The sequence below is a fragment of the Buteo buteo genome, chromosome 12, assembly GCF_964188355.1.
Source record: "Buteo buteo chromosome 12, bButBut1.hap1.1, whole genome shotgun sequence".
NCBI lineage: Eukaryota > Metazoa > Chordata > Aves > Accipitriformes > Accipitridae > Buteo > Buteo buteo.
In genome coordinates this window covers 1579719-1723373 of record NC_134182.1, presented here as the reverse complement: position 1 = coordinate 1723373, position 143655 = coordinate 1579719, and the positions used below count along the sequence as shown (strand labels likewise).

Sequence of the window (143655 nt, the reverse complement as noted above, 5' to 3'; positions counted from 1 at the left end):
GACTCTTTTCTCCCTTTTCTCTCTTTTCCCTCTTTTCTCTCCTCTCCTCTCCGATATTCCTTGCACACCATCGCCAGAGTGCTGCTCTTTGCGCTCATATCCGAGCACATATTCACAAATGCCACCATCACCAGACCTCATGCACATTTTACACTCTCTTCTCTGTGGTTGCCCCATTCGAGGTGCCTCGTATCATCATCACTGCTTTTGATGCCTGTGTGATCGGTGCTTTTAACATGCCAAGTCGTGATTTTGCACCTCTAATTGAATCAGTGCTTGTTTCCTTTTAGGTCCCATGTCATCTCCTTCAATGGATTTCCTTTAAGGATGATCTTTGCTTTGCGAGGAAGTCCAGCATCATTCCAGCCTTCGTTCTCTGTTCATTTTATTTCCCAAGCAAGTGTTTCGTCCCCATACAGAGATCGTTTCTCCACTTCATCAATAGCAGATTTTAGTTTCTTTCTTTCTTTTTTTTTTTTTTAATAGCAAAATCAGGTTATATTGTGGGCAGATTGAGCTTCTTTTGAAGCAAGTACAACTTTCTGGCCCAAACCAAGAACTTTGGGCAGGAAGCTGATGCTTGTGCTCCTCTGGAGAACTGATGCCAATGTTTGGCTGTGTGTCTAGTGAAACAAAGACCTTAAGATGTATCTCGGCATCAACAAATTCATACCAGTTTTCCCTCTTTAAGTAACACCCAAGGTTCAGTCTGAGAGGCACTGCTTGGATTACAGCTTGCATAAAGCCTGCCTTCGGTTTGAACCAAGCTGTCAAACCTGCTCAGCTGGCAGGGTCTCCCTGCCCTGTCAGTTTTAAAGCACTACCAAAACCATTCTGCTTTCCAAGCTAGCACAACAGCTTGTTCACAGCACTTTGGGTTTTAATTTCAATCAAGATTCCTTGAAACTAATTAAAGCAAATGTAATCATCCATGCTGCTCTTTGGATTGTCACTACTGATAGTTTATTCTCCATTGGCGAGCAATGAAATATAGCCTGAACTTCTAACTCCAGCAGTCTAAGCAATCCCCATTCTTATCTACTTACTCTACACAATTAATACCATTTCTTGTAATTTGATTAAAGCACAGGAGATTTGTGAGGGTGCTTTGTTTTCTGTTATGGTGGTGGTAAAATTTGTTCCAGAAACACAGTGTCAGAAAGGTACTCTTTTTCTGGTGGTTTGGTTGGGTTTGGTTTGTTGTGGCATTTATTTTTAGGTTTGGTTTTTTTTGTTTTTTTTTTTTTTAAACCTTTATCTTTAATCTATTATAAAAGTTCCCCCAACTCCAGGTGAAAGTTCTTAACTCTCTACCAGCAGTGCTGCTTGCACACAATTAAATCTTCCTTAGCTAATATACTTCAGGGCTTTTAGAGGTTAGATATAAAAAGATCTTCTGTCATTCTCTTCTAAACTGATTGCATTTCCTCTCTCAGATAACAGAGAATTTGCTTTTTTTACAGAATCCCTATTTGCTTTCATTACTTTCTGGCAGCTTTCCTGGAACAGTCAGCTGTAGTGTCTACAGTAAGTTAATTTCTTGGATAGGTTAAATCACAGCAGTTCAGTCCTCTCTCCCACTAGTCTAACTACTACATTCCCAGTATATATTACTGTTAAATTTTTGCTATGGTCTAACAGCCACAAAAAGGCTTCTCTGAAGCCGGTGTCAGCATGTCTTCCAGGAACCACACATTTTCCTGTGCACTTTTCCCATCTCCTGGCAGGTGAGCCCTATATCAGTAGACAACACCCAAAGATTTCCTTCCATTGTATTCCAGACTGTTATAGTTTTATTGAGGCTCCATCTCAGGCTCCCTTAAGATGGGCTCTTGGCCCATATATGGTTTCTGCATATTTACTTACCCTGAAAGGATTTCTCTTCCATCCACTTGCTTAGTCTCCCCTTGAAACCTTGCAAGCACATGCCTTTTGCAACATCCTGCAGCTCGAGCTTCACCAACCAAGCACATGTTGGATAAGGATCACGTCCTGCTATCTTTCGAATCTGACTCCTTCAGCTTCATTTGTTGTTTCTTTTCCAATTTGAAAATTAAGGGAAAATCAGACAATCCCTACTCACATTTTCATGACCAGCCAGGCATCTGTCACTCTCTGCTCCCATCCCCATGATGTTTCTTGGAGCCTGAAAAATCCTATGTTACCCACTGATAATGAATGCAGATATTTTAGTGAGAAAGGCTCTGTGCTGGCTGAAGAGCTCTGACATTGAGGTGACACTGCTGAGGTAGAAGCTGGGGTGGGCTGTCTCCTGCTGCCAGGGAGCTTGAGGCCAAGTGGAAGGTGGCTGTGGATGAAATCTCTTCTATCCCATCTGTCTTTCCATCTTTTATTGTTTGTCTTAGAGCAAACAGATTTTTTTTTTTCTTTTCCAGTTTCAGTTTTGAGACTTGAGTTATTCTGCAAATAACTTTATACCCAATGTACAAAGCTTCAGGATCTCTGAGCCCTCCACTGTCCGTAACTCTCACCCTTTGCATCCTTCAGGAGAAAAAAATCTCAGAGAAATCTTCATACACTCTCAAATACTTCAAGCTGCTATGGAGTGTGCATAGCTGAATCTGGAAAGCACAGCAGGTACATTATCTGAATGTCAAAGCAATGCTGCTTTGTTATCAATCTTCTTTCAGGAACTGACAGGGCAGCTCAACTTTCTTAAACCAGAAATAAACTTCCATCCTTCTGTGGATGAAGAGGAAAGCTCAAAAACAGGATTTCTGAAGGCTCAAATCCTACAAGACAGGAAGACAGACTCCACAGGTTGTCTATGAAAAACAAACAAAAACACTCCCCCTCCCCCCTCACTCCCCCAAAACTAGTGGGTTTTAGGCCAATCCTACAAGCCTGGGATCTGATATATGACTTTGAAATGGCTGGGAATATTTTAAAAGATCTCTGTACCCAGCACTATGCAGGATAAACTAGAAGATGTAGGCAAGAAAGGGGGTGTTACACCCAGCGGATCTCCCTGGTGCTGCAGAAGGATGAAGGGTCAGACCGAGATCAAGTACTTGAGTGACCAAAGGAAGGTGCAGTCCCAGACTGGAGTGCAGAAGAGGTCTTCTATCAGTCCACACTTACGAGCAGCATTTCACACAACTGGATCTTCTTTGAGGATGTATCAGGGCAGGAGTGTACCACGGAACACCCTGGGAAACTTTGCTCAGCTGTCAGTCCTTCCATGGGGTACTCTCGCCTGGAAATAAACAGTGGTAAATGTGTACCTAAACCAAGGTGGAGAATGGGGCTTAGACCTTCTGAGACCTGTAACAGGCTTTAGGGCAGAGCTGGCATAGTTGTTCAAGAAGGAAAAGGCTGCAGGTCAGGGCTCCGTGCTTCTCATCTGGAGTCCAGGAGAGAAGGCACACATTTTAAGATCTGTAATTACACCACAATTACTTACAAGGCATGCACTGTAAACAGTGAACCCTATTCCACAGGGCGGTAGAAGAAGAAACCAGGAATTCTGATGGTCATCAGGACAGGTCCTGTCCTCTCAGTCTGTAATTCGGGGTTGAACTCCTCAAGGGGGATACTGTCAGGAAAGAAATCTGCCCAGGGTCTCATAAACAACCATAAAAACACAGAGTAATTCATGTTAGAAGGGACCTCTGGAGGTCTCTAGCCCAACCACAGCTCGCAGTAGGGCCAGTTTAGAGCAAGTTGTTCTGGGCCTTGCTCAGAGGCATTTTGAATATCTGCAAGGATGAGGATCCTACTCATCCCTTTACTCCCCTGCCCTAGTATTTGACTACCATCATGGTGAAATTTTTCCCCCTCATACCTAGTTGGATTTTTCCATGTTCCAGCTTGTGTCTGTGCATGTCCAAGAAGAGTCTGGCTCCAGCCTCGCTGTAACCTCCCATTAGGCAGTGGGAGACAGCAGCAAAATCCCCCCTTTGCCTCCCCTTCTCCAGGCTGAACAAGCCCACAACCCTCAGCCTCTGGGCTCCAGCCCCTCACCAGCTGGCTGCCTCTACCCCACTCGCTCCAGTATGTCCATGCCTGTCTTGTACTGGGGAGCCCAAACTGGACACAGTGTACACACGTGCTCTCGCCAGCGCCAAGATGAGGGGAGGAATCCCTTCCCTCACTTGCTGGCTGCACCCGTGCTAATACAGCCTGGGATTTGGCTGGCTTGCTTTGCTGCCAGGACATCCAGCTCTCACAGATTCATCACGTTATCCACCAGGACCTGCAGGAATTTTTCTGCAAGGCTATTTTCTGACCGATCAGTCCCAGCCTGTCCTGTCGCCTGCAGTTATTCCATCGTGAGTGCGGGACGTTGCACTTGCCTCTGCTGAACTTGGTGAGGCTCTTGTCAGGCCACTTCTCCATCCTGTCGAGCTCCCTGTAAGACAGTATTTATGGCAGGTTTGGGCTGTAAGTCACAGCTTTGTTTCCTCTGTGAAAAACAGAATAGCAGAAAGAGAGCGCTGAGGTCCTAACTCCTTGTCACCTCTTCTCAAGCCACCATATCTCACACTCTGCTCCAAAAACAAAGAAAAAACTCTCCAGAGCCTGTAGTCTTATTGCTATTTCAGGAGAAAAAAAGTGGAGTAGCAAGTCCCTGATGTACACAGGTGCAGCCCTAGATTCGTTTTTATGGATGAGGATGTAGAAAGTCAGTAGTGTATGCCCTGCTGAACACAGACGAGAGATACCAAGTGTTGTGGACAGTCCCAAAAAGTGAAGACAGTTGGGAACTGCAGTGGGTATGCCCACTTTCACGGAGAAGGGGTTATGCCTAGGGGCCAGGGACAAAGATAAGAGATCTTTGAGATGATAGCGAAGGAGGAGTAAGACAGCCTCCCCAGGACAGAGCACCCTTGTGAGTGCCCAGCTCCTCACATGGAGCTTATGGTATGGAAATCCTGTGTAAGCCTCTGCAATTTTTCACTCTGCAAATGAAGATAAAGCAACAGCCTTCCCTGCTGCTTGGATTCCCACAGCACACCTCCTCTTTTAGTCTTGTTCTCTCTACCAGCCCAAATGTTCAGGAATGAGACAGCAGTGTGAGGGTGGTATTGACACCCCAAAGCCTTTCCATCCCCTTCAAGAGGGATGCCTGAAACCTCATTTCTTAGTCTATCTGCCGGGGAGTTGCCTAATCTGCTGCTGCAGCTCTGAACCCCCAGGTCCAGCCGGTGGTGAGGCTGAGCATCTATTCCCAGCAGGCACACACATGCGTACAGTACACATACACATATATACATGGTGGACCACATAGACAGAGATACTCAGCACCCATGCAAACACAAACAGCACCAACAGCCTGGACTCATCACTCTCCAGCTCATCAGGATGAAGGTCTGTTAGTGGGAAATTTATATATATAGAGAGAGAAAGAGATGGACAGATATGTACAATATGGAACCCCTAGCAGCTGGGCTTAGACGTGCAGTCCCTCCAGTACTGGATCCTCACTTTGCCCTGTTGCCTCACACGCACGCACACACCAGAAGGTCTCCTGATCAACCCCTGGGCCCCACACTCTCTTCAGCATTTGGCCAGGACCCTCTGGTCCCCCAGTGGCCAGCTTCTCCCATGGTCTCGCCTTCGGTGACGTAGACCCACACTGGGCTCCCAGGCCACCTCACTTACTGGTTGGTCTGGCTTGAACTTCGCTAGGGATCACTTACTTGCACACCCACGCTCGATCCGGTTGCTGCACGGTGGACACACAGATCCTCCGACCCATGGTCTCACTGCAGTTGCTGCACTCAATTTTCCACACACACACGTGTACGCAGAATAGGGAGCAGCCCCTCCTTGCCAAAAGTAGCTATAACTTGAATTTGATGCCCATAATGTGTCTCGTAACCCTGCTCAGACCAAAGGATGCTCCAGAGAGCTGCTGCCATGGACTTCCCAGGATGGGTATCACCCCTGGACCACAGGGTTGAGGGTCTGCCAGGACAGCCCTGGGAGGAGCCCAGGACAGGGTGTCACCTTCTCTGAGTCTGTAATTTGGATTTCCCCGTACCTTTGGGACTCTGTGCTCCGCTGGGCTTGTGCAGATGGGCCTTGGATAGGTTGATGGCCCCTGGGATGGGCTCACGAGGAGCCGGGACAGGTTATTACTTGGGGTCCTCCTCCTGCCATTGCTCCCCTGCGCTCCTTTGTGGATGTGAAGACACAAAGCTTTTTATCACATAACCTAACATTATCCACACAGAGACAAAATTGTAGTCAACTATGCCCATTGCTTTTTTAACAAGAAAAAAACATCAGGCGCTCTGGTTTTTCTTTTGGGGACCTTTTGATTGAGGATAAACTTCAATGGTAGGTGCAAAAGTGTCAAACTCATGGATGCCTTTTCTGGGTTGTGTCTGTGCTCAGGACTAGAATGACTTTGCTGAAGTCCCTGCATGAATTTGACCTTGGGATGCTCTGAGGCCCCACATGCAATGAAGAGTAGGGAAGGGAATGCCTGCTAAAGTCCCTTCAGTCCTGTCATTTGGTCCTTCAGCCACATAGTCCACCTCTCTCCTACCTTCCCTCCTGTAGCTGAGCCTTATTCTCTCTTATCAAAAAGACTTGAACAAAAGGGAAAGAGATCATTTAATTCAGAGTGACTTCCAGCACTTGTAGTGCTTCATGGACTGCAGCTGGACTTATAGGTTCAATTTTACCAGATACCTTCAAGTCATGACCTGCCAATTCTCAAAGAAATTAAGGATTTTTCTGTCATCCCCTTTAGGATGAATATAAGGACAGAGCTTTCCACTCTTCTGGGAAAATGTTATTAGATACTTTTTCCTGAGGAGAATTTGACGGATGGAGTAAAACCATTTCAGTGCCCACATTTCCCACCTGATTCCTCCTGGGGATTTTCCTTTTAAGCTTCCCACCTCCCTGCCTCCTCACATCAGTAACACACCAGTCCCATATTACCAAGCAGGGCCTGATCCTACTGAGCCCCAAAAAACCCTTAACCAAGGACACAGCAGCTTTCTGACTTTCCAATCCATGCTCCCTCACTCATTCCTGCAGGTTATCTCAGAACATGGACGGGGACCACCTCTCCACCCAAGCAGTGCAGACCCAAAGCCTGGTTCAAGGCCAGGTGGCAAAGTTCTTGAGGAGTCAGAGGTGTTGTGATCCATGCCATGGGTCCCGAAAAGCTGCTTTAGAGGAGAAGGAGTTGGAGTCATTCAGGCTGAGTGCTCCCGCAAGCTTAGTGCTTTGAATTCCTGCCACCATCTTTGAAGAACATTTTTTGCATTTCTGCAGCATCTTTGGAGAACATTTTTTGCATTTCTGCAGCATCTTTGAAGAACATTTTTTGCATTTCTGCAGCATCTTTGAAGAACATTTTTTGCATTTCTGCAGCATCTTTGGAGAACATTTTTTTTGCATGGGGAGACAACCGAATCCTTGCAGTTGTCCCATTTGTCAGCTGTGTCCATGGAAATGCAGCAATTGAGAAGGCAACAGGCCAGCCAAGGACTCATTCCCCAGGTAGAGCCTCCTATCCCATTATTCCCAGCAGGGCCATAGGTGGTGGCAAAGCTAAAGCAAGGGTCTGCAACACTGTACCAGGGAAAGAGTGTTCATGTAGTGGCCTCCCATCTTGCCTGGAGCTTCAGGGGCCTCAGGGGTGTGCAAGGAAGGATGGTGAGACTCCAGAACATCACCACATTACATTTGTTTACTGACACAGAACCAGAGTGATGGCATTGTTCACATTTATGGCATGTCTATTTCTCATTCTGGGAAGCACAGCAAACAAATTAATTGAATTTCACTGCATCACTGGCGTGTAATAACCTCATCTGATTGTTAGTCTCTCTCGTAAAGACCCAGTCCCCAGAGTCAAGATATGACAGAACGAATTCAACTTTTGTTAACCAAATAATGTGTCTCCAGCCTGTGGCTAGGCAATCAGGCATGAAAAGGAGCTTCCTTGGATGCCACAAATCCAGAAGATGCATAAAAGACCTCACCTTTACTAGAAATATGTTTTGCAATTCATAACTGGTTAGATTAATCTCACTAGTTGGGAGGTTGACTTATTATTCTTGGGGTTACGAGTACTCAGGGAAGCTTAGGAGAGCTCTATGGTTATTTGGAAGGACCCATAAGCAAACTGAAGCCATAAGCAGAGTATACAGTGACGCTAAGACCTGCCCTAAGCTCTGCAATAACCTGAAGGGTCTGGCCAAAAAGAAGAAGCTGCAATGGCTCTTGAATCAAGACCTTCTGAGTCAGGATCTCAGGAAATATCCCAGAAAGCACTGTGTACTTTGACTCCATGTTGCTCATTATTCTCCCTTCCAAAGGAGAACCTGTTATATGTATGCAGACTTGTAGTATAGCAGGGAATTCCCTGCAAGGAATATAGCAGGGAGTTTCCCAACAGGAAAAAAGGAAGGGGCATGAGGTCAAATTGTAGTTTCCAGCAGTCACCACAGAACCCACAGTCCTAGGCCAAAATAATCTGGATTTTTTTTTCACCAAAAGTTTTTTATTACAGTTATTTTAAAAGGGAACAAGTACTCTTTATGAAAACGTAAAGAGAAGAGAAAGGGACAGTAGGAACAAATTGCGGCTCCTGGGAGGCATTGCATTTGTCAGTGGTCTAAGCCAAAAATGTCAGGCAGCTTTATCCCCTTAGAAAAGAAGTACATGTGCTACCTCTATAAACCATTTTAGACAGAAATCACACAAGCAGCCTTAAAGGAATGAAAAAACCCCTAGCCTTTTGAGATTTCTGTGTCTGACAGAAAGCAGTAGCATTAAACCCCTCTCCCTCCATCCCTAAACCCACTCTTTACCACGCAGCATTTCTTCAGCTAAGCAGCAATCCAAAAGTAACAGAGCTCACCACGGGCAGCATGACCTGCGAACCAGGACACCCAGGGTCATCTCCTGTCTCATGGAAAAGCTGGCTGGTGAAGACGGTGAGACCTCAGTTCCCTACACTGATGCATAATGGTGAAAGATGGGAAGGACTGGGGGGCAGGATGCCTCGATTCTCTGCCAGACCCTGGCAAGGAAGCGGCGTGAGATGAGCAGGAGATATGTCTACGCTTGCAAACCACTTTCAGCAGATGCTAAAATAATTGTGAAAGAAATATCTCGTGAGCGCTGGAGCCTGCTCCCCACAGGTCCAGAACTCCACACCGAGGAGACGGAGAGGGCTGAGGGAGATGCTGATCACATAAGATGGCCACAAGGCTCTAAGACGGCTGTGACTTTGAGACACGGATCCTCAGCACAGGATGGCCATTGCGGCACCTGGAAGTCTGCTGGGACTCATCGGTCCCAAACTGGAGCCGCACTGCCGTCCAGAAGGCTCTGCTCCAAACCAGAGCATCGAAGTCCCTGGAGAAGTGTGCCCACCACACACCTTACCAGCAGTCCTGAGCCAAGCTCTGGGGGACAAGGAGGTAGATTTAGGTGAGCTGGGGCTGTGGAAACAGGCTGGGGCAAGAGGGAGGGCCAGGGGGGTCTCTCCACAGCACCGAAGCAAAGGGAGAGGGTGAAGAGCAGGATCTGCTCACATCCAGACCATCAACCTTTTCTGGTCCTCATCACAAATGCAGCACTGTCTTCTCACTGTCCCCATGGAAGAAGGATTGTTTCCAAGGATCTTCGTCCCTGTTATCGAGACCTCCATCACCTCCTACCTCTCGACCGCCCCATGTTTGACTTTGGGGACAGCGACGAAGGACAAGTACTGCTGTCCCAGCAGCAGCATCAGTATGGACGCAGCCTTCAGCACCTTTGCAAGGGTGGCTGTGATAAGCCAGAGGAGGGCAAAGCTGCGGGTGGCACCCCTGGGGTGTCCTGGATGGGGAGAAGGAGCAGCATGAAAAAGCAACTGTCTTGGTTGGTAGAACAGAGCTTAACAGTGGACCTAGGCGAATGGAGACCACGTCAACCACAGCTAAATGTCAGCTGGTATCTGCACCTTCACGTCCTGTTGCTTGCTCCAGCCTACCTGAGTATCCTCTGGCTTGGGGACCTCAACAGTGGGGTTTGTAAACCATGTGCTTGCATCTATATCTAGTCCCCCCCCCACTCACGGTCCCTCTTCTGATTAATTCCAGATGTTTGTAGCACTGAGTCACAGTCGGGTAGCACAGAGGACGTACCTCCGTCCAGCCCTGAGGTTTCACGACTGGTTTCAGCTGCAGAGCACCCTTTCTGAGGCTGCATGGCAAACCAGAAGCCAGGCAAGAGGCAGGCAGGGAGGGATGAAAAAGAGAGACAAGGAGCCTCTTGTTAATCTAAATTTGGAAAGACATGAGAGTTCAAAGCAGGACCTGAATTGTCCCTCTGTTTGCTTATCCTCTGGCCTGCTAGAGGGACTGGGCCAGAATATGAAAATATCTGTTTACCCAGAGGAATCAGCAGAGAAACTGAATTTATTTATCTAGCTGGCTAGGTGATGAAGGTCTGCAGAGATCAGTACCGAACCTGAAATTGTCTGTCAGCCCATCTGTGCATCACCAGGACAAGGACCCAGAGGGATCAGTACAGAATTCAAAATTACGTGTCTATTCATGCTTCAGCCTATTTACTTTCCCAGGTCTGAGACATGAAGCAGGCCAGCAGAAACATGAAGTACATCTCTCAGACTGGGGTCAGCCTGCTCTCGAGTGGTATAAAATGCTACAAATTGGCAGAGCATCCCTGCGGTTGTTGGAGACTTCATGGTTTACAAGGGAATTGCTAAAACATTTCGACAATGTCCAGGACCACCATGTATTAAGAAAAGGTACCAGATTCTCCCATTGCCTCAAATCTCTAAGGTGTTTGTCCATTTATACCCAGCTACTCCTCATGTGTCTCCCTGTCTGGATTGCACAGAGTGGGGAGGAAGGGGGGTTTGGGTCTAGTGGTGAGCTTTTTAGTGTAAATAAGAGATCCTCTTTTCCCATGGGATATTAGTGGCTAAATCCCCAGAGCCCTGTTTCCTGGGCTTCTCAACTACAAAAAAAAAAAGAGAAAAGCATTGTTTGTAAGGCAATTATGTCCAGAAAATAAAGTTGCATTTTTCTTGCAAAGTACTTGTCGATGCCTATTTTCAACAATCTCAAGGAAAACTATGCATTCCTGCTTCTGTAAGCGTTTAAGCAGCAGATTTCTTGACAGTAAGCAGGGAATCTGCTCTCCCGACAAGGTCCCAGGGGCACTGAAGTGTGTAAAGAGCTTGGTGATGCTCTTTCATGGCAGCCAAAAATGTTACGTCTAGTCAATGCTGAAAACAAAAGCCATCATAATATGTTGCTCTCCATGACAACTCTGCTCTCTCTCGACTCTCCGTGGCAACGGGCTGCTCTTCTGGAGCCAGTCCTTAAAAACATGGAATTATGCACATGCAGGGATATCGCTGAGATCAGGGCCAGAAAGGAGTGCAGGGCTTTAAGACGCTTTTCTTTCTTATTGGAGAAAACTCTGATTGTGAGAAATGGTCAAGCCCTGGGCAGCATCAGGCAGCTGTTTCAAGGCAAATTCAAATGCAATTTAAGGAGAATAGAAATTACTTCAGAACAGTTCAGCTTTTGTAAGATTCACAGTGAATCAAATCTTTGACAGCAGACAGCTGCAACATCTATTGATCAATGTTTTGAGAAAAAAAATAGAAAGACATGGCTTTATCGATTGGCCATTTATCATATGAACTGCGTTTTAAAGAAAGCAGGGGAGATAAGCGTAGCCTTGGCGCTCATGTATGGGAAATGGACGCCTGTTTCTCTGATGAACCTCGGTACTGACAAGCAGAACGACTGGCAGCATGGCTAAGCTGTGCCAACAGCTGGGCAGAGCACTTCCATCCACATTTCTGGAATTCAACATTTTGATTCCTCTCCCCCCAGCCCTGATCAATTTCTGCAGCAGTTGCTGGTTTTTCCCCATTACGGTTACATTGCATTAGTGCTTCCGAAGAGTTGTAAGCTGGTTTTCTCACAGGATCCCTCTGGTCCAGGCTCCCCAGCCCCTGTGTGCTTTCCTCCTCTGAGAGATTCCTTGCTGCTCCTTTTGCAGAGGGGAAAAGACGGTGCAGCAGAAGACCTGCAACCACGGCAGAGAGAACAGAAGCACGGGGCATGTTTCCAACTAGGAACACGTCACTTATTAACCAAAACATTGTAATTTTCAGCTGAAATGTTATCAGTATTCAAATTTGCACCCTTCTTTTATTCCCCCTTCCCTTCTTCCAGACCCCTAGATAGTACATCACTGATAAAACATTTAGGAATGAGAGTAAGATGCATGGAAAACAATGGCATGAATATGAAAACCCAACACTGTTATTTTTTTTTTAATAGTAATATGCCACTGAGACCTGGAACCAAATTATTTCAGCTCCTGTCACAATAGGTATGGTACAGACAAAAAGCAAATATCATGAAGCGACTCCTAGCAGCATGCAGAAGCCCTACCCTAGTGGAAGGGAATACATGCATATTCAGAGCCATTTACCAAAGTAATGAAGAAAAGAGAAGCAATACTTTCCTTTGACTTGGAATTCCCACTTCTGCTCGGCTGGGAATAGAGGCATAATTAATCAAAGTGCTTAAATAAGTTTCTCTCTGCCTTAATCAGAACTGTGCAAATAAATCATTTTTCAGTTCAGTAGCTGAACAAAAATAATAATAATTGTAGAAATATTTTTAAGTTGTTTGAAATGAAACTTCAGGCTTCCTCAAATATTTTCATTGAGCAGAAATACTTGATTTAACTGAAATGAGATGGTGACTCTTCACTTTAATTGCTCTTTATTTATTTTAAACACACAGAGCTAAATTTGTCCTTAAAAGGTTGTTTTGAAGGGAAAAATCAAAACAGATCTCTTAAAAGAAGTGTTCAGATGAACAGTTCTGGCTGTCCTATTTCTTTCCCTGTTTTCTGGCTTAATCTTTTCACCAAATTCACACTTAATACCACCACCTCTGACTGGCATCCCCTGGCAGCTGAATGAGCTTCTCCAAAACAACTGCCACCCAGCTGTGGCTGACAGATCCCTGAAACGCTTTTGCAAAGGTATTCCAGAACTGGCTACAACCAGAAGCTGTGCAGAGCAAGGGGTAAGAAGGATGGGAAGAGAAACGGATTGACATGGAGGGACAGCTTGAAACCGTGATGTGGTGTTCCTCCAGGGGTCTTTCCTTACAGAGCAATCACCTCTACTGTTTTAACGTGATGCAGAAATCACAGCACAAAAATGCTTTCTCAAACTTCCCCCGTTTGTCCTCAGCTTCCGTTTGCCACATTTGGCAAAACAGGTATTACCAGGGCCAAGAAAAACTCAGAGGTGAGCCCCTCATTTGGCTGAAGCCAGCTCATGGCTATGGCCCTGGTGGAAACTACAGTCGTGGGTGTACTGGGAGACACGCTGGGTGCTTCCCATGGGCTCACATCAGTATTGAGAGATGTAGCAATGGTCGTATGGCTGCCCAGCCCCTTTTGGCCCCCAAAATGTTCATTTTCATTGTTTAACACGATTCATTTCTATCCGTTCTTCTCATCCATCCTCTCTCCCTGCTGAGGGAGTTCATGGAGTCAAAGGCTGAGGGACTCGGAGGTTTGGCAGGGTCCTCGCCTCGTCCAGCCTCGGTATGAAGGTGACTAATTTTGATGGAGGCACCCCAGGAGCCAGGCACCCACCCCAGCGGCTGCTGAGCACCCACAACCCATCAGGCTTCTGCAAAAGCCACGGAGGCATGTTGTATCCGAGGTAACTGATCACGTTCGCAAATGCTGGGTCACGTTTTGTTGCCATATCTTGTGAAAGCTGGATCCTCACAAAGAGCAGGAGGCATCCTGGGCGGCTGCTGGCTAGGGCTGGAGGCTGGGAAACATCACTGTTGCTGTTCCTTCGATGGAAAAGGCTCCAACAATCCTCTAGCATTCACTTGCCTATGTAGCCAGCCCTATTTTTAGCAATCGTGAGGCCCAGATTCACATTATTTGAACTCCAGATGCCTAATGAAGAGAAAGAGATCCTTCCAGACGGGCTGGGGGCTGGCTCAGAGCTGACCCTCCCTCTGCCATTCCCAGGCTCATCGCCGAGCAGAGCTGAGGGATGCTCTGCGTTTCATCTGCCCCTGCCCACCGACGAGGCCCCTGAAGCCATAACGGGGTGGATCCAGCAGCGGGTGTTAAATTTTGTGGTTCAAAGTGCCCAAATTTGGAAACGAGCCCACTGCGCGCATGCCGTTGGCAATGCAGGACTAAACCGCAGCAACCCCGGGGTTAGAGAAATCGCCCTTACCAGAATTCCGCAGCCCAAACATCATACGGCAGCTCCGTGTGCCAGAAAAGCTCCTAATATGACTGCCAATGCGTCATACCTGCAGGAATCACGCCTGCTTTATTTGGCGGCACCAAGTCAGTTTAAGCGTAGTACCTTTTATTTAAGCAATTGTCGTATTCAGTGTGAAACCAGCTGCTTTTTGGGGCACGCACATCTGTCTTCGGGTCTGGGATAGATGTGGAAGATGCAACGTTAAATACAAACTGAGAACAACTGCTCGGGGTTTAATTTGATTCATTAACTTGGTGACACCTCGGGTGAGGAAAGGTAGTTGGTACCCAGTAAGTGGGGGAGGGACGTTTTTAGCATGAGGAAAGGTAAAAAAGTCATTCAGTCCTCTGGGAAAGAGAGAGGGAGAGAGAAAACGAGACCGGCAGGTAATTTATTGCTGGTGGAACAAGGAGCTGTTAGCTGAGAGGAGGGGATAAGAATTATAAAGTGCCGTAAAACCAATATCTCTATAGAGCCCGTGATGTTTAGTGTCCAGAGTTATGAATTTCAGTTCCCCAGCTTGTCTCTTGCTGCTCCTATTTCAGACATGAAGGAGGACCTGGGAGCTCTAAAGCTTGTCCCTTTTATCCACCTCTGCGAATTGCTCCCATAAAAAACATTACCTCTCCTGACAAATCTTGCCTCCGGCACCTCCTCGGAGCCCAACTACTCCCAGAACAGCAGTGCAGAGCTCGGGGCTCGATCCTGCCCCGGCTCACGCAGCGACCCAGAGCACGGTGAGCATAAAATTCTTCTAGCACAGAAGGAGATGGACTGCCCTGCCTTATCCCTCCCCGTGTCCTGCTGGCGGATGACTGGCCATAAAGCAGGGCTATGGAGATGCACAGCCTGCTGCTGTCTCCTTCCAGGACTAAACCCAGACTCTCCTGCAAAATGCAGCAGCTCCCTTTCGCTCTGGAGGTCGAGGAGTTTATCATCTGCTGGTCTACAAGACTGATGCGGTTAAATGGGCAGAAACTGGTGGTCCTATAAACCCAAGCCTTCAGGCATCCACCTGCCCCTTTTGTCCCAGGGATTTTTCAAACCAAACTTCTAATGGGAGAACCATTTTCCTCCCATCTAGAGCATCCCTGCAGCCAAGCCCTGGCCCTCTGGCTCGCCTTGGAGGAGAGAAAAGCTGCAGCGCGCATGGGAACCACCCTCCCGAGCGCACACAACAGCAGAGGACTTCTCTTTGGATGGGGAAGGCTTTTCCCACCTCCTTCCCACCATATGGCCTCGCGCGAGAGCCAAGAGCAGCGCTTACCCGCCGGCGGCACAGCCGAAGGGATCTGCCGCAGCAGGGAAAACAGCATTCACATCCCTTCCCTGGCCTGCCCTTGGCCCGTCTCCAGCTTGCTCGGAGTGACTCACTTGCTGCGAGTTACCGGCAAAAACGGTACAAAGTCAAAGCAGAAAATATCCTATATGAAGCAATTATAACAGAGGGAGGGAGGTGTGGGTTGGTTTGGTCTCTTTTCTTTTCCAGAGAGAAAGGCTGCAGGTAAAAAAGTCTGATGCTGACGGCAGGGGAAACCATCAGCCCTTATTAAACCGCTGACAAGTACAGAGGTCTGCCGCCTTCTGCGGGTGTGCAACTTAGCACCGAGCCCGTGCTGACCTTGCAGCGCCTTGGCTGGGTATCTCTGGCTCACTGCATGAAATCCCTTTTTCTCCCAAGACCTCTCCTCAATGAGAAAGGTGGCTTCCAGGATGCTTTGGGGCTCGGAGTCAGGCTGTCCCTCAGCGCTGCCTTTCATCACTCTACCTTGGAGGGAGCTCTACTGAAAGCTGACAAACAAGCCACGGAGACTTTCATGAAGTTACTACCCTCAGGAGCTGAAAACCCTCTCCAAAATTCAATTAGCTGAAAAACGGGAGCTTGAAAGACAGAACAAATGTTGGTATCTTCTCATTTTCCTTAGGGCTTTTGTGTCAAACCGTTGCCTGCAGCCAAACAAGCTAGAAATGTAATGCTGAAAAGAAACAAAATCCATGGCTTTCACTCAACCATATGACTCCTTGAGCTCAGACTAACAGGTAGGGATATCACTGCAGTCACTGGAGCCTGCCGCAGGTAGGATCAGGGAGGTAAACAAAGCACCAGCTGGTTTTTCACCAGTGGGGCAAGGGGGTTCCCCAAATCAGAGAAGATACGTAAGGACAGGGGCAGAGAGAGGCAGCCTTTGTAGCACTTGACCATCTAGCTGAGGGGCTTGTTGCAAAAAAGCAGCAACAACCAGTTGCGAGCAACTCTCCACTCCTGCCTAAACAGAGCCTGAAGCTCAACACGCATTTGTATCTCTCCTACCTCAGAGGTCGGAGGTGCTTATGCCCGGTTTGACAGGCTGCGAAGGTTTCAGACCATCAGCTCAGGTGATGTCCTGGTGCACGCTGTTGTCAACCCATCAATGTGGCCCAGGTTTTCTATGCTGCTTTTGGTCACAACTGGGTTTCTCAGCATGTTAGCCTGTGGGGTTTTCCCCACATTTAGAAAGGAGCTGGCACATCACATGGAGATGTCACTCTACATTTCAAAAAAGTTCATTTTCTCCTGGAAGTTACAACTTCCCCACAGACCTTGTCTCAGGGATCCCCTAAAGGCAGCTGGGTGTGGGGCAGGGATCCTGACTGAAGATAAGGTTTGTCCAATGCATTTGGAGCACCTCCAGGTTAGGTTTTTGGGACTGGGAACAAAGTTTTGTGTTCTTAAGATATTTGAGGTCTCATCATTAAATATCATCTCAGGGTCCTACTCTTGCATAGCAAAACCATCACACAGGACATCTTTATGGGCCTGGATGTTCTTGCCTGTTTGCTAAGCTGAGATACACCGAGTCCCAGCCTACGGCAAGACTGCTTACAGGTCAGGCATCTTCATCAGGCAGTCCTGGGCCTGTCCCCTGAGTGATGGTCCCTGTTCCCTGGAGCTGAGAACCTTTCTTGTGTGAAGGAAAGGAGAGAGGAGATCAGATCCATGCCAACAGGAGTGAAGGTCTCAAAGCCCCTGCGAGATGGGTGGGGGGACACAAGCCCAGCCCTTGCACAGCCCAGAGACCACTGGGACCTGCAGAGGGTGAAGGACACCAGATCAGACTTGGGGGCAGGAAGGTTTGTTGAGGATGAGGAAAGATGGTCCAGTAGTTACCAAAGAAACAGAATTTCAGAAAAATGGAAATGTCAGGCTCCAGGAGACCGCAAGAAACAGCCTACTCCTTCCTCCTGCCCTGAGGGAAAATCCAATCTATCTGGACCATCCTGGGAGAAGTTTGTCCTTCCAGCTCCATTGACGTGCCCTGGGACCTCCTCTTTTGATGAATTCTCGTGCTCCATATACTCTATGTCTGGCTCAAATACCCCCTGATACAACAGGACCACTTTCTTCCAGCCTACCCTCAGCAGACATGGAGAAAAGTCACCGCCTCCTACGCCCTGAAAGAGTCTTAGGACTCTAGAAACCTCGAGTCACCTTCCCAGACACTGATTTGGGCTTGAAATGTTTTGGGAGTCTTCCTTCTGACTTCAGATTTGACAAGAACACCACCACATGCCCTTAAGAAAATGAAGAAGTGAAGGAAATTCTTAGTTCTCGCAAGCGTCCTCTGATATCTATGGGGACACAATGGGCCTGATTCTCGTTCACATGAGGAGCTGTTTATGCTGCTGCTGCAGTAAAAGAATTGCTATCTAGGCTTTGTTGTAAATCCAAATTGGGGTCCTAATGTTGCTGCTGGGGAGAGGATTAAATTTATCACAAGCCGTAGATATATAATATTTTTATTCCCCAAGCAAATCCTTCCACAGCAGAATGAAAGACTAGGCATTGTGTCTGTGATCCAAACAGAAGGGCTTTTTTCCTTCACGTTAGGCAAACTAGAAAAAAAAAAAAAAAAGAAATTTGGACTCCTTTCCAACTTTTCTGTATTGACGGATGATTTACAATTTCTTTTCCTGGGGAAAAGATGCCAAAACAAACCAAACAAAAACTAGCAAAAATGATTACCAAGGCTTCCCATGGGTCCAGAGCTTTACTTATTCATTACGCTGGCACATAATAATGCTGAAGGAAGTCTACACGGAACATGAAGTCAGTAAAATGTCCAACCAGTCTTGGTCCTGTATTTACCCAGGGAGGAGACATGCCAGAGGCGCTCATGCTAGAGGAATGAAAGAAGGTAAAGGTAAAGATCTTTCAGCTTGCTTTCTGAGGCCAAAGCTCAGCGGGAAGTCATCACGATGGGCTCTCCAGGTGTCCACGCACCCAGGCTTGAGCAGCGGCCAAGCTACTGCGCTTTTCTGCTAGCAAGGTGGGTGCCCACCGAGAAGCACTGGAAAGGCTGCAGGAGACTTTCACGAGAGGAGCCACCAGCAAGACGTGGCTGTGCCACGTGGGATGTCATCAGGTCTGAGGGGCTTTTCGGGCACTGGATGCCTGCCTTCGTGCTCCACTCAAAGCCGCGACCGCAGACTCACTGTCTACCAAGGAGGCAAGCACTGTCTTGAGGATGGCTTCAGGAGCACCCCCAGGATGGACAAAGACAAATATATTTACAAGGAAATGGTGAACTCAGGAGAGCTAAGTTGGGATGGCTTTGGTAATTCCTAATAGGCAAGGGTATCCCTTCCCCTTTGTTGCCCTCTTATTCCCTTTAAGCACAACTTGTACTGAGCAAGGATAACCGAGCATGGTGTGAGGCCACCACGGTGGGATGTGCTTGGGGCCACTCAGCTCCGCATCCCCATCAGACCAACCCCCTGAGTGTGTCCGTGCTTTCTGAAGGATCGAGACTATATGCATGATTTGCAAGGCTATCTATTCAGATGCTGCTGCTCGGTGACCTGCTAACAGGTCTGGTGACAAGGGCCAGCACGCTTGTCACCGAGTCCTCAGCCCCTCTGTAGGCATGCAGAGCTCACAGCCCAGCTTGGCTCCCTCCCTCCTTCTCTCGCACGTAAGCAAGTCAAAATAACTTGTTAGCAGTCCAATTGCATTCCCCTGCTTATCACTTATTCATACTGATTTCTGAACCAGACATAACAAATACACCCACCATTAGCTCTGAATATCCCCTCCCAGGATGCAGAGCACACTGTAATCAATAAATATGCAGAGCCTGTTGCTTCCACTGCCAGAGGCTCGTAAAACCCACATTCACTTCCCTTCGATTCACTCAGTTCTAATTCAGTTCACCCCTCTCTTAAAACACCCAGGCTATTGGGAGGGAGGTGTGCTAGAAGGCTCTACTATGCAAAAGATGGGCTAAGCATTTTTTTCTTTTCTTTTTTTTTTCTTTTTTTTTCTTCATCTCAGGGTTTGATCCTGCACATCTCAAAGTCAAAGCAAACATTGCCAAAGGGCTTAAGACCAGCTCTGAGGGTGAAGGGTGAAAACTACACACCAGAAACCAGTCCGTGCTCCGGTTTTGGAAAGCTAGGCTCTATTTTGAGGGCAGTAGCTCAAAGAGTGTCTGGCTATCACTCTGAGAAACTACCTGTAGTGCAAGCCTAGAGTGAAAGTAATGTGCTGCTCTTCAGTACGCAGGGCTATTGCTGTAATGCAAAGAGCCACATGCTTAAGGCACCTATTTATCCATGAACTCAGACAGCTCACAAGTTTCACAGCAGGATTATTCCTACTATTTCACTATCAAACCCGGGCAACAGCAGTTATACGTGATATAACACAAACCGACAATCCCAGAAATCCAGCCGCTGGCATTTATAAATTACATAGTGATCATCAGCTGCAACATACTACCCAACGGAAACCCCTAGCTATGCTAATAGAAAGCAGTTAGAAAACAAAGCAAACCCCAGATAAACAACAAATAAAACACGCAGGCAGGAAAAGGAAAACCCACTCGAATAATTGCTGCTTTTCAAAAACTGACACTGCAATCGCAGATGTGTTCTCCACCCTGTTACTGGATTCATGCTCTGGAAAAGCTGAGCGGTTTAGCTGGTTTCACCCCCGAGTTGAAGAAAAGTCAGAATCAAGCCAAATACTGAGAGCCCAGAGGACTGACCTGGGCTGGAACCACTGTTCTCCTGCTCAGTTTGTCTAACTTGACACAGCTAAAGGCATTGAGCAAAGCACTGTTGTTTGCCATTGCAGAGTTAGGGTCTGAGAAATATGCCATCTGATTCAGGTAGACTGTACTCAGCTTCATCTGGAGCTTCAGTGGTTATTAGAGTCAGATGAGTGCTAGAAACTCATTTATATCATCACTATAAGATGCACCTGGGCTTGGACAGCCACTTCATCTTCTGTTGTTCTTGCAGAAGCCAATTTTGGGAAAAGGCAAAAGCATTTATATCCAATCCAAAGGGCTTTTAGGCTTAAAGCTCAGGTCACTGGAGACATCTGTAGATTGGTGGGGTTTCATTTGCTTGTACCATAGTTGTGGTTGCCTCTAAAAGGCAAGGAACAGAACAAGCTCTGGACGAGGGAGCTTTCAGAAATGCCAAAGCAGGTTTCGTTTTCAGAAAGAATTCAGTAACTTTACAAATGTCTAGCAGAGAACAAAGCAAGAAAAAATGAGAACCCTGCTTTAAATCATGAGCAAACATGTGAATTACAGATTCCCTGATCGTTTTTTATCTGCCCATTCGTCCCCTCCCCAAGGAATTCCATACTGCAGTACGAGTCCTCAGATGTGTCAGGAATACCAGGTGACAGCTGAGCGCCGCATTAATATTCTCCCCTATTGCTAAGCGAGTTGCAGGAGTTTGGAGGGGAGGGAGCAAAGTTTTTAGCCTTTCAATATGCAGCTAGTGTGCGCTACCACGTGCAGAACAAAGCTCAGCCACAGAGATTCACACCATGATTAATTCATATGCAGAAAATCCTGCTTCGCATAGCTCCTTCGGCAGAGAGCACGCGAGGAGGCTCCCATATAAGTCAGCCCACGTATAATTATTAATGGTATTGTTAAAACTTTCGGGCTGTTGTCTGTCTGATGAAGACAGTCAGGTCATTCATGCAAGTGCTAACAGCTTTCATTACCGATACTGTCATTTTGCAATGTTGAGAGGAAAATGAAGAGAAGGAACCTCATAACCCTGAACCTCCTTTATCTCAGGTCTTACCCAAAGCTGTTTGGCACTTCCAAACCAGGAGGCACTTGCTGCAATAAATTTGGGAGAGGTCTCAAATCCTGCAATAAAGACTGTCTTCCAAGTCTTACCATCTTTATGCTCCTGGGAGCCTCTAGGGCTACGTCTTCACTGTAAAGAAGCAGCAGGGGCCATGCCCAAAGGGTAAGTGGCACCACGCAGTCCCTGCCCGTACTGCTAAATTCTCTTTTCCTCCCTCATGCTGCCGCTTGGGAACTCGTCAAAGCCACGACAGGGGAAGTGTTAATGATGATGACTAGCATACAGTGCTTCAGCCTCTGTTCTAGCCTTATTCATTTAGACTTAACCGCTATCTCCACCCAATCATGCTGGACTTGCCTCCCCAGCTAGAGGAGAGGAGCCAGGCCATATGTTCAACCTCCTAAATTTCAAGCCCGTTACCTTAAGTTCGAGCCTGTTAGTGACACGGGTGGTGTTAGCAAGGTGCTAGGCATGCCCCATACCTGCAGCCTATCTGGGGATAAGGGACGTGGAAATCAGGCTGGCAGGAGGAGGAGGTATTCCTCCTGCTCTTCCTGATGCTGTTTCTGTTCCTCCTCTTCCTCATGTTCCTTATTTTCCTGTTTCTGTTCCTGTTCCCCTTCCCTCTTCTTCTCCAGCCCGGTTTCCCAAACACCTCCTCTCCCACTGCAACCTTTTACACACAGACCTTCAGAAACATTTTATATAAAATTAATGTATTGGGCAAGTATAGCTCTATATTTTCCCCATCTATACCCCTCTCATGAACACCAAATGTCGGCACAGTCTGAGGCAGGGTACAGAGCTTGATGTTTTGTGTTGACCCCCTACAGCTGGTTGTTCTTGAGTTTCATGGAGGAGCATCCAGAGGTCAAATTTCCTCAGTCCGCTCCTTCCCTGCCTCTACACAGCCCCTCCGTCAACCATACCAATATAGGAGGTGGGCATCTGGAGGTTTGTGGGTATAGAGCTCAGCACACTTTTTCAACCCCAGGGTTGCTTCAATAGAAAGGCAAACCAGTTTAAGAACTTTGGTCCAAATTGACAGCATTAAAAACCTGGGGAAAAAAATCTCAGAAAGCCTGTGCCTTTCTTTATGGTGAGGATCCTAGAGCTCTGCCTTGCCACAGTCACAAAAAGTTCGTTTCCCAGACAGCCCTTGTTCTAATTATAGTACAGATAGCTTTCGGCTGGGATCTTTTAGCTGTTTCCATGCCAGGTCCCAAGTGAGAGTGTGTCTGCATCTACATTTGTGCCTCTTCTCCACCAGTCAGGCACATGTATTGTGATAGGGGATAGGAAACTGGACTCCTGTCGACCTATATTCATTCTGACTATAGGCAGGTCAGGTCCCCTCCACTGCCTCCATCCCGAGTATTGAGGGCAGGATCTGTTCCCTCTGTATCTGTAGTGCTCCTTGCACCCAGAAGCCTTCATCTCGTTTGGGGACTGAATGATTAGTGGCTGCCTACAGAGTAACAAAACCTGGACCCGGTAATGAAATGAAAATGAAAATGTTAATTAGGATTTCCTAACAAGGAAAAAGACAGACTCAAAGGAACTGAACATAAAAAGAAAATAACAAAAGCTCTGTCAAAATGTACTACACTATTTTTAGCCTTTCTTTATTTTCCAGGGATGATAACATTGCATTAATATAGTGTCTTCCATATATTAATCAATTAAGCCTTCCACTGCCAGCCAGGAGTATTATCGCCATTCTACAGATGTGAAAAGCAGCATCTTGGCTGGAGAATTCCTCCCTAACCAGGGACAGAGCCCAGGTTTTGGCAACTCCACATCCTAAGGTTTCTCACCCTGGTGTCCTTCCCTTTCTTCCACGCCTGGTCAAAGAAATATTATAACGCAAGACAACAAACCCAAACAGCATTACTGCAGTAACCTCCCAGAAGAGTTACCAGGGAGCAGAACAGGCTGGGGACCTTCCTGACTGTCCACTATCATAAAATCATAGAATTATTTAGGTTGGAAAAGATCCTTAAGGTCATCGAGCCCAACTGTAAACCTAACACTGCCAAGCCCACCACTAAACCATGTCCCTAAGCACCACATCTACATGTCTTTTAAATACCTCCAGGGATGGGGACTCAACTGCTTCCCTGAGCACCCTGTTCCAGTGCTTGACAACCCTTTTGGTCAAGAAATTTTTCCCAATATCCAATCTAAACTCACCAGTCTCACAAGCATGCCTTGTCGTGTGCTATCCATACAGCTCTCCAGCCCTCCTGTTAGGATGGGATGGTGTCCTGCTTCCCTCCTGGGCTGTCTGTAGCTCAGTGCCTTTTCTCCTCCTGCTCCTACAACATAAAAGACTTTCTTGGCCCGATCTCTAGGTGGGTGATGCGTTGCAGAGGGAGGATGAGGCCAGGACGTGGGGAGGTATGAAGGTACCAAACTCTCGCTGACAGAAGGACCAGGAGATCCTGGTCCAGTGGCCCATCCGTGCTTCTATAGGATGGCTCAATATAGACAACCTCCCAAATGAATTAAGCAGAAAGAAAACAATGTAATCAATCAGTATTAATGAGCACAGGCCGATTGTTTACAAGCTGTTTCTATGTTTCAGCCGCTGCGTTTGATCTCTTAGGCAGAGGAGCGCTGGCGCTATGTCAAAATGCAAACTGGGGCTCGGTGCTATGTCCCTCCGCAGGCAGTGGATCAAGCAAAACAAGTGCATGGCTTCGACTTGCCGATTTATCGCGCAGCACCGGCCAGTGGCAGCTGGCTGGGAGTAAACACATTTCCAAGGTGAAGATCTGATCTCGAGACCAAAATGTTGATAAAACAAATGCCGATCCAGCAGGGCTATTTTTTTACGAAGGGGGTGGACCAGGGAGACAGATGACTGTACAACTATGAGATGAAGGCTGGGTTTCGCAAAAAGCTGGGAACCCGTATGTTGTTGTTGCAGTGCTTAATGCATGGCTGGATTCCCCAAGGCACATAGAAAACCTCTGGCAAGTGAAGTCTTGCAGGGAATCACCTGCTGTGGTGCAACGTGGTCAATAAAACTAACTGGAAAGTGAGGTGGTGAGGAAGAGCTAGTGCAAAATAGTCAACTCGGTCAAAAAACTAGAGGGCTGAACACATCGCATCTGGTAGTAGCTTTCCGATGGGTAAAAATGAAGATTTTAAAGGGAGAGTAGGATACTCACAGGAATGATGTCAGAATTATTTTGAACAACGCTACAGCCTTTTCTTTGTGTTGGGGATTGTCTGTGTTTGTACAATGCCTAAAGCTGCTTCTCTCTCTGGCCCCAGCCATTATGATAATAATGAGAATAACAACAGCAGCAGCCGTGCTGTGTATGCTAATGACCACGTACTCCAGCGAGAACAGGTTACATGTTGCTGGGAAAGATGAAGAGAGAAAACAGCAAGGTTAAGATATGACAGGAACATTTAATGATAACTATATAAACAGTAGAGAACTGACAGGCCAAAACTTTGGTGAAGAAGCATAATGCTGCTGGAGGGATACATTACAAAGACAACAAATGAGGTAAGCAGTGAAGAACTGTTGGAAAAAGAGCATGTCACAAGGAGAATTTGTATTTCTTTTTTCTTTTCTTTTTTTCTTTAATTCTTAAGAAGAAGGTGGAAAACTGTGAATAACTTCTCAAAGGAAGGATGGAGAGGTTTTTTTATTGGTACCACAAGAAACAGGCTGTGAACATGAGATTCTTTAGGGCAAAGATGACTGGCAGAGTGTGACATACGTGAGCGGGCCATACCGACAAAACTGATGTACTTGGGATGCTCTGCAAAAAATAAGGATCAGAAATAAAAGTGAAGCTGTAGGATCACAAGTAAATTAAACAAAAACAAAAGCCAAACTGGAAGACGGGATGTTTCATCTGTCACTGTTCATGAGGCCCCCACATAAAAGAACAGTTTCGATAAAAGGCAGGATGCTGCCTGACCCTGGGCTTTTCTTTGCCTTTTGAAGAACCTGTTCCATGGAGCACAAGGGATTGTAAGAAACGATGGGCAAATCTGAACAAATTTAGCAAGTGCCAAGATGTCCATAAAGGCAAGACTGCAGTGTCCTGGGATTTTGTGCCGGCGAGTCAAATTATTGCGTAAATTGGAATTTAGCTTTATTGTAAGACCACAGGTCTTTCAAAATACAAGACTGATGGAGAGGGAGGACATCTGATGTTGAGGAAGGTAGTAATACTTTCAGGTCATTGTTGTCTTGGTGTAAGTTAGCTGTGTCTTCACCATTGTGTTTCCTCTGAGGCTCTGGGTGCTGAAGAGAATGGAGTTAGAAGTCAGCAGAAGATATCAGAGCAGCAGGAGGAAGCAAAGCTATTTCTTTATTAATTTTTGGTCCTTCTTTCTTATGCTCAAACTTTGTCTCTTCTTGGCTCAACTTCTTGAAACCACGTGTCATTCAGTGTGCAGCGTTACAGACAAAACATGCTTCTCGTGCTGGGTACCTCCCTGTTTTGGAAGGCTTCTTCCTTCATAACATATCAAAGATCAAGCCAAGGACTTATAGAACGAAAACATATGGGGTGACAGCTCAGGCTGAAGAGGTCAAGTCTCAGCATTGGAAGGATGAGATAGCTCGTATTCTCTGCAGATTGATGCAGAAGAGGGGTGTAGTGGGCCCTCACCAGTGAATAGCACAGGAGCAGGACAGAGAGAAGAAATGGAGCAAAGCAGAGATGTGCAGTCTGATCTGCTATTCTCAATATCTTCTCCCACAATAGACTGAGTTGCTTCATCATCTTGGGTGGCAAAAAAGAAGCCAAACACCTGAGCAATAACCTGTACACCACTCTCCCCAGCTAGAGCAGAGTGTGAAAATTTGAGCGCAGCCCCCTGCTCCCAGATCTTGTTCCAGAGCCCACCACACATACTTGAGGCTGAAGCAGACTGAAGTACACTAATCCAGGTCATGGAGAAAGCAATGCAGATGTATCCATGTACCTCTCCTGTATTTTCAGATAACCATAGCATTCAGAGTAACTCCAAATCTGCACGGTGAGCGTTAATAGCTAGTGCACCATTAGTGCCCATAAGCATATATTGTAAGGATTACTTTCCCATGTTATAATTTCTTTCCAGTTGACATCGAATTTCCTTTGCCATTTTGCAAATCACTTACTCAAGAGACCCTTCTGCCGCTCTTCACTTAATCACAATCACCATCCTAGGTAATTCTGCATCATCTGCAGTCTTGGCAATTCCCCTACTCATGTTCTTCCTTGTGTCCCTTATGAATATGATGAGTAGCACAGGTCAATGAGAAGAAGGGGAGACATCTTCAGTAATCTCCTTGCACTGTGAAAGCAGACCCTTACTTCCTACCTTGAGCTGGTTGTGAATCTGTAACAAGCTTGACCCAGTTTTTCCTTGACGGGTTTTATGAGGGATCTTTGTAGAGGGATCTTGCGTGTTACATTTTTTTAAGAAACATAGACCGGGTAAGACTGCCTGTTACCCAGAGTCCTCCCAAGAACATTAATAGATTTGACAACATGAAGTTTTGTCAACTTTTCTCTGACATATCCCACTTGGTCTTGTTTTAACTACTTCCACTCTGAACTATAGTAAACATATTTTGCCCCTTCCATTCCTCTGGGATGAGGCTGGTTCATGCAGTCAGAGTACACCAGACTGAATAGTTCAGCACTTTCAGTACTTTTAGAACTTTTGGGTGGATTCTAGGTGGGTCTGGTGATATCACAAATAAATAATAAAAGCAGAGTAATAAAATTATGTTTTCATTGTATTCAGAAATATCCCATACTGGCCATTGAATTTGGCCCGGTCCTTTCTTCGGATATAAAAAATGGTTCTGGGTTTTCTTATTGTCTCAGATGATGCCAGTGACCAACTCAGCAGGGCTGACAGGGTCAGTTTATTCGTGCAAGCAACTTCTCAGCTAGGTCACCTCAGTTGCATCCCTCCAGAGTGGGTCACATCCCTCAGCTGAGACAACCCTTGGCTGTCTCCCCACGACTCGGGTCGGGCAGGGCAATCAATCAGATGCCGAAGCCACTGCGTGAGCAAGTTGCTTCCAGCAGGGACCTCAGGGTTTTGTTCCAGTTGGGCACATCTCTTTTTCTCTTTTCATTAAGTCACGTCGAGCACTCACCCCACTCGCGTGCGCCCGGTCACTCACGCCAACCTCACCTCCCAGCCACCTCGGCCGGTGGCTCGGCTCAGCCCCATCCAGCGCCAGCCGTCGCAGCACCCTCTCCAAGTCTCCCGGTCACTCCTGTCAGTCAGGTACCTCTTGCTCCAGGCATCTACCTGGCGTGGTCGGTGCTGGAGGCGATGCCAGCCAGGTCCTGCGGCTAACTACGAACTCCGCTGTCTTTGTGGAAAGCATGCAAAAGGCATCCTTTGCAGACGTTTTTATTCCAGACGCTTTCTTTTGTCTGAAGAGCTTTCCAAAGTACTGTTAATCCTTAGTACTAAAATAACCGATAATGTCTGTCTAAAAAAACTGAATGTGAAGGGAACAGTTCATAGGTATAAGCTAAGAGATTTCCTTCCTCCTCCTCCGCATCTCTCCAGGGGTTGGGAGGACCAGGAGTCAGAGCACAGCTGGAAGAGCCTTCCTAGGCTGGTACCGAGGGACCCACACCAAACCCACTTTGGTGCCTGGAGGATAATTCACAGAAGGTTTGGGGCTGCACAGAAACTGCTGTCCCCATGCCAAAGAGACGCTGCGGAGGTTTCTCCTCAGCGGACTACTACAAAGAGACAGACATAGCTCAGCCACATCTCTAACATGGTCCCTGGGGAGCAGAAGGTATCACCAGATCTTCCAGTCAGTACAACCTGGTTGTTTTAAATATTAAGTCTTTTTATGCTGGGGTCCCTGTCGATTCTAAGCAACGCTTTTTTGCACGGGGGTAAACACCTCCCAGAGAAGTGCTGAAGACTCCGCTGTCCCTTGACCCTCAGCCACGAGCTGGAGACCAAGAGAGCTGAAAGAATGAGCCCCACAAAGAGCAAAAGTTACAAGGAACTGATTCAAAAATAACTTCACTGAAAATACTGATTGCAGAATACAGCATATGTTGTAAAAAAAAAAAAAGTAACACAAATATGGGGGGAGCAAGTTTTCATCTTGTCAAAAGATGACTTTTTTGCCTAGTAAAAAGTTTCAACAGAAATGTTTTGCCCAACCCTGCTTCCCATACTGAGACAACTCCGAAAGTACTGCCTGACATGGGTAAGAGTCCCTCCCACTGCTCCTTATTTAGAGTGTTGCTTCTTAACCAGATTTATAACTGCAGTCCCATGAAGCTAACCCTTAATCTAATGATGCACTGGAGAAAGAAACTCTTCAGTGCTTAAAGAGCACAGAGTGGGGATGAAAGAAAGAAGAAATAACCATTCCAACCTTGATCTTGCTCCTTTTTAGACCCTGATGGGACCCATGTGGGTAAGGTACGATTTTTAAACAATTGTCTTTTCTGCTTTTGTGACTGCTTCCACTGCTCCATCAAGCTTCCTGATAACAACCCAAGTGGTAATGGGATCATGCAGGAGGGAGTTTCTCTTGCTCTCCTGGAGACAGTAAGGCAGAACAGACACATCATCTGCCTCAAATCTTAATAGAGCAAGGCTGAAAAGGGACCCAGAAGCATCCTTTGGCTAGCTGAGCTATTCACGAGAGGGTTGGAGAGTTCACAGCAACATACCTAGATCACATCCAGTCATCAAGTCTTCCTGTTGCACTCGCAAACCACGTCTCAGTATATGCAAGAAGCAGAAGCTCCCATTTTTTTTTTTCTAGGCAGATTTGCTTTTCCAGCCTGTCCCATATTCTCCCCTTTTGTATGAGGTTTGGTTGCATGCAGAGCTGAGATTGATGGCCTGCTTAAGCGTGAAGCCAGCACCAGTCTCAATTACTGAAATGAGCTCATGAGAAAAGTTTAAGAAGCCTCTTTATGTTCCACAGCATCTCCCAAACAGCCAAACCTCTCCCACCAAGAGAAAATGAGTTGGCCCTTCCTCTTCTTCCTGTAGATAGCATCATCAGATTGGAACTTCCCAGTTAAGCTCCCCTTAGAGGTAACAGCCAATTACAAATGGAAAGTGTGCCAGGGAACTTCAAACTCCAGCCCTGACACATGGCACAAATTAAAAGCAATCTCACATCACCAGCAGGAAACATTTGTTCTTTGAAGTGACCCTCAGTGTACACGCAGACTAATAATAATGGCAAAAGGTAGACGGGCAGGTCAGCAGCAAAACTTCCTCTGCCTTCAGTAGCTCCAGGTTTCTACCCACCACAAACGTGATTTCCCAGAGATAGAAGCCTGAAAGAATTGCACAGGCAGTGCTGTAGGCTGCAGGGGCTGGGGGAGCTGGAGTTGTTTCCTCCTTGCAGTTGTGCAAAGGGCTGAAGTCTGCCAACACCTCTGTCTGGCCAGGGCACTTCTCCTGGCAGGGTGCTGGGAAGAGCAAACCTCTGTTCCTCGAGGTCTGACTGACGGACTCTGCCATCCATCCCAGCTGAGATGCTGGCACACGTTATTGTGTGTAATGGTTGGTCCGTCACTTTTTGAATGGACTGTGAAGAACTACAATAAAAAGCACGTTATTTTCCAGAAGAAATGAGGTCTTCCCTTCTCACACAACAATGCTGCTGTTTGCAACTCAGTCATGTTTGCTATGCCATCCTTTCTAAGCCTCCTCAGAGATTTCTTCTGAAAATCTGGCAAGACAACAACCAATCTTATCATGGTTACATAGTTTCATTCCTCTCCTTCCCCTTTTAATTAAAAAAAAATATGTGTAACCATTGTAGATAACTAAGCAAAATTTACTACCAATTGTGTGGTACTGACAAGGGATGCTTGTTTTTTCTTCTCCACCTGGACTTTTTTCCCAGCTGAACATCATCTTGAGTACACACAGGTTTGAAACACTCCTCAGCACATGTGAAGATGATTTTGAAGACTCCTGCAACAGCGGGTCTCTTCCTTCCCAAGAGGAGTCCTGCAATGCTTTTTCCCACCCAGTAATGGTCCCAGTGCACCAGAGCACTCGCCACTTGAAAAGCAAGTGAGCACCAGCTCCCTGAAGAGTGGAAATCCCAGAGAAGACATTAAGAGGCTACTAATGTACACAGACGTAGCACAGACGTCCCTTCACCGTACTTGCTCAAGCCAGTCTCGGAGGGGAAGGATGGCAGCTGAAGAGCTGAGACGTGGCCACTGGTCACCGCAGTGATTTACCGCTGCAGACAGTACATGCCACATCATGGGCCGTGGGGATGGAGAGGCAGAGCTGGCGGAGTGTGGGGCAAACGCTGCTGCAGCTCCAGTTTTAAATATAGGTTTTTAAACTGTTACCAGCGCTCAGCGGGTTTACAAGCCACGGTGCCGCATTAGGGAAAAACATCTTTAATCTTACGTAACAAGTCCTGGGAGGCGTGTTGCCAAGTAAGCACAGTTTAAAATCAATCAGGCAATGGCATAAAACATTTAGCACTTGGCTGCGTGTTTCTGCTTGCCCCTGCTCGCCAGCCACCCTGGGCCAGACGTGGGACCTGCGGGAAGGGCGAGGAAGAGCAAACCACCGCTTTGACACAGCCTCCCACCCTGCACGCTTGCTGGGCCCGAATATAGGGTTCCCTGGAAGCTAAAGCTCTCAGTGTCCCAGTGGAAGCCTGGAGCAGACTGGTGTCAGCATCCTACAGTCTGCTCAGGGGACAAATTAATTCCTGGAGTAATACCTCCCCTCCTGCTGTCTGTTGGGAGGATGCAGCAGCATCTCAGCTGGACCTGCGGCTTCTGCAAATCCCACCTGCACACATCAGGTCCGCGTTAGCAATGAGCTGATTTTTACACTTCCTTCCTGAGGAAATATAAAGCTCTGAAGAAATCTACCCTAAAAGAGGGTAGATTCGGACTAGGTATAAGGAAGAAATTTTTTACGATGAGGGTGGTGAAACACTGGCCCAGGTTGCCCAGAGAGGTGGTAGATGCCCCATCCCTGGAAACATTCATGGTCAGGTTGGATGGGGCTCTGAGCAACCTGATCTAGTTGAAGATGTCCCTGCTCATTGCAGGGTGGTTGGACTAGTTGACCTTTAAAGGTCCCTTCCAACCCAAACCATTCTATGATTCTATGATCCTTTGAAATTCTGACTTCAGCTAAGGGCTGGAAAGATTGAAATGCAGAGTTGTAAATTATCTTACCTCTCTTGGTGAAGTCTGCATTAACTTCTGCCCTTTAACCAGTGTGATACACATTTACCTCCCATGCAGAGATCCCCATTATTGCAAATTCCAGTAACACCAGTGGCAAGCTGCAGGCCAAGGAGGAATCTCACATTTGCCATTGCTTCCTTTTGGCTCCACGGCTGAGGTCTGGGGGAGAAATCACAGAGGGGACATGGAAAAGGCAAAGCGCCTGGCAAACAGGCAGGGTTGGTGATATTGGGATCAGATATTGCCTCTTACAGACTTGTTCACTGTTGCAGTCAGTGCCTAATGCACATTTTCCTCACGGAGCTGGCAGAAGCAAGTACAGCTTTTATAACCTAACTGAGGCTATGGCTCACCCTGGACATCCCTGCTCTGAGCTGCTACCCAGGAGGTAGAATTTCTGGTCCATGTTTGCCCTGCTGTAAAAGCGTTGGGCAACAGCTTGAAGAAGGAGCATCAACTGCCCAGAGCAGCTGCTCTTCTTCTGCAATTCCTGCACAGGTTTCCTACCCCATGCTCCTGGCTCAGAAAGGCAGACTTGTCCTGGTGGAGAGAGCTGCTGAATTACAGCCTGATGGAGAATGGGCAGGGGAATCACCAGTGGGACATAAAAAAAACTTGTCTCTTTCACAGCCCTGGCATTTGAAATAGATCTTCCTTGAAGCAAACATTGATATAAATTCTTGCTCTCCTTGGGGGCTCAGAAGAGAGAAGAGCTATCCCATTCAGGGAGCGTGTACCGGCCCTTGTACTTCATGCTGTGATGTTCAAGGACACAATGCTGTATCCTAATATTCATTTCTGCAGATGAGCTGATGAGGTTCCAAAAGCCGATGAAATAGCTATGGTTGACCAATGGGTTAGAACAAAAACCAAAATGACAAAGATGGGGCTGAAATCAAGTTTCTACAAAGACTGTAAAGCAAATGCTAAGTGAAGAACAGAGGTTTTCTACATAGCACTGATGTTCTTCATGTCTTTCAGCGGATGGTAGACAATAGCTACCTCTGTCATTTGTTGGCAGTGACTCCATATCACTCCACAGGCCAGATGGTTATCTCCGCTCTCGCGTTGAAGAAGACGGACTGAGTACGTCTTGCACATAACAAATCTCCTTCACGGCAGAAGCGACAGAGACGTATCCGCAGGTGGGAAAGGCTAACGTTACAGAAGCTTCAGTTTTGTTGAACAACGGGAGTGTGACTCTGTTTCAGCAGAGCTACAAGCCTACGCTGTTGAATCAGCCACAGTCACACTTTGCGAGCCGCTCCGGAGAGGCAAGGGATCTGGCAAGACCCCAGCGGCGCGGAAGGGGGGTGCTGCGAGATGGCTGCCAAAGGCAAAGGTCTGCTCTCCGACTGCAGCAGCTGTCCTCCAATCGCAGCCGGGTCTGCTCCCGGGAAAGCAATGCCCAGTTTCTCCTGGCCGAAATTCAGCTGCTGCTGACTCGTAAACAGCGCCCAGAACAGTCCGGTTTCGCTGCTGGTTGATCGGCCGTGCGTGCTCTATGTCCTACAGCTATTGGCAGAGAGGCACCGGCGGCTCCGCTGCCCTTTACGTGCTGCCTTTGCTGAGAGGAAACTTGCTTTTGATTCCACGGGCAGGGAGGCAGTGCGCAGGGCAGCGGCATCTTAAATAACCTGCTGCATGTGATGCATGACCTTCACGTGGATACAACAGCAAGGCAGAAAGAAGATTTCCCTTTGGGTTCATCATCACAACAGGAACATAGGCAGGGCGCATCTTTGACTTGGGCATACTCTTCACGGCCGTGGCCTGGGTTTTAGAACAGGTATCAAGTAGCCCAAGAATCGTCAGTGTCAGTATGATCTCGTGAAAGATGGGAATGATGTAGACTTCTTTGTCAAGTTGGCACAGCATCTGAAATCCACACAGAAATGCTTTGTGACCGCAGCTGTGTCTCACTTGGTTTCTTTCTTGAACTCAGATAAAGGTTCAAAAGTTGGTGTACAAGAAAAAACCGTGCAGAACTTGCTGAGGTTCCATCTGGGAAAATACTTACATTAGCCTCAAGCAATTTTTCCTAGGCAAATGTCTGCCAGACAGGCTCTGAATGATTGCTATGGCCAGATTCCCAGTGAAGGGTATATAGAGTATACATTGCAGCTGGGCATTACACACGAAGATCCATCAGGTGTTATCCTCCCAGCGTGACTATGTGGATCCAAGACACTGAAATGCCAGAGGAGCAACTGGATTAGGCTGGAGACGCACCACAGACGTTACTAATAGTATTTGCCAGTTATAAAGGAGCATGACCGTACTTAAACCAGATCGCAAACCAGGCAGCAAGACTCGAGGAGTTTGAAGTGTTGATCAGAGAGCAGCTCACGTTTCTGGATGAAGCACACTTATGTGCAACCAGCCCTGCTTCCAAATCTCTGAAGCTCACCAGCAGCACCAGCCCAAACAGACGTTCTAACCAGTGGCAGAGGCCTTGTGGTTGCCTCCCTCTATCTTGGTTATAGCAAGCAGCCAAAAATTTGTCTTCCCTGATGATTACATTTGGAACACAACTATACTCAAGGGTCATCGTGGAGCAAACTGCAGACCCCCAGGTCCAAGGGAATTAAAGAAATTCATGATCCTGCTCTACCACTGCCCACGATGTGAGAAGGATTGTGTCATCACCAGCAAGGAGTGCTAGCGAGTGGCTTTTGGAGAATACTCCAGCTGGTCCTTGAGACACTTGGAAAAATCTGTGTTTGAAGAAGCCGAGGCATGACATTCTCTAGCAGCAAAGCAGTAGTGGGAGGAGAAAGGCTTTCTCACACACACCAGAGGCACACACTCCATCAAAGTGTGAACGCCTCAGTGTTTTTTAAATTTGCCTTTTCAGTGAACATTTTCCTTGAAGCTTCAGATGTTCACAGGGATGAAAGAGAAGGATTTCCTCAGGATTTTTGCAAGATTTTTGACTACCTTCTCATCCCACCTTTTTAACTGGGCCTAAAACCGAGCCAGTCTGGTTTTCAGTGCATCCCAGAGAATTATCCCACGGGAATTCCTCAGGTGCCTCCAGAAAGACATGAAGTCATGATAATGATGGGAGAGGAGGTCTTCAGACAGAGAAGAAAGATGGACAAAACATCAGCCCTTACTAAACCACTTGAAATCACAGTCTCTGCAGTCTGCATCCAAGTCTTCTGGCATATGGAACAATGAGACTATAGACATACATCTGTTTTCTTTGTGAATGTAAAGCCAATTGTTCCTATGTTTAATGCTTTTCAAAAAGTAGTGTTAGGATAGCGTCATGGGCCATAGGATCCTTAGGGTATCGCCTGATGGAAATCAGTCTAATCTCATCAGCTATGCCAGTTCATCCCAGCTGAAGCTGTTTTACATGAAGAGTAAATGTCTTCTTCCTTGACTTACCTGTAGGTGTATTGTAGTTGGAAATTACAATAGCTTGAAGTGATAGCACTAGCACGCCCCAGGAAGCTTCGACTGGCCAGCTCTGAGGTTAGAGCTGCGGTTGTACCTACCAATTTGGATTCAGTAACTCTGCTTCGTCAACTGTCTTGAGCAGACTGTGCTGATTTCTGCATTTCGTATGCTCAGCATAGTCTGCTGTAAGTTTTCCTCTTGCTGATCAGTAGAAAATTTCCCTATGGGACCCTGCTCTGCATTTCCCTGGAGTTAAGGAGATTTTTGGACTAAAAGAAGGAAAAAAGTCATTGTTTGTATATTATTATGATTCATTATTTATGTAGCAATGACTGCTATAAATCCCAAAGCTTAAACTCTCTCCCCCTCCCTTCTGGTAAGTGTTACACAGAAATGTAGGAAAGAGGAGTGTTACTGTCCCAGTGATTCCAGTAATTTGTAGAACAGGTGGATTACAAGAGGTGGATAAAGCTGGCAGACTAACTGCTTGCAGGCAAGAGGCATTTAATGGAGACAAGTTATTCTGTAAGGAAGAACCTGCACTAATCAAGCAAAGAAAAATTCACAAGACACCCATAAAAACTGGTGTAACGTATTGGTATTTTGTCAGTAGAAGAAGAAAGAAAAAGATTGTCAGTGATTTAGCACCAAAAAGCCAGACATTTGGGGTTCAAAAGTATTGGGTTATCCATCCAAAGTATCTTTAATTGGTTAGTCCCATGAGTGTGGGAAGAAGCTGCTATTTTGAAGTGGATGCATGTAAGGCAAATCCAGAGCAAATTTTTCCTAGTACATTAAGGAGCAATAAGATTAAGAAACTTCTGTTGTTTTATTTAGGCCAAAATGCCTGGGAATGAATTTCAAAGCTGTCTGAGAGATTTGGGCACCAGTGCCACTCAGATCAATGGGAAACCTTGTACAAACATCTGAGGCAGCTTGCTTTTTTTTTTTTTTTTTAATAAGAAAAAAACCTACCTACCTGGAACACATCTTCAAATCGAATAAAGATTTTTTCATTTGCATCAGTATCTCATTGTACAAAATGTTCAGAACAGAAAAGCCCTGAAATATGGAAGAGTTCTTAATCAGAAGTTGTGATATTTCTTCCAAAAATATGCCCCCAACCTTGAACGCTGCAGTTTTCCATTAATGCAGATGTGAAAATTTGGAACACCTAAACATTGTGGAGAGAGGTTCAATTTTCCTTTTCGAAACGAAAGTTCTCAAGGGAAACCAACACCCGCTGAAAAGAAAAAAAACCCACAAAACCACAAAAAAGCCCCTTTGCAGTTCCAGGCTTTTCCAAACCAGACATAATCTTTATCTATTCAATATCCTTCACTGAACTTCTTCCATAAACCTATCCCATCTCCTCCTGCACCCGCATAAGCTGTCTCATCCACAGTGTCTTTCAGCAAGATGCTCCACAGATCTGCAACCTGTTGTACAGAGAACGCCTCCCCTCTGTTTGTTTGGAAACTTGGCACTTCTTATCTTCATTTGATGTCAGCTATGGTAGTTAGAAATCAGCCTAATTATATGCCCAAACCCACCTTCTTCTGCTCCCCTCTTGCCTGGGGGGCTTAATCAGCGTACCTCCCCTTTTCTTTCATGTGCCAACATAAAGACATATTTTATTCCTTCCATATAAAAGGAGGGCAAGCACAGCCTACGTACTAGAAATGTGGTCCTTTTCCCAGAAAGCTCCTTCCTTCAGCTTCAGTGGATTTTTCAAACAAGCCTTAGATTGCCCAGGTGAGATTCTGGCTTTCCCCAAATCTCTTGTGCTCTGCAAGGTGCCACCCACCGAATAATGACGTGTCTGGCATCAGGACACCCACAATTTGCAAGGGCCATGCTATCACCGCAGTCATCCACTTGACCGCTTCTCCTGGCTGTGGACCAGCCCTGCCGTTTGGGGGTCATGATGTGAAAGGGGCTGTGGATGCAGGTGTGGAGTCATCCTGCTGTCGTGGAGGTACGAGCACGTGGGGAGCCAGGCTGGAAGGTGGGCAAAAGGCAGCTGTGGCTAGAGGGCTTGAAAAGGGAGGACAGGGTGAGGAACTCTGTATCAGCTCTTTTCCTGCACACGTAATACCGCATTTCCATCAAAACAGATCTGTGAGTATTTCTGATGAGTCTGGTTACAAAAGGAATGGGACATAGCAGCGACTAAGCGTGCCGATTTGGAAGAAATCACTAGCATGTTATTAAATATTTAACCTTCCAAATTTAATTCATTAAATCTGCTGGGAGGAGTTTCCAGATTGCTTGCAGTGTGCTTGCAGAGTGGTTCCAGGTCAGCGGGGACTTTAGCCTCGCTTACCCTTACTCTGGGGCAGAAGGAACAACATACTGTTGATGATGGTTTTGACTTCATTTTCAGCTCTCCCTTTTTAGAAACAATGGCTCAGCTCCCCAACCGGTTGTAAATCCAAGTCTCTGCAGTGGAGCTATTCTGATTTACGCCAGCTGAAGGCCTGGCCTCTAGCTCAGAAGAAATGGGCTGCCAGTTTAATTACTTCATCCCAGGTATGGCATTAATAATATGGGAATAAATTTAATGCTGCGAAGTAACAGCAATACAGAGTATTTTGTCACATGCGTGACAATTAATGTGTGGTGCATGGTATTTCTGCTTCTCCTGAGTTCCCTTTTAAATGATGCTCCTTGTGATTTGAATTTCAAAGAGAACTTCTCCTAGTATTTCTCATTATTGATGGTGACTGTTCACAGGAGCAGCTCAGTGCTGCTTTGTTGGCTCATCACTTTTGATTCCATGCCCAGATGCTAAGGACAGAAGCATGCAATTAATTTGGAAGCACAACCCTTCATTGATTTCAGTTGGGAGATTTTACTTGAGCACCAAAGACATGATCTGTCCCTGACTACCTTTAATATTGTCTTTACATGGAAAATGTCTTCTTTTTCCACTACAGATCTCTCCTGTGAAAAGGAATCTCAAAACTCTGTTTGCCTATAAGAACATACAAAGAGACCAGCAGAGAACCGTAAGCTATAGGTGAACCCCTCACTGTCATGGGGAAAAAGAAATCTGATTTGGGGGACGCTGATGAGCGAGGTGAAAAGGAAAAGCAGTTTGGGATCCAGACCTCTTCCCGTGGACAGGAAGGACAACAGACAAAAAGTTGCCTTTTTTTTCAAGATCATGCCTTTTTTTCCCTGGAATAAGGGTCTTAGAGGGTCCAGAAGAATTTCCCTGTACAAATCCCTACCCACTCGCAGGTGCCTTGAGCCTGAAAGCTCTGGCTAGGTTAGGACAAGTGGAGTATGCCCAGCTCAAAAGCATCTCCATAGTCAGAGCAGGGCGCCCCACGAGCCATGCTGCGGGATACGGCACTCCGAACACAGCATGCGGATGAGTCCCTCCTAGGTTTCCCCCATCTCACAGGGCAGTCAGGGATCACCAGAGCACCTCTAAGGTTTTTGTTAGGACACTTGCTTTGTGAAAAACCTGTCCTCTCTCTTTAACAGCTGCTCCAGGGGAGACAAACCCCTCATCACATAAAAAAGGGAGGAGGTAAGCACATGGAAAGTAAGAAAGATAAATTTATGTTCCCCTCTGCATTTTAAGGTGGCATCAGTTAATTCAATGAGCGTTCCTGGCAACTAGGTGTTTATCAGCCAGACGGATTAATTCCTTTAGTGAATATAGTGAAATGTTTGTGGGACCATTCATTAAGGAGTATTCAAGCCATCTGTCCTCAACTACACTACTTACTAACCATAATGTCCTATCATTTTGGCCCGTCTCCTCAAGTTTGCCCTTCTACAAGTTTTCATATCAGCGTCATTCTCCTCCCCACCTATGAAACCTGAGCGTTTCTCATGGAGCCAACCATAACTTTCATCAGCTTCTCACTCCATTATTTCTCACGTTCAGCATCTTCTCTGGTCATGCCCAGCCGTTTCCCGTGGGCTGTTCAGGTAGCCAAACCTGAGGTCAAGTCTCTTGTCCGCTGCGAGCTCTTGGCAAACATTCTGAGAAGCAGCGGGACTGCGTTCCTGCCATGGGAGCTACAGCAGGAGACTGGAGGTGGGAATCTGAACTCCTCTTTATTTTCATGGCCTGTTAGCGCAGAAAGGAAAAGGCTTTTTCATCTGTTTCTTGCCAACCCCAAAGCACTTTTCCTAATGTTACTGCCTAGTTTAAATCTGCAGGATGATGGAGAATTTTGAAACCATCGTGTCCTTCGTGCACAGCTGCCGTTGAAGTTCCAGCCACACTTTGTAGGCTGCAGGCAGCAAGGAAAAGGCCTGGCACTCTCCTTGAATCACAATTGCCAAATTGGAAATCAGACCCAGAGGGCTCAGCCCAGCTCCCTAATTACTGGGGCATCCTCCTGCCTCCAGACGCTGCTCCAGAGGGGTACAGCTCCCCCAGATGTCTTGTGCCGAGTCCATTGACGCTGCCTGGATGACACAGGACTTCTCCAGGGCGTCTCTCTTTCAGGGGCTGAACCAACCCAATGTGACAATCTGCAATTCATTTAAATTTAACTTAATGTCTGCCCAGCATCAACATGCCCAAATAAATCTGGGTCCAAGACCTCCAGTGGGACCTCCTTTATCATCTTAGATATCTGTCTGACTCTGTTCAAGGTCTGTAGCACCTAAATATCGCCACCAGTGACTGGTTCCTTCCCTTATAAAGAATCACAAGGTGGCCTTGGCATGTTTCCTCTCTGACAGATGGCCACATCTCAATTAGCCCTAACCTATGCCTTTCCTGGCTACCTCAGAAGGCCAGCAATGCAAAGTAGCACAGACACGATACAGTTCCCTCTCCCTTGGAGCCATCCGTACTGGTCAAGGAGATGCCTTATGAATAGGGAAGCATCGGTGCCAGCACTTGCTGTAAGGCTTCTTGGAAGAATCCCAAAAAGTTCAAACATGAGAACTGCATGCAGTGAGACGAGGCACAGATGGCAAAATAAAAGCAATGCGATTTTTTTTCCGAGCTTCTGAGTCTCTCAGCTCCTGGACATATGAGAAACTGGGGCACTTTAGCTGAATTAAAGTAACTCATCTACAGCAAAGGAGATACAGACAACCCCTTCCAGAGACTGGGCTGAGGACTTGTATATGTAAAAAGATGGTCCTGTCTCACTTTTGCTAACAGGTCCTTCCAAATTAATTTAGTACCAGATGTAAAGTCCCACACCCTGTTTACTTCATCCTCCTAGCTGGTGATACCTAGCAGCCACACTTTCTTGGTGCAGGTTAGGCAAAGAGTGGCAGTGATTGCGTTCAGATTCTTCCTCTGTTGCAAGTAAGCATGCATATCCAGTTTATAAGAAGAGTTCAAAGCAATGAAACATTTGATTTTGAGCTAAGCTATGTAGTTCACTCAGCCAAAAAATTATATATTTTACTTTTCCGTTTGCCATAAATACAGAATAAGAAAAAAAATGCTCGGCTTGGGTTAACCCAAGCTTTCATTTTTATTCTGGTTTCAGAACTACAAGCAAACAAATCAACACAAACTTCAGCACCCACACAGCTCAGCCATCTCAGCTAACCCTTTTTTCTTTCTCAGAAAGTTAAAAGCACTCCTGGCTATGCCTTTGGGGTCTGATCCAATTCAATGGAAAGTTTCTTCTTGCCTTTGGCAGGAAGAGATTACAGATTTTGGGCTACTTCCCGATTGCTCTGTACCATCACTCTGAATTATAATCAAGTGAAATGTGGTTCAGACCATACCAGTACCTACGGTGCCAGCATTTTCGACAGACAGAACCCTTCTGTGCTGACCTGCAAGCCAAAAGCCCTGCATGCTTTGGAGCACAGGGTCCTAGAGCCCAGTTGTGTCCTCTAAACGATGAACAATTCTTGCAGTCTTGTAGACCTGTTTGGTTTGGTTTTGTTTTGGTTTGTTTTTTTTCTGGCTCTTTATCACTGTAAATACCAGCTCGCAGCCCTTCTCTCCCAAAACCTTCTCCTTTCCATCCCCTCCATCTCCCTCTGCTAGCTCTGCACCACAGCAAGATCCCTCCACAACCACACCGCCAAGTTGTTAAGGCTGAGCACATCGACTGGGCTACCTCACTTAAACCGACAAGCATTGCCACGTTAACTGCGGTCTGTTCCCGTTGAGCTTGAGACGACCTCGGGACCAGTCTACCACCCAGCTGTTGGTTTTGAGGCATTAAGTGACATTTTGTTTCCTCTGCAGTGAAGGATGCTAGACCATGGACAGATAAGGAGCCGTGTACGGAGCCAGCAGGAGCCATGAGCAAAAAGCTTGCAGGGAAAGATTTAAGCCAGGTTCTTCTGCTGGAAGAAGGAAGTTTCTCTTTGGTCATCTAGAAGGTCTGGGCTCCAATCTTGTACTGGGAACAGTGAGAAGGAGCAGCGCTTTGTCTGTCCTCTCTCCTTCTTCCTTCTCTGGTGATAGGTGGTGCTGCTGCTCTTCCTAGAGCCCAGAGATGCACTTGCAGGTCACCAGTCTTTCCAGTTTCCTACTCAGGGTGTCCTGGGCCTGGGAGAGCATCCACCACACTGGAGACCGTCAGACTTTGCTTGGGCAGCTGAGGACCACAGCCTAACATTTTTCCCACCACCTCCCGTCAGTGGTTTAGCACATCAACAGATGTACCAGCTAATGATGCTCCCCAAATCCTCGCGGCTACCAACAAAGCTCGCCCTTACTTCTTGCAGCGTTTGACGTGTAGTTTCCAGACGGGAGCTCTCTCCCGCTCCCACGCTGTGATGTCTCCAAGGTGGTTTTGGCCAGGTTTTCAGAGCAGCTCTGTCTCCAAGGGCTCTGGCAGAATGACTGCTAACGGTGCCAGAGGACCAAAGAGCAGGCAGTTGATCGGGACTGGGTGACTCTCCAACTTAGGGTGCTTCCACCGAAGCCAGTGGTCAAACGCTTGGTCAGTGTAAGTCCTTGTGACAACCCTGATCAGAGCAACCAGAGGTGAAATGATGTCCCTGGAGCTAAAATGATACGTGCCTGCAAAGTCTCATCCCTTCCTTAACCTCTGTAAAATTCCATTTTAGCTGTTTGTACGTCTCTGGTAATTTCTGCTTCCAGGTGGCATTTCCTTTTGACATCCTGCCTTGATGGTTCCCAAATCCCTAGCTCCTCACAGACAGGAGACCACAGGACCCATGGAGGCTCCCAGGCCAACGTGGGCTGCCCTGCATCCCCCCTATCTCTCCCTCTGCTCTAGGTGGCTTTGCCTTCCACTCTTCCTCTTTGCAAGTGTTATTCTTGTTCTTATTATTCATCACGTCTTTTCACGGTAGCTTCTCAGGAGTTCAAGCCACAGCTGAGCCCTGCTCAGAGGCCCTAGGGAGCAATTACTCAGATCCCTGTTCTCAAAGCAAGAAGGGGCCCCTGGCTGCTGTGTAGTTTGTCCTAACAGGCTGCTGGCATAAACTTAGAATAGCAAACAGCGGCAGTGAGCCTCCAACAGTCATCAGACCCAAGGGAGGTGGACTTTTCTTCCTCCCCTGCCTTGCTCCTTTCAAACATCTCTTCGTGCTGCTCTCCAGCACCGCAGTGATGCACCTGCATCAGCCCTGGAAGGATGAAAAGGGCCTTTAGAAACAGAAAGAAAGGGTTCGTTACCATTGCTAGACACATAGCATGAATCTCACCAATTTCTTCCCACCCACAGCTCTTACCAAGCAGCTGTGAAATGGGCTGGCGCGATGCATTAAGGACGCCTTGTGCATGTTTACCTGGTGTTGAAGAGGACTCTCAGTGACGCTGCTAGACCTGAAGGGAAACCCCCAAATCACAAACTAGTCGGCTGCAATTCACCTCACCGCAAGCCCCTCTCTATGGGCCTTGGAAAACCTTTCTCCAAAAATCAGCAGGGTGCCAAGGTGGACAATGAGAGCTGCAAATATCAAAATGAAATCAGGCATAGCCATTAGCTTCCCAGCGTCAGGAATAGGCCGATTTATGGCAAACTTAGTGCAAATAGGGGAGTGGCATGATTAACACTAGTTAGAGCACTGGTAAGCTCCTTCTTGGGTGGTTCTCGGCTAGAGAAGAGGTTGCCAAGAAAAAAAGGTGAATTCTGTCCTGGACTATGGCAACAGTTACAACCACTGTGGTTGTTGGATGGTGATTGCTCCACGACTTAGATTTTCTCAGTTCTGCTGCAAAACTAAACAAATGAGGCCTGATTTCCTCATGGACGCGAAGGCCCGTGGTCTTCCCGGACTGAATGAAGAATGTGCTTAGTTTGGTGCAGGGAGAATGGGAAAGGTGGAGGAACAGTGTTAGAGAAAATTATTACTATAAAAAAAATTACTAATTATTACTCACTGAATCTCACCATGATAACAGCATGGAAAACACTTCATTTTGGAAGTGTCAGAAGGAAACAAACAGGCTTACAGGATGTGGCTGCCTGGAAGCCAGAAAATTTGACTTGATGACCCCAAAATCCCTTCCCCGCTCCACTCTGTATAAATGCCTTTTTTTTTTAAAAGGAAAAAATCTAACAAATCCTTTTGGAAATCTTGCCACATTTCCTCCTCTTTCACAAATACTTGCGGTCACTTAGAAACTATTTTGCCAGGAATTCACCATCCATCCAAGCCAGCTGATATCTCCGATCAATAGCAGTAACGCCTGATGATAAGAATTTGCACTGTAGCAGCTAGAAGTCATTTGGTTGCAAGCCAGCCCCCCTACAGTTTTGTTCCTGTACAAGCAGAACAGAAAGACAGTCTTTTTCCTAAAAGTCTTACTCGGTAAAGGCATAACGAATGTGGTTTTCAGGCTTCTATTCCCAAGAAAGGAAAGGTGAAAAACACTTTGGAGAATCAGGGTAATCATAATTCGGGGCTATTTTTTCTGCTGATTACATGTTTATTCTCTCCCAGTGCCTATTACATTAAGGAAGAAACTGTTTTCTGTAAGACACAAAACCTCCCTGAAGTCCGAAGCAAGTCAGGAATGAACAAGGGACCAGACATCTAGATGGAGAGAAAAATCTTTTGCAAGTACTGATGGGATATACTGAAAACAAAGCTAGGGTCTGGAAGAGGACTAAAATGTTGTGAAAGAGGGGAAAACAGGGCTGGAGGGATTTTCTGCTGAAAATCCCCAAGACAGGCTCAAGTTAGTTAATATGTGTTTTTTTATCTTGAACATTCTCCTTCAGTAAAGACTTGGCATGGGCTATTTTGGGAGTATGAATAACAACAAGCAATAAGCAAACAGGGAGAGGAAACAGCCTTAACCCGGGGAGAGAGGTGGAGGCAACAAAAATAATGCACCGGAGCTCTCAGGCCTCGTGCCCCTCTCCTGCAGCGGCGAAGCAAAGCCGTGATCTAAACCGGGCGCGCGATCTCCCGGCAGCTTTTTGAGCCAGAGATGTTGAAGCATCTAGAAAGAAGTGGCGACAGCGAAGCTTTTAGGCAAATGACTCGGCTGGCAGGCTTGCTGGGTTTGGGAAGAGGAATGAATGAACGCTACTTACCTGGATTATGTACAGTTATTAGGAAAGCAGGGAACACCCCCTCAATGCTGCAGCGCGCAGCCCAGCGGGCTTGCCGCTACGCTAAAAAAATAAAACCAGGCAAAGAAAATAAAGTTCTGCAGACCCGCTGGGGCTTCCCCATCGCCTTGGGGAGTCGGTGTGTCAAGCTCCGTGTTCGCAGGTGTCTGTGTGGCTGGGGGAGACGTCCTGGGGTGCCTGTGGGTGCAGGGTTTGGGGGGGGGGGGCTGCCTGGTACCCTGGAAGGGGTGCTGAGCTCTGGTGGGTGGCAAGCAGCAGAGACCCCCCCCTAGCTGGGAGGAAGGCCCAGGAAGGAGGAGGAGATGGGGGGGGCAAAGAGGGGAGAATTTCGCCATCCCCCCCCCCCCCCCCCATTCCCCGGGGGGGGTTGTGCGTGTTTTACACAGCAGGGGATGCAAGGCTGCTCCTGCTGCAGGAGGAAAGTTGGCCGCGCTGCCACGCAGGGCTGGTTCTCCAGCCTCCCTCCCTCCCTCCCTCTCTCCCTCCTCCTCTTCCTCCTCCTCCTCCTCCTCCTCCTCCTCCTCCTCCTCCCCGCGAGTTGAGCGCACAGTGCAGCCCGGCGGTGCAGGAGGCGCAGCCCCACCGGTCTCTCACCCTTTTCCCGTCCCCCCCCCCCCCCCCCCACCTTGTCCCGGTCCTCCTCCTTCCCTCCCCACCACCACCAGCCTCCCTTCCTCATCTTCCTCCCCTTCCCCACCGCCGCCGGGATGCTGCCGGGCTCCGTGCCCGGGCGTTGAAACAGCCGCCGGGCCGGGAACCCCCCCCCCCCCCGGTGGGAGCATCGCGCTGCGGGTCACCTTGTAAAGAGGTGAGTGACCCCCCCCCCACACCCCCCCCCTCCATCCCATCTCACCCCATCCCATCCCATCCCATCCCATCCCATCCCATCCCAGCTCCTCCGGGGAGCCATGCACCAAATTCTACCCCCCCCCCCCCCATACCTCCATCCTCCGGGGGTGGCGGGGGACACACACACACACACAAACACGCGGTGGCTCCCGCAGCCGTTTCGTGGGAGGGATCTCCCCCCCCCCCACCCCCGTGGGAGGCTGAGCCCTGGGGAGTGCAGGGATTTTGCCCCCCCCCCCCCCCCCGGATCCAGCCCCCGGTGGGCAAGGGAGTTTGGAGGGGGGGACACGCACACCCGCAACGGTGTTTCCCCGGTGCCTTGCTGAGATCCAAAATTAGCATTGCACGAAGCTATTGGGGGGGGGGGGGATGTCAGGAGAAAGGGATCAGGGTTTTCCAGTGCCGTGGCCGAGGTTTGGATTGGGAGTACTGGAAACTGTGCGCGGGGGTCTTCCTTTTCCCTTCCTTTTCCCTTCCTTTTCCCCAGGAGGAATCCCCTCCAGTTGACTGTGGCAGAACAGCTTTTTCTCCAGCCCCCGGCCAACCTCGCCAGTCCCGGGCAGTTTCTGCTCTGGGAAGGGGGAGACAGACTGGTACGGGGGTGCAGAGCCTGAACTGGGAGGGGGGTGTCAGGGGGAATGGGCTCCTTGCAGCCACTTGCCCTCTCCCCTCACCACCCCGCACAAGAGGGGCCGGATTGAAATTTTTTTTTCCTTCCCAGCCTTTAGTTTGCGGGCAGGGAGAGCTAAGTTGGAGAGAGAGGGATGGTTAAGGCGAAGAGCCAGAAGTGGTCCCCGCCGTCCAGTGGCGGAGAGGGGTGACCTTGGGTAAGTCCCCCAGTGCCTGCCCCATCCTTCTGGGTCGGGTACCACTAAAGCATCCCGCAAGGGATGAAGGAAGAACCCTTCGGTAAGGAAGAGGCTGGCAAATGCATTGAGACTTTTCTGGAATTGGCACTGCAGGAGTGCAAGCCTTCCTGGAACAGGACTGGTCGTGCTCGATGGTCCAGAGCGCGCTGCCGGAGGAGAAGTGCAAGGGTCTCTGCGGGACTGGCGGTGGGTTTTGTGTCCCCCCCCATAAGAACATGGAGCTACCTAGTGGCAGGAGTTGCTCTGGAAAGCAATCTGTTGAACTGTGTCTGCAAAATAACTGGAGGGGAGGCTTCAGCCTCAGCGTGTAACGAGGGAGAAAGAAGCCAAAAAAAGCTCTAAACTTTCCAAGGAGATTAAATATTCAAATCACAAATAATTAGACATTAATCCCTCGTAAACAGGGCATTAACAGCAATTAAAAGATGCTTTGATATTCTTAAACCCGAGAAGAGGAGTTAACTGGTACTTTCAGGGGGATTATTGTGTATTATAAAATGCAGTCAGAGCAGAGAATGCACTTTTCTACATTCATGTATTTGAATGAGTTGCTCTTAATTATAATTAATGAGCTATCATCTTCAAAGTAGCTGCATTTAGATGCTCTCCGTATTAGTTTCAAATTACCTCGCTGAAAAGAATAAGCCACTTCTGATTTTACTGGCCAAGGTGACATTTTATTGGCAGTTTGGTAACTACAGGTCATGCCAGGGTGTACGGAGGATAAATGCATTTGTAGGAATTAAATGAAGTTTCCTTTTATTAAGTGGGCAAGCAGACGTCTCACACCACTGGTGCCGTGCGCTCTGGAATAAATCTCACACGCACAGGAAGGCTCTTCCTTATACAAATGCAGATGTAATGCAGTACTAGTGTATATAGGCACCACCACAACACATTTAACTTAGTGAAGGCTGCTTTCTGGATTTAAAATGCTTTCACTTCTGAGGGTAGTATCAGAGCAAAGATGCAACATAGTGGGATAAGGTTTTTTTGTCCTCCTCTCTACTGTAAATTCATATCTGCAGACGCTATAAATGCTTTTGTCCAGGTGAGTTTTTAATACTCCCTATGTGGTTATTAAGATTGCAGATTACATATTGGGACTTCCAAATTTTGTTTCCTTCACTTTGAAGACTGGGACTTTTTACAGGTTATTGTTTGTACAGTGCCATTGGGAAAAAAAAATCAAAAAGAATTGCAGAGGTTTAAAGAGGAGGAAAATACTCTGCGTGCTCAGTGACTTTGCGTTGACAAATGTGAATAGTGTCTGTGTGTGTGTGAGTGTGTATCTGCTCATGGCTGAATACACATCCTCTGGCTATCAAATCATGTTTCTGAATACTCTTTCTCTAGTAAAAGTTGGAAACTACTCTGAGCAATGAGATCACAGCAAAATGCTCCTCTTCAGATGTAAATGTCTGTGACCCTGAGGATTCAGGTGGAGCTGGTCCAACCTGTAGCACCTAGGAATCGAAAGATTTTGTGCTTTGAATTTGGTGTCATAATATCGGAAGAGTGACAAACTCTGGTTATTTTCATTGCACCAGCAAAGGCTGCATTTTAAAACAGTGGTGCAGTACATGAGAGGTATGAGTCCATGCATGCCTTTAGCACTCCTGGTTTTACACATGGCATCCCTGTAGTTGTCTATCTGGGTGTATGTATCTATACAAAACCTGAATGTGTAAAGTTCCCTCATTAACCATCCATCCAAATCCGTGCTGTAAAGTATTTCTGTCCTTAAGCTCTGACACTTCAGTTCACTGAGGCGTGAGAAGAATGAACTGACTGTTCACATCAAGTTGGTGTAATTCGAGCAGAGGTTTAATGGGGTTTATGTGCTTTGATTGGGTGCTCAGACCCCTTAAAAATCCCCAGGGAGACCAAAGATCTCCGAAATGCTGCTTGCAAATGGATTATTTGCTCAGAAGACAATCATGGCATAATCAAAGTGTTCAGATCCCTGAAGGGGGACCTGCCCATCCTAGGTCCCACAAGACAGCCAGCCTGCTGCCAGGTCCTGTAGGACAGCTGTGCTTCATGCAATGGGTGATCCCGTCCTCTCCCGGTGCGTGGTGTCCCCACGCCACCCAACCCACCTTCCAGCTCCTCTTCTTGCGCTCTCTGCAACAAAACGATCTCCCTTCTCCCCACTGCACGTGGCTTGCAAGATCACGGAGGCAATGTTGAGTGGAGACGCTGCCAGCCAAATGCCTGTGCCTCCCATATAGAAATCTCCTAGGTCCTATGTTCCTTTTCCTCCCAGACGGAAGAGGTTATAGGATTTTTCTTCAGGCTCTGGCGATGGGCAATGCCCTGAGTCTGATGGGCCCCATTATTCATTTCAACTCTGGTTTCTGCAGGGGGGGATGAGTATGGGCTTAAGAAAGGTCTGTAAAGTTCAATCTGCGCCCAGTGATGCTACTTTTCGGTGTTTCCCTGCCTGCCCTATCTGCCTCCAGCTACCAGTCTCACTCTGTCTAAATCACTTATTCTGTAAAGCTTTTGTCCCACAGCGTATTCCTGGCCCTGCAATTCTTCTAGAGCCTGATGAAGCAAGGCTGATTTTATTGCCCCAGCAGTGGCTGCTTAATCTAATCATCCTCACCCTGATGAACTGGCACTAGCAATTTTACAGTATCACAGAAGCGTTTTTCTAGCAAAGTGACTTACAACCCTGGGGTGCTTTGCTTGGGGCAGGAGATATGGAAACCTTCATTTTGCACCACCAGGCTGTCTTCCTGTTCTGTCCTCTTTTTATTTATCATTCCTGGCTCAGGAATATCTCAAATCCCAGCCTAGAGCTTAAGGTTGGTGCGTTACATGCAGAGCAAGTGTGAGGCAGGTGACTCGTCCTGCTTTGCTTCCTGCATGGAATGTGGAAAGGCGAGTAGAGGCAGATGAGGAGGGTCTGTGGGAGAACTGGGCTCTCTGGGGGCTTGGCTGACCATCAGGAGTGAGACTGGAGTTCGAGTAGGGCCAGTCCTGGAGCCACATCTAGGTGTTTCTGTCTGTGGGCCAGCCTGGCTACAAACACAAGTTAAGCAGGGATTTTAGATCCAAGGGAGGCACTGGAGTCAGCCTGGAGGCAGACCAAGAGGGCCAGGTGATGGTGTGATGTTGATATTCCTGGGCGACCCTCTCGGGGTTCGTTTAGATGCTCTGTTGTGTGCAGCAGGGACTCTGCAGGGTTCTACCAGGCAGAGCTTCAGGCAGCTGCTTCGAAGCTGGAGAATTTTAATTCTCTTGCAACACAAGGCATCGCTAAAATTAGGCAGAGGGTTTTGGCGGTAACTTAGTCCTTCCCAGACTTTTAAATCTAGATTGTCTCTCAGAAACTATCCAGACTCCAGGAACCAAGGAACCAAGAAGACGGAGGCATCGCATCTTTTCACCTGCGAACGCGGCTTGTCTGTCAAGTAAACACAGAGCAAAACAAGCAGTCCAGCTGTGCGCAGGTTTTCACTCGGCAAAACACAGGTCATGGTTAAATCCACAAAAGCAATAGTTCTGGCCCCAAACTTGGCATGATAAATGTGGGTCTGGGTCAAGTTTTCCCCAGAAGCTGGAGCAGCTCTTGGGCAGAGGCTGGGAGTGCTCTCCGCTCCATGCAGGAGAGTCAAGGGACTCACTTTGGAAGAAGTTTTTCTCCGTGAGGGCAATCTGAACAATTAAGGATGCAATTATACACCCCAGAGAACAGCTGTATTCTCTTGCTTCGAAAGTGAAAGGCAGCACAATTTTCTGCTCTTCCAGTTGGCAAACAGATCCTTCAGCCTGACCACGCTGCTGAAGGTAGTGACCTGAGCTATTTCATTATGTGTCCCTATATTTATTATGTCAGGAAGGTTAGTTTTATTGCACTGGACATAATTAGAAAAGCTTTTTGGGATGGATGGAGGGAGAAGAAATGTCATCTTAGCCTTCTGTTGGGAGACGTATGTCTTCTAAAGCAAGGATCACGCCTGGTGATTCAATCTCCCCAGTTTGAAATGCGGGTGGGGAGCCCAGTGGGGTATGAGGAGGCTGGATACCTTTGGGGTTGTCAAATGCCCTCATCCTGCAGTATTGGGGACCCTTTGAACAGCAGAGCTGCAAAGGACCCAGTGACACAAGCTGGTGCGAAGGCATCCTTTGCTGTGCATGCTACTGGATAGCCACCCTCAGAGTGGAGGGTACGTATTTGCAGCCAGGAGAGAAGAAGACATGAGAGAAGGATGTGTCAGGCATGTGCACAAAAAGCTTTGCTGATGTGGAGATGCCGAATTAGGACAGGATCCAGGTGTCTTATAGGTTTGCACTGAGCTCACCAGCCACTCGGTCGAGGCTGATTCATAACATTCATGTGTCCAGATGCAGTTAGGTAGCTGGTAATAGCTTTCTGACACCGAGCTTTCCCCGGTTGCGTTGGTGAAATGAATTTCTCGCTTAAAAAGGCACGGAGCCTGATTTTTGACTGCTTTCGCTTTTGCAAAGTAATTGCCCTAAGTTGTGCAGCTGGCAAAGTGTTTTTATACTGGAGCCTTCCACAACAGGCAGGGTTATTTACATTGCAGCCAGGTGCTGTTATTCAGGTCAGTTATTTATTAGCTGGAAAGTGCAGCTTTGTAGTCAAATGAAAAAAAGTTGTGAATTTGGACTGAAGTCAACGAAGAGTGGAGGCTGTCAAAATTAGTTGGGAAGGAAGATTGCTAGAAAAGCCTGAATGTGTAATTTTTTTATTGGAGGCAACTTGAGGCAAATCGAACTAAAAGCCAGTTCGTTCAATTAATAATAAATAAATGAAACATTACATTTCATTTTGGCTCAGGCAAGATGCTTCCATCTGCTCAAAAGGAAATATTTTGTTGCAGGGATAACATTCTGTGTTTTAGGTCAACACAAGGTAATTCCTCCTTTCTCCCTCCCGTTCTTTGGTTCAGCTAATGAATCGAGCCATCAATTATTCAGGCAGATCTAATATGCATATGGTAATTGTTTCCACATTTAAATATACCTCTGGACAGGCAATCAAGAGACCTGGATTTTTATTTCCAGCTCTGCTACGGTGTCTGACGTGACCTTGGGCATTTCACTGTACTCTGAGTCCCTCCTTTTCAGGGCAGGACAGGCCCATGTCTCACAGTGGATTTGCTGCATACTGGTAACACTAAAATAGCACGGAGGTCTTTTTACTTCCACTGTTAGCAATTAAACATTTAGCTATCACTAATGCATGCATTCCTAATTCTCCCAGTGTGAGTTAGTTGCATTGCCTTATGAAACTCCCTGTAGTTTACTTAATAGGTCAAAAGGAATTTCAGCTGCTGAAATAGCTGTGTTCCCTTAAAACAAAACCCATTTTTAATGAGCATAGCTAAATCAAAGAAGAAAAATACAAGTGGGAAAAGTTTTTTTCTTCTTTTCCTTAAATATTTCACTTTGTAATCAGCTCTCCAGATCCATACACTGCCTGCGATTTCTCTCAAGCAAAGGGTCCACATGTGTTGCAATTTCTAGATGTTTGAAATACCTTAAACCATGTTGAAGCCTATTGCATTATGCATTAACAACTCCCTCATACCTGAAAGAAAGCTCGCACCAGGAAACCCGCAGCCTCCAAACCCCTCACAACGTGATTTTTGTCAGGCTGCAGCTCTCATCATTTGGCTTGCCTGCTCTTCAAGAAAGCTTTCTCCCCTCTACCTTCTGCGTGCTGGCAGTGGGGGAACCAGCATCAAACCCAGGGGCACTTTGTTGATTCTGGTAGTCGTGAGACTGCACCACTTTCTGCTGGTGGCACAGCCCTGCGAAGGGTGGTTAGTGTCCCTTCTTGCCGTGCTGGCGTTAGGTTTAGAGTCACTGGGAAGTTGTGGGAGCAGTGAATGTCTTGTTGGGAGCGTGGGAGACAGGTGGGAATCTGTTAGGAGCAGAAAAATTTGGATCATAGGGTAATAACTCAAGCAGAAGGAACCTCAGGAGGTCTCTAGTCCAATCTCATGCTCAAAGCAGGGTCAGCTATGGGGTCACACCAGGTTGCTCAGAGCTTCATCCAGTTGGGTCTTAAAAACCTCCAAGGATGGAGACTGCACAACCTCCTTGGGCAACCTTTTCCAACGCTTGACTGTCTTCACGGGGAAAAGACTTCCCCTTATATCCAAGACCCCCATGCAGAGGCAGGTGAGCTCTTTGAGCCCTTTCTCCTGGCTGATGCTTTGCAAGATCTGCAGGGAATGGCAGCAGGTATGGCCATAAGCCTCGATACTGCCTTCAGCCTCACCATGGCTTGCCTTCATCTCCAAGTTTTCCTGCCGATAAACCAGGCCTTTGGGCTGGTGATGTCTGGTCTGCCCGGATAAATGTCTTTCTGATCCGTTGTGAGGAAAGGGCTGGGGCTTTCCAGTTGTAGCCTGGTATTTCAGAGGTAACTGAATTGCTCATTTGCACAGGACTTTTGGTACCCGGCAGGGCTCTCCAGAAGGCTGAAACACCCTGAGATGGTGCTAGAACTGTGTGAAGGGGAGAGCCCCTCGGAGGCAGGAGGACAACAGCATCCCGCCGGGTCACAGAAGAGCGAAGGAATTTTGGGACGGTGGGCAGCAGCAAAGCTGGCTTCTGCTCCTTGCCTGCCAGAGCCCGGGGCAGAGCGTTTAGCTGTTCTCTCCTTGCCCTCTCTCCATTTTGCCTTTCTCTGCCTCACACCCTTTGCTTAATTAGTTTGTCAGCCACTGTCATCATAGCAGGAGTCTGCAGAACACCCAGCAGAGCGTAGCTCTCATTGCAGCTACCGTAGCTGGGCTCTGCTGTAACACAAGTGATAGCTTAATAAACCACGGCATTGCAGACTAAATATCTTGGCACTGGTTGCAGCTTCTTATTAAAATAAGAAAGAGAGAGGAAAAAAAGAAATGCAAGGAATTGGAAAGAATGACGGTTATAATAATTAATGGCTTCACTTTTAGTAGCAGAGACCTGGGTAAAAATGTCTAATCCTCAAGGTAAAAATTAGACTGAAGTTTGATCTACTATTTATCAATAGCTTGAACTTGGTTTTCCCTTCTGGTTCCAGCCTCAGGTCTCAAAATGCAGAATTATTTCTGGTCAGCCTGAGTACCAGTGAGAGATCTGTGGGGAGAAATTCAAACTGTGTGAAGACAAATGAAACCTGAATCAAACCAGCTAAATTAACTCTGCATCTTGGAGCAGACTGAACAGCTCTCTTATTTAAAGGGCTCTGATGAGTTTCATTTTCCTGCCAGCATCATCCTGAAACCTCACTGCGATCCTAGGTAATGAGAGTGGCTCTTTTTCACTTTTGAGTGTTGGCTCCCTGCAGAGAAGGCATCCTCCAGTTGCCTCAGGTGGTCTATCAGAGATTGTCTGCTCAGTCGCGCTGCCATCCGCCATCCTCTGGGCTGCAGTTTGACCTGGAAACCGGGGCAATCTTAATTTTAGGACCTGCCTGTGAGTCGCAGACATGTGAGCCTGGCATGGGTCGGGTCAGTGAAAGCCCTTAATGAAAGGATGGTGATTAAATCCACCTCCGAGGAGTCCCTGCAGGCAGGATACAGGCTCTGAGCCATTGCACAAACACTTGCTGCCTTTTGCCCCTAAAGCGTCGCTCCTGGCCACGTGCCACTGTCCGTTCCTCCTCCACCTGAACCTGAGGGACTCATTTCACCTGCTTCCCTCATCTGAAGGTTAGTATTCAGCTGAGAGGCTGTCCCTGTATTTTACAGGCGTATTGTTACTCCAAAGGGAGACCGAGCCCACCGGTCCTGTGCACCTTGCATAACTGCAATTAATTTCTCCCGAGAAACATCCTCGGGCGTCTGCAGTAGGTGAAATGAAGTCCAGCCTTTGAGTCTAACTCTCCTACCAACACCGAGGTAGCAGCAGGTTACAAAGGCCTTGGAAATCTGATTTAACTCCCTTCAGCCAGTGGCTGAGAGGAGAAAAGCCCAGGGGAGGTTCTCTTTTATCCATGAGGATGTGAAATTTCATTTGTGGCTGACAATGCTCTTAATCCTGCCTTTTTATTGATGAAGAACCTCTGGGTACCTCAACTGTTTCTCAGTTTCCCTAGACAGCAATTGACCTTGTTTCAGCTATGCATCAAAATGCACTGGCAATCAAGGTGCTATTGATTTAAACCTAATGGCCAGCCACTCAGGAATTTCACCCGGAAAAGAAAAATCAATGCCACCTTATTCTTATTATTTTTTTTTCCTGTTAAGATATTATAATGAAAAGGCATAAGAGTCTTGCCAGCTCCTTACCATTAAGCAATACACTTGCAGGGCTGAGAACGTCGGGTCAGGCTCTGGTAAGGTAGCTAGCCAGCTACAGATTGAAATGACTCTAGGGTTAAACAATTTTCCTTGATTGCATGCTGCCATCCGCGTCTCTCTCTGCTGACCTTCCCGGAGGCATGCGAGCTGCACTGGTGTGTGGGACTCCAGAGAGAATGTCTTGAGCAATGCATTAGCCCTATTAGTGGAAGAGCTCTGTGTGGGAAGGATGCTCCCTGTCTTGTCCTTGTCTCATTTTGGATGTTTTCTTCCTCCCCTCCCTCATCCCAAGGGGAAAGTGTCATTCAGAATCTGCAAGATTGGTTTACAAGACTGGTTTAAATGCACGGCAGGTAAGCACTGGCTGGATAGATGCTTAGATCCATGGTAGGACCGAGCAACACCACAGGCTCCCTCCTATCTAGTAAGTGAGGCATGCCAGGATCCGTATTGTCACCCATAGGCTGAATAGTCCAACATCGACTGTATCCATGCTGCTAAACTCTCTTACCTGCCAAAACAAGGTGGTTTTCCCCTCTTGGCTTCTCAGAAGCATGCATGGCACTTATTTACTGCAGTGTAGGTATTGGCTGGGAGAGGGCACAGGCTGAATCCAGGCGATGGCGTGTGCTAACACTTTGCTGGCGTGGGTGATTAGGGAGGATGATTGAGCCTGTAACGTAGTTGTTCTCAGTTCCTTGGGATGGTAGAGATACAAGCCATAGAGGACCAAAGCCGCCATGAGCAGTCCTGGTTTAAGTCTTTTGCAGAATCTTCTCTGTCAGCACTCCAAACACTTTGGAGCCAAATCACCTTTTGAAATGGTGTTGACTCTTGGGCCTCCTTTTAATCAGCCAAAGGGAATTGGCTCCTGCATCGCATAAACTGATGAACATTGAGGAGCAAGGGATGGTGTGGGGCAGTCCTGACTCCTGACACATCGACATCCCAGTGACGTTCTGAAGTGCTCCTGGGTCTCAGGTCACTTAGGCATACGAAAGCATTTTCCCCTGTGGCCTCTGCTTACTTTTCTCCTCTTGTTGCTGAGGTGTGTGAGAAGAACTGAGGGACGGTTTTCATCTCCCATGATTTTGGAGCATCCCCATGCAAGTCAACTTTAAAGAGATGGGAGTGACCCTTCCTCATAATCCATCCCTTTCAAGATGTACGCCTAAAACTGCATGAGGAACGTGAACCGGTCTGCATACCAGCTACCTCTGGTGTCACTGTGCCTGTAAAGCCTCGTTTTCACCCATTCAAAGCAAGCATTTTCCATGAAGGTGGTACAGCTGTCAGAGGAACACCTAGAGTGAGACCTGCATTTCCAGAGCCAAGCCTTATCTGGATGATAGGCGAGTGCAGAGACAACGTGAAGGGAATCTGACAGCGCAGCTCAAAGGCATGCGATAAAGCTGCCTTAAAATCGCGTTTTCCCGAGTGCTGCTCAAGCCAGACAATACCCGTTTGTTGGAATGATGTGACCACATGGATGTGCAAGGCCTGACCCACGCTTTGCTGCAGCCATTGATGCAGTGACCAACTATTGACCTCTTCATCCATTTTTTCTGGGAGGCGACCTGTTTGATTTGTGCACCTTCTTCCAATTTCTACTACATCTGTGGCATATTTCCGCTGACCGTTTCAGTTTTGTTGGATGAAACGTCAGGGCTAAGAAGTTTTGTGAGATGCTTCACAGTTTTGGGTGAAGTCTCTCTGCCTTCAGTGGGGTTGATGGTTGGTGTCACGTATCAGGGAGCCTTGCACATTTTTCAAGCCAGCTCAGGGAGAACTGAGCAAAGTCTCCTGACAAATTCCTCTTCAATTGCTGAGTTTTTCTCAGCTTCTGCCTGTGGTGATGTACATTCATTTTGTTTCTTTGGGAGGGGCGGGATGAAGGAGGGGAAGGTTTGTAGGCAAGCTATTGGAGGCACAGCAGAACGATCTCCTAAGCAAGGGGTCCCACCCAAGCTGGGTAAAGCAGCGCGTGTTCCTCAACTGAGGCTGTGTCTAGGTCCCACCCAGCCTCTGAAACCTCCTAAACAGCAAAATTGGGACAGCTTAGTGGCCCACAAAAGCAGTGAATGGAAGATTGTTGTTCTGCAAGCACCAGTCCTACGGCAAATGTCAACACGTTGGCCTCCCCACCTACTCTCGCCTGCTGAATTTCGCTTGCTTCCTCCAAAAGCAGCTCCACCTCACACCAATAGATGTTACGGCATGGTCCTCTGTTTGTTTAGCACAGGCATGGTTGCATATGGAAATGAGTTTTCCTCGGAACGGCAGGGCACCTGCTCTCAGTCTTATCTGCTGCAAAGGGATTGAGGGCTTTGGGACTAATCTTTTGGTGAAACTGAGTCCAAGTTTCCAAGCTAATCTGCAAATTGGTTTAATTTTGCCAGCAGGTTCCCCAGGTTTGGGGCTGAAAGCCATGTAGTGTAAATTCCACGGGATCCCACCGTGGTGTATTTTCACTTGAGTAGCTTTCCTGCCAGTTCACTTAGGACAAGCACTGAACTATTTGCCAACACAATAAAATGGATTTTCTATGCGTTAAACCAAGTGCTGTGAATGCAAACATTGCAGCATACTTAGTTAAGCTCTCTTGTATGTTAAACTTCTTTTGTAGTGTAGGAACAGAAGACCAGCTCTTAGCAATGGTTTAAATATTTCTTGCAAGCCAAAAGGGAGACTGCAGATGTTTGAAGTCTGGAGTTATTTAGAGGAAATAAAATTAGGCTTTTGCTAGCCATTGCTCTGTTAGAGGATCTGTGATATAAAAGGAAAATAGAGAGAAAGCATCAAGTAAAAATAATACGTATGTATGTGTGTTTGTATGTGTAACTTGTTTTCCTCCAGGCAGCACACTGGGGACAGGTAATCTTACCTTAAGAATTTGGCCTTAGAGGATCTAAAATGAAGCTCTTTGAAACCAGAAGCATTTCTGTGATTTCTATAGTCAGGCCCAGAAAAAAACCCTGGGCTCATTGTTGCTGTGGCGGATACATCCATATTTCAAAAAGCCTTTTTCCTTTGGCTGCACCTAAGCAAAACTGGTGTCCTGGTGAGAAAGTGTCTGGGCTGGGAAAAAAAGTCCTTTTTAGCCTTCTGAACTTTCCCTTTGATTTCTCATGCCTTAGTGCAACCCACACAAAACAGAGCCAGGCTGGTGGGCTGGTGAGGCAGAGGATGGCTGTTGTTCCTGGGCAAAAGGAGACAACCAGCTCCTGGGGCTCAAGCGACTGTGCCTCCACGTCTTCCAGGTGAATTTGGATGGGGACGGTCACGCTGGCGAGCCCCATCATAGTCCTTCGATCTGTCGCCCCAGGGCTACCTCAGTGGCATCGGAAGAAGTAGGGCACCCAGAGCAACACAGGAGATTTGAGACCCCGTCCAAAGGAGTTTTAATTCCACAGGGTCAGAGCTGATCTTGCCTTTGGGTGGTGTTTTTTCAGTTGATTTGAAGAGTGCTGCCTGCTTCTTTTCCTTCAGCTGGGTTTGTGAACGGTAATAATGCGCTTGCCAAGGGTGAAGGGTGGCTGCAGAGACTGACAGCTGAACGCAGCAGCTGCCTGCCCTTCGCAATTGCAGAGTTCTGAGAACTGGAGATGATTCTTTTATCTCTGGGGTCCCCCCACCCATGTCTCTTATCAGAATGTTCAGAGGAAAGGCACATTGTCCCCGGAATGACAGTGGCGTACCTGTGGGAGGATGGAGGAGGCATCACAGCCCTTCTCTGATGGGGCCCACCATTACCAAGACATCTCAGCAAGTCCTTTGTCACCACACATTGTCATCTGCTCCTATTCACCCCATGGATTTGGGGTGGGGGTTCTTTGCCTCTCCAAGTGGGATATATTTGGAGAGCTAGCGCAGGGTGTGCCCCTATGTGGGGCTGTATTTCCTCATGAGGTCATACCGAAGACCAGCTGATTTGGGTGCCTTGGTATGTTATTCATTGCCTTTGTCCTCACCTCGGTATCTGTTTCCTTTTTTCATCAGGAAAATGGGAGCCACTGCCCCAGCGTGACCTGCCTCTGGGGTACAACCAAATAAAGACCACCCCTCCCACTCCCTCAGACACCTCCCAGTATGGATGGCTTGGTTGAGCAGAACAGCGTGCTAATGCACAATAAGATCGCTGAAGCCGGGAAAAGGAATGGTTTAATTAATACAAGGAACTTAGTGGCAGAGAGCCGAGATGGTCTGGTCTCTGTGTACCCGACCCCCCAGTACCAGACCCACCGAGCGGGCAGCCTTTCCTCTCCGAGCTGCCTAGAGAACGGCAGGAACGACCCCGTCCAGCAGCTCCTGGACCCCAACATGCTGCAGCAGACGGTGGAGTCTCACTACCGGCCCAACATCATCCTCTACTCGGAGAACGTGCTGCGCTCGTGGGGCGAGAGCATCGGCTCGGAGTGCTGTGAAACTACCTTCATCGAGGACCGCTCTCCCACCAAAGATAGCCTGGAGTACCCGGACAGCAAGTTCATCGATCTCTCGGCGGATGACATCAAGATTCACACTCTGTCCTATGATGTGGAGGAGGAAGAGGATTTCCAGGAGCTAGAGGTGAGGTGTCATTTGGGATACGTGGGGAAGGCTGTGGGGAGGAGGGCGTATTTGGGGTTAAGTGTAGAGCCTCCAAGATCTGGTCTGCAGGGGATCTCCTGCTTTGGAAGCTGGTCTGTATGGGATCAGCTGTATCTCTCCTCTGGCCAGGACAGTGAGCGATCGCTCACCTTTATTTGCTGGGTAAAGCCCCAACTCTGTGGATGCTAATGGCAAAATTCCCACTGGCCCTAGCGGAGATCAGCATTTCCTTCCTGCCTCTGAATGGGCTGGTCAGAAACTGAAGAAGACCCATGTGCTTAAATGCTTATATGAGCATCTGTCCACGTACATGGACCTTGTCTTACTCAGCAGGCCAACATCATCTCTTTCTTTCTCCTGACTTGAGCTAGGCATAAAGCAGATTGTTTTGCATGCTGGCTCAAGCATGAAACATTTCTGTCTCTGAATGCACACAAAATCAGAAGTCTTTGGGCTTCAAGCTGCAATGAATCGCATGTCTCTGAAATAAAAGATTTTTTTCTGATGGAGCGAAACACTTCATTAGATCCCAAATGCAATGTTTTCTTTTAGGTTCCTGTGCTTCACTGATTGCTCACAATAAAGTAAGATACATTTTGTTCTTCAAATGGGGCAGACCATGGAAATCAGCTTCATTCTTTCTTAAATGATGCATTTTTACTTTAAAAGATTGTTTTGGCTTTGGCTGAAACCAGCTGCCCAAGTGCGGCACAGATTTGTGTTTGCCAGTATCTGTGGGAATGGAGGGTGTGCATAATGCTGCTAATGCTGCTGATCCCAAAACTTTCTCCAGTGTTGGTCACAGACTCCTAACCTAGCAAAGACCATTTGGCTGTCTGGAGCAAAGCCATAGCTTCAACTCAAATGTCCAAGTTGAGCTTGAGAGACTATTTGCTCGTGTTTCTCTGTTGCAGGAGTTTTCTCCACCGAGACCTAACAAGTCCTAAAACTTCTATTTTCACCTCCTATAATACCAGTGTCTCACCCTGTGATCAGCACAGGGGCAACCCAACAAGAGCCTGACTTCTCGTTGATTCTCTTTTCTCTCTGTATTGATAAGGTAGGAAGAGAGAGGCATTTTTCCCAGTGTGTGCCAGAAATGCAGTATTCAATGCCTCCGCAGGGAGACAAAAAGGTTCTCTCTGAGGCATATGAGGGTGTTACCTCAAATCACACCCTTCTACAGCATTTCAAAATTGGCTGTGGGAAGTCTCGTTTTCTTAATCAAAACAAATTCCCTAGCTGCTGCCTTTTTGCCCTACTTTCTGTCATGCAGTAGTGATACAAGTGACTGCAGCAGGCATGTAATTGCCTAATGGTGTTATTGACACATCTGGCCTGACATTTAGGCAGGAAAATAAAAGTCTCCCTCTTCTCAATCCAAATCCAGCAAGACCTTCTTTAGCCAACTGTTGGAGAATAGGCTAAAAAAGGCTGGGAAAATAAGCAGGACAAAGAAAAGATGTTTTATACCAAAAATCTTTTCCCTTTTATTGGTGGGATTTTTCAGGTGCCTTTGCAATGTAGGGCCCTTGATCCGGGTGTCTCTTCAAAGTGGTACTGTAGGAGCTTGATCAGCTTTTCATAGAGGACATTTGTTTCTAGAAAACCACCTGTAAAACAAGGTCTGAGGAAAGTGACTTCACCCTTTCCCCTCCCCAGATCTCAAGGGGAGAAAGGAAAGAGTCTTTGCAAATTTTAGTGCCATGCTGTGACAGCGTGTGCATCATTTTCCCTGGATCCTCTTTCTTGCTGACCTATTTCCCTGGACTGTAGCCTCCTGAGGTCATACGCGTCCCTTCTTAGATGGGTGTACTGCATCTCGCACCACGGATTTCCAGCCTCACTTAACCCTGTGGGATGTTACTGTGCTAATAAATGGAGAGGTGTACGGGCAGCCATCCTGACCTACACGTACAAAGTGCTCAGAAGAGGATGACGTTCACAAAGTACACACCCATGCATCTTCCTCTCTTCTGTATCGGGGTTTCTCCTCTGCCAGGAGAATGGAGCAAGAGAGGGGAAAATGAGGCAAGGTCTGGGGAAGGAACTGCCTGACTGGAAACACATGAGTTGCTAGAACTGCGAGAAACATCTGCTTTTAGCCCAGTATCAGCCTCCATCGCTGTGCTACTTGGCCAACCCAGTGCAGCGCTGTGATTTTTCACACTTCCCCATGAACCAAATGACCAATCTGCTGAGCAGCTGCACTCAGCGTGGGGAGTAACTTCCATCCCAGGAAAGTCCAAATTCTGTGGATGCAGCCGGTTGTGCAGAAAGATGGGGAGGAGAGGGATTTTCATTTGACAGCAGAAGACCAGCAAAAAAAGGTGACTGCTGTGTTGTGCTCTTCTAGTTCCCATGTGGCCAGATGCTGTATCTGTGTGGCCAGATGCATGAGGGCCTCCTGGGCTTGCCTAGTACAGAGGTTCATTAGAGACATTCACGTGTTGAGACTCCAGGAATGGAAAAGAAGTATTTGAGGACAGCAGTCCCTGAGTAGGGGAATGAACCATGCCAGATTGTTAACTACATAAAAATGTGCCTATCTGTCCAAATGAGAAAAACAGCACCTGAATCACACAGCACGAGTCTGGCCCACTAGAAAGCGTTTGTTTTTTTTTTTTCCCCCACCAGTTACTGACAGAAGCAAATGCTTTTTTTAAATTACTCATAGACCCAAAGTGGGGTGGAAAGAGTTAGTACCAGGACTGGGAGCAGAAGTTAAACGGAGAACAATGAGAGAGAGTGATACAGCAGAGGTGCAAGGTTTTGCTTCCCCACTGTGAGAACCTTAAAGGATTTGATTCAGCCATCGAGGATGCACAGCACGTTGCTGAGTATCTTGCCACATTGACTGTCATGCCACAGCTCGTCAAGGGATGGGAGCTGCATAGTATAAGAGCAGATCAGGGCTCAGTTCTTGTAAGGGTTTTTTGTTGTAACATATCTGCTTTGGCACTTCTGGGAGAAAACTCTAAAAATAGCCTCTTTTTGCAAACATTAGCAAAGAGGGGAGCTTTGTGCAGAAGAGCTGTTGCCTCTTGAAAACTGAGGGCTACCGCCTGTTCTCCATGTGTCAGGGCAAGGCAAGTGGATTCCCAATTCAGGCATCTCAATAAGATGCCTTCTGGGAGACAGAACAACCCTGGACTTGCCAGTCATTTCTCTTCCCCCGCGTCTCTGGCACTGCCCATCTTATTGCAGAGGGCCTGCCTAGGGGGTTTCAGGACTGGGTATTTAGTTTCTTAGAAACGCAGAAAAATCTAACTCATCCCTTTGTAGTGACGCCCTCCATGCAATACTTGCAGGAGTCCAGGGACACATGCAGAAAATAGCATTACTGCCGGTCAGTGTTTCTGCCAGGGTGTTGTTTTTGAAGAAAGTTGGGCTCTTGGTAACCAGAAAGGTTGTTCTCTTGCAGAAAATTTTGCCACAGAGAAAGTTTCTGGGAAAAAAAGCCAGCTATTTTGACTGACAGCGATTTGGTTTGGGTTTGAAGAGCTGACCCAGCCAGGCTGCAGCAGTTGCTGCTCTGTTACCTGTCGTCCCCTTCAGGATGGGTCTATCCAGCCCAGCAATGTCTCTGACAAGTTCCCTAGAAGGAGGCACGTTCTTCCCTCCCCAAGCCCGGGGACTCTGAAGAACCTGGGAGATGTAGCAGAGGAGCAGGAGACATCCTAAACAGGGGTCCTGCACATCACTGCAACAACGTGGCCATGTTTAACTTATTTTTTTTTACTAGCAGCGTTTCTCAGGTCCTGGAGTAATGTTATTCAGACTGTCTGCAAAAATCATAATTGTCTGGAGGGAAAAACATTTCTGAAACAGCTTTCATTAGCATATACAGCCCTACTTTGCTCCAGCAATTACCAGGCATGAAAGCAGAAAGCTGCGTATTCTGTCAAAGCTTTAAACTTCTTTCTTCAGTGCCCATCCCTGAAATCAAATGATTCCCTATTTAGGTGTCTCTGGAATGCTTATAAATATCTTATGAGTTCTTTACGCCACAACTAATGGACAGACAACTTGTCAAATGTGGCGGCAGTGAAATATTACGTGAGTTGCTAGCTGAAATACCCTCCTGTTAAGAGTTCATGTGTAAATGCAGTGCCATCTTTTATCCAGAAACATCATTTGTCATATTACACTCCTGCTAGTTTTCCTCCTAACCCCTAGATAGATGGCTTATTTAGAGAAACCCAAGCTATTGATGGCAGCAAATTGAATTATTCATATGTGTCGCATAAAAGAATACATCTGAGCTCTCCCTTAAAACCCATTTTCTTTTTCCCAGCAATGTCTGAAACGGTCTCTAAAAATGAAATAAATAGAGTGTTCTGGGGAGTGAAAGAAGAAAGGCAATGTAGTGCTTTCAAGCTAAACCTTCCTTCTTTTTTTCCCCTACAAATTGCTGGATGCTGCTGTGAAACTCATCCCTTGGACGTGAGCATGAAAGTATAGAGACGGAAGGTGGATCCTAAGCCATGTCCTGTTCCATCTAACCCCTCTCCTCAACATTCCCAAGCATACGGGGGCATTTGGGCTCTTAGACCCATCCAAGTTTATGGATTGTGTTCGTTTCTTTTGGGTACTCAGGTGGGATGCCAGTGGAGAAGAACTCTGGCAGGACTGCACAAATCTGACTGGCAAAATGGTGGCAGATGCATTTCAATGTAAATAAATGGAAACCAGTACATTTATGGAAAAATAATTGAATTCATTTGAACTCAAGGCTGAGCTTGTAACTGTGAGCTGCAAGTCAGGAAAGGGACCGTGGAGAAATCATTGTCAGTGGTGTGAAGTCCCACAGAACAGTGTGCAGGGCAAACCAATAAGTTAACAAAATGTTGGGTATCTTAAAGAGAGCTGTTGAGAACAAGACAGAGTGCTGGCAGCATTTTGCCGCCGTATTAAAGCTCGGTGCAATCCACTTTCTTAAGCAGGGTGGGTGATTGTGGTCCCCACTTCTTAAGGACATTGCGGAGATACAAAAGGGAAAAGAAAATGGTCAAGTGGAAGTAGCAGCCTCCTTACCAGGAGCGGTGGAAAAGGTTGGGACTTTCTGTTTTGTAGAGGAGGTGGGCAAGGGTTGTATGGGCTGGTTGCACAAGATCATGAAGGTGAAGGACGAGGTGAATGCAGACCCACCGTTCACCAACCTGCAATATTAGAAGCAGGGGACACTTGAGGGAGCTAGTAAGAGATTGGCTTAACACGGATAACAGAAAATCGTTGTTCGCACATGGGATAGTGAACACTTAGTGACTTGCTGCCAGAAGAGGTTATGGCAGATCAGCAAGTGCAAAAGGGATTAGACAGATTCATGGGTGAGGAATCCATAAACAGATATTAAAAGGAAATGGCAAAGCTTTTCTTTCTAATACCTCTTACACAACAGTTGTGGGTGCTGAGGGAGCACAAGGGATGAACTGCAAACTGTCCTGGTTTATGTCATCTTCCACTGCTGCTGTCAGAGGTTGAGCTTGGGCCTCAATGGGCCATTGGTCTGACCCCATAGGACACACTTTATGTTCCTGGATTCCTTCACAGGCACATTATTAACAGGTTATAAGAGTGATTACACTTCATTTGCATTTGATTTATTTTTCTCCCTTAAAGGAGAAGCCACTGGAGTCTGGACATACTGAGCCCTGCCAAGGGATATTAACCTTTATTAGCCAGCCCTAGGTGAAGGGAGCACAGCTGAGAAGTCACCTTCAGCAGTCTCCAAGTGCCCTCCTATGAATCTTCTTAAGAGCAGCCAGGGCCCAGAGCAGTTCTTTTTCTCATCATCACTCCCCTGAGTTTGCAGACCGACACTATGCAGTGACGTCCCCACGGGTCTGGATGAGCTGCACGCTGTCGTTTGCAGAAGGTGGGGGTGAGGCCCCCTTCTTTAAGAACTGCACCACAGAGGATGCTGCGGCAGCTCTGAAGCAAAAAGAGGACAATCGTGAAGGGCCGCTCCACCTGCCCCAGCTTGAGCGGTGTACTGCTACCCTCCTTGCTGAAGTTGGCTCGGTGAATCTCCCAACCTTCCTCGACAAGCAGCGTCGAGACCATCTGCCCTGCAGGGATGACCTGCTTCGCTCCTCCTGGCAGGGACCTCTGTGTCTGCAGACTGTGGAGGTCTTCGTCTCCCCGAGCGGCAGCCCGCAAGCGACGCCCCGTGCCACGAAGAAGAACGTCGACGAAGTGCATCGCATTCTCCACAGCTGAGAGCGGGAGCTGCTGAGAGCCGCTCCTCCGTGGTGGCTGCTGGCCCACCTGCAAAGTCCTCACACGTGCCTTCCCCGTGAATTCAAAGGGTTGTTGGGAGCCCCTGCCACTCACACAAAGATTAGGGATATTTGCTTTATGGCTGTGATTACTGCTCTTCCAAAGAAAGAGTGTGATTTAGGAGACTGTGGCAGCTGGATCTGTTTATTGCTGTCTGCAGTAATCGCCTTCCTGTGGCAATGTGTTGAATGCAAGTTACTGATGAGCTATAGGCAGACTGGCTGTGGGTGTCTAGAAAACGTTACAAGGGAGATGATCAAAATCCAGGGGGACAGGAAGAAGAATGGGCTTGGACAGCTGCATCCAAGTGTTTTTTTTTCCCCTGGTATGTTTTGGTTTTGCAAGGTTACATATGAAAAGCTTTCCAAGCAAGGAGAGACCTCTGTGAGCCCATTTCTGCAAGGCTGGCTGCTCGACCGACAAAACAATTTAGACTGGGAGTTGGGGAAACAAGAAGAGTTAGATCAGGTCAGGGTTAGTGGGTTATGGATCATTTAAATACCTTTAAAATTGAAGGGGAGCAACTGCAAAACTCAAAATGGTCAAAAGAAAGAAATAAACAGGCAAAGTAAAATAAATAAATAATACACCACCAGGACAAAGAATCCATGATGGCAACAGGTTTTAGAGACATCACCTCTTAAGTAAGCATCAGCCAGCTGCTGCTCAGTGACAAGTGAAGTGTGTTGAGGCAGAGCACTGATAAACTACAGCCCTTGATGGGAGAGCTACCATCCAGCATGCTGCCTTCGACATCTGCTGCATTTAGGTGAACTCAGACTACTTGCAGAAGAGCAAAGGGATGCAGAGCGCTGCTCAGAATAGGGCATCATGTTTAACTGCATTACTGAAACAGGCGTATTGTGGAGGGAAACAGAGCACATATTATCTTATAGTTGCATCATGTGTTGGTCTTTGTCAAAACCAGACCACTGGACCATCTGGGTTTGAAGCAGATCCCACAGGGCCACACCAGAAATTAGTTTTGCATGCAGTGTGTGCGTGTTGCTGAACAGGTTGCTCTGAAGGAAAAGAGGAGTAGTACCAAAAGGGCTGTTTGCTGAGTATCCATCAAAAGTTGCTGGGAGCTGTGGTTCACAGCAGACCTCGTTGTCTGACTTCTACCTAGTTTTAATACTGGAAGGGACTATGTGACCATCAAGTCCAGCCTCCGGTATGTCGCAGGGAGCCCACAGCAGGCGGTCTGCAGAGCCTCTGTTCACTCGTAATGTCTCGTCTGAGGTAAAGCACATAGCTTTTAGAGATAGCTAGCCGCGATTTAAGAAAGGGCTTCGTGTAATAGAAAACCCATTACAACTGCAGAAAAGTGTTCATCACCACCTCTGTTAAAAATCTACACCTTGTGTCTGCTCTTCATCTGTTCCGCTTTCAGTCGCTGGGCTTTCTTCTGCTTTTCTGCCAAATGAAAGAGCTGTCTCTGATCAGAAATTATCTACTCATGCAGGCACTTACAGACTGTGATGAAAATGCATCTTAAATTTATCTTACAAGTGAAGTTGGCTTCCCTACTTTCTTCGCGTGTAGGTCATTTTCTGCGGCATGACGCATGTACCTGCCTTCCGATTCCTGATTTCTCCAACATACTTGGGAAATGCTGGTACCAGAACTGGACCCGTTATGTATGTGTCTGTAGTACCGTACCTCTCCTTCCCTCTCCGTGGATCACGTTCGTTCCTCCTCTGGTGCATCACAGAGGAGGTTTATTTTCAGCTTGCTCTTGGCAGAACGCCCTGGTCTAGAGGTCCTTCTTGGGGTCGCTGCCTGGCGAAACAGTCGCGTTCAGCTCTGTCTACAACCAGCCTTCCTCTGTGCCCGGTGATTCCTGCTCCCAAGTCATGCTCCTTTGAGGAATGGGGTGTCTACATGACTCAGTATCCCATCTTAAACATCCTCTTCTCTCTCCCCTCCCTTCTGCACTCATTTGCTGAGGAAGCATCACTATCAACCGAAACAGCTAGCTGAATTTCACAGACTAAAATTCGTCGATGTTTCAGCTTCATGCTATCGTTCTGCAGGGTGGCTACGTTTGTGGTTGTGTCCAAGGCTCACTTCTTGCGCAGGTCATTTGGGAAGTGTCAGAAGCAGCCCACTTGAATGCAAAGGTCAAGATTTCCCGTTGAACTGTCTAGCACCCAAATTCCAGCTGCTGCAAAATTCCATGCCCCCTGGGGCTGGGAAGCAGACACCTCCCTTCTCCCAACAAAGTTCTTTTCTCCTCTTCATCCTTTGTCACATCCACAGTTTCTGCAGAAATCTGGTTTATGTCCTGCCCACATCGCCTGTGCCTAACGCATTTTAGGGCTGTGGAGGTGCCCACCATTGAAAAATGGGGGTAAACAAGACAAAGAGCTTGTGGCGGGGGTCCCATTACTGGGGGGAAATGGGAGGAGTGGGATGGGACCTGACAGGGAAGGGAAGGAAAAAAAGGGAAGAAGGGAAGGGAAGGGAAGGGAAGGGAAGGGAAGGGAAGGGAAGGGAAGGGAAGGGAAGGGAAGGGAAGGGAAGGGAAGGGAAGGGAAGGGAAGGGAAGGGAAGGGAAGGGAAGGGAAGGGAAAAGGGAAAGGAAAGGAAGGGAAAGGAAAGGAAAGGAAAGGAAAGGAAAGGAAAGGAAAGGAAAGGAAAGGAAAGGAAAGGAAAGGAAAGGAAAGGAAAGGAAAGGAAAGGAAAGGAAAGGAAAGGAAAGGAAAGGAAAGGAAAGGAAAGGAAAGGAAAGGAAAGGAAAGGAAAGGAAAGGAAAGGAAAGGAAAGGAAAGGAAAGGAAAGGAAAGGAAAGGAAAGGAAAGGAAAAATTGCTGCTTGCTTTCTTTGTCATTCACTGTAATCAACATTCATCTGGGCAGGGTGCTGTGCTTTCTGCAGGAATCCATGCTTTGGGGAGATGTCCTCTGAGGCCTCATCTCCTGGTAACTCCAGTCTTGCCTGCACTCCTGTCACCTCTTCCTTATAACAGCCACAAAATGGCTGGTGGATAAACTGAGACTGAGATTGCTTTATCCTGCGCTGTCTTCTCAGCTGAACTCTGAGAGTGTTGGCAAGGGACATGCAGCAGTAGTCAGTGAGGATGAGGATGGTTGTTGTCATTGTAATAACTGCTTTTTCTACAAAGGCTCCATTGGAAGCAGGAAATCCCCACTGCGTGCTCAGTAATTTCAGAGATGTGTCACTTCTGTTACAGGACCATTTGCACAGGTATCCTTTCTCACAGCAGCACCTCGCATGGGCTACAGAAAGCGCAGATCACATGGCAAGGGGAAGGGCTGTGGACCTTGCTGAGATTACATTTTTCACGTTAAAACACAAAGATGTGTGTCCAAGCCAGAGCCTGCCTTGCAGTGGAAAGGCTCTGCCTTCTGTAAATATTCTCTGTGCGTTGCGGTTAGAAGTGGTTGTGCAGTTGCAGTGGAAGCTGCTGGAGCCAGATGTCATGTCTGAAAAGGGGTGAATCCCTCCACGTCCCAAAGAGACTGTCAGCTGCTGCTGTTCCTTGACACCCTGTGATCCTCCTGTCTCTTGTCACTTTTGTGATTGCAGCTGCATCAGCATGTATTTTGCCTTGTTTCTTCCTAAGATATTTCTAGCATCATGAAGATAGCGATATCGTCTGACTGACAGGATAGAGGAGTTCTGTTCAAAGAGGATAACTCAACTGTGTTTTCACCAGCTCAGTAAAAAGCCTGGAGTAACTGGGATTTGTTAGGAGACTAACTTTAAGGGATGTTTTCTCTGGTGATGACAGAATATCTCAACCGAGAAAGGGCTGCTCTTTGCCAGGTATTTTTTTTTAATGGTTGCACAAGTTCTATTTTGATTGCTTCTTGTTTGGTTGGAGGATGCACTGGTGGTACACCTGTAGAAAGAAAAACCTGACAGTCTGATATTTCAAATTGTTTAAACTCATCTAGCTTAACACTAAACAAAGAAAAGTTTGTCTGTGCAGTCTTGCTCACCACCCAAACCTTGAAAATTAATTAGTTATGCTATTCCCTAACTTCTGCAGGAGTTAAAAGCTTTCAGTCAGATTAGTGAAATTATGATGTAATTGTGAAAAGTTCCATGTAAATTTATAAAGAGACTGTTAAACATGAAAGGAACAGTGCTGTGGACAAGAATATTAGTGATTATCCAGGATTAGTCTGCTAACCCAAAGCAACTGTAATTGGTGAAAGTAATTCTGACTACTCAGCACCCCTGATGTCCAGCTCCTCCAGTGTCAGGGTGCAGCTCTTGCAGAACCAGGAAAAAGTGAAGACAGCCAGCTAGGTAGCCAAATTGTCAAAAGCTTCCCCATGTCAGAAAGGTTTCTGGATAGGGAAGATCTCTTGGTAGGCTCAGGACTGGGTATCGTGTTGTAAGAGAGAGAACATTGGGGAGGAAAGTTTGCTTGGAGAAATGAGTGTTTCGCTGGCAGGGGTAAGAGGTACCTTTTGCTGTTGGATTTCTTTTTGTGATTTATGACTTTTTTTTTTCTTTCACCCTTCTGGTTCATATCTGGACTACATGAATTATGACAGAATTATTCTGTCACTCTTGGTGATTGAGAGTCAGGTCATCTGATCCAGTGTGTACAATGGGGACTTTGCCCATCAAAATGGCATTCACAGTGTAATTCTACTATTCAGTTAGTATGAGCCTATAGAGACTTAATCTTCCCCAGTAAGGTTTTTTATAGACTTATAGAATCATTTAGGTTGGAAAAGACCTTTAAGATCAAGTCCAACCATTAACCTAACACTGCCAAGTCCACCACTAAACCATGTCCCTAAGCACCACATCTACATGTCTTTTAAATACCTCCAGAGATGGTGACTCAACTGCTTTCCTGGGCAGCCTGTTCCAATGCTTGACAACCCTTTCACATTAGCATAACTAAGAAAACTTCTGCAATTATCCTCTTGCAACCTAACAGCCACCTCTCTGGTCATGGAAGCCCTCTGAGATGTCACGACACCACCACCCTGAGTATGGTTAGTCCCTTTGGAAAGCAGCGTAACCGGTGATTTTCTGGTTCAGCACTTGATCAAAGTTATCTAGAGAATCTTTGCCCCATTTTATCTTCATCTGCAAGAAAAGGCAATTTGAAGTATCAGATAGATACAATGCCTGCACACTACTAAGCTAATAACTGGGAAATCAAAAGCATTTTTGTTTTTGTATCTTACCTGTCATGTAGTTCAGGAAAGGGCACTGTTTCAAGAGACAGTTTCAGCAATGTTGTGGATTTCCTCCCTCTCCCTCTCTTCGCTTACTCTTGAAATGAAAGACTATTGGTATTAAAAATTACTTACATGGTCTTTTCTGAAAATGAAAGCAGAAAGGGAAGTCACCAAGCTCAAACACAGTACACCAGCATCAGCAGGTGTCCCTTCAGAAGCGGGATTTTTTTGAGTTTGTGCCAAATGGAGCTTTGTCACTTCTGCTGAGGCATCCAGACTCCTGACACAGGCTGGGGTGCTCTACGTGCTGGTGTTCACGTGCACCACCTAATCTCGGTGCATGGGACCTGCCTGGTCCCCCCCACCTATCCCTCCCAGGCCCCTCTGGTCTGTGGCAGGTGCTTGGCAGCAATATCTGTCGAAGCAGACTCTCCACGTCAGCAAGCGATGGGCCATGTCATCTGGTGGGTTCCCCAAATGGATCAGCTTGGGAGGCAATCCCTTTGCCCAGGGCCAAGTCTTTGAAATATCGTGAGGCTGCCAGCATTTCCTAGGTCCTCCTCAGTCATGGCTCACTAGTGGCATGTTTAGAAACTTACCTTCTTGCCCATGGGTTTATTTTCCTGTCTTGCACACTTATTCAGGAGTTTCTCATTTAGAGCTCACTGATAGAGCAATGTTACTTTAGCAGTTTTGGCTCAAAGGTCAAAAGCTCCTGAACAGGCTTCTAAGTTTCTAAGAGGGACACAAAACCTGTGCCCAAAAGGGTACATTTCTAAACGTGACACAGATGTCTGCCTTTCAGTGAGATTTTGCACAGCATTTCTCCTACAAGCAGTGAAGAATAAGCAGCTACAAAAGGGTTTTTTTAGAAGATTTTTGGCCACCTCATCTCAGGATGGAGGTGCTCCCAGGGTGAGTTAAAAAGCTTTGCAGGACCCTCTTTGCACCAAAGCTGTAACTCCGAAGCCTGGAATAACCACAGCCTCGGTGCCTGTTGTTGCATATGGACTCCCTGCAGGTGAGGAGGATGCTCTGCTGGAGAATTTTACTCAGCAGTGGGCAAGTCAGGTCCCCTGTGGACCAGTCCTAGCATTCACCGTGAAAGAAAGTTTTGCTCGGTCAGGGTTGCTGCAGCTTGACCATGGGTCATCTAAGAAACGTGCCTGGGCAGGTGCTTCTGCCTACACACTGTAAATCTGGCAGCATCCCATTGCTCCTGGAGCAACTCATGCTTTTTTTCTCCTTCAGCTTTTGCTACCTTGGTTCCTCACGCTTAGGTTTGCACTACCTTTGTGACCTTGTCCTCAATGGGTAATGTCTGGCTGACATTCTCCTGGCCACCTGAGCAGTGACCTTCCAGAAGACTGGCATTTGAGTTGGGTGTTGCAGAGCACCCGATGCTTACAGCTCCTTCTGCATTAGATATGTGACATTATGTTTTTGAAGTGCCAACCCACCCAGGTTCACCCTGGTTCATCTGGCTAGAGAGTCACTTTCTTTCATTCGTGAAAAACGAACATGTAAAACGGGCCCTTTTCAGCTCCCTGCAGTGATTTCCAAAATCTCTTGTCATTTCTCATTTCTCGCTTTCAAGTTCCTGCAATGGTGATGGTGAATGGAGATTCCCCTCGTGTTCGTAAGGAGGACATCTGCCAGCCAGTGCTGCAGTGCATGCAGTAGGAGAGAAAAAGAGTGCTGACTTTGTGATGCTGGCTGGGGTGGCTTCCCCAAGCCCTGGTGCTTCTCTCCCCTTTGATTTTGGTGCAGACGTAAGGGTTCGGGTCTCTCAGCCTCCCCTGGTGAGCTTTTCGGCAGGGCAGGGAGGGAGATGTGCCACGGCCGCAAGTCCCGATCCTGAAGTCCTTCTGAAGGATGCCACTGGCTGGTGAGGACACGGCAGGAGGGCAGGCTAACTCCTGTGGTCCTGTCCCTGTGGGGCCACAGCAGAGCAGAATGGGTGCGCAAACCCTGACGAAAAGGGTACAAGTGGTCCCAGAGCTGGCCCTGGCTAGAGACCCCTGCGTGGTAGAGACCTCAGGGTGGGTCACCTTCTACCATGAGCGCTGGAGACCTGTCCTGATGTTGAGGAATTGCCCTGGTGTGACTGGGGAGAGTTTTATGGGCGGATGATCACAGCCTTGGCCCTTGGCAGAGGAGAAATAATGATAGCATTAACCAGAACCTCTACATTTCTCTCTCCCTTGCTATTCCAGAGCGATTACTCAAGCGACACCGAAAGCGAAGACAATTTCCTGATGATGCCACCAAGAGATCATCTCGGCCTCACTGTGTTCTCCATGCTCTGCTGCTTCTGGCCATTGGGAATTGCTGCCTTTTACCTGTCTCATGAGGTAACGTTAAAACGTCTCCTGCTAATTCAGAATTTTGCATCCACGGAGTAGCCATCACCCCACACCAACAAGGAAAGCTCACCAAACCCCAAATGTGGGCAAGACATTCTCCAGGGTAGTGGGAGGTGGTTAAGCAGGGTAGTGTGTTCCCCACCTTGATATGTCTCTGTGACAGTGGTGGTTGGCTTGTGAGATACTTTGTTGAGGGGGGAGTCTACAAAATATTTTAGGTTTTAGTAGACAATGGTCAGGTTCCATGTCAGATTATACAAAGTCCAGCTAGGGATTTTCTGCGGACATGACTTTTGAGCAGAAAGCACCCTTGCTATCTCAAACGCTTGGATTTCCCATTGGAAAAACTGATCTATTGGTTCCCAAGCTGATCATCTGGAAAAGCAAACCAGCTAATACCCTTCCAGGAGCAGAAAGATAATTTCTGTTCTGCAGAAGCAAATTTGCTTTCCAGGAGCCATTTCTTTTCCCCCTGAAAAATTGCTGTCTGTTCTTCTTGTCCAATTTTAAATGGAAATATTTTTTACCAGAGAAGTGACAGTGTTTTGGTTTGTTTCCTTCATAAGACGGGCTTGCTGGTTTCCAGCCTGTGCCTGACTAACAACCACCTCATGCCCCATCATTTGTTTCGACAAGTATGTCTTCATAAGTGCCTGCAGAGTAATTATTGAGTTTCCCAGCATGGCAGATAATGTAACGTGACAGAAAAGGAGTCACACTGGAAGTCTCATCAGTGACTGCAAGGAAATGTTTGCTTACATTTCTATGTACCAGTGGTAGCAATGCCTATTGCAAACTACAGTCTGTACTCCACAGGACCAAAATCATTCGCCCTCTCACCTGTCTTTCTAATTTCTCTGCTCTAAACATCTACTGGCACCGGGTATTTGTCAAGCCAGAGCAGGCACTTCAGATCTAAAGAATCCTAGTCTTCAATATCAAAGAAATAGATACAGCACTACTATTTTTTGCTTTAAATGAAGTGTCTGTCATTGAACTTGGAAGCCTCTGAGACAATTAAAGTTTGTGCAGTGGAAAATAACAAGTTTCCTTGTTTGAGTGCTATTGATTTCTCAAGTTTGGGCCAAGGGATTTGCCTGATGATGATGACAGTAAAAAGTAAAGCATCGGGTGGGATCCACACGTGCTTTAGTATTCTGCCATTTGGTCCTTCAGGCAGAGCTATTTGCCAGCAGTTTTAATGGTCACATCTCTTCACACACGTGGACTAGCCAGGACTTTTCACCAATGCTGCAGGCAAGGAAAGGTTGAGAGTTCATCGCCATTAGCAGCGTGTTTGCTCTGTGCTGGGGAAAATAGCCCGTTCATTACTTTCCTGCAGTAGCATTCCTTCAGGAGGCCTGGGGATTGCTAGCCAGTTTTATCTAAGCAATGAAAGCACAGCACAGGCCAATAAATGCAAAACAAACAACATAATTAAGTACTAAAAAGCAGTATGGCTGAGAAGCTAAATGGGCTGAGAGCCAGTGTACGAAGGACAGGGCATCCGCATTAACTGTGAACTGATCCCAGGGGCCAGCATGAATCCATAAGACCCTACTACCTCGATAGGAGCATGAGGAAGGTGGAAAAGGCCACACGAAGGCAGGGAAAGATGATGATATTGTGCTGAAGGATTTAGGCACTGGAAAATGGAAACCTGGGTGTTGTTTGATTTTGCATAATGGTGGAGAACAGCTGAATGTGGCTGCCTAAAACTAGGAGCTGTCAGCAAGAAAGGTCAGGCAGGTGCTTTGCTTTATTAGGTTGAGAGACAGTAAATTAATCTTTGTTAGTTGACCCCTTGGATGTACCAAGGCAAGCTGTGGCTAAATCGAGTCAGGAGGAAGGACTGTGTTTCTGAGGAGTTTTGACTTCTGCTTTTTGGTTTTGCATTGGAAGTAGAAATCTTTTCATCTCTCCCCACTAAAAGATGATAACAATAATACCGCCAGCCCTGCATGCTCCTTTCCTCTGGTCTCTCCTCTTAGCTCTCTGTCTGCAACAGCTGCATCAGCTGAGAACTCATTTCCCAAATCTCTTGGAGAAAGGTAGTCAAGTCCCTGCTCGTCCCGGTCCAGCACAGGCACATCAGTCTGTCCGCTCCCCGAGTTCCCAGGCAGGTACCTTCGCTGCCCACCTTCCCCTCCAGCAGGTCCATCACAGCTCTGAGAAACCACAAGCCTTCACTGAAACTGGCTGCCCTGCCAAACCCCACATCCAACAAAGTGGCATTTTCCAGTGGAAAAATGAAACTGAAATTAAGGTCAAAACCTTCTGTGGCAGAAAACTGGCCCAAATAGCTGGTATAAACCACCAAAATCCTACATTTAGCTAAGCTAATACTGACAGTGGTATCGACTTTTACTTTGGAGCATAAACCGTTCAGAATGATGTTTTATATGTGAGGTAGTAAAACATTATGTCCTATTAGCATGTGATTTCTATTTATATAGGTCTTTCAACTTAAACTCCTGAATAACATTTTGAGATCTCTTGTTAATACAAAAGAGTAGTCTAACATTCCCCATCCTTTGTCAAAAGTCAGAACTATAACTAAAGATCAACACTTGGCACTTGCATTCAAACCTTTTTTTGCAGTTGCTTGAGCTCTTGAAAGTTTTATGTTTTCAAAAGTCTTCTGGGAAGTTCTACTAAAAGCCAAGTCTGGGAAAAAAATGTAATACATAGGAACTTCAAAGTTGGTGGATGGATTCTTTGGGCCAGAATTTAGCACTTGTGGTGAACTTTTTTTTAAAACCTGGTCTCCTTTAGGTGTGCAATGCAATTCCAGAGGAAGGCCCAATTTGCAGAAGATATATTTGCAGTACAGCTCCATCCAAAGGGACAGGTGCTTTCAGTTTATTCCTGCAGCACCTGGCAGTACATTCACGCTGCATATGTCTATGTCGTGCTGCAAAAGAATTATACAAGGACGGATGCTTTAAGGTTTCAGAGGTGCTCTTTACAAACAGAATGATTTCATTTTCCCTGTGCTCTGTAAAAGCAAAATGCTTCCTGCAGCGGCTATTTCTGCTCTATGTGGGACTTAGTCTTTCCAGCAAGGCTCTTGTCGATGTGCTGCTGACTTAGGGCTTCTTGAAGGCCAGCTGTATCGAACGATGCAGCTGCGCGGGGTCTGCCTGCATGGTGGAAATGAAGATGTGCATCAGGTTTAGCTGAGCCAGCAGGGAGGAGCAGTGGATTCAGAAATGCGCTCTGTGAAAGCAAACCCAGTTTCTTTCCATTGGGATATCCCATTTTCACAAATAGGGCATCACCTGGTGATCTTCTTACCCCAAGCAACGCTGAAAGTCATTGCTTTTCATCTTCCCTCAGTAAAACAGAGAGCTTGAGACCATCACCATGTTGTATACTTGCTCGTTTACTTTCTTCTGTTTTGATTAGTATTTTCCTTCCCACGAAAGACTTAGACCTATTGCTTGTGGCTGCCCAACCCTGCTCTCTCTCTCAGCTATGAATAAATCACTGTCAGGACTGGGTCATTTTCTTCCCATGTATCCCATCTTCAGACACATTTGCTTCTTCGGACCGTAAGATTGGGATGTGACTCCCATTGCCTCACAGGCAGATGTCCTCCTGGTCACGCTGGTGTCACGCTAAGTGGTGTCCAGGTCCCCCTCTCGCCTGAGACATCACGGCTAAAATACAGGGACTTTGCACGTATCAGCCCTTCAGGTGACTTGTCCAGAGGCCACTACTTTAGGGTAGCTTCTCAGGAGGGATAACATCTCTGAGTACTCTGATTTTTAGCAGTAGACAATGTTTATTGGCTAATTTTTCCACTTTTCTACAAACAGGGCATATAAGTTCTTAGGCTTGCAATTTTTTTGACTGGCTGCTTTCCTAACAGCTTATAGCTGAGTCTGAAGGGCTCGGTCAGAGGGGTTTTTGTCCAGTTTGCAAGGAAGCCTCTGCAGAGGAAAATGTAGATGTCAGAAGCCTTTCACCATAAAATTCTCCTCCACAGTGTCTGATCAAAAAAACCTCATTATGTTTATTTTTTCATAAATCTCCACCCTCTGGAGTCATGCGGGTACCTCAGTTTTCATTTTTACAGAAGTTTTTAGCTTTGTAGACTGCAGGCAAGTCTGAAGCTTCATAAGTCAGAGAAAGAAGTTGAAAAAAAAATATTTTTTTTCTTGTCAAGTTTACCATTAAACCTATCCGGTGATTTATTGGAGCCTGTCAGGATTTCTGCTTGGTGGGAGTTGATAATCCTGCAAGGTCTTTTTGTCTGACTCCTCTTTTTCTCCCTGCATTTATTTTTAGGAAAGAGAACAATACGGTGGCACACATTTCTTTGCCTCCTGTAGAAAGAAATTCATTATCAGAGACCTAAGTCTGTGCCGGTGCGAATATGCTTCACTTTGTACCTGCTCCCTTGGGGGACGTGGGTGGTTATGTGGAGCCCTTCACCGTCGGTAAGTCCCCACCAAAGCATCCGTGAGATGCCAGCCGGGCCAGAGAGAATAAAGCAGCAGCCTGCAATCCAAGCGCACGAGAGCAATTGCTTCCCGTCTGCTGCGCTGACTCTGTGCCGTAATTACCTCCCTCACACGGTGATCGAGGGATGCGCGGCTCTGTAATTATTTCCCCAGCCCACAGATTGCTTGAGGGGGCACAGCTCCAAACACCATGGCTCGGATTGTCTTTAAAGACAAGTAGGGACTGCTCACTGGGTAAAAGGATTTTCTCCAGTTTTCATATGGACGCAGGGCATACGTGATCAGGCAAAGGAGCAGCTTGTCTTTCTCATGATAACTTCTGAACCATTTGATTACTTTCTATCCAGTTTTTAGAAATAGAAGCTTTGAAAAATCTGTATTTTGACATGTTTCAGTGGTCACTGGGGAGAAGAAAGAAATAATGTTTGTGTGGGAGGGAGAAGACAGTATGAGCTTTACCTTTATCAGAGACCAGAGATGATGTGCTCAGCACACATGAATGTATCTCACTTTCTTTGCTTTTCTGCATCAGATTTTGACACCTAGCGACCACTGAAAAGGACAGGGAAATAACAGCCAGGTGTTATCTGTTGTTTATTCATGGCTCAGTCCCCATCTCAACAGGGAAAACCATGAGATGGAAGAGCGGTGTGACGTGCCACACTCCACCAAGCTGGCTGGTGATGCTGGTAAGATCTTTCCATGCTCTACCAGCCCACCCTGTTTTTTTTCCCTCTCTGCCCCACTTTTGTCCATCAGAAAAAAGAATATAATAGATTATAAAGAAGTTGACACCCACAGCCATGAAAGTATGTTTGTACTGGTGATGCTGCATCCCCTTGTATCTGAAATGAAAAGGCACAGGCAAAAAAAAAGAAACTGGAATATTTTTCTTTACTTGTTACACGTGCAGTAAGAGACCAAGCTGCGTAGTTGCAAGATGTGCTGGTCAGCATTGCTGACAAAGCAGACAGTGGGCTTTTGCATTTTCAAGAGAGGTTGTTGATTTTTCAGCACTGCTTAATTTCTTGGACTAAGTAGCACTTGTACAAAAGAGCTGACTGTCAAAAGAAGATGAGCTTTAACCTCCTTAAATACAACATGAAAAAAGTCCTTTTTTTTGGTGTCTTGGACCAGGATACCAAATCACACAATCCCTGTGTTGAAGCTGGGCTGTTGCTTTGGGTCACACAGCTTGGATGTGGGATACTGGGTTTGTTCTGGGGCTACCCAGCCCCATCTCTGCTGTGGGTCACACAAAGCTTTGAGCTGATCACTCAAAAAGCAAATCTCTGAGTTCTTTGTCTGGCTCTGTGTGTGCAGGCACATGCAGGCACCCCTGTGATTCAGTTTTGTAGTCTTTGAGCTGTAGAAGGTTATGAATAAAACCTACGGACAATTAAACCCTCTTGCGTCAGGAATGAGTCAAAATAAGGCAAAATGAGTTCCTCCTCACATGGAGCTGCTAAGGACTTTTGTGGCAGAAACCATCCCAACAGAACTCTGTGCCCGTGTCTCGCTGGGATGGCCAAGGGCTGATGGTATGGCCACTGTCCTTGCGTGAAAGCCCAGTCCACCACTCACCAGGTTGTGTCCCAGCTGCACATTAGATGCCAGACACCGTGACTTAAGGGTTCCACTGAGCCTGCTTCAGTCTTAACAGCTGATAAATATAGATTCTGTTTAGTTAATATTTATTATTTCTTGACACGCCAACTCTTCAGCTGGTGGGAATCGCTCGCCCTCCACTCACTTCTGTGTGGAAGATCTGGCTTTGCCAACCCTGTCTTACCGAGGAGGGGTCTAAACCAGGGACCCACATGGAGGGTCAGGTCCCTGCACCAAGCAGTCCGTGCTTACATGACTTCTCCTCGAGGGGCCTGTGGCTCTCAGACCCTCATGTCATGGGGCTTAGCTTCTCGCTGGGATGAGCTGAACGCTCTGGGACTTTTCTCAGTGCTCACCTTAAGAAAAAGCTGAATTCTTCCAGCCACATTCGTAAGACAGGAATAGCTGTGGAGGACTGGCATGTTAGATCTCAGGCCTGAAGTTTGGCAGGAGATTGAAACCACTGAAACCAAGGTTTTATATGAGGAAATGTGGGGTGAGCATTGCTTGCAAACTGCTCATACAGCTCTGCTTGCAAACTGTTTCTCTGTATGAATGCAAGTGTTTGCGCACTGCTGTTAAAACACAGTGCTTGCAAGGCTAAGCACTTCAAGATCATCGCATGACACTATAATTTTAGCTGCCACAAGACAGCTGTCTTGTACTTGCATATGGCTTTTCAGACACACATATCTTGTGCTTTGACTTGCATCTATACTTGAGTCGGTCCGTGATCAACAGACACAAGCCCAGTAAACTTCTGACCATGCATGTTCATTAGACACAGGGGCAGAGTCTGTTAGAGGAAAATATGTCATGCCAGATCCATCAGCCTGAGAGGGGGAAAACTGCTGCCACTCCATGCCTGCAGGTCCAGCCAGCAGCAAGGCTGAAGATGCACTCCCGGCAGGCACGCACACACAGAACGCACGTATACACTGTGTACACCATGTGTTTACATATATATGTGGCTGGCCACACAGATCACAGAAGGACTCTCAGAGCACTCAACCAAGGCAGACAGCACCTGCAGCCTCATCCTGCTCCTCACTCTGTCTGAGCAGGATGGAGGTCTGCTAGTAAGAATATCTATCTATACACACAGATATATATATATATACACACACATCTGTGCAATGTGGATCCCCCCAGTACCTGGGCTCAGGCACCCAGTAGCAAGAGCAAGGATCCCTCTCTGAGGGGGAATAAAGGGCATCAAGGAGAGGGAAATACACTGTGTTGGATGGGCTGTGATGATGAGTGTTAATTTAGGAGCATGGCATGGGATGCGACAGCTTGGGTAGGGCCAGCTTAGTCCTCTAGGTAGGTGTTGCTTGAAGAAAGGCAGGTTAGAGATCTCCCCTGTTAAGAAGGATTAAATGTAAGATTGCATGAGTACTGCAACAGGCTTTCTCTGCCAGCGTGGCTCACATATGGGCATGTTCATGAGGCAGGTGGTTGCAGCTACAGGCACTAAATAAATTGGTATGATAATCTCTGTCCTAACTAGGACAGCTTTGTGCGGGGCTGGAGCTCTGCCTTGACACCGAGGGTCTCTGTGCAGGCTCCAAGTGAAAGGCAAATGCTCGGAGGATCATGTCCCAAGCCAGCAGAGCCCATGGGACATGCAGAACACGTGCATGGCCAGGGCACGGGCAAGGCTGTATTCACAAGGGCTGGTCTGCAGAAGGTCGCTGCTGGCTGCTTCTCCCAAATCTTCCCCTTGCTCCCATCAGGCAGATGGCAGATTTGCCGGGCAGAGGATAATAGTGAATACTGAACAGCACAGCCTGTGCCAGCATAAAATAACACGGCTGCTGTTCTCAGCCGTGATACAGAGAGAAACTACCTGCTGAGATAGCAAGGAACATATGTCGCTGTGTGAGAGCGCTGGGTCTCCTGTTCTTGGAAGAGCGGCTCTGAAATGGATGTCCCTGGCCACTGATCAGGGACATTTGGGTGACACCCCTTGGCTTTGCAAAAAGCTCGTCGCGTGGTTCAGTACATTCAAGGTTCGCAACTTCTGCTCCTGTCAGAGGAGAGGGAAAGCCTAGTTCTGGACGGAGCGGCAGAAGATGTCTCGTGGCCCTTTGATTCCCCAAGGTCTGCCTCAGACCGTGATACCCAGTCCGAAGTGGGGTTTTTTAACTACCAGCACCTCTAATGCTCTGCTTTCCAGGCGGGAGCTGGCTCCCAGCCAGTGGCTTGAGTGCGGGTAGACTTGCTCACGCCAACATTTCCCTTCAGGGTAGATGTCTTCTGAGAAGAGAGATGTTTGTGCACACAAGAAAATGGCCATTTAGAGTGCGTTGTGTGTCAGCAGCTGCTGGCTTCGGCGTGCTGGGGGTGAGGTCTTGGGCCAGGGAACTTTATAAGTGTCTTGTATAATTTCCTCTTCATTCCTCTTTGTCCTTTTGATCTTGTGGTCACATTTCCAAGTCACGAACTACAGCTACAAAAAGGGATTAGATTAATGAATGGCCTGATTGCTTTAGCCCTTAAGCTAATTTTAAATAATTGGAAAGGTAGCTGCCAAATAACATTCCCTGGAGAATTTAATTCATTATGCAGGTGTTTAATTACAAGAAAGTTTTGGGACAGAAGAGAGATCAACTCAAAATGTTTGGGGAGATGAGGGGTCTCTTTTATTAGCAAGAACATCCTGCACAATGGCAAACTTTGTATATGAATTGTTCTGTGCCAGACATTTATGCCTCGCACATCATGCTAAGCCAGCCAGAGCCCAGAGACGTACCAATATAGTCATGCTCCAAGGATATAAAACATTATTCCCTCCTGGCATCCTCTTTTCATCCTGCTGTGACTTTTTGTTGCTCATCTATTGGCTCATTATTTCACAGGCTTACAAGGCAGCAAGGATTGTTTCAGTGCAGAATAACGCACCTTCGACAGGTTACTTGCACGCCTGCCCCTAAGCTTGGTGTGTCTGTAGTATTCACAACATCATTCAGAGGCCTGTCTGGTGTAGGTACCTGAAGAGTAGGGTAATAAATCTTCCACAGCAATTGATCAAGGGGTTCAGGCCCCCTGACATTTAGGCGGTTCTCACTAAGTTTAAACAACTTTTTAGTCTTAGGCAGTGGGTTTTTTGGTGGTTTTTAGCTTAGTCAGGGAGGATGCATTTTGTTAGCAGGGATATGGAGGGGCTTTTGTTAGTAATCCTCACATGTCCCAGCTAATACTTGATTTTTCACATCTACAAAGACAGTGTGTCCAAGACAGATTATATTCAAGGAGATGACACAGAAGGAGCATGCTCCCTGTCAAGGGCAAAACCAGGGCGCATGATTTTGCACCTCCCTAGTAGGTCACCCTGCTGAAAGGGGCATGAGAAAAGAAGACACCCATTGCAGATCTGGGAATGGAATGTGGTCCCCCATGCTGCCCATCCCAATGTCTGCTTCACTTGTCAGAAAAGCCAAAAAGCTTTGGATCCTGTTTCAGTGGCTGCTCCAGAAGCCTGGTGATGTGATGCAGCTCCTCATATCCAAGGTGGTAGATAATCTCCCTTGAATTCTCCTGTAGCAAGGAGAACAGTGTGTGTGTCTACAGTAGTTCTTTGGGTGCTGTTTATATAATAGACCTTTGCTGTGACAGCACCCTTTTCCAAAACAAAAACAAATGAAAGGATGCAAGCATATCTGAAGTTTAATGTCGGCAGCAGTAAATGAATGAGTGTTTTCAACAGCAAAGACTTAAGATTAACCTTTTATCAGTCTGCAGAATACTCAGGTGGGTTTTTTTTCTTTTTCTCAGAGATCAAAATCATGTGCCAGAGACCCAGGGCTATATTCTAATCTTGAATATACAGCTTGCTATCTCTCCGCAGCTGTTCTGGTGAGGGCTACTGAATTACTACTTTCTTTGGATGCACAGCCAAGTGAATTGATCACTTCTGATTACAATCTACATACCTCTTTCAAATGGGCTGCAGAAAAACACTCTGGAGTGAAGACTTGAGTCTAGTGATCTAGGCACCCAAAGGTGCCTGCCAGACAATTGTAACTCCTCGTTGAATTGACTGATTTCCCAGCAGCAGGAAAGAAAGAAAGGTTTTATAAATATATTTTGGGTTGAACTACAAGAACCAGCTGAAAAGGAAGGGACTAGGACCTACCTGCAGCTGTGCAGTTTGTATCTAAAACTGGGCACTGCATTTTCACAAGTAATGGCTATGCTCTTCAGCCTAAAATAAATACTGGATTATCCATCGTACCAAAATAGATGAGTCTCAGGACCCACTGCAAGGCAGGGCCTGGGAAAGGAACACAGCTGTTGTATAAACTGATAAAATATCTGAAATAGGAAGGGGGAAGACTCTCCGTTTCCAGCTGTTGTGGCTGAGCAGCAGCGTGCACCTCCCCACTGGTTATGTACTGAGGTTTTCCTCCAGGGCAAAGGGTTGCTATGGCTGTCCCAGCAGTGAGCCTACAGACTTTGCCACTGAGTGCAAGGATTTCTTCAAGTGAAAACTAAAACATGTAAAGGACTCATATTATGGGACCCTGGAAGGTAGCATAGTAAAAGACGGATTTCTGTTGCTAGTGGCAGTGTCCAGGGCGACCTGTGTAAAGTTAAGCTCTGTGCCAGCCAAAAGCCTTGGAGAGCCAACAAGACCAGCAAGAAGTAAACCTGTTCCATTAAAGCAGATTGGAGAGATTGCACTCTGTTCCCATGACTCTGGACAAAAGATTGAGCCCAGCAGGAACAGCTTCCCTGAGGCAGAAATTTGGGGTGCCAGGGGCATACAGATATACAGGTACTCTCCTCCTTCAACAACTCTGGCCTCGATCCGTAACAGCCTTGACCCTAACTCTTACCAGTCTCTGTGGTACCCTGTTTCCAGTCCTTGTTTCATTTGTGCCTATAATGGTTGAAATCTTTCTCTCAAAAGTGAAGGATTAGTTAATTATCTAATATTATTCCATTGTTCCTAAACACTGTTTCCTAATCTAAACAATAGCATTTGCTGGGTGCTTTGCCTCCAGCTGTATCCACAGAGGTAGGCAGGACATTAAAATGCACCTATCAAGACACATGATGTACTGTTGGTAATAAAACTAATGTAGTGTTTTATGTGCTTGGGGGGAAAAAAACCCACCAACTTCTCTATATTGTGAAAATCTTTCTTCTCCCTTCCCCCGTGCCAGTTTAGTATCCAAATACACTCATTATGGGGCACAATGAGCAAGGAGTTATGAATGATGTTTTCACATCTTGGCTTTTCTTGTATTATTTTCAAGAAGTGTGAGTAAATCAGGGTTGCTTGGGTGAATGCAAGTCCACGCATGTTCACAGAGGGACTCAGCTTCACCATGAGGGACCTCTACTTAAGGTACTGTCTCTAGCAAGAGATGTAGAAATGTGGTGGTGGGAGCAGGAAAGACCAAATCTTTTCTTCCCAGGTCTGTTCAGGGAGCCTCCTCTGGCTGGGATTTGGACTCCTTGTTGCTCAGTCATCTGATGGGGGATCTCCAGAAGGAATCGTGTCCCCTCTTCACAGTGGGGACCAAAAGTTGGTGGGGAATTCCCTGTCCACGCTTCAGAGCCTAGCAGCTGCTCCCAGCACGTCCCTTCGCGGTGGCAAGGACGTGCTACAAAAGCTGAAGGTGGTCCTTGGGGTGATAATGGCAGACAGAGGAACTTCCAAATCCTCCTAGGTGTGATAACCCAGGAAATGGGATTTGGTGTCCAGAGCCATGTGGGCCTTTGAACTAATTTAAATAGTAATTGTCCCAGCCTGGCATTTCTGGATTTCATTCAAGACACCACACTCAGTAATTGTGCTGCATGTGTCCTCATTCCTTGACCTTGTCGCACAGATGGCGTTGTTCTAAGCAGGTTTCTACAACTAATTAAGCAATTAATTAGGAGCTTGCACTTACACAGAAGCTATTGTAAAGCAATAACTTCAGTGACCTTATGGGACCTTGCCACAGCGTTGGTCCAAAGATCGTCCAAACTGCCTTTGCTAAAACTTCAGTGCATTCACCCAGTCTCAGTTTGAACCGCAGCTGTGACAGGCTGGTTCAGCTTAAGCTGGACTCACCGTGAGCATCACCTGGGCCTTTCCTGATGTGTCTTCAGGATGTCTCACTTATGTTTGAAAGCTTTCCTTTGTCAAACAGGGTGAAGACTGCCTTGTCCTGTGACGTTCAGTGGCTATTCCTAAATAGTTGTGAACACAAACTTCTTGTTTCCCAGGACTTTCAGTATCCCCACGTTAAAATTAATATTTATATCACACGGGCATTGGCTCTTATTCTTACCATATCTCACTTTGTTCTGTCAACACCTTAGCATTTTTCCCCCCATCAACCATGTTTCAAGCCTTCAGATATTCTAATTGTGTCATAGAAGTGATGTCTTATGACTCCCTCCCCCATTTCTAATGACTTCTGTGTTGTATAATAACAACAAAACCATAATACACACTTTATATGTCTGCTGATTGGAAAACAGATCATCATAGAGGTTTCCAGCACATATATGCACTCTGGCTGGGAGAGGAATGAGCAGCATTAGTTCCCCTTCATTTCTTTATTAACAGCAAGAAATCTCAAAGTATTTCAGGGTGTTGGCTTCAGCCTGGGGATCTGGTAACATTATCTGCCTGGTTTTTTGCTCTTGAACTGCAATGGAGGTTTATGTTCTTCGTACATTTCTTAAAGTTACTTAGCAGAAATATTGAAAACAGGGAAGAATGAAGTGTCATTTAAGCAAAATTCAAGGTAAGCTCAAGGAGCAGCTTTTCACTGTGGCATGGGATGAGTGTCTTAGTTCAGGGTTCCTGTGAGAACGTGAGACCCAACTCAGTCATACGTACTCTGTCTAAATGGGGCATAACAGTGGCTTCCCTTCATTGAGGGAACTGGGGTCTCAGAAGCAGAAAGGCTTTCGTCTTGGAAAGGTTCTAAGAGCATTCCTGCATCTCCTGAGGATGCAGTTCTCTGCAGAAGATGCCTTTCTCTACGATCCCTCACATCCATAACCACCAGGCACCCAGGACACCCCATGCTTGTGCAGATGACCACTTCCAGTATTCAGGAAAGGGGAGCTGAGTAAAACTAGTGAATTTTTGCAATGTTCTTGATTTTTGGAAGTTCCTTACCTCTTCAAGCAGTTCTGCCAATATGCTGAGAAGGGACATCGCTCCTCCTGGTAGCAGGAACAAGCTGTGGCAGGGATACTGCAATAAGGGCACTCACTCGCTCTTCGAAGTACCTGTACTCTCCTGGATTTATATGGTCATTTGACCTCTAATGCATTTAATAATGGCACAGGATTCGGTTGAGTTTCTTTTATCTGTCAGTGCATAAAGCAGCAGTAAGTACAGCTGAAGGCTGCCTGTGCCTCTGCTAGATTAGGCATGGAGGTGGCTGTGGTACAGCTTTGCCTCAAAAAGGGCTGAGCCTGAGGCTTGCTTCGTCTTCTACAGGGTGACTTTGGAAGAGGGACCATGACTAAGACACTCTGGCCATTGTACAGCCTCACTTTCCCTGCTTTGCTATCCTTGCAGTCAGGGTCTGAACGCTTTGGTGTTGCTCCCTCTGCCTCTTGGGTCCAGCACTCCTTGAATTGGAAATTTCCCATTTACTGTGGCCCAGGATAAATGAATGATCCAATCTTCAAAACCCATTAGGGATTAATAGCAAGCAGAAGTTATACTGTTTTAATTAAAGCAGCATACTTCAGGCAGCCCACCCCTGTAATGCAAGCTTAGTATCAATGTCCTTTATACCAGAAAAGATCTTCCCAGATATAAGAGAATGCATAGAAGGAAGTAATCTGTCCTGCAGGAAGCACAAATATACTGGCATGCTCTGCTACAATTAGCTTGAAAGAGAAAACAGTGTCCTGCTGGGTGCAGTTATACCACTGCCGATCTGTAGGTTGAACTTATTTTCCTCTTGTGCCACCCTGAATGCTGCTGGGGTGACGGGTGAGAACCATATAAATTACAGTGCTGGAAGAGCTGAAATGGGAACGGCGGAGTGTGGCTGTGTCAGAGGGGAAATAAATCTGCCTTTCAGACCAGCCCTGTGGAGCTGAGCACCATTTGATGCCAGGAACCTCTCTGCTTACCTTTAAACCCCAGAGAGGCAGAGGAACATGGATCACATTGAAAGCCAGTGGCATTCAAGCTGTTGAGTTATTCGTCAACACTGAAAAAGCAACGTTCTGTTCATTAGCCACTTCGTAGGCAAAAAGCATCAAAAGCAAACCCACGGAGGATGAGAGGTTTTTGTTCTCTCTGGTCACCTGGGATGTCGGAGAGGGCCCCCCCTAGAAAGACCATTCCTCCCTCCTGGTCTGCCTCCCATCTCACGTTAGCTCTGCTCTCAACCTGCAGGACCCACGTTTCCTACCAAGCCTTAACAAAAAGACATAAATACACATGTAAATATATGAAGGAGCTCACACTGTTGCATTTCTGCCTCCTAATTCAGTGGCTTTACCCCACAGCCCTCACATAGGGGTATCCATCAGAGTCATATCTGAGGTTTCTAGCTTTAGATGTAAAAGATGCCACGGTTTGGCATCAAGCCTATGCATTCAAGATATCTTTAGGAGAAAAAAGGGTCAAGCTGTGGAAATCTGAACTTCTCTTGACATTGCAGATCAGACTTGCAGCTCCAGTTGGAGCTGGGGGAGCTTCTGTTTTGCTTTTGAAATAGGACATGTGTGAAGATTATGTTGACTTGCTGTTTGCCATAACGTGATTTGGGGAAAATAGCTGCTTCCGCTCATTTTGGGAAGTCAGCCAGACCTGAACAATCTCACAGTGAGCAATGTCACAGTAAAACCTGGAGCAGAGATTCCTGTTTCCCCTGCATTTGCTGTTTTGTTGCAGAGCCCTGCTATTACCACAAATTTCCTCCCCCCCACTCTGTAACAGCTCCCTTGCAGATTTGAGGCTGTAATGTTTTCGTGACCACAAAGGAAACAGCATGTTTGAAAATGATTTGATAAGGCCAAAATAATTTACCTCCTACCAAGTGTGACATATTTCGGCAATTGCTAATTAAGCTGAGAGATTGCTGTCATAGCTCTGTGCAAAGGAAAATCACAACCTCTGTGCAAATCTCTTTGGCAGAATGTGCATCATCTGCTATCTCTAGTACGAGCACAGGCCAGTGACAGTATTGTCGGCATTAAATCACCCTTCCAGTATGTTCAGCTTCTCTTTTAATCTACCAGCCTGTACCTCACAAACCTGGAGTCTTCACCGTATGTGCTTGCATCTGTTGGCAAAGCAAATAAGATCATTCTTCCTAGCAATTGCTACATTGAGGATCAAGGGTAAAATGTAGAAATGCCACCATTTGTAAACTCTGGCAAATATGTGAGCGGCTTATCCTATTAGGTGTCCAGTCTGGGGACATTTGTTGTAACAGTCAGGAGAATGCGTGCTTTCCCTACTCCTGCTGGGAACAACCGCTTTTGCACTGTGTGACTGTGTCATTAATAAGGAAAGAATTGGGAGATAGAAGGCAATGGTGCTAACTACAAGTGGTGATGACTAGATACCCTGCCTGGTATTTCTTTTGCTGAACAGAGAGGGAAATGTTGTCTAGTTCAGGTCCTTCTCAGGCATCCAGGTTAGGGATCCCAGAGCTTCCATTTTAGGGTGACCAGATGGAGCAGGGAATTATACTAAGGTTAATACCGAGAATAACCTTAAGTTGATGCCACCAGCATAGGTAAATCTGAGGGTAAAACTTTGGTAGGCTATCTAATACCTTTTTTTCCACACAAATTTCCATTCGTCCCGTGAAAATAGTTTCTCGGTGATCTCCCTTGCTCAGACGCATGAGGGAGCAGCAAGATCAGGGCCACCCCCCAAGGGAAGGGGACCAGGGGTGACAGTAAGGCAGGGCAGTGTCCTCATCATCCCCGGGAGCAGTCCCACAGCACCCCACTGTAGACCCCGTTGCTGCAGTCAAAGCCCTGACAACAAGTACCTACCCTTCTACCTTTGCAGAGACTGGAGAAATGGTATTTTGGAGCATGAGGTCTCCTGGAGGCATGGATGACTCATTTGGGAAGGCATTCCTGTGTGTAGGGGGTACAGATAAGGTGAGTTGTAATGTCTGGACTTTTACAAAGTGACACATATCATAAGACTTGAAACCTCCCCGGCCATGGAGAATTCATAAGAGTTATTCAGCAGCAGGAGCAAATGGCCATCTATTCCTTCAAACAGGAGACCTGCTTGCTGTATTGCCGTTTTGGCATATCCTCATACTTGGTCACGGAGGTAGATTAAGGTGATGCCTTGTGGAGTTTTGTGTCTGGTGTCTGCTTTTTGCCTTCAGCCTGTGCTTGTGGACACCTGAAAACAAATTGCTCTTTTAGCTCGAGTGGGAGAGTTTGTGGCAGAACACCTGGAGGAGACGGGCTCAGGCTCTGCAACAACAAATGGACGAGGGACAGTGCTGGAAGGGTGTGAAGGGCGTTGGTGTGAGTGGTCCAAAGCAGCAAGGACAAAGGGAAACTTCTTTTAGGGGAACAAGGAAAATCTGGCCATGTGCAGGGAAAAGATTTCTGTCCGTTCTGATTAGGAAGTTCTGGCAACGTAGGGAAGGCAAGAAGCCCGGATAAGATGTAATGTTTAGGTATGACATCTCTGGGGTTGGTTGTACAGCCCTGCAGCTACAGAGGCAAATACCATGTTATATATAGTAGCTATTTTTATTTATTCTTTGCACCACGTGCGTAGCAGAACCATGGAGTCTGTTTGGGGAGACAAGCAGAGAAGAAAAATCAAAGCAGCAACCTTGACATGAGCTGGGAAGTTCTTTCCTCATTGCCAGCATTTTAATCACTATAAAAGGGGCAAGATAACTAACGCAACCTGCGCTTGCGTTGGGAGGCTCCATCTCCTCTTTCCTCATGTCAAGCCTCAGGGGTCACTGAGCTGTCAGAAGTGAAGGGGTAGTCTTTCAAGAGGAGGTGAATTATAGTCCAATATCCCTGTACTGTCACAGCACGCATTTACAGATGAGACTGCAGCTCATAGCTGGTTGCCATCGTCTGCTGCTGTGTCTTTGTCTCAAAGCCCTTCTTGTAACCAGGCAGTGCTCCAACCAGCGCCGAAGCGTGGGAGAAGCAGAAGATGGGCAACGTTCCTCCTTCTGTCACTCTTGGCAGGTTGCGATCCTCCTTTTCTGCCGCAAAGACCTGGAGCAGGGCTGAGGTTAGGAGGTGTCAGGAGGGAGAAGGCTGTGCTGGGATGAAGGGAACGTGCTGGGATGAAGGGCACGTGCTGGGAGGGGGGGTGAGCCCCATCCGTGTAATGCTCGTGAATGATACGGAGTCCTTGAACCAGTTCAGGCCCCTTTGCGGGTGAATGCCACTTCACGTGAAATTATGCGTCACCGTGAGTTTCACTGTGCCGTGAAGTCCACTGAGGAAAATCCTGACTTCTCACCTTGAAATGAAATAAGCTAGCGAGAGCAGTACTCTGAAAGGTAGGAACAGCCATGCCAAGAGGATCTCACCAGGCCATTTTAGCCAGCCCAGCAGGACAGGATATTCAACTAAGCAGCCAGAACAAAAAGTGCTGCTAAAGGCTGCAGTTAATTATTTTAGTTGCCGTTTGGATGTACGTATGGCTGAGACGTTGCTGATTAGTTGCGATGCCTGAAATTCTATTACTTGCTCAAAGACCAAATTGTTCTGCTTTGCATATACAAGAGAAAGCCTCTTGCTTTTCCCTGGTGAATTGATTTAGGAGAGGGGAAACGTATTTTGGAGAAAACAAGTTAAAGATTTTTTTGTTAATGATAAGTGGCTGAGCATAATTCAGTTTATTACTAATTCCAAAGAAAGGAAGCAGAACCATGATGTCATGTCTTTTTAGCTCCATTCAAACATTTCGTCTCCTCTTTTTCTGACTGAAATGACTCATAAAATCATAGACATTAGGCATGGCAAAGACCTTTACGTTCATCTTGCCCATCTGTCTGCCACCACGGGGTTGTTATTTAGAATGGTAAACAAGAAAACCACGTTAGAGACAGACACAATGTTCTCTTAAAGAATGGGGAGTACCAAGATATGCTTTAGTCATTTGTGTATGTCGCCCTAGGTCTGAGACCAGGGACCGTGAAGTCAATGCGAATGAAGTCAACGCCACGTGGCATCAAATAAGGCTGAAACATATCTCACCTTTCTGGGCTGGAAGAGTCTTTCCACAGGGCCAGAACTTGTTTCCACCCCTACCCATAACCCCCCATTCCTTCTTGCTTACATCACTTCCCACAACTGCTTCGTCACGTGTCGCTTTTGGTGACTTTCTTTTAGATTTAGTGGGTTACTTTTCAGAGCCACTGGTTTTCACAAACCACTGGTTGAACTCACTGGGAACAATAAAGCCCTAGAGCATCCCTGATGGAGGGCATCTGTGACTGGAAACGCCTCAGGTTGTGCAGTCAAAAATACGGCTGCTAGAAAGAAAGGCTCCTAAGTGCAGTCCAGGCGAGGGGTATATTTATTCAGCAGGTGCATGGCAGCAGTACCTCTCAGTTAGGAGGTGAAATCACACACAAGACAGTCCTAATTCCTGCCTCTCCTCCTTATTCATTCATTACTGCTGTTCTGACATCTCTGCTGTCGCTGCTGACTGCAAGCCTAGGTCCTCTGGCTGCTGTCCATTTTTGCAGGAGCTGGCAATACAGCTCTGCATCACCAAATGCCAGCACGTCCATTTGGATAGTTACCTTTTCAATCCGCTTGTTTTCTGGCCACATGTGTTCTCTAACGTCACTGAGAACCCGCTGGAAATGGTTATCCACAGGACAACACGTGAAGACCTAACACATCTCTGATGATGTGCATCTATTCTGCTCTCAGGATGCTCGACGAGTTCACTGCTCGGCCCCCCAGGATCACTTCTGCTGTGGCCTCAGCACCACTTGGACATGGGCTAAGCCTTCCCTCTGCAGCAGGAGTGACTGGGACAGCCGCCCTCCCACCGAACCACCCCGACGGGGATGCCCTGACTTCTCTGATGAGCCGCCTGTGGCAGGGATCTCGGCGAGAGCTCACTGCCTCTGAGCCCCTGCGAGGAAGGATCATTAACATGCAGCCTGCCTGCCTGTGGAAAATGGTATCTGTATACCTAGCAGCGAAAGATAACCAAATCAACACCCAGTCGGACTCCATTAACATGGCCCTCAGGAGGCAAATGCCTCTTAACATGAAATTATGTGCTACTGATCATTTCGGCAGCCAGGGCTCCTCATTGGTTCACAAGCCAGTTTTCCTCTAGCGAAATGTTTTCAAATAGCACCTTTCGCAGCAAGTGAATCCACTTCCTCAGAGGCAAGTACGAAATGAAGAGCTGTCTGTGGGCAGTGCCCCTGCAGGTGCTGCAAGAGGCACAAAGATCCCCACCATCAGAAAAATGCCACCTGCGTCCTGGATTGCACGCATTCCCACGCAATGGTATATGTAGCTTTGTTGTGCCTCCTCCACACCTCTTTTCAAGCTCCAGCTGGGAAAATGGGCAAGAAATGGGCTGAAGGCCAGTTTAGGGTCCCCCTGAAACTCAAGACTGGGTTACGATGACCTACCACCTCAGAGGGGAAGCCAACGGTGCAGTGACAAACTCCACCAGCTTCTACTCCATGCCGGTGTTGACACAGGAGCGCTGGGCAGCTTGTGTACAGGTTAGGAGCAGGGAACTAATTTTTGGTGCAAAACCCCAGCTAGGAATAAAGGCAAATCCTCTGGGATGGTTAAACCCATTTTGTCATGGCTTCATTCTCCCTCAAGTCAAGGGTAACGCTTGTCTTGGCACTTCCTTTCTTCATCTTCTAAAATTTCTTGAGTAATTCTCCTTATATTGGGAATGGCTGCGCCCAGAGATACCTCTGGTCCCTTCCACTACCTATGCCTCATCCTCAGAAAAATCCCTTTCACTGAATCCCTTTCAGCTTCTCCTGACTGCAAGGAAATTTCCAAGCAGTAACCACTGGCTAGCCATTCTGCAAGCGTTTGGCGTTCCCACTCAAGCATTTGGGTTCCCCACTCTCCAGGGCTTAGCTCAGCCTCCAGCTCCCAGGTGCCTCCAGCAGAAGACAAGAGAGGAACTTTGGGGGATGACTTCGCAGGGCTTTGTTTAGGGTCAGCTTTCATGCCAGCATCTCTGCGACAAAATGAGCTGCCGGTCCCTTAGCCAGCAGTGGCTGTCTAGGCCACTTGGGTTTGGGGGTGCAACCCAAGCAAGGGAGAAGTCTCTTCTGTTATCTCTGCTGGTGAAGACATGCCAGCGAAAGCAATAATGGGTCTCCCTTGGCTTTGACAGTGCTGATGATGCTGATGTTGGATCACCGTGAGGGAACATTACGTGGCTTTATATTTGTGATTTACATAGATTGCATTGTGGAGTTTTACAGTCTAATATATGCATTTGCTGCTCTTTTGGGAGCTGTGAAGAAGAAAATCATGTAATAAAGAGCCTTCTGGTCCTGACATAAAATTCAGCATAATACATACCATTATCTCTGCCTGTGCCAGCCCTTCCTTCTTGCTGTTGCCTACATTTTCAGTGTGTGGCAGTGTTATCAGTGCCTGAACACCAGCTAAAACTCCTTGCTGCTGTAGAGCAGAGCAGAGAAAGGCTGGAGAAGAGTTGACCGGGGAGAAATGCAGGAACAATCTCCAAGTATGTGAAAGTCAGGTGCAGAGAAGGAGGGAATAAACTCTTCTCTACATCCACTCCAGGATGGCTAAAAACCTCAGTCCTAGGTTGCGGTGAGGCAGGTCTGGGTTTGGCTTTAGAAAAAGCTTTCTAGAGGTAAAGAGGGGGAAATGCAATACCACTTTAGCTGAGCAGAGAGTGGAGAAGAGTTTAGATGAACAGTCAAGAATGGCTTTGCAGCTTTTATAGGCAGAGTTTAAGATTTCTACAAGCTTATAATTGGTTTTGCTAAACCCCTCTCTTACGCCAGTTTGATATACACTGCAACTGATTTATTAACATGCTTCTGCTCTGTGCTCTGTAACTAATTTCAATGAAAAAAAACCATAGTAATGTTTAATTTCACACAGCAGCAATCTATCTCAGTCTTGAATTAGTTTACTGGCTACTTGATCACTGGTGTGTTTGCAGCCTTTTCTGAACTAACCTAATTAAAAATCTTGGAGTGGGCGACTACTTGCTCCCCTGTCAAGATTGCCACTCAACTTTGTTAGAAAGCATAATGCCAGCACTCTTTCAAGCCACAGAGGCAGGTGGATGGGACTGAAAAGTAGCTCCTTTCTTCAAGGACCAGGGTAGAGTTTGCAGTAAAGTCCTGGTGCCTATTTTCTCCCACCATTAGTTTCTCCATCAACTGGAGCAAAACAATAATTTTCCATCCTGAAAGGTCTTTCCAGACTTCAAAAATTTGCCTTAGGATGAAACTCTAGTTCTGAACTTTTCATGCCTTTCATGAAGAGATAGGAAAGAGGTGGGTCTGATGATTAAAAATCAGTTTGCAGATCTGGAGACCCTGCCTTATGAGGTGATAGTTCTCCATTTGCAATAAAGTGAAGGTAATCTCACCAAATTGACAAGAAAGCTCTGTTACATTTGTAACCTGCTCGGATTTGCTTGGTCTGGTGTCATATGGAAATGGTATATAATGTACTATTTTGGTGACTTTCCTAGATGGTAAGCCAACTGCTTTTGCAGGACTGCTGAGTTAAAGACTATGTATTTTTTGCAGTAATGTTTCCTTATTTGGTGCTTTATTGTATTAACCCCCTATACTCTGAAAATAAAAAGTAGTTTTCTCCAGCAGGAGGAAGACTGTCAAGTGGGTTTCCTAATATTCAGTAAACCCATAGTGAATGACTAAGAATAGTTATCAATTCATATCAGCAGGCTGTGTTGATACATTTACGGCCATCAAAAAGGGTTTGACAGCTAGTCCAAAAGCAGAGTATTTGCTTTTTTTTTTAGCTCCCTGCAAAAACATTTAACAACAAGAAAAAACGCTTCAGTGGGAATGCACTAGGCAAAGCAAAACAAAAGAAAACCCAAGTTTGCAGCTAAAAGTCTACATGTTTCCGTATGGAATTACTATCCTGCTTTATAGTCTTGTTCTTGAGTGTTGGCAGGACTCCCTGCGGGAGCATCCCGGAGCTTTGTGGCCATGGTGCATCATGGTGGAGAGGCAGTCCCAGTAAGGACACTGGTCCTTAACCGAGAGGGAGACATTCGGCAGGCAAACTGCAGCTGCCTTGGAGCAGCACTGCAGCAGAGTATTGGAACTGGAGTATTTTCCTTTTCTCAGCGCTTTTTTACACATCCCCAGGAAAATCTTCACAGAGAGCAGTCATGTTCTGTCAAATTCCATATACAGGCAAACAAACATAAAACACATTGAGAGAAAATTCCCAGCCAGGCCCTGCTGTTTGCTTCTGTAAATCTAAGCTTCTGCCTTGCAAGTTTACTGGAGAAGAAAGGGCTCTGACGAGTTCCCCCTCGGGGGTCTGTATTTCTGGGCTGTTGGGACTATATATCTATGCCAGCTGACAGCTATTTCCTCCATTGCAACTTATCCACTTACAACAGGAACACTTTTAGTATGTGCTCCACTAGCAGTCACAGCTATTTTCATCACCCTCTTTTGCAAATTCTGCATTCTGCACATCCCCCTTTTGACATGCACGTCCTCTTCAACCAGATCATGCAAGCAAACAGCTGCTCTCGCAGCACCCCTATCTGGAACATTGCTTCAAATTACAGAAGGCAGATATGTTTATTAATATTTAAGATCTGTCAGTGATTATATTAGCCAGGCTGATGGTTCTGCTGAGATCTTCGCTCCAAAAAGAAACGAACAAAGGAACCAAACGAACAAAGGAATCAGAGATCTCTAAATCACTCCCGTTCCATGGCAACCTTCCTTGAAGACTAGAGAGGGCTGTTTAGACGAAATAGCCTGATGTCCTTGCCCTGCCCTTTTACACTTCACAGGGCATCAGTTGCTTCCCGCTGCTGGAGACCAGGTACAGGGGAGCCTTCCCTCACTTGTTGCATCTGTTCTTTCATGTTACGGAAGCTCTTAGTTTCTCCTAGTTCAGACTTGCTGGGGGACAGCAGTACTGCTGGCGGAGTAAGCAGCGATCTCCAGCTTTTTTGTATCTCAAAGAGCAGTCTCTCCTCCAAGCCTGGCAGCATTAGAGATTTCCAAGGATTCAGACCAACATATATGAAAGGAGAGCACTACATTCAAGTAGTAGAAGGAGCAAGGTTTGTCATGGTTGGTGTACCTGCAAGGTCTGCCTGCCTGTCCTGCCTCTCTCTTCCCCAAATCTCTTGTAGGTTTTCTGTTATCCCACAAGGACTCACCTATTGCTTTTCCTCAGCTGAGACCATGATAGGAACCTCTCCTCTATCTGGCTGCCAATGTTGCTTAAGCTCATTGGGGACCCTGGTTTTTTTGAGTCATACTTTGCCAGACCTCTTGAAAGAGCTGATGCACGCTGGCCTTCCATCTCCCTTGGCCTCCTGCAGAAGCCTGTCCTGACCTCTGTGTGCATGGAAGAAGCTTGAGAAACCTTCCTCGTGCCTCTGCAGCAAGCAGAGGTAGGACTGCACACTGAAGACATAGACAAACTCCAATGTAGTTTAGGCTGGTGCTTTACCGCGTTTGTATCCTCTTCCAGCTGTGCCTCATCACCAAGTATCCTTGCCCTGAGGAGCTGCCATTTCCACCCGTTTGTGCTTAAACACCGAGCAGAGCAAGAGCAGACCACCCCAACTCAAGGCTGGGACTGAGGGACCCAAGTATGTTCTCGGTTCTGCTTGTGGGGCCTGAGGTTTTGCTTTCCCCTCCCTCCATGCACTGCACCCTAAGATGACCGATGCAAAGGACAGATCCTCTTCTTTGAGGCAAGACCCTTGAGAAGGCGCGTTAGCGTCCTTGCAGTTGTCTAAAAGAAGGTGGGGGAAGAAGCGGTGCAGCCACCGAGAGGTGTCTCAGATCCGGCTGCTGCTGCCTGGGTGGCTTCTCAGCAGAAGTGTGTTGCTAAGTTCCCCAAACAGCCCTGGGAGTGTGTCATTCTCCGTGTGGGTGGGTGTAAAAAAACTGTTTCAGAAAGTTTCAAAGGAAGCTTAACAACAGTGAGAAGAGCTGCAGCTCCATGCAAATAGCCCAGGCCCTTTTGCAAAACACGAATGCCACCTCCGCTCGGCACAGAGATCAGCTGACGATGGCAGGAAAGCTGTAATTTCTCCCCTAAAAACAAGAATGATCCTGGCTCAAAGCTTGATCCAAAGGGTTTTGAACTCTTTTCAAGGCTGGCATCTGATATACAGTGATTTTACTTACATCAGATATTACATATATTTATTATTATATTATATAGAGATGCGTGTCCAAGTGCACATAGGGTTGTAGGCACCCAGGACGTCCTCTTGAAATTAATTCAAGTGAGGGTTGGATGTGTCCCATGGCCCAGCCTCAAGAGTCGAGCACAGGAAAAGCTTCACTTAAAACTGTGAAGTGGTTGCTGAACCTGGCATGCAAGCCATGACCTTCGTATCCCAAATTGTTCTGCCTACGAGATCGCTGATGACCAAACTGTTGAGTCTGGCAGGGCACTTTCCTAGAAACTCTGAGGATGGGTGGAGGTCCATGATCCAGTGAAGTGGGAACCAGAGGATTAGACCACACTGACTACATCCTTGCTAATAAATTGAACGTGCCCAGGGCTGTTCTCTGGCGTTGAAGCCTGTGGACAGGAATGGCCTAGGCCCATTCTGTTCTCTTACCCTCCATCAGGGTCATTGCAGACTCGGTGCTGGCATTCCCATGGGTTAGAGAAGGTTGCTGTAGGGCAGGGGAGAAGTCAGAGTTGACTAAGTACTCGGTGCTTTTCTGGATCAAAGCACCCTTGCCAGTCCACTGTGTGATGTGAAGACCTTCCCATTCTGTTGAATTTGCAGGTAGGAGATTTTTGGATATAACATACGAGGCAATAAATTTCAAATTCCAGAGAAATTAAGGGGCACCAAAGAGAGCTGTTTGCATTCCCCTGCTATTTATTCCGGGCTCTTAATTGCAGCAGGGCTTTAAATTTTTTTTCAGTCTCTTGCAATTACGGAGTACTTCCCCAATGCTACGGTTCATAAACTGATTTCTCTCTCTCTCACATGCCCCTTCTCTTTCACTTTCTCTCTCCTTCGCTGCAATCTTGACTGGCATAAGCAATTAGCCACCTCTGTCCTCTCTGCATTTGACACTGTTCAACTCCCAGATAAGCAGCTACATGTAAAATGAAAATTCAATGCTATCCTAACCATCTGCATGTGAAGGGGAAGTATCATTGACCTCCTGAATGATTGGTATAAATGCAGGCTTCATCTTCAGGGAATAACCTTGACTTCTCTTGCTTGGTGTCTCTTCTCCTCCCAGCTCCAGTCCCCATTTGTCCCAGAAGAGTGGAGTAAACAGCATGAGACAACCAACAAGTTAGTGGGATGTCTGTCAACAAGATTTTCAACCTTTCCTTCCCACTCTTTACTTGCAAGGAGTGGTATCCAGTGGATAAACCCAGATCCACTCAGGGAATGGCAATGATGAGATCTCAGTCTGCCGTATTTTCCATACTGTCATGAATATTCTGCTCTTCAGTCACCCACCTTTCTACTTTAGAGCTAGACAGGTATCCCTATGCAGCAGGAAAATCTTCACATGCCTATAAGGCAACAGGTTTTAAACATCTTTGGGTTCAAGCCCATGATCCAATGCAATAACTACCACCCACCCACCATATTAACTAACTCATCCATCTGAGTTGAGAAGTAGAACTTCTGGTAATAAAAAAAGGACTCTGCTTTCCCACATCAGGATATCAGCCTTCATTTGCAGCCTATGCAACCCTGAATTTCCTTGGAGGACCTTCACATGATTTTGGTTTGCAGACATATGTCCTGGATGCTCAGGCTGGCTCCACATGGGTAGGCTGTGTTGCTGAAGCATGACTTTGTAGCCATCATACAGCCCTGCTCTCAGAAGCTGATGAAAAGCCTGACTTGCTGAGAGAGGAGGAGGGCATGCATCTTCCAAAAATGCCACTTACTTGATATTGCTCAGCAATCCTGTGGCATGCAAAAGAAAATGTTATTACTGAGGTAATTTAGCATTATTTTTAATAGGAGAAACATTGAAAGCTGGCAGATTGTGTATCCTTAGACCCTGGGGAACCCTTCCAAGAGCTTTCTTGCTTGCTCACCTATGCTCTTGTAGCATGTAAAGAAAAGTAAATATTGTGCTCTGGCCCTTTACAGGCTAGCAAAGAGCTTGCCTAGAATTGGTAAGTCAATTAGAATAATGAAAATTTTTAACAGCACTTGCAACTTAAATAACTATATCCTTTTCAAGAAGGAAACCAACATGTATTATTAACCAACTGTATTATTAAAGCCATTGCCCAATATTTACAGTGACACTGGTTTTACACTGCTGACATATCTGTCACTCATCACCTCGCTCCAAGACAGGCATTGCCTTTAGAGGGATCTAAACTGTTCCTTCTTTCCATAGATACATTACTCATTTCAATGTAACACAAGTGAGTATAAAAACTGATACCCTTAATTAAGATACAGACCTAGGAATGTTCCTAACATTACTCTTGTGTGTAGCTGGCTTGAATTCAACAATCTATGAGATGCAGTTATTCTACCGCTTGAAGCCAAGCGCTGGTTAAAAATGCCTTCTACCCTTGAAAGCCACGACTATACTAATGCACATATTTTGTAAAAACTGGAAAAAAAAGATAAATTATTTAAATTCCATCCACTCACCATAATTTGAATCATGAGCTCTCTTCTCTTCTTAAAAAATTATGCTTTTAAAACTGGTGTTTCTAGGTAGTGATCAGTCCATATGTCAAAACTGCAGAAACAGTCTTAACTTTCAGCCAGCCACAGAATGGTGGTAATAGACAGTTAATAAAACACATAAACAAGTCCTGAGTTTGCAAATATTTGGCTTAGCTGCTGGCTGGGGTTAAACTACAACATATATATTTAAATATTGCCAGGTACTATTGGCCATATTTTGCCTGTTCAGTATGTTTCAATAAACTGTTGTGCAGATGCTTTTTCCAAGTCCATCCCCATCCTCCAACATGTTGAAAATGATGTTTTTCCACTCAGCTTTAGGATGGCAGCACTGAGAGGGTAGCTTCTTTTCTTATAGGAAAAGTTCTCCCTCTTTAACTTAAACCATATTATAAACACATAGACTTGCCCTGATGCAGAATGTGAATATGGATGTGTTATTCAAGGTCAAGAGTGGCACATTTCAGTGCACATTGTTTGCAAATTAGTTTCTATAACTGTCTCACTAAAGCTGGTTCATCTTTCACCTGCCATTAGGCCACGTTGGTTGTGCTAGCGGTCTCCTGCATTTGCATCCCAAAGACACCAAGCTTTGCATCGGATCTGGATAAACCCAGGGCTTTCTTCCAAATGTGAAGTGGCCCCTGCCCTTGGAAGTTCAGGCATGAACTCCTTCCTGGCTTTCTTGAAGAGAAATTAAATTGATGGCTGTTGATAGGAAATGCTCCAAGGAGGGAGAATCTCTCTGTTCTGCAGAGTACCTAGTGCAAGAAGGACAGTGATGCCAGTGGGGGGGGACCCTGGGCCATAAAGGCCACTATTATCATCTACCTCTTTTGGGTTTACACACGTCTTCATACCCTTGTTTGCTTGGATTACAATAATTTCAGCAATGCCCGTGTCCAATTTTCTATAGTTATTACATTCCCTTTTAAATATATATTTGTTTCCTAAGTGCTAACAGGACCTCGTGGCGCATAGTCTCATGAGATGCATTTCAGCTTTTATGCTTTGCTGTAGGCATCACTCCACCTTGCTCCCCATCCTTGCCAATACCACATGCACGTGCCGCCTCATCTGCCTGTACATCACCGAAAAAGTGCTCACTGGGACTCAGTAGGTGGAGGTGTTCATGTAAATGTGTCATGTCCCCCCTTCCCAGCCCCCCATATTCCCCCAAACATCTCTGTTCTTTGGACAAGGCACTGAAAACTTCAGAATTTTTATTGGAAATCGCAAACACAACAGTAAATCACAGTAAAATGTTAATGGAAGTAAAGAAAGAAGCTGGGCATGAGAAATGCTATCCCTAGGTGAATATGCTTATGACATGAAGAGGCTGATATCCTGGGAATAACCTTTCCAGCAAGGCTCAGTTATGGATAAGCTTCATATTGCCCTTGCGATCATGAAAGGAAAGCACTTCTTCAGTAGAAAGGGGGAAATTGAGCGCTACTCTTGTCTGTAATTGAATTAGTCAGTCTGCCTTTGCAGTTGCTGAAGTAGGAAATCCAGTGTTAGAAAGGAGCAGTTGAACTGAAGAAGGAAGAAATCAGCATTATAGCTGAAGACCAAAGGCATTCTCATCAACATGTAATCCTGAACTGTAAGAAGTCACACATGGACAGCTTCAAGAGGATTATCATTTCCTATGTACACTCAGCCAGCTCCTCTCTGCCACCCCAGCCAGATTAAACAGTGATTTTCCAGACCGAAGAAACCAGCAGAGCTGGCCCCAGAATGGGCACAAACCTACAAAGGAATTCAGACCTAAAGGGCTTCCCTAAGGAGTCGAATTTAAAGGGCTTCTCTAAGGAACCTATTCAGACTTTCTCAAGCCACTGGGAAGTCTCCCATCCATTTCACCTGGCTTCAGATCAGACCCCAGAAAAGCCAGAACTGAACAGGACATCTTGGGAAGAGTCGGTAGACCTCACAAGCCCTGCTGCTGGCAAGTATCAAAAAGCAGCCGTCCCTCAAAGGCTGTAAGACTGGTGATATAAATTCACACCCCTCCACCCAACTTGTGTGCTGGACCACAATGTCATAGGGGTGTGAGATGCTGCTGCATGAAAGGAAGGGAGACAACACAATGATGGCTGTAAATCAGCCTTGTTCCACGCAGATAAACACAGCTCCCTTGCTTTACCCTCCCAATGGCATTTCTGCAAAACTTAAACCTTTAGGGACCAAAGAGAGAGGGAGAAACAAAGCAAAGAACCGTCTGAGAAGATGTGCCCTTGCAGTAGCACTCCAGTGTTTTAGAAAGCCGGTGTTTTCCTCTGGAAAAAATTAAAAGGCCTCCAAAAGCACTGGGAATATGAAAGAAGACAGTAAGGTAGCCTCAAATTGCTGTAGACATCCCTTTCATTACTTTCCTTACTGTGGGCAAGGTCCAGAACCTTAGTTCTCTCTCACATAAAATTAAAGAGAAAGCAAGGTGATTTTTAAAGAACACTTAAGTGACCCAGCCTCATTGCTCCAACAGCAGCAATGGCAACTGAAACACGCTCGAGATTGCTGTCATGACCTGGTGGTTTGCTCCAAGCCACATGCTTGCAAATAATAAAACTACTCTTTCTTCCTAGTGAAAGGTTCATTTGAAAGAGGACTCATTCCAGCCTGGCGACACAGCTTCTTTTATTTTCAGTATTGATGTTTTTCTTTCTGTGGAGCCTTGTCACTCCCTGTGTCTCAGCTGGTTCACAGTTCACGCAGTGTCCAGCCCAAAAGCAATGATGGTCAGAGAAGTGCCCACCTAGAGGTGCCAGAAAGCAGCTTCCCTGCTTTGGTACATATGTGCGGTTAAAGGTGCACTGTTCATCACTCATCACCCCATGAACAGCTTAGAAATGCGCCTTTGCCGCTTGGCTGATCTGCAAAACCATGCACATGGTCTCATTCCCCATGAAGATCCTGCATGCCCGCTATCTCATCCAGTTTTTCATCCAGCAGAAGACATTACTGTATGAATCTTGATCACTCATGCCCATTGCTACATCCCTGGCTTTGCCTGGGGCTGAGTCTCCTGTCTGCAACCCCAGGAGCCTGGAGAACACATCTTCCAGTCCTTTGTGCTCCACTCAGGTGAGCCTCCACGTGTGTCTTTCCTACACAGGGAACAATAGAAATGTTGTTAGCAGCATCCCATGGATAGTTCTCCAGCAGCTAGCTCGAGTTAAAAGCACCACAGAACTTGAGCAAGGAGATTTGGCGGGTCCGAGTCAGGGCACAGCGTTGGGAGAGAGACCAAGTTCCCTTCCTTGCAAAGATGTGCCCCAAAGCACAACGCTGTGCTCCTTTACCCAGCGCTGTGCAGGGAAACCAGATTTGCAGCCCCTGTTTGACTGTAATTTTTCATTTCCCATCAAATGAACTGGTGGCCCCTCAGCATCCTTGTGTACCTGCACTAAGTACGGGCACAGGAAAGTCATCTGCTGGCAGTAGGTATCTGACCTCACTGATATCTCACTGCTGGGCGTAGGACCCGCTTGTGTTAGGCATTGGAGAGAATATTGGAGAGCTATACAGAATATTTTGTTCTGTGGGTTGTCGTCACCGGTCTCCACAAAATTCCCTTTCCCCTGCCCAGGGCTCTTTGGCACGTTACCTAGCACTGAAGTACAGATGGGGAATTTCAAGCTGCGGTCCTGCCCAAGAAAGGCAGGGGCCACATCCAGCCCACTCTGGAGTCAAACACAGACCAAGGCATCTCTAGTGATGTGCACACCACTAGCAACCCGTCCTGCTGCCCAAGGCTGCCGAAATCACACACAGTTGTGGCTGTTCCACACCACCTTCCAGAGATGTCGGGAGGCTTTCTGGCTTCCAAACCTCCTGTTTCCTGGCACTCCACTCCTTCCTCATCATCCCAGATGTCTCTGGACACTTGAAGTCCTTCTTTTTGCCCGGTACCAGCCTGTGGGACATATTTGCTCACATCCCCTGAAAGGGTTCCTTCAAGTGGCTACTTTTCTCAGCTGCTGTTCACCCTCCAGCACACAGACACCACAGAGCACGTCTTAAGTCTGTCTCAGCTGGAGGTTTGAAGTGTCACAGAGACATTTGCTGAGGGAATCAGGGACAAAGTCAATGCAGCGCCCACTCCCATCAGGAGTGGTGGAGCTGTGATTTCCCATCTCTGAAAGTTTTGCATACGGTGCTGCTGTTTGCACGAGGAACCACAAGGTAACTCCACTGAGCAGGAATAACTCTACCTATAATTATGCTAGAAAGAAATATTTCCTCCATCAGCAGACAGCTTTTCTGCAGTGGGAGATAGAAATGTAAGCGACAGTGCAATATATCTTACCTGATACTCGGAGTGTTTTTGCAGCTAGCATCCTTGCTGCTGTGAGAACCTCATCTCTGAATTGAAAGGGAACAAAGGCTCAGAGAGCACCCTGTAATAATATTTGTATCCTGTTCCAAAAAGTGTTAGAGCTTGGCCTTGTGCTGTTTTCTAGTGGAGGAGAAAAGTGTGGACAATTAACTTGGTGTCGCTAGGATGCTCTTGATAATGTCTGTATCTATTTTTACTGCCATGAGCACTTGTCCAGGACAAGGATCCTTATTGTGCTAGGTGCTCTACAAATCAAAGCTAACACCTTGGAAATGATAAGAAAAATGCATGAGCCTGTCGCCAAGGGCTTACAGCTTAGAAAAAGCGTGAGACAGACAGAGAGGGAGCAGAAGGAGACAGTGGGGGAGTGCTGGTCACCAAGGCAGACGGGTGCTTCAGACTTCTGGCTGCATAGCTATCATGAAGTCATTTAGCACTGAGCAAATAATGAAAACAGTTGTTCATGAATATTTTAGTGGAATATTTTCACAAAGGATGTATTTCAGTCATGAAGTATGTATCAGCCCAGTGGGGCAGCGAGATGAAAGAGAGAGAGCGAAGGGGGAGGAGGAGAGAGAGCGAGCTCTGAAATAATTAATTATCAAATCCCTCCCCACGTGAATGACTTCCTGCTGAAATCTTCTGACGGACAAATGCAACAGAGATATCAGACCAGGATAGGCTTTCTGCCTCACTAGCGCAGCCCTCCTTTGTAGCTCCACCATTGCACGGTGGAAGATGTTTAAGCATCCCCAGGGTTTATATCTCTGCATCCAAACCTTCACCCTGCTCACTTGCTACCACCTCTGGACATGGCCCATCCTCTCCCATATCCTTTTGTGTAAAACTGCTGCTGCGTGGATCAAATGGGTCTGTTGCTCCTCGTCTCCCCTCACCAAGCGCTTGCTCCGAGCAAGCTCTGAGGACTTGGTCCTCAGGGGCAGACCAGATCTCCTTCACTACTCTGCCTTTACTCAGGACCCCCCCCCCCAGGAGGCAGGTTTTAACAACAGTTTGGCATCGCCTGCCCCTTCTCTCTGTCCCTACTTGGCTGAGCTCTTGGGAAAACCCCGGCATGAGCGAATTCAAGATATGTGGCCCATGAGCTGTCAGATTCCATGACACACTGGTTCCTAGCCTGCTCCACGATGGGGTAAAGCCTATTAACTCAGCCTGTGATGCAGGCTGTTTTCCCTCGTTCTTGAAAGCTGGGGCAGGCGGAGGGCACTGGCTCACGTACCGTCAGCAGCTCAGCTGATGGATGGCAACTCATGCCATAGTAGCGTGGCACCCTGATCCCTACCACGAAAACCAGCATCCTGTATTTAATAGGCATGAAAGGTTTTCAGCTGGGTTTTGCAGGAAAAGCAAAGCCAGGCTTACAGCATTCCTCTGCCTGCCTGTATGTGATGGAGTAGTCCTGGACACAAGATGGCCAAACTGAAGGGACTTACATATGAAAGGGATTTTCTCCGTAGCGGCTGTCATTCTGCCAGATGCCCAGGATAGCACACTCTGCTCCCAGCACCTTAAAGGGATGGAACTGGAGAGCAAGAAGCAAAGTCCTTTCAAATCAAAGGGAGCCTGCTCCGACTCCTGAGGTTTGCATTTCACAGAACAAGTCCTCTGTTCAACCAGGGCATCCTGCCGAGTCTTTTAGCCCCCTTCACAGAAAGAGTGTGGCATATGGCTCGCATCCTCCCGCAGCGCACGTGTTTGTGCGTTCCCTGCCTCTCCGCAGCGGTCCTGCTGGGCGCAGGATGCGCAGCCAGGGACGTGCACACCAATACAGCGCCCTCCTGCCCAACAGGGACCTGGCGGCTGCAGCAGCCACTGTTCAGGCTTGACCCGCCTGCTGCTAGACAAGCCAACTGGCTGGAGAGGGGAGCTTTTGATTTTCATTTTTCATTACTTTTGGCAGGCGCAGCAGCGCCAATTAAATCGTGGGGAGCGAGGTATTTGCTATAGGTATGCAACAGAATGAAGGAGAGGGAAAGAGAAAAGCAGACTTCGTGTTCTTGTTTGTATACTCTGGAATAATTTGGTATTAAAAAACTTAGCCAGGCTGTTGATGACCCCTCAGAGCCACTAAGAAGGATCCTTATTAGCAATCTCTGCTCTCCCTGTTGGACAGTGAGGACTTACGTTGGTATGCTAATGGCTTTCTACTGAGGAAGAGCCCTACCCCTGTGGAGCAGATGGTTAAAGGGAGAAGAGACCTTTGGGATGGCCTCATCCTTCCACTAGTTATCATCAAAGCAGCAAATATTCTGACTGGGAGCCCCATGAATCAAAAATAAAATGGTCCCAGCATGCCAATGTAAGAATTGCTGCAGCTTTGCTCCATCCTGCTCCTTTCTCTTAGTATGGCAATAAGAGATTCAGGGAGCAAGCCTGCAGCAAGAAAACAATATTATAAAGTGGTTACTGCAGGCGTCAGTAAGATGCTGGAGGAGAAGAGAGCACCAAAGCTAGAGAGTCCTTGGGGATACACGTCTGAAGCCACTTTGCTTTCTTCCTGAGGGCAGGAATAAGAGCTGACTCCGGCACGATGAAGGCACGAGTGGGATGTTCTTGCCACCATGGGGGTGAAACCAGCCGCTCTGTGACCTGCAGGAGTCCCTTACTTACTTTTTAGCTTAAGGCACTGCAGGTGTGGGGTCTTGCTGGTCTTTCTGTGATGCCAGCAGACAAACTGGGTTGGGAGAGGCTGTTACTAGTGCTCGGACAGGTAACTCACTCCTCGGCAGCGGCTTTTCTGGAGAGCTCCCCTGATCTATCCCCAACTTTCTGCCCTGCTCACTGTGCAGCAGAAGGACGAGCAAAGCCTTTCCAGCTCACTCTGGCTGCTGCTGGGCTCCTTCCAGCTGCCCACCCCTGGGAAGGTCGTGTTGCTGCCTGGATGTCTTCTGTACACCCACACACCAGCTCTGCAGGGAGCTCTTTTCCTGCTGAAACACTCAGCATAATAATGCAACACAGCGCACCTTCCAGTCTTCAGGCAGCCTGCACCCATTTAAAAGGGTGGAGATAATGTCCACAAAAAGCAAAAGCAGGGCTGCTGTTTGGATAGAAGAAAGAGAGGGTGAACCAGGAGCAGAGGGGCAACAACAGGAGCAGAAACGAGTAACCAGAGATCAAGGGGGAAAAAGTCTACAGGTGGAGAGCAAGGGGTGAGATAAAGCCCTTTGATAGACTCCCCACACATGCAAGCCCTGCACCATTGAAACACAGGAGCATCTGCCTGGGAGTTCTGTAGTTACAGGCGGGAGGACTTTTGTGCACAAGAGATTAGGGGCTGGTGTCTGCTGGCATGACAGCACTGTGATGTGTTATTGCTGGAGAACATGGAGTTCTTGTCTTGCAGATGCTGAGTCACAGGAAAGAGAGAGCAGTCATTTCAGGGTGTTGACAGCTTAATACAAGGTTAGACCTTCCATTTCCATGCCAACAGCAATGGTGAGAAATACAGATGAATTGTTCCCGGTCAGCTGATGAACTTTCCCCATAGTGAAAAATGAGATCTTGTTGAGTCCTCCTCTACTGAGAATGGAGTTGAATCAAGAGATGAGCGTGTCCTCCTGTTTCTTCAGCCTGTGCAGAGGTGTTACTGGCATTAGGAGATGCTGGTGGGTGGCTGGGTAGGATGCCTGTCTTACAGCACATTTTTTCCCCTTATTCATTCTTTCCCCATCCAAGGATGGTTTTGGGGATGAGGCATGGAGGATGGAGAATATCTTCTTTTTACTGCACTGATCACACCACCTAATGCAGTTTCCCAGTCTCCCCCACAGTACGCGCAGCCTAGCCAGGAATAATTTCCTTTTTATCTCCCTCTAGCCTAGATGCTTTGCAAGGTACCAAAGGCAGCTTCAGGTCTGCGTCCAGCAGCAGGCACGAAACACCCCATGGGTCCAGACCACCTCTTAGGAGGAGGAGGAATTTGTTCACTTGAGGCCATCCCGGCCCCAACAAGAGGAGCAGCTTCCTCAGAAAGGGTCACATTTATGAAGAAGCAACATGTGTTGGTTACTGAAAAGCAATTAAAAATTGAATGCATAATGACCAGTATTGGAGCCGAATGAGAATTTATGCACCAAAGTTCTGTTGATTTGTTAAGACTGTGTGTACATATGTGTGTGTGTATATATATATAGTATGCATTTCTGAAAAGAGTTGTTTTGAGAAATTTCTTATCTCAGAAGGTTTTCAAAAACATTTTGAAAAGGTTGGAGCATCCCATATCAATACATTTTCAAGCAGAACAAAACCATTCCCTTTTTTCAATCCGAACAAAATTTTTTATCTGAAAGGTTTAGTTAATGTATATATAGAGAAAAAAAACCTCAAAAGCAATGTGAAGTATTTCAAAGCTATCTATATAAAGTGCTTAAATTAATTGTCATGATTTTTAAAAAATTCTGATAGCACACATATTTTTTGACACTGTTTTCTGCCCTTGATCAGAAAGAAATGTCACTTTTCATACTCAGTCCCTTGCCTGTATCTCTGTTTATTCTTGAATGCAGTTTGAATGGTTTTAAAATTGTTAAAAGATCTCCTCCTTCTTCTTTTCTTCTCCTCTAAAGCTTTTAAAACCTTCCTCCTGAGTTTCTATCTTCTGGAATGTCACTGTTGTATTTGTCCTGGGACTTTGGTCAATACTTTTTTGCCATACAAATGGACCTATTGTAAAAGCAATGATAACATTTTAAAAAATGGAGGAGAGAAGAGGAAGAGAGAGAAAAATAATTAAATTTTGTTTTAAAAGAAGTATGTCTATCAGAAAGGTAAAAATCCACTGCCTTATTCCCATACTTGTTACCAGCTCAGAGGTTTCTGGTAAAAATGGGAACAGAAATCTCAGCAGAAAGCTTAAGGGAGCCAGTAGTTCACGTTGCTTTTTGTGTACTTCAGTCAAGAATAAACAGATTTTTTTTTTTGATCAAAATGTGGTGACTTTAGCTCTTACACTAAAGAGGTGCAATTTTTATGTCAGCAAAATGAACAGTCCTTTGTTAAACAAATATAGGAATAGCATATTAGCATATTAGCATAATGGATTAACTGAGCATATCACCCTGCATTATAAACCAACAGTGCTGAACCCTCCTAAGAATAGATGAAAATTCTGGGTCAGACCAGGAGTCCATCCAACCTAATAGCCTGCTTCTGGTGGTGGCATAAGCAGATAGGAGGAGAGGAGCATACACTTCTGTAATACTTTCATGATGTTGTTCTCAAATAATATCCATGATATGTGCATTAGTAAAATTTCAGTGATGAATTCAGAAATACAGCTTTTAATAAAATTTCCCTTTTGAGACAGTCCCTTGAAAGAAAACACTTTGCTGCTGAGTTCAAAAAGGATAAAAAAACCAGTTTAATATCTCCAGTGTCAGAGGTAGCAGTATATGGAGATGACAGAGTCATTTATGATCTTCTTCAACATTTTGCAGGGAATCAAGCATCAAAAAAAAAAAAAAAAAAAGTGTGTGCAATTAAATTAAATGTTTTACTTGACCAAACAAAGACATTTTGTTTTATGTAGGCAGGAGATGTTAATCGTTTTAATAAGAAGGCAAAGGTAACACATCAAGTGATTAAAATCAGAGCAAGACACCTAAGTGTCTGCCAGAAGGAGTTAATTTTGCCCTGGGTGATTCTCTATGTCACTTCTCACAGGGGATCCCAGAGCTTTGAGACACCTGAAACAAGACTTTTATGACACCCTGCTGGGTTTGCTGCTGTCATCTGGGCTTGGAGCCAAAATCAAGAGACGGGAAAGTGCGGACTATGAGAGTATGAAGCTACTGCTGGTGTTGGGGAATGGCAGTGGGTAGAAAGAGAAGGGACTGAAGCTTGAATCCTGCTTTTTCCCCTGCCACAAGTGGCTGGGCTCTGTGGGGCCATGCCTGGCACTTCCTAGTTGCCCTTGGGAAAGCAGACCATCAGTGGTTTGCAGGAATTTAATTTATGGCTCACTGCTATTCAGCTATCTTGCAGCTCTATCACGTGCGAGGGCATTCCCGGTGCGATCAATAGCAAATCAAGGCTAGGCGTTTCCTTGCTGGTACCATACACGCATAACCCATACACTAGGGAAATTTGCAGCTGGTGTTAATCTTTTGTGGCCTTTGTAATTGTCTGTCTGCCTGTCCATCTGTCCATCAGCCCTCACTGACAACTTTTCAGTTCATTGGCCAATTTTGCTCATCAAGTAAGCAGAGCAATAGGGCTTCCATAGGTGATGAAGTTCTTTCACTGTCCAGATAAGCAAGGGGGAAGGCGAAGGATGCTCAATCCATCCTATTCCTCATGCTGGGCAGCTCTCCCCCACCATCCAAGCTCCACGGACACACAAGCTGTCTGGCATTGCTGCAAGGGGGGGTCCCTTCAGCATTGCCCACTCTGTCAGATACACCCTTCTAGGGGCAGACCCCAAATTAATTCGGAGTCACTTTCCTCTGGGAGCTCCTAAACGAAGCTCCTTGTCTTTTTTCAAAAACAAAATCTTTCTTCGCAGGGAAGAACAGCCTCATTCGTACTCCAGGAGTTAACTTATTGCAGAGCTGGCTGATACAAAAAGCTCTGGGAGCGTAAACTGATTTGCCTCTTAAAGTAATACAATTAAACCAGCAAATTTTCTGTGTAGACAGTCTCTGAAGCCTTTGTGATTTAGTTACATTTCTTTCTGATTGCTGTTAAAATAAAAGAAGTTGAGTGGCATAGGGATACTTTTCAGGAACCTGAGTTTGCTGCAGCTTCTGCCTTTCCTTGCTGGATCACCCCACTTCTCCCTCCCTGCCTCAGTTTCCCTGTTTTTACATGAAGGTGGTTTAGCTGATTTAAGAATCTGAATAAAACCTCGGCAATATTCTTTAATTTAAATCAAACCAAGGGGCCAGAGTGAAGAATGGAGAGGTTGAAGAGACACTGGTTACTGCCAGCAAGTGACCCAAGCTCCATGCAGCGGTATGCTCTGTCCCTGCTCATCTGGAGCACTCCCCAGCACAAGCAAGGCTAGACTTCCAAATCTCCTTGATATCAAGCCTTACCACCTACCTACTGAGATGCAAATCCTCAGCCACCACAGGTCAGAGAAGCCCTACTGGGCTGACCTTGGTGGGTAGGTCCTGGTGATAAAATAGCATTTTCCAGTGAGAAGTATGTAAAAGACACAGATATCTCTCCAGAGGATCTTTCAAGCTCAGAAACACTAATTTTGAGCCCTGTTCTGTAGCCACATTGGGTCAACATGAATCATTCCAGTGTCTCCAAACAACTGAGAACCCGGTGTATTGGCATTGGCAGGAAAATTTCATTCAGTTTGGCCTCATTCCTGGCCACATGGAGATTTAAGGCAACCCCCTGATGTTTTATTCAGATGGCATTCTAAGGGGGCTGTATCCCCACTGAAGTTTTTCTCCTTGCAAGAGTGCTGCAGGACCATCAGGCTCTTAATTACTTACTGTTGTCTCCAGTTATAAAGCAAATCCACTAAACTTTCTAGCATACTGAAAAGGTGGTATGTGAAAAAACACACAGTCTGTGACTCTGCTTGCCCCCAGGATTTTTTCTGTTGGATTAAATGTGCTGGGAACTCAAGAAGAATTTTCTCCCAGCATGTGCTTGTCAGGCATTTTCTTCATATCCACTCAACACAATCCATGGAACGCCTCAAAGAAGCAGGGTTCTTGCTTCATATTAATCACCCCTCTGGTCACGCAGTCCCTTGTGTCTGTCTGCTAAAGCCAGTTGCATCACTTATGTTGCCTCTCCAGGAGAGGGGGAGAAAAGAGCATTAAGGTTTAAAGAGAACAAAGAAGTGATGCAAGAAAAAATACAGTTTTGGGGTTTTGTTCCCAGTTTTGTTGGTTTTGTGGGCTTCAAGAAAGTAGAAGGAATGGAAAGGGGAGAAAGGGTCTCACATGAAAGAGATAATCTTCATCATTTTGATCTTTGGTGACCCTGTGGATGTGCCTGAAGTACCTTATCAAAAAGTTGAGTTCATTCAAGGTAAGCGTGCCCCTTGAAGGAAGAGGATTATGTTACCTCACATTGACTGTCGGATGCTGTGGAGTCCACAGTGCCTGATAACTTCTTACCCTACTAGTTAACATATCAAATGTCAAAATGTTTCTCAGAAATAGCTTGGGTTGGGTCTCCTGCCTAGAAAGATGCCAACACAGCATCGGTGGGGATCAGAGGACTCCACAGCCTCTTGGTGACCTCTGTGGCTGACCACACACCAGATGCAATATCAAGAGACTCTAACAGTCCTGAAATGCAGACTCACCTCTGGCACTGTCCAATCAGTCCCAACACAGATCCTGTGACAGGAGTAGGGGCACCAGCAGCAAAAAATACCTTGTAATGTCCCCTGAGCTGAGGGCAACTTCTTGCCACTCACAAAATGGAACGGAATCTGAAAAATAGGAATCATTTCCAGATTTCCCTTCCTGAGTTATGCTCACATTTTAAACTCCATGTCTTCAAACAAAGACGAAACAAACAGCCACCTAAATGGGAAAAATAAAAGAGCCCCTTGGGACTGAATTGATCACTAACAATTGATAAACTTAAGTGGTACCAACCTATAGGCAGATCATGTATATGTCTATGTATGTGGACACAAACCCATGTCAGCTGTGTGTAAGTCTGTGTGGGCACGTCTGTGTGTGCGTAAACTAAACTAGGCTTCAGCACATGCCACCTTTCCCAAATTTTCTTCTCTTTCATCACAAAATAGCAACATCTGCTTAAGGGCTAGAAGCAAAACAGAGGGGGCAAATCCTCTTCTTTACCATAAACGTTCAAATTCCTGTATATGCCAGAAAAACAGAATTGCCCTCATATCACAGGCTGAGGTCTCATTCTCTCAAGTGCAATCAAATGAACTGCTGTTGCTGTGGAGCTTGTCTAAAAACGTCTCTCTGCATTCTGCTCATTCAGGCCTTTTACGCCTGCTGTTCTCATTATTATGCTCTTGTTTTTCCAAGTGTCAAAATCTCATTCGGACATTTATAGTTTTATCTGCACTTGAATACACAATCAAACACCACAGGCAGCACCAGCCGGGGGCTGAATCACGTCCTCGCCTACGTCATATTTTCAAATTCCAGCAGAAAACATTGATAGCAAAATGATCCGATGGCTGAAACTCAGATGTTATGAAAGTTGGTCATGCAGAAGCAGCACATTCATGCTGGTCTCCATTTACACCCTCTTCTCATTCACACTCTCTTCTCCTGAGCCTTTCATGGATTTCCAGGAATAAAAATGGCCCCCAGTACCTCCCCTTCCACCAACACAGCATCATTTAATTTGGTGGCAGTAGAAATCCCGTTATTCAGGCCACTTGTTTTCACCTGCCACATCATCGTTCAGGAGCTTGGTAGGATTTTGTCAAGGTTGGAAGTTCATATGCCGTTGCAGGACAAAGAAGGTGATGCTCACAACGAAGGAAATGCCACTTGGAGGCTGGCTGGACAAACGTCAGGTTAAACTACCCACGGACTTGAAGTGCAATACAAGACACTACTCCAGACACAGGGTGGCCACCAGCCTGAACTTTCTCACTGCCAGGTGGCTGTTCCTAACTCCACCGCGATGAACCTGTTGTTTCTTTCACTGCTTTGCTGGGCAGCCATGGGGAGGAAGGGGGGGAGGCAGGTCAGAGGGGCTGCTGATGGGAAGCAGCAAGTGGCCGCTGCGCTGGACTCACACTGCACACTGCTATGCTCCGGCCACTGAGGGCAGAAGCCTATTTACTAGAATGAGGATTCGTTGTTGAAAGAAATCCTTCAGGGATAAGATTTTTCACTGGGTTTTGTTTTGTCGCTCTGAGGTGCCGCAGAGTACTTGGGACATCTGGCAAGAGCCTCAAGGAAAGCAGCAGCAGCAGTTGCTTATGCCAGTTTATCCCCTCTCCGTGTGTTAATGAAACTCTGGTGACGTCCCTGTATCATCCTTTTGTCACTGCTACCCAAGTACTCATAGGATCTCAGCATTGCCCCAGGGGAATTTCCATGTGCATTAGGCACTTACTGTCTCATGGTCCTTATCAGCCACCCCAACTGGATCTCAGTGCTACCAGACAGTGACAGAGCAGGATCTGGTCAAGACCTTATGCTTTTTATCTTCTAAATGCTCAGGGTGGGGTTGATCCCTCACTGAAAGAAAGACATCAATCCCAAGCAAGTTATTTAGTCTCTACCTACCAACAGTGGAGTATGGATGGGAATTTCCCAAAGATGATCCAGCAATTGGTTATGGACGCTGCAGTCCGAAGGCTAGATTAGACTAGGTTGGATGCCTTCCTTTGAAGAGGAAAAGAAACTTAAGCATCAGTAGAGATTAAGTCCAGCATTGGGTCTAAAAGGTTTGTGCATCTGTTTAGAAGTGCCTGCATTTCAGGTGATGCCTGGTCCTCACTGTTTCCACAGCAAGTTCCAGACAGGGAATGTCTGCTTGGGACTCATGTCCATTTCCTGGGCCAACTTCCCAGCAGAAACGATGGAAACCTCCAGAAGAGCTCTTTGGTACCTGAAAGGCAAGTTGCCACAGGCCAAATTTTCTGTGATACTATGGGCATAATGGAATTTGCAAATGCCTGACAGAGCAAAGAACCATTTGTCATTTATTTAGTTCACCATTTCTGCCCATGGAGCTGTTTGGTGGGACTCCATAGTCCCTTTGATGCTCTCTTCAGGACTGAAAACTTTCCTGCCACGTCCCAACCCATATGCCAGGTGTCTGCCAGCCCCACGCTTTCCCGTGTTGACTGGCACCTCCCTGCTGTCATTCATGGTCCAGAGGCAAATCCTGACTTCACTCTTTTCCCCACCTGTATCTTTAGCAAAGACTCCAGAGTCTTTCTCACTGTCAGTGAAAATATGTGGTGTAAGCCTGAAGGTGGAAGATATTGCCCAGAAATTTGAGATCAGCAGAAGTACAAGTTGGGCAAGTTGGAAACAGTAGCCAGAGCTTTTGAATAGAGGAAAGATAGAAGTAGTAAGCATTTTCTGTATTAATTATCCTTATTCTGTGCCATTTTTTTGCACGCCACTTGAAGAAGTAAGGCTCAGGGTCTGGCCAGCGGCTGCATGGAGCCTGTGCATCCCTGCTGGCTATTTCTTCCCATGAAATGAAAAGAAATCTTCCCATCACCTGACCAAAGGGGTCAGGATACCCTCTTCTCTTCCTACATGGAGCCATTCCTGCTCTCCAGCCTCAGGGAGATGAGGCAGGATTAATAATTGTGATCAATGTGTTTCTTGTTTCCAGATACAGCATACCAGAAGGTATTTTGTGAGTATGATATATGAGTCACTGTGGGATGCAGCAGAATTTTTTGGCCTTGCAGCTGTGGAGGTACAGTATTCATCTTCTCTCAGCCTATAAAACATGCAGCCCAGAGACATGATGAATATGTTTTGCAGAAGCTCAAGTGGAAACTCCAGGGAAGTTCCTTGAAAGTGTTTCTAAACAACAAGACATTCATTTTGTTAGCTAAACAAAGTAAGATAAACCTTCCAGATCTCCTTAGCCCTTCTTCCCCTGCCCCTCCTCACTTTCCTGGCTTACTTCTGAAGCCTCTAAAGAGAGGATTGATTGCAGGCTGGTATTAGCTTAAGCTCCTGTTTTCAGCTTTGGAGTACCCAGCCTTCATCACAACCTGTGCCAGTAGCTGGCAAGTTGATAGTCATATCTGCGCATCCGGAGGACACAGACCAAGGGAAAACCAAGAGGCAGGGGTAGTCCAGGGACACAAACCCTTTGCAAGAAAAGTATCTCATCTTCTGGCTGTGCGGTGAGGGAACTTGCCTGGTGCTATGCAATGAATTATCCCCCGCTCATAATTCATCCCATGTCTTGCACTTGTCCCCTGTTCTGTTTATCAAACCTGTTGGTCCCGCTGCTGCCCAAAGACTGTATTAAATTGGTTCATCAATCATCTGGCTGCCAGCCACAGTCTTGCCAGGGAAGGGAAGAAGTGAATGGGTAGAAGTACCGTAAAGCTCCACGGATAATGTAATTCCAATTAGGAAAAGTTCTTACTTCTGCAGCCACTTTTAAGCCCATTAGAATAGCTGTTTGTATTCCTTACTACTTAATTTAAGGCATTTAGCTTGAAGAGGCTGTAGTGAATAAAGCCCTTTGTTAGTAGGGCATTTGGATCTTCATTCTTGCACCAGTCCTGGCTGCGTTCCCCTCCAGATTCAAGCATGATAGGCCAGTTAATACCAGCTAAGTATTCAGTCCAGTAATATTCATAGATGGGGCTTTGCTTTTCAGGGCAAAGAAGTAATAAAAGCAAATATTGCCTTTGTGAGTTCAGAGCTCAGTCTGCAAAGAGGAGCTCACAGAAATCCATTTCCAGGCTGGATATGAACGTCTGGACAAACAGTGCCTTTGTACTATTTGGCACATCAGCCCCAGGGGCTTGGCAAGGGCACTGGTGGTGTGTGTTACCCCATCCCCACCTCTAATTGAGCAGAAATGCTGGATGGATGCAGGGATTTGTCATCTCAGGCAAGGCTTCTGCGTAGACTGTGGCACCCAGGGCTGCACAGAGCATCTCCATCACGGGATGGGGCTGTTTAGTGAAAGTGGAGACAGCATCAGTCTAACACATCCTGCCTTGCACTAGTTTGCAGACTAGCCCACCATAAAGGTGACCTCATTTTTTTCCAAAATTTGGTGGGGTATTTTCCTTACTCAATGTTTTTACCTGCGATACTTTTTTTTTTTTTAATTAGCTAAAATAGATTTTTTTTTTTCTGAAGAATTTTAACCACAGTGGCATTATGAAAACATTTATCATTTGACCTAAAAACATATGTCGAAAACAAAGACTGAGTTTGTTTTGATGTCTGAGGTCCCAGTGTTGTGGCTGGCAGCAATTACCAGGGGTCCGCAACAGATACCTCTCTCTGTACATGTACCTTTTTTGACTCTGGAGACTTGAATCACTGCATCTGCTTGTCTGTCTGCGGTGTTTGATTGTGGGCTTATGTGGCCAGTCTAAGTAGACAAGTTTTATCTTTCAGCTAACAGTACCCAAGGTACAGACACTAAGAAGACAAGTGAACAGCCTGACCACTATCTGCATTTAGATGTCTTGGCTTCTTTTGGGGTTTAATGACTATTTTTTTCACCTTTTCTACGACATCAAGGAAAAGCTGGTGAGACTGGGTCTGACGGGGCTCTCTGATCTACACAAGACGTTTCTTGTTCTCATTTCCTACATGGTGCTTGCTAGAACACAGGCATCCCTGGCGTGGAAGCCCCCAAACAGACTGTCGCTTCTCTGGGTCAGATATCAAATGCGCTGGATCATAAGCTCTTGGATGGGCACCAAAACCAAGGGACTTCCTCAAAGTGCACAGAGATACCAAAGATCTGATCCCTGTTTAAAGAAAAAAAAAAATCAAGAAAAAATGCTTATTAGTTGCCAGATGCTAACCTATTAAAATTGTCCTCAATTGCATTTTGTGTAATAACTATTCTCCAGATCTGTTTAGCTTAAACCTGCACAAGTGTTGTAATTTGCATATAGTGACACCGGGGAGTAATGGGATGGTTTTACTAATTAGGGAATAGCAACAAAGGATTTTCTTAGGGATAAGCAAATCCTTTCAGACTAGTCTTACACTGATGGAGGATGGTTTCTGTGTTGATGATTTCTCCATCTCAGTGGAAACCTTTCTGAATGGAATAAAGGAGGAATATAAGATTGTCTTTCCCATATGCGCTTACCAATGCACTCTACGTTCAGAATTCAATATAGGAGGGATTTGATTTTGCTAAGTCACAAAATATGCATTAAGTTAAAAGAAAAAACAAACACACTCAGATGAGGTAATTTGTCAGAAACTAGAACTTCTGTGAAAGCGCAGGCCTGTTCCCCAAGCAAAATCAAGCTATATCGTAATGACAGGAGCTGCAAAATTCTGCAACTCTATGGCAGCATGTGACTAATACAAGACACCTGGTTTTGGCTGGGCTGAACATTTTAACAAGAAGCTGGATTTGCACCATAGGTCCTATCCTTTCACAAAGGTCAGGGCTGTCCTCAAAGAGCTCATCAAGAAAAAAAGCTGTTCTTTGTGATCAGCTTTGTTGCTAGGTTGAAGATCCTATCAGAAAAAGGGCTATTAGTGCTTGACAAATCAGCCTTCTGAATCCCTTTGGGTCACTCAACACATCATTTTGGGTAGATCCAACCTCTTATTGAATCCAATCAAGACATACTGTCAAGATTTCAGATTATTTGACATTTTGGTTAATGGTTTCTTTTCCCTTTGAGTTCCCATCTATTTTTAAGTGAAAAAAATACTGTTTTGAAATGGTACAAAGTTTCATTTCAAAGAGGTCAACCCCAAATGTTGCAGAATTTTCCATAACATAACGCAACATTTCAGAAATGTCAAATTGAAATGTTCCAGCATTTTCAAACTTTCGCTCCATTTGGGGGGTTGAAACTGTTTACCTCAGTTTATCCAAAAGCTCAAATAGCTCCAGTGCTGTGCATTTACCTTCACCTGACAAATCCAACATAACTTCAGTGAATAGGAGCCTCTCTGTTCAATCCTTTTATTAATGCTGTGATGGATAGCAGACGCTTGAAGAAAATCTTTGAGGAGAACTGAATGACCAACTCTTTCTAAAGTTTTCTCTGCTTTCCTTGCCAAGACTTTTAAGCGACCCTAACAAATATGTCCATGACCCGCAAAGCCCTTGGCATTTTTCTGGAAAGGGCTCTTCTTTTGAGTGTTTGGAGGTCCCAGACAAGAAGCTCATGAAATCGCTGGTCACCCTGCTGAGACACCTGGCCAGACATCCTTTGCAAAGTGAGTAGGATCCCTTTTCCATCTAAACGAATGGACGTGACACTAGGTGTAAACCTGGGAGTTGTTTATATGTTGCTGATTTGAAATGATCATTTTCCTCCCGCCTGCAGCCTAGTCTCTTTTCTTTTTTAATATGTATTGTTTGACATTTTTTTCTGCCTGAAACATTTATAAGGCATTATGCTTAAAAAATTAGGTTGATGAATGAGAAGAGACGGTTCTCCTAATACAGTCATTGACAGAAAGGCCAGAAGCCTTTTTTAAAGCGTGGAAGCTTGTCATTTGGCTGCTGTAAATTGCTCTGAGTAGCAAGATAGTAAAAAAAGAAGACAAAAATAGAGCAATAGATGACACTGAAGCAGAAAGCGTCCCAGCAAATACAGCATTGTGGAGAAATACAATTAAAGCATTACGAATTCCTCACTCATTTTAATGAGGGAACAAAGACTGTCTCAGAACTTATGCAGCTCACATGCTTCTACAAGACCTTTTTTTTGTAGGTGACAGATCTGTTATTGCTTGACGGGTGACCCTGCTGATATCACACTATGGTCTATAAAGATGATGTCCTCCTTTCATCACGCTGCAAGACTGAGACCACTGACATGGCATTAGTTGGTCTTGTCAATGGGTAGATCAGTCCTGGCCAATTTTCACTTTTCTTTGCCTGTTTTGAGCAGGGATTTTGCTTTTGTCTTGGGTCCTGGACTTGAAGGTGTCTGGAAGGATGTGTTAGAAGAACCGATATTTGAATACTTCTCAGACTCCAGATGTAGCTCTCTGCAGTGGCCAGCCGGTTGATGTGAGTGTAACTGTGGGATCATTGCAGGAGACAATCCCCAGTCGGCTGTGATTCTGCTTTCTGTGTTCATTATTGACAGCTGTACTAACAAGCTGTAACTTTGTGAGGTTGATTGTGCTCAAGCCAAAATGCCTGACAAATAACTTTGGGAACTCCAGCTGATCAGGTTGAACTCAAGGCACCTGCTTGAGTACTCAAAGCTACACAGAAGACGTGATACAATTACCGGAGCTTTGGATTGGTCTTCTGAGCCACTGGGAACCGTAGCGAGAGACACAACGGCCACTTTAACACCATCAAAATAGAAACTTCTCTTCCAGCTGACACATCGAGCTGAATGCACCACCCCCAAGAGAGAAGAACGTGGCTCCAACACCAATAGCCCTACTTCAGAGTAGCACTTAAGCAAGTCCATGATCCCCTTGATAATCAAGGGAACTGCCCTGCTTGGATGCCTAAGTGTTCATCTGAATCAAGGCTAAAAGAGTGTCTACTAGCTCTGGTTTCCAAGGTGTCTGTCCTGCACTAAAGCTGAGGCTTAAAGTGGATGCAAGGTAACTGGTGGTACCTGGCCTCTCCGTGGGGGTGAACCTGGGCCAGTCGTTCCACCTAGTCGGTTTGCTCAAAAGCGCTGCACTGGAAGGGAAAATTCAGCCCCTTTTGCCCTCGTCAAGGTAAGAACAGACCATTTCAGCTGACTTGGAAAGAACGTTTTTGTGCAAGTGGCAGTTTTAAGAGGGCTTTTGCCTTGCTGCCTTTCCCAGCCAGGCTGGAATCCAGCCATCTCACAGGAGCAGGATCGTAGCTGTGTCTGGAGGGGACACGGCAGACCCTTGACTCACAGCCCGTCTGTCCACATTCTCAGGGGAGGCTGAGCCATCTCAGAAGTCATCGTGATGCATAGTATTAAATCCTAGGATATGTTTAAGCTTAAAGGCACTTAAAAGTACCACCCGAGAGGCCATTGGTTCCATCATCATCCTAATTGTGCAAATAACCCCATTCGACTAAAAAAGTGTCTGATTTCCAGCCGGTTTACTGTCATATCCCAGGATCATGTTTCAGCCGAGAAATGAGCATCACATCTTCATTTCCAGGTGAAACGAATAAATGTATTGCATTGTTGTTGTTGTATATCTTGCAGACAAACAAAGCAGTAGCCAAGGGGGACTTCCACCACGCAAGCTCCAGCTCCCGGCGAGCGCTCTTCCTGGCTGTCCTGTCCATCACAATCGGAACTGGCATCTACGTTGGGGTGGCCGTGGCTCTTATTGCCTATCTGTCCAAAAACAATCATTTATGAGCCTCAGGAAAGGGGGAGAACCAGCCACCCGGCGCCTGCACTGCAGAACTCCCCGGCAGATCAGACTGCATGATTTTTCCAAAAAGATCAAGAGACAAACACCTTCTGGGGGCAGGTACAGGATAAGATGGGCTTGTGCATTACTGTAGGGTGGGAAGCTGGCTGGGGTGGGGGTAGTTCCACCATTTGTGATGCACAAGTCTTGCTTCTCTTCATGAACCCCCGTACAAGAAAGAAGGAAAGAAAGAGCGAAAGAGAGAAAGAAAGCAAAAGACAGAAAGAAAAAAAGAAAAAAAAAAAGAAAAGGAAGGAAGTTGGGGGAGGTCTGGAGAGGGGTGTTTTGCCTTTGCCTTCTTTGCAATATGGTGTTTACAAGCAGCTGGCAAACTGAGCTGTTCTCTTAATACCTTCTTGGTGACCTGAACTTTGCAGCCAGCATGAGCTTGTGCTTAGTTTGCTTGTTAAGCACGGCACTGAGATCTGGGAAAGCATGGACAGTGGCTGGTTCTCTGAAAGAGCAATATAACAACAGGAGGAAGAATATGTTTTCTTTTTTTTTTGAACGCAGGACTCATTTGCCTAAGAGTGAAGCAGAGACCTCAGCGTAGAATGGTATTGCCTACTCTTCTTGTGTGGGTAGGTTTCCATGGAGGAGAAAAGGAAATAAAAAGTATTTTTTCTTTCCTTTCCTTGTTTTTGGATTAAGATGTGACCCACAGGCCCACCCGATGCAGAACAGCTGAGGTTACTGCATGACTTGGCTCCGCAGACTGAGCGTGAGGTCGAAGTAGCATGGGATCTGTTGTAAAATTAATTCCTCCATCCAGTCACATTGTGATAACGGCACATTCCTGTGGCATATTGCTTATCTGGGTTGCTCCACCTTACCGTGGAGACCCGCATAGCAGTCAGTGCAAGAAACCTGGGGGAAAAAATGCAAACTGAAATACTAATCAAGTTTAAATTAAAAATCGTGGTAAAGCATGGGAATTAACCAGGGGAAGGAATGCTTCATACATTTCTGGGGTCCTGCTGATACACAGAGCAGTGAAGGAGACCACTCAGATTACAAGCTCACAGCTCATCCGTGGACCAGGGACACAGCATAGCAACGGAGAGACAAACGTGTCCCTCGATAAGCAGCGCAATGGTATGTTGTAAGGGAATTGAGCGTTGTCCTTATTTCACTGACTGAAATGATACATTTATTTTCTTCTTTACTCCTTCCCCACAGTCAAGCTTTTTTTTTTTTTTTTTTTTTTTGTCTTACAGATGTACCATTTCATCCCACCAAGGGTGTATCAGCATAGATATATATGTGTCTACATATATATACATACAGAGAGAGAGAGAAACTGATCAAAATAATAAGCATTTTATTATTCACTGCATTGTGGTTTACAAACATAATTTCTTTACCCAAGAATGTCATCAAAGACCTTTTTTTTCCAACTCTGTATTGTGTGTCAGCTTTGCTCTGGGACAGCTTTTTCTCCTGTTTTGGGGTTGGCATTATTTTGCTTTTAATTTAACTTTTTTTTTATTTTAGGGGGGAGGAGGACAAACACATCCAAAACTATTTTTCTGCTAGTTATACAGTTTATTAAAACACATGGTATACAGCTGCTGATGCTCCGTGTGACACTTTCTTTGGACGGATGCGAAGCGTTAGACTGAGTGAAACTTGCCCCAGTACCCCAAGTTCAGCTACCTGGAAAAGCACCCGTATGGACCATCCCATACTGTACCTGGACCCAAAAGCCTATTGCAGTCACTGACAGTTCTTTTTTGCATTGATTTGTTGGCCTTCATACTAAGCCGGGAGACTAGCAATGTCCTTCTAGTCATCTTCACCCATTCTCAGCCACTGCTAAAGTTGAGGTCCCAGTAAATGCAGTTTTTTGGCCAAGTTGCCGTATTAAGGTAAAGTCAATCCTGTGGGTCTTCCCCTTCAACCTTTTTTTCTAGCAACTGCCATGGAAGCCTCTTCCCTTTGAAGTGAGGCAGTGCTGACTGGGCAAGTTAGAGTCCCCACTGTATTTGCCCCAATGGGCAGTATCTGGGTTTGGGTAAGAAGTGAGGCACAAGAGCACAATCTGCTGCCTCCTTATTCTTCCAAGAAGATGCACAGGGTTTCCAGCTATGTTGCTTACAGCAGGCTCTCCAAAGCAGTGTGTCGTGGCTTTAAAAACCAACCTGGGATGTGTGTTGCAGTCCTTGCCTCACTTCCCCCTGGAAATCAGGCGGCTGTCACCACTTTGGTGCACATTTGCCCCATTTCAAACTGTTCTTCCCATTCAGGAAAAACGGGAAGTTTCTTTCTAGGTTGTTTTTAAGGGTGAAGTGTTGCTAGACTTTGACTATAAGGGATCAACTCACAGCAAAAGCCCCATGCTTTGCCAGCAGAGATCTCGTCTCACTGAGCCCACGGGTGACATCCACGCTGGGGACCGTGGGCTCTGTTCATCCATCACCACCTTGGGAGTCTTTGGGGGCCATATAAGCCCCATCCAAAACCCCAGACCTGAGCACCACACGTCAATAACTAATCCATTTGCTCAATAACCCAGATTTAAGGGTGTTTGGGTGTGGATCATCACAAGAAAGGAGAATGATGATTGGGATTCAAGCTAAAACTCGCAGGACACCACCCTACCCCTGTGTGAAGGCCCTAAATGCCGCAGCGTGTGAGATGTGCGGTGAGACCTGTGAGCACACGTTTGCTTTTGCAACACGCACGTGCCCAGTGAGCTTGAATTCGGGCAAGGTAACACATTTCAGTTAGGGCTTGGCTTTCACCACAGGCTCCTGTGCTTTGCTCCTGACACACAGATCAGCCCAAAGAACCACACAGCCAAGCTGTGTAAAATGCCCTTGCCTTATATCAGCATGATTTGTGGGGAATTAGCTCTTTCTCTCAAAGCCTGAACTTTGGAGCCCACAGTATTGAAGAGGAAACTCAGATTTTCCATTTAAAAAGAAAGGAACTAATATTTCCTAGCCCCGATCTGAATTTAACCTGGAGTTCCAAAAAATTAGAAAGCGAATACAGAGACTCTAAGGTCATTATACATGCCCAACAATAGTAATAATAATGCGATTTTTAAACCAATCTTGTGGTTAAGGGGTCTGCCTTATGATTTTTGATGATGGTTGTGCAGACTGAATATTGACCTGAGAGGCAAAAGCCAGCTCTCAAGCTAGAATAAACTTTCCCAGATGAGCAGCCTTAAAAATGCCCTAGAGGCCCTCGCGCCTGGCCTTAAAAATAGCATCCCAAGCTGAGGGGTGCAGGCTTGCATGTCTCCAGGGACCTCCAAGGGCCAGTAAAGAGGAGCAGCGCTGTGGGGAAGACCTGCCTAGCAAGAGCACTCCAGTGAGCATCACCTGGCTGAAAGTTGAGGATGTGCCTCTGTGTTGCCCATACTGGAGCAACCCACCGTGGGACTGGTATTTGGTGTGTGGCAGTCCAGGGGGGTAAGCAGGGAACCTAAAGGGAGTTTTCATCCTGGGAAGGTAGACCTGGGCCTCACTGCAGCCCAAAGTGGGGGTAAAGCTCCCGTTGATAGCTTTCATGCCTTATTATGGGTCCAGTTTGCTGAATATCTGCAGCACAGGTATTTACCCAGGGCTGTGTATCAGCCAGGAGCTGAACAGGGACCAGTCTCTCTTCCTAAGGTAAGTGATGTTGGCATGGCCCGCTGCAGCATCTCTGGCCACTAGAACAGATATAATCCTCTAAAGAAAAATCTATGGCATGAAGACTAGAAAGTGCCACTGACACCAGTGCTACAGTTTGAGCTTCTGCTGAGCAAGGACCTTGGAAGCTGCGTGACACAGGTTTTCTCCTCAGTGTCAGGAAGGTTCTGATGAAGGAAGAGGAAATTTGAAGGAAATGCTGCAGAGGTAGCATTTAATTCGGGGTTTTCCTCAGGTCAGGCTTTGGTGTTGCCGTATGCCGTGATGTGGCTGAAGCAGAGGAACCGCCTCTGTGCAGGAGCATCTGGTGGAAGAGCATGAAAGACCACGCGAGAAGGACCACGGGTGCGCTGGTGCCGTCTCACAGCCTGCAGGAGGATGCATTTCCTAGGAGGATTCTTTTCCTGCAAGAGGATCTTCTTCTGCTCAGTCTGCAGTGGGCTGCCAGGAGCTGCTAGAGCATTTCAGCCGCTGCGTTTCTAACCGTTGGTTCTCCAAACACTGTCCACGTCACCTCACTGCACCCGACTGAGGAGGCAGCTATAAACTACCGCCCGTCTGAGACACCGAAGCAGCCTGTTGGCAGAGACAGACTTTAGGATCTATCTTTGCTTTACCTGTGCCCCTGAAACAAGCTTTCTTGTAGGTTTGCGGTGTGTCCTGGGCCAGCAGCATCAGGTCAGCACACTGGTGGGGCCGTCCTGGCAGAGAGGGGCTTGACCCTCACGGGGCTGGAGGAGCAGAACGGTGACTGGGGTGACCTTGCAAAGACGTATGATTTCACGAGAAGTCAGTGCGCATTCACACACACACAAGGACCATCAAACGCTTTCAGGTTTGCGTGTGTACGTGGCCTCTCTGAAGAAAGAGAGGCTTACCCCGATTTTGGGTGTGCTATATATCTCGCCATCTGCAGTGATACTCCTGGAAGATGCCAGCTGTGGAAATAAATTTTTCTATTGCATACCAATACCTTTTTCCCCATCAACTTGGGAGATGTGTGAAGTCCTGCCATCCTGATGGGCCCAGCTAGAAAATGCTGAGAGAAACGTGTTTTGGGCTCTCATAAGATACCTGAGAGCAAGAGGAACAGTGAGAACCAAAGGTAAAAGTGATGCCTTGGGCTGCCTATAACCTTGTTTGATGTTGATGAAAACCTTAGGCTGGCAAAGTCAGGAAGCAGCTTTTCAAACAGACTTGGGGGGATTTCTAGCCTTTTTCAGCAGCAGAAGGGAGGAGGGTCTGTGTGTAAATGAAATCACAAGTCCCTGTTGCTTAAGCTGGAAACACAGCTCTGAAACTGGGCAGCCATGTGAAATTCATGGCCTTTTATTCACAAAGAAGAGCCTGTGTGACCCACGCTGCAGCTGAAACCACACTACCATCTTTTGCTTTCTGAGTACCAGCTCCAAACTGCTACAGGCTATGGGATGACAAGTGCTCCACTGATTCAGATGTATCAAAAAATAAGCTGTCGTGTTACCTTTCCACATATAAAGGCCCCACCTGTCTTCCCCCAGCCAGAATAAATCTGGCATAAACTTCCTATTGTGTGCTCAGGCAAATTTGGCAGAAAGACCAGTATGTGCATCTGCCTTACGCAGATGATGCTGGTATTTCTGAGTGATGCCACAGCGTACAAACCTGTATGAATTGGGAAATCACAGTCAGATGGAGGAATATCTTCATAAATTGCTATAGCAATTACTCCTGCTGTTTAGAGCCATACTATTCAAGACTGGCTATAAAATGTTGTCAGCAATTGTTGAACTATGAAAGCACTCTGCAGACGATCATTATTCATTGTTGGCTGCTTATTGCTGATGGTTATTCTCTGTTGAATAACCCCTGCTTTGGGAAAGGAAGGGTTGTGTGACCAGGGAGGAGAGACAGGGATCCTACATCTGCTGTGAAGGATGAATTGGAAGAAGTCAGGAGGAAGTAGTGACAGGTAAAGACAGACCCTTGAAAGCTTACTTATCTATAGAGGGACACCAAGAAAATGTCTCTGGCTGCTTTCCCTTTTCAAAGCAGCTTTTTGAAACTGAGTTAACGAACATACCTGTCACTCAGTTCAGCTTGAACTTGCCCCTTAAACTTACCTGTTATTCAGAAGCTATTGCTCCTTTTACGCTCTCTCCAGGCTTAAAGGCAACTTTATTTTTAATAAACATCACTTTTGGGGTAGCAGAGTGCTCCTCCCTCCTGTGTTTGGACACAGGGAGATCCTGTTTAGTTTACAAAAGAGCTTTGCCATCCAGAGAGAGAGGAGAGAAGCCAATCTCCCAAAGACTACAGCTGCCACATTGCTTCCCTCCCTTTCTGAAGTGAGACCTTCATCCCATATTGGCTCAGTCAGGAGGTGTCGAAGAAGTGGCACTGATATCTTTGCCAGATGACAAGCTGTAGTGAGAGCTAAGATTTACTACAAGGAAAAAAAAATCGAGCTGTAAAGTCCAGGGTCAGAAGGTTCCAACTTAATCGTATAATGTAGGATGTCATTGTGGATTAGCCTCAAAAGATGCATGGGAAGTGCTGGAGATTCACTGAGAGGAAAGAAAAAAAACCCTCTGTGAAAGTCTCAGAACTCAAGGGAACAGAGAGAGACTCTCAGCAAATAATGTGCTGGGTCAGAGACTAATTACACATTACATCTGCCATCTGATGGAATTTCATATCCCCCTGATACCTCCGTTGATTCTCAGCACCTTCATTTGGGAATCTTCCTAGCTGAGCATTTTTGATTGCTCTGTCAGTCTGGAAAGAATTTCTCCCATCTTCCACTCAACACCCACCGTACGGCTACCTTGCAAGAGCTCCCTGCTGAGGCAAGAAGAAGGCACAGCAAGGCTGCCTGGGAGCATCCTTGTACACCAAAGCTGGAACAGACACCAGCCTGCCCGTGGCAGTGGCAGTGGCAACCACCATCTCTGGGCTTGCTGCCATGCACCCTTCACAGCTTGGGAAACGCTGCAAAGAAAATTCACAGGCCGCCAACAACCTGTTGGAGAGATCCTCTGGAATCTCCCCTTAATTTCTTCCCGTGTCAGTGCATACAATGAGGGCCGGCCGGAGGGTGTTTCTAAGCTGAGGGACTTTTTCACTTGGTAACCATTTTCAGCAGAACTTGACGGAGGGTGTGGATGGCTTTAGTAAAATTAAGTGCCTATAAACTTCACAGTAAGGAGCGGTGCAACAGAAGACATGTACCCAGTCACTGCCCAATCCCAGAGAAAGGGCACAAAGAGAGAGTGCACTGTGTATTAGACATCAGAGAACACACACTCAGGCTGCTAAAAGCCCCAACCGGTGGTGGAGCTTCTGTCAGAGTGCATGAGAGGCCGTGATACAGACAGTCTGCAGGAGAACAGGTTTCATTAGTCTCAGAGGTCATTACACTTGCCTGTTAGCAGCACGAGGCCACAGGGTGAAGAATCGCAGAAGGGCTGCACGTAGGAAACCTTGTTATGTGTCTGGTTCCTTCAGGGCAAGATGTGGTCCAAGTATTGGGCTCAGACAACCTCAAATCCGAAAGAGATTTGAAGACAAGAGGCAGACATGGAGATGGAAACAAGAACAGTGTCAGTTTTCTCAACTAAACCAATCCAGCCCTTTTCAGCATCCCGCACCAGCTCTGCTTTCTGTATCAGGCCAGCACGAAGGGTGCTCTTTGCTGGCTGCGTGGCTTTGCACAAAGCTGCTGCGTTACCAACACGGTGTGGTTCCTCAGACAGTCTGATCGCTGCAGCCCATGGTCCCGCTTCTCTTCTGCAACACAGAACGTCGGCTTTTGCTTCAGACATCACGGGCAGGACTCGGTGTTGCAGACACCGGGATCACAGCTGTGTCAAGGGAATGAAAGCAGGAGCTGCCAACACTGTTACAGTTTATGGTGATATGGTGAGGACAACATATGTCTCATATTTATTGATCATGAGGCAGGTCTGGTGACCCTGCTGCATGCAATGGTCAGAAGGTAGGTGTTACTTCTTCATGCCACCACATTTCCCTCTTTGGACGTGTCCAAGTGTACTTATGGCAGGCTGCTCTAGCCATTTCAGGGTATAGCTGTCTGTGGAAGGAGCAGAGGAGTGGGAAAGGGCTCTGGGAGGCAGATTTTATGAGGTGGGAGGTAGGAGAAAATCTGTCGTCTACTACATCCAACCTACAATTGCACACAACCACCATGCTATGTGCACAGGGAGAAAGCCACCTTCTCTTGTCCAGTAACTCTACGGTGGGCTATTTTGCTGTGGTCAAAACCCTCCCTCTGCAGACTTTCCTGACAAGTAACAGATTGTGCTTGTGCAAAGGTAAAGCATCTGAAGTGATGCACCAGGTGGGTTACAGTAGCCTTCCCTTCCCAACACAAGGCCAGGTATTTGCATACCTCTCAGATTCAATTTGTCCTTCCAGAAAACTCAGAGGTGTTCCCCCTCTTTCAGACTCATGCCATTTTTTAGTCAGTGCCATATATGTACACATACATGTGCATACATATACAGACACATACATAAACATACATACACGTACACATACGTATCTCATATATATGTATATGTGAGATACTGAACAGAAAGACATGGGGAAATCAATCGACTTGTTCTCCGTCAAGGAGGATGCTGCAGTGGATTTCAACAGAAAAAAACCAACAATACTGATCAATAATCATCTACAAAATGGACAACAGATCATGAGAGCTAGCCTTTGCTGCTTCTCTGCTATATGCTTTTGAGTCAGCTCTTTGCTGCTTTTTGCTCCCTACCACCTTTGCCCAGTGCATCTTTTGCTAGCATTGGACGGGGCCAAGCTGATGGTCATACATGGAAGTGGTACTGACACATCCTTAGCAGCATGCTGCCCACTGTTTTGTAGAAGAAAGGACCTGACCCCCCAGAAGGCAGGTCTTGATCCAGCTTGGCCATGGATTTCCTCTATGTGTTTAGATACACCTTAAGAGAGTCTGTACTGCCCTCCAGGGACTAGCAGCTCATCTGAGCTGTCTGCCAACTCTCTGGAGTCATCTGAAATCTCTAGGAATTAGAGATGGTGGTCTGCATATAGGACCATAGAATAACTCAGGTTCGCAGGGACTTCTGAAGGTCTCCACTCTGGCCTCCGGCTCGATGCCCTGTGCTTCTGCCCCCAGACACCTTGGTGGCCTCCACTGGACTCACTCCAGTTTGTTCCTCTGTCTCTTGTACCGGGGAGCCCCAGACTGGGAGGGATCTCACCAGTCCCAAGTAGAGGGGACTGTAATCACTGTAATCACTCTAATCACTCCCCTCACCCTGCCGGCTGCACTCTTTGCTGATACAGGCAGATGACCTTCTGTGTTGCAGGAGCTGCTGCGGACTCCTGGTTACCTCCCTCACACACTTCACCAGACTGGGTCATTTTTGCCCGGAGGTAGGACATCACATTTGCCTTCACTGACCTTCACAATGTTCATATCAATCCATTTCTCCAGCCTGTCTAGGTCCCTTTGAAAGGCAGCTCTGCCCTCCAGCATACTGCCTGCTTCCCCAACCTCTTATCTTCCACAAACCTGCTGCGTGCCCCACAGAAACTACGTTTTCCCTGTGCGAATCAAAGCAAAAAGACAAAAAGCATGTTGGCTTGACCACCATTTTTGCAGGTGCTCTTCTGGAAGAAGTTGCAACTCTTCTCTTTGAATTTCCTCCAAACCAAAGGACAATATGAGAACCCAGGGGACTGTGATTGACTCACATTTAGAACTGGGGCCATGTTTCTTCATTCTGTCCTAGAATTAGTTTATCCAATATATTTTAAGAACACCTATTATAGTCCTGGCATATTCATTATTTTCTATTCATCTGAGACATACCCAAGAGGCGAGACAGATCACAATAAATAAATAAATGCTCAAATGAGCCAATACACAGGCTAAGTAATATAGATTTTTCTTTCAAAAACAGATTCATGAAGCAACAGCTTGTATTATTACTAAAGTGCTTTGGTTATGAGCAGCTTAACAGCCATGACAGAATAACAGCCTCATCAAGGAAGTGAGCCATCTTGGAGACCAGAAAGAACATACGTACAGCTGCTACACTGCTACATAAAGAAAGTAGCATGCACGGAAAAATAACTGTGGGACAGCCAGCAAGCAACTGGGGCTCGAAGAGACTCTCTCAGAGGTCTCCAAAGCATGGGTATGGTCACACAGCATTGTGTTCAACCACCTCCTTGGGCCACAGCCAGCGGGTCTGGGGGGGTCCCCAGCTGTGACTAGCAGAGGTGGACTAGTCAAACAAGAATATCTCACATGAGAGGTTAAAATAAAATGATCTGTAGAAAAAAATCACCCCCATCCCCATTCAAGGTAGGGCAGGGCCTTTCTTTTCCTCTTGGCCTCCATCCAACAGCTTTCTGTGTTGCAGCAAGGTCTGTACAGTCCCTTGGGGTTGGTAGAAAATTCTCCTCTTGTCTCCCATGGTGAAGGTCTGGCTCTGCACGTCACTCTCTCTTTCTTTTAGCTGCATCCTCGTTTGGGTTGGCTGCAGATTGCTGGCTGTTCCGCAGCTGTGCAATGCTCTGTTGCTCTCAAGGAAGCTGCAAATTCCTTGATCCGTGGCCCAGTAAAAAGGGCATTTCCCTCCTGCTCGCATGCCCTTTTGAGGAACAGTGAATTTCATCAGCTACAGCTGCTAACCTGCCAATCCAGGTGTGATGAGAAGCATCCTAGAACCAGTGTCCTGTCACCTGTATCACCCATAGCCAAACCCCACGGCATGTCTCTGGGGCTCCATCCCCTGGGTGACAGATACAACCCCTGTTTAGATTAGGGACGGGAGCAAAACTTCTATTCCAGTGCTTGGTGGTCCATCCCTGAGGAAAAAGTGACTATGAACTGCTGCACCATTCTCTTTCCTCAGGATCTTCTGACACACGTGGTTAAGGCAAAACTCTACCAGCATCACTGTGGGAACGGTGATCCCAAGAATTTTCTGTCACTACTGTTGATTTCTACTCCCCTGTGAAACACTGGGAAGACAGAAGGGGTTAACCTGTTGGATTACAGTCAGAAAGCTGGGAATCCCAAGTCCCAGTTCCCTGTGCCCCTGAGGAGTGGTCCCAGGGACGATGGGCTCCAGTAGCTCCAAGAAACTCCTGTGCCACAGGTATGCAAGGAACAAATGTTGTCCGTAGCCAACGGCAACCCACAAAACTGAACCATGAAATAAGTAAGCCAAACATCTCATGAAGGCTGAACACTTGCTTACATGCAAGAGGAAAAGACCTTTTAAGATGACACCTAACAGTGGCACTTCTGGAAACAGTCGATTAAGTAGAAGCTGCAGAAAAAGTCATATCAGACAGTAATTAGCTGACCTGAGCCTTGAGAACAATGATTGGCATTGAATCTGGTAGCAGGTTGGAGTACTGCAAATTCTTGTTATGACAGCTTCCCTCATCATATCAAAGCTGTGGAGACCTTCTCTAACCAAGAAAGGAGACAGACATGAAAATGCAGGCAGTCCTTGGTTCAGCAAATTGCTCAATAAAGTTTTACATCTTCTGGTAGAGCGATGCACATATACAACTTGTTGCAAGGCTCTTTTCCATTCTGGAGGGTCGGCAAACACCTCGATAAACCACTGTCTATTACGTTATACGGGCCTGTAGAGCATTGCTCCTACCCTAAATGCTATACACAAATATATCTGTTTCTCTCATTTCTCCATATTTTTGCAGGATTCTGGAAAGGAACTGAAATTAGTCTACCCATTATGACCTTGTCCTCACCTTGCTTTATTATTTCATTTGATTAATTAGTTTACTTGACCATTTCTGGACCCTTGCCTGTGAACTTGTAGCAGTAACTTTTGAGCAGCCAGTGACTTGTTGAATCATCAAATAAAAAAGGCCCAGGCAACATCACTTTTCCTGCCACCCTCCAAGAAAGGCACCTGCTGGCATACTCTTGGCACACAGCAGCAATTAGGGCTGGTCACATTGTCTAATCATTTTATGTTTGCTTAGAACATTTTCCATCAGAAAATGCCATTTAATCAAAAGGCTGCAGGAAGATGTTGGTTTCAAGGACATTTTATAATTGAGAAAATAAAAAGCGAAACACTTTCACAATGGCAGAATATTTCACACTGACCTTTTTGAGATGTAACACAGACTATTTTCCTTTGGAATTATTTGTCTCTAAAATATTTGATGCTGATCAAACTGCAGTCCAGCTGGCAAGAGCTCGTCTTGAATTTTCTTTTAACTGAAACTTTGCTTGACAGATCCAAACCGAAATTGTTAAAAACATTTTGTGTGTTTACTTTTTTTTTTTGAGGGAACTGCCAAAATGCAATATTTTGCTTTGTTTCGAGCTAGAAACAGATGTTCAGATTGCAATATTACCTATCACATAGGAATGGGAATCCCATTCCCAGATTTTTATACTTTGTTGGTCTGTAGAGAAATTCTCTCTGGCCCCGTGAAGAACAGCGGTCCTAAGCCCTCTGCATTGAGTAATCTATCCTTAGAAGCACATACTCCTCTTTTTCTGCCGTGAAGATAATGATTGCGGAGCTGAAGCGTTAGACGCTCTAGCAGACCGATGCAGAGATGCCCTCCTGATATAGTCAGGCAGAAAGAGGACATGTAAAACATGTTGAACCAACACAGACACGGTTGCGCCAAGAAGAAAGCAGAGCACGTCCCGAGTCATCTATGTCAGATCCCGGCTCTGCTGTGTGCCCCTGTTTGGGGAGCTGGGTTTCTGCTATGGCCAGCTGCAAAGGCAGACCTGACTGCTTTTACTCTCCTTGTGCCACCGCGGTGCAGACCGCAGGACGGTCTCTTAACACCTCGCATTGTGCATTAAGCCGTGGAAGGGAAACGAAGGCAGCGCAGCCGGCGGTGGGACCCAGCCACACGGCCCGGGCTCAGCCTGCGCCCGTTGGGGAGACAGGCAGGGACTCAGGAGGGAAAGAAAGAGCAACGGGGTGAGATTCTCGGTCGGTGGAAGACGTAAAGGGGGACTCGGGCTACTTCCAACCCAAAACACGTCTTGAGGTAGCATCAGCTGACCCCATTCAGCAGCAGTATGAGGGAAGCACTGAGAAGGCTCCCCACGCCAGGATCTGGCCTCCAGGAGTATTTATTTACTTCTGCCTGGGAAAGACTCCCCAGTGCGTGCAATGGCAGAGCCTCTTTTCTTGCTATCATATACCTTCCACAAATTTCCCCTACCCTAAAGACTCCCCAGGTTTGAAGGGGAGGACCTAGCCCTGCCAGCAGGAGCCTGACAGTGATCTCTATGGGGAAAAGGCTCTAAGCTGACTCCTTTGGTTATGTCCTCCTCATCTACTCTTCTCCTTCCCCGGTCTACCCTCACAGAGGCTGCTCCCACACATCTGCAGCGAAAACAGAAGCTCAGAGAAACAAAACCTCAGTGCTGGTCAATGGGGCTCATGCTGGACAGAGCTGGGACCTCACGGCACCGAGGACACGGAGGAGCAGCTCCACACTGGTGCTCTCAGAAGAGAAGCTGCAGGCACCGAGACATACGCTCCCTCTGTGCAGCCCACGCTGCCCAGTCCCCTGGTTCCCATCCAGCCCTGACATCAATCTTTTTCTGCAGGTTAGACACAACGCCTTCAGCTGATCTGGCTCTGCAAGGTCAACAGCCTTTTTGCTCCCTTCAGGATCTCTCCAGGCCCTGAACTCTAAACACTTGCAACTATCTGCTAAGCTCTCGTGTTGCTCAGGAGCTAGTTCAGCATCCTTAGAGCTGAGGTGAAGATCACGCCTGTATCTCTGGGGCCTTGTACGGCAGCAGAACGTGGAACTCCTGTTGGACTCACTCGGGGAAAGGGATTCCTGACAACCAGCTTCAGCCCAGGAGGGCTGGTCTCTGCTGACTCCCGCCGTAGTTAATAGAGAGAAATCAGTGCCCCCTGAGGGCAATTCAGAGCAAGAGATTAATGCTCTGAATTACATGTTGGAGGGCTGTGATTCTCTGCTGGCTCGAGAGGAAGCCTTGTGAGACATACTCTCGTGTGCTCAAGTTGGGCTCCGTGTGCCTGCAGCACCATCAGGATACTTACTCTCATTACCTATCACCCGTGCCGTAGTCCTACCTAAGTCCCATGCCCACGTGCGTTTTCAGACTGTTCTTCCCACCACATATGCCTGGGTCTTCCTATTCCAGCCATTTCTGCAGCTCAAAACTGCCTCTGCAGCACTGCAGTGACACGGAGATTAGTGGGAGCAACGGGTTAGGAGCCCATTCCCAAATTCCCGTACCAAGGTGCTGCTGGCACGCTGAGAAAGGTACTGAAATGCCATCACTTGTCGTCATCAAGGGATTGTCAGCTGGGAGGCAGCTTCGGAAGGTCCCTTTGGCTGAAGGTACTCTGTGCGTGCTGCTGTACGGGCCCTTCATTTAATTCAGCACCAAAGCATAGGAAGAGGCATGAGCATTTGGGAGGGACTCGGGGCACGGTGTGACAGGTCAAAGTGAAGTATCTTCCAAGAACTGAGCAGCAGGGTGATGACTGTTGCCTAGAGGACCTTCTAAGATTGCATTTTTTTGTTTTCCTTGGCAGGGGAGTTCTCTTGAAAATCAATTTCCTGTTATTTTCACTTCTTCCCTTATCCATCAGCACATTAGCTTTTCTTCATTCTTCCTTGGCTTTCCTCACCACACACACTGTTGGCCAGCTTATTCATCTGGAATCTGCCATTTGCTAACTGATCTGATTAGAGTTAATTACTAATTATTTGTATTACTACAACCCTGATGTTATACGCACCATGGGAATATAATTTAATTACAGCACAATATCAATCAGATGCATAAATTAAAATGTTCACATTTTAATATGAGCCCATTTTCTATTTTCAGTTGTATGAGCTGCCAAGCTTGGAGGAGAAAAAAGCTGTTGCTCCAGGCTGTTGCGCAGTGAGAGATGGGCAGTTCTCCCAAATCAGGTGGAGGAATGGGGGTCACAGTTCCCAGCTGTGGTTACCTTTAAGAAGAATTCTTTCTAAAAGGATTTTTAACAAGAAAAGCTGTGATTTTACACCATTTAAGTTCTACAGCGTCTAGCAGCAAATAGTCTAACTACACGGTCTATGAACAGGAGGGAAACCAGAGCACTGGCCTTTCTCTTCTAGCTGTCAACTTTGAGGAGCCTTTATGTCTGTCTACAAGGGATACCACACACTTTTGCCTGACATGGTGTTGTGGTTTAATCCAGAGGCAGACACATCTACAGCACAGCTCAGGCAGGGACCAGGGACCCAGGCCTGAGTTTAAATGGGCTCCTGGCTCATGGGCAGGGTGCATGAGTGGAGGTCCCTGCTCAGCACCATTAAGGTCTATTAGTGCCCTTGGGGCTCTGACGGTAGGAAAACAACTATTTCTGCAAGCAGAGGCTCAAAACTGCAGTTATACAGGGATGAAAGCAAACACTGCAGCACTGGTAGTGTCAGACATCCCTCCAGAGACAGGAATTTCCAAACCTGTAACGCTCCTTGACTTGAGTTCCTAAAACAGAGCCATGAGAAAGGAGGGGTGCAGCAGCATCCCTGCAGCAGCATCCCTGCAGGCAAAAGCTGTCAGACAGGCAGGGTAGGCAGGAGCAATGCCAGCAGATCCAGGGATATGCTTCTGATTACAAGTTGCCCAGCAGAAGTGGCCCAAATTTGCCTAAAAGTCCTGAGCCAGGTGGTTTCTGGCTTGTCTGTCTCACCCCTATCATCACTCTACCAGAAGTTACCGTGTGACCTTCTACCATGCAATGCAAGCGGTGCTGTGACCACGTACCACCTTTGAAACACCTAACACCAGCCAGCCCACAATTCCTGCACACACCTTCCAACCAAAACCGGGCAGGGGCAGCGGTCTTCCCCCAGAGTTCCTCCACTAGCAAGCTATTTTGGTAGCTCCTTCAGAACATACCTTTTTGCAAAAGTTTTTGATGACCAAATTCCAGGCAGGCACTGCTCTTTATAAACATCAAATCTCTCATGGTAATTGTTTCTTCTCCAGGAGGCCACCAGACCTGAGATCCACCGAGATTTAGGTGTTCTTTCCCATCCCAGCTCAGGTCCAGCACCGCAGCAAAGGCTGGTGGCGATAAGAGACTTCCCAGCTGCGTGGACTGCCTGGGAGAGGTGCTTTGGCTCGGTGGAACCAAAGATGCTGACCACACGACGGTGTGGGTGGGAGTTTCTTGCACGCTGGTTTGCAGGTAGTCTGTGACACCTCCTGGGGCAAGGTTGCTTTTCTCAGGTTTGCATTTAAACCCACGCACGGGACAAGCTGGCTCAACAGCCGTCATCCACAGGTGAATGGGACAGTTCGGTGGCTCCCTTCCTAACCACGCTTTTTGGACCCAAACTCACAAGTCAGAGAGACAGCTAAAGCGGGTTCCCAGCTTCTCCTGGGAATGGGGCAGCCTTTGCAATACTCGGACCCCATCTGCAGCCAGTCTGCTGAGAAATGTGGGAACTCATCCCTTCCAGAGGACTTCCATCGATGGTTTGCTTAGGGAGTTATCAAATCTACTAAACCATATGAATACCAATTTACCTTTATTGTATATTGCACTGTTCATGTCTATTGATGAAAGTGGCTGTGGAACAATACCAGGTAATGAATATATTGAACAGAGCAGTAGATATATCTGGAGTGTATAACTAGATTCTGCTTTGACTGTTCAATTTTTCTGCACAAGCGTGGGAGTGCAGCATGCATTCACCATGTACAATAGAACTAATACCAAGAACTGCCTGTTTGCAACCTTTGTTACCTCTGGAGAATTTAAAAATTGAGTGAAGGGAAATGTACTTTTGTTTGTAGAGTGTCAGCTGAGTCCTTATGAATTTCAAAAGCTCAAACACAGGCAGGACCTGAATTATCAGCATCTCCTGCCTCCAGAATTCAGTTTTTTCTTTATTCCTCTGTGGCTGTTGATTTCCTCCGCTGTTGCTGACATGGGTTGCATCAGCAAGAAAGCTTTGAATGCACCAGCATGGAGCTTGGCTAGCCAAACACGCAAACCATGATACCTGTAGGATACAAGTGCCTGGCAAGAAATAGTTTGCTCCGTGCAAGTGTGCGTCAACCATGATACCTTGTTTTCTTTGGTTTTCAGAGGGGTTTTTTTCAATAACAAGTTTTCTGTCCTTTGGATCAAAATAATTGCATAAAAACATGTTCCTCTGTTATGAAAACAGAGTATTTCCTGAGCTGCTTCCACTTAGCTGGAAAGCCATTTGCCACTGAGCAGTATTTAGATGCTCATCTGTCCTACTCAGCCAGGGAGCTCATGGCCTGGGTTCTTCCTGCTATTCTTGGATTACATGAGCCACTCAAGCAAAGCAGTACAGAAAAAGATCCATTTGCTGCCACGTCTCATCGACCCCAGGAAGGAGGACAAACAGGCTCTGCCTTCCCTCCTCTGAGACAGAGATAGGGAGAAGCATATTTGGGGAGGAGGACAAAGCAATATTTCCCACCCCCAGCCTGAGGAAGGGATGAAGAGGAGGCTTTGGGGGCCATGCTCACAGGAGGATAAGGAGAAAAAAGGAGAGGGGATGGGCAGGACCAAGGGCACAGCCTGCACTCTGTCCTTGGGACAAGCACCTCAGTCCCTTTAAAGATTCCAAATAGCCTCAGCGGGGCTTGTATCAGTTTCACACTCCCACCACCAACCTGAAGTAAGTCACATCACTTAAGAACCCAAGGTACCATTATTTAGGGAAAACAAACAAACAAACAAACAAAAGAAGCTTAAAGACAGCCATGTAATAGCGGGGCTCTAGGAATTTTGAGTAAACCATCTAGTATCAGACACAGGGAGAGCGGTCTTACTCTCCAGCCATCAGCTCTGTGGTGAAAACTGCAGGGAGCTTCTGAGCATCCTTATATCCTGAATGCTACAAATTCCAAAGTTAAAACAGCCCACACTTGCAGACGACTTTGAAATGCTCGTTTTTATTTCCATGCACTCACGCTAACTGCTTTTGCTCTTTAAGATAATGGCTATTCATCCCAACACTATTTTGTAAAAAGCCAGTCATAGGAGGCAATCTTCTTATCTCCTAGGATACATAGGTTTTGTCTGAATATGATAAGGCTACAGAGAAATTAATTTATTCTCTTGAAAAAGTCTCTCTTTCTGTGTATATATGTATGTGTGTATATATATATATATGTATGTATGTATTTTTAGCTAATGAAAAAAAAGTACAAAGTTAGTTTAAAAATTCAGCTAACAGCATTATATGGTTTTATGCAGAGACAGAGCTTTTCAGCTCCTGCTAATTAGCATATCTCTGACTCTGATGGAGCAGTTTAAACTGGCTGAAAACCTAGCCCAAAAAAAAGTGGCATTTAATTTTCTAACTTAATTTCAAACTGCAAATGGAAGTCTCTTGTTAGGTTATTTAATTTTATTTTAAAATGCTGAAGGACTGTTAGGGAGTCATGTTTTCCAAAATAAGGGGCTGCAAAAGTTCCTGAGACAAGGAGGTTTGGTTTTATCTTGATGCCTTCATGCTTTGCTTCTTAAAGAAAAAAAAAAAAAAAAGACACAGGGAACTGAAGTTATTGAGGATAAAGCTTGAAGTGAAGATAACAAACAGTAAATGCCACACAAAATAAGCAGAGCATGGCAAAAGAACTGTCAAAGTTGCCTTCTACAGATCCCTGAAAAAAAAAAAACAAACAAAAAAAGAGAAGTTTTTGCATCCTTACCTGTTTTTTCTCTGTCATCTACATGGTGTTCCATTGTGCCCAAAAGTTATACTTCTCAAAAGCCTGCCAAAATAAAATGTTTCCCTAACTTCCACCAAGCTTTCTCCAACTTTGGAGCTGCCAAGTAATCCTGTTCTCAGTCTTAGATACATCTTCAAAGTTTAGATACTTGAAATCATACAGTTCACCATGATTTTTGTTGCAAAACTTCAAACTGCATGAAAATCTGGAAAACCTTCTGGTACAACTGAGAGCAGCAGAGGGGAGCATGGACAGAACCGCCCACCGAGATCTGAGTGCTTGGTGCTGTGTATGTGTTTAGTAGGGACCGTATCTTCCTCTAAACATACAGGAAAAGCAAAATAGTGATGGATCCAAGGATTTAATACCTTAGCATAGTAGGTACGGCTTGGAGGCACCAGTCACAGATACACTTTTCAGAAATATGAAGTTTGAAACTGAAGTCTCCTTCAAACAGGAGGCTGATTCAAACAGCACCCAGCGATACCTCCGTCCCCGTTCCTGCGGTGAAGAGCAACCGGCTCTCTGATTGCTGTGGGGACTCCCAGGTGCAGCTCCCTTCCCAGCAGTATTTTTAGCACTTCCTAAGCACGTTAGCGTCAAAAGAAGTCCGTCAAGAGCCTACCTGGATGAGGTGTCCAGCTGGGCTGCAAATCTTCTGGCGGGCACTTCCAGAAGTATGTAGTAGCCTCCTCGGCACTTAGACACCTTGAGGCTCTGGTCCTCAGTCTCAGGAGCCTGGAAAACAGAGACTCCAAAGTCACTCAGACTCTGCTGTAAAACATCACCCTAAAGTTTCCCTCCTCTGCTTTACTACTCATATGCAACACATAAACAAACAAGCTGCGAAAACTTCCAGTCAAGCCAATTCCACTATAAAAAGCAGTAAAGTACATGGCGAACACGCTCCTATTCCCCCACCTTTCTTTGACGCTGTTGAAAGGTCATAGAGGTCTGGCTGTGCAAAGTCAGTCGAGGAGTTGCTCCACTGCCCAGTTTCTCAGTATTGCTGCCAAGAAAACAAGCAGAACTGCAGTTGTTTTGGTTAAACCATGCCGTTCTGATGCCAAGAGAAGCTGCAAATTAGCTAAGCCTCATTCAGAGGAAATTTATATCAATTTTCCGTCTCCCATGAGATCTGTCTGAGCAGTTCCAGCTACATGAAAAGGATGTTTGGCCGATAAATATTGTGAGACAAGGGCCAAATGGAGCTGGCTGAGGCACCAGGTGAGGTGGTGGGAATATCTTCGATAACGCAGGCTAGCTGGAGTCGGGCCAGGCTTTCACCCTGGTTGTAACAGCTGCCATATGCGAACGCGGCGAGGAGCAGACCCTGTGTCAGAGTCGCTAAAGCAGATAAAGCACTTAAAAAAGAAGACATGAGCTACTGCACATCGGCAGCAGCGTAAAAAGCTGTGGCAGATGTTGGGGGGGGGGGGGGAAGAGGGATGTTCCCAAGCAAGGACAGTCTCCAGGTTTGCTCACACGTGGTGGTAGATACAGTATGAATACTACATCTATATAGATGTGGATATCAATACAAAACACAGCTTGGCTGCTGCAGGTATCCCCCCCACTGCCTGAGGGTTAAGGGGAAAAGCTGCATCTCTTGTGGTGGTGACACCCAGCTCTGATGTACTTGGCCACCAAGGCTGGCTGAAGACAGGCACGAAGCATTTAACAACAGAGACGACTAGTGATTTGGAAAGAGTTGTAAATAAAAGGTCAGTCAAGGAACTTTAATTCACCTGCAGCTCTGTTTCCCAAATTAGTCTTGGGAAAGGTGGTTCAAGTTGCAGTTGCTGTGTCCAAAAGATGAACGAACAGGACGCCAGAGGTTGAAGGCAGGTTGTTTTGGAGGTGTTACCCACGAACATCAGTCTTTTCCCCTCCCTCTGGCTCCACTCTTCCCACGGGGCAGATTTCTGCTGGATGAGGGATTACAAGTCCTCCATGAGGCCAGGAAAGAAACCTGGATGTAGACGGGTACCTGACAGGGTCAACTGGCTGGAGCCACTGTCGACCTGCAATTCTCAGTAATATCCACAAACACTGGATACGGAATTTTGGCATCCCACTGGCAGTGGGAAAGGGTTATAACATACAAGACGATTCCAGTAAATACGACAGGCAAAACCTGACCTCCTTTTGGAGAAAAAAACCCCACAGAGTATAAAGTTCTTCTACGGGAGACAGCCACCCTTGGTCAGTCTCCTGAGTGTATTCCCCCCATAGTATTTTTTCCCCTCCCCTGCTTGAAAGATGAACATACCTACCTGCCCTGCAGATGTTACAACTGGTCACAGGAGACTGCAGTCAGCGACAATAAGGAGGGTGAGAAGAGCTCCACTAAAGCAGCTGTGCCTAGCATCAGTATCTGAGCTGCTGCATTCAAGCACATCAGCCTCCTTCATCTTTTTAAACACTGCCAGTACAGCGAGGAAAGCAACTTCTCTGCTCAGCCCCGGGAGGTGTTATCCCAACGCTGGCTTTTCATGTGGCTTGGGGAGTAATCCAAAAGGAGAACATCACAAGTGGACAAAATAGCACATTGGAATAGGTCAGGTTAACAAGGGATTTCCAGGGAAAGCTGGGAAAAAAGACATGGTCACAGGTGAACTTAAAGAAGTCGAGACAGTAACAGAGGGGTATGTAGACTCACCAAGCCTCCCTATACTGCTTATCAAAGCTGTCTTGCAGACAGGTGGGCAGTCTGCATTGATCGAGGTATTACTTTTGAACATGCTGTGATCGTCCCTGTGCTGTCTTATCGTCCAGCAGGCAGGCAGGGAAGCAGATTACCTGTGAGGCATTACAAAAGGTAATCTTTATTGACAGCTCTTAGAATAAGGTCTCCTTAAGGCTGGCTTCCCACTGTCACTGCTAATGTGTTGGGCTTAGCTTTATTCTGAGCAGGTAACAAAGGTAAAGATGGCATGAAGCTGTATTTAATGCCTCGGGTCCCATCAAAGTAAGCACCTTCATCTGGGTTCTTCTGGTTCACCCACTCCAAGAGCCTAAGGACAGCTATAAATTTAAGACTAGTCACATGAGTTGTCTATACTGCAGTAACCACCCGTCATCCCTACCCTAGCCCAAAGCCCCTGGGCGCTCGGTGCTATAAAAACACATCCCTGAATTTGCACTTCCCACAGAACAACTGGTTTCAGTTCGGTCCCTTTCCATTTTTGGTGAGCCTGAAACAGGTCAGATCACGACTCCCCTGCCTGGCTAAGCCAGCCTCCTGATCTGTCTGTTTGTCTTTCTGAGTGTCAGTTTGTAGGTTACATGACAAAATCTTGCCTCCAGCTCACAGAGGAAGAGTGGCTGGTAAGGAACACCAAATGATACCCTGCCCCAGTTCCTCCCAGGGCTGTCGCAAGAGAGTCATCAAGCCATCAGCCCCATGGACCGGGGGACATCCATCTCTGGGAGTCATAAGGAGGGGACGGGACTCATTAGGGGATGCAGAGAAAGAGCATTACCTGTTCAGCCACCTGGCTGCTAATGCCTTGGTAGGAGGTCTCCTGTGGGTCCTTAATATCAGGATGGCCCATTCTTGCACCTGGAAGATGCTGTCCTCCAAGACCTGTCACCTTTCCTAAGCTCCTCTGCCCTTCAAACTGTCTCCCGTGGGATCCCTTGCTCCGAGGCACAGCTGGGAGTCTGGTTTCTGAGAAATTACTTCTGTCTTTCCAGAGCAGCACAGCAGCAGCCTCGGAGGGTAGTAATGTCTTGCCAGTGTTGCAAAAACACAAGCAGAGTGAAAGGGATATGTAACGCCAATCCAGGACAATGTTGTAGAAATCTCCATACAGGACCCATTCTCTGAAGAATTGAAGAAGGGAGTACAACAAGGCAAATCAATCTGTTTTTATGGAAAATAGGGCTTGTCAAACAAACCTGATTTCGCTCTGTGATGAGATTACAAATTTGGTTGATAAAGGGAACTGTCCAGATGTAATAGGCTTAGATCTTCGGAGGGCTTTTGACTTAGTATCAAATGACATTTGGTTTTTAAAAAAATG

At 46.6% G+C, this 143655-nt stretch overlaps 1 protein-coding gene and 1 long non-coding RNA gene across 3 annotated transcripts; one reads left to right on the top strand and one right to left on the bottom strand.

Annotated features, from left to right (window-relative positions):
- Nucleotides 1-58514: 58514 nt before the first annotated feature.
- On the top strand, nucleotides 58515-122955 carry SYNDIG1 (synapse differentiation inducing 1). 2 transcript variants are annotated; one of them, XR_012652437.1, is made up of 4 exons: nucleotides 58515-59070; nucleotides 72764-72901; nucleotides 121009-122317; nucleotides 122440-122955. XR_012652437.1 is itself a non-coding variant. In XM_075042398.1 (3 exons), the coding sequence occupies exons 1-3, from the start codon at nucleotides 58591-58593 to the stop codon at nucleotides 121165-121167; spliced, it is 777 nt and encodes a 258-aa protein (XP_074898499.1). In that variant the 5' UTR covers nucleotides 58515-58590; the 3' UTR covers nucleotides 121168-122955. The 2 variants fall into 2 exon arrangements, 1 of the variants encoding a protein (XP_074898499.1); XM_075042398.1 differs by having other exon boundaries at nucleotides 121009-122955.
- A 16001-nt stretch (nucleotides 122956-138956) lies between these two features.
- On the bottom strand, nucleotides 138957-141538 carry LOC142037818 (uncharacterized). The gene is made up of 4 exons (XR_012652438.1): nucleotides 141376-141538; nucleotides 140549-140636; nucleotides 140253-140365; nucleotides 138957-139558 (listed from the first exon to the last, which is right to left on the bottom strand). It is a non-coding gene; the product is annotated as an uncharacterized LOC142037818 (long non-coding RNA).
- Between the last annotated feature and the right edge of the window lie 2117 nt (nucleotides 141539-143655).

What these genes read in the sequence shown, in the direction of transcription:
- SYNDIG1 (XM_075042398.1), top strand. Translation starts at nt 58,591, where the DNA reads ATGGATGGCTTGGTTGAGCAGAACAGCGTGCTAATGCACAATAAGATC. An exon ending in AGGATTTCCAGGAGCTAGAG is followed by an intron (nt 59,071 to 72,763) that starts GTGAGGTGTCAT and finishes TTGCTATTCCAG; the next exon opens with AGCGATTACTCAAGCGACAC. An exon ending in CCTTTTACCTGTCTCATGAG is followed by an intron (nt 72,902 to 121,008) that starts GTAACGTTAAAA and finishes TATATCTTGCAG; the next exon opens with ACAAACAAAGCAGTAGCCAA.